General features: G+C 46.9%; 1 protein-coding gene across 1 annotated transcript; it reads left to right on the forward strand.

The window, feature by feature from the left end:
• The first annotated feature begins 7,734 nt into the window (after positions 1 to 7,734).
• On the forward strand, positions 7,735 to 74,306 carry PCP4 (Purkinje cell protein 4). The gene is made up of 3 exons (XM_047796883.1): positions 7,735 to 7,815; positions 40,135 to 40,186; positions 73,897 to 74,306. The coding sequence occupies exons 1-3, from the start codon at positions 7,807 to 7,809 to the stop codon at positions 74,022 to 74,024; spliced, it is 189 nt and encodes a 62-aa protein (XP_047652839.1). The 5' UTR covers positions 7,735 to 7,806; the 3' UTR covers positions 74,025 to 74,306.
• The last annotated feature ends 69,873 nt before the right edge of the window (positions 74,307 to 144,179 follow it).

Raw genomic sequence — 144,179 nt, forward strand, 5'->3', positions numbered from 1 at the left:
TGGGATTTCTCACACAGATGCTGTCTGAAATGCATTGCTCGTTTCATCCTGTGTGACCCGTGTGGCTTCTCCTGGGTGCCCCTGTGATCTCGCACTGACCACGAATCCTACTGACCCTCTGTGGCCCCTGGTGGCCATTTGCCCTGATACCAGCGAGTCTGGGATTGTTATCACATGGGCCACTAGACAGTCAAGCACACAGATTTTGGAGTCAGGCTGATTGTTTCTAAAAACCAGACTTTAGGGAGAGCCCATTGTGGCTCAGTGGGTTACAAACCCAGCTAGTATTCATGAGGATGCAGGTTCAATGCCTGGCCCTGATCAGTGGGTTAAGGATCTGGCATTGCTGTGGCTGTGGCATAGGCCAGCAGTGGCAGCTCCTACTCAACCCCTAGCCTGGGTACTTCCATATGCTGTGGGTGTAGCTGTAGAGAGGAAAAAAAAAATTAAATAGAGGAAAGACAGGCCCACAGGACTGTGGGCAGGGGGACTTGACCTCCGTGGGTCCAGGGCCTGTGTAACCCTCCTTTCTCTTCTACTGGTGGTGCCTTTTATAAAGACAGTGTGACCTCACCCAAGGTCAGGTGGGTGGAGGTTTGGATAAGTGAACACAAGTTATTTCAGGTGAGAGAGAGAGACATGGGGGCAGAGAGAGAAGAGAGAGGTCAAAGATAATATCTTCCAGAAATAATCCAACGTACACATCCCTTCTCCAGGCGGCCGGGTAGGGGTGCCCTCCCGAGAGCAGAAGGAAGGAACAACGCGGGGTGAGGGACCAGGAGCAGCAAGGCAGCTATTCGCTAAAAGCGTGCAAAGCCACAATTAAATGTTTCTTTAATTTATTTTTCTTTAAAAAGGCAGCCATGGAGGTTTCAAACAGGTCAGTCTTACCAGCAATTTTTTTAAAATATTTTAAAAAGTTGGCTTAAAATCTGGAAGCAGAGAGACCTTTGAAATAGCCTTTCTTTTTTTTTTTTTTTCCATTTTTGCAAGGGAAAATTCTTCTGTTAGCTTTGGAAAGTGAATCTAATTTTATAGACGAGAAGACTTTATATGGCAGTGTTCCCACGTGGTGACTATAGAATGTTTATTCGAGGGCAGTCTGGGGAGCCATCTCTACTGGGCGTGGGCAGAGAAGCGTGAACAGAGTGGTGTGGTTTCAGCCTCTTTCAAGAGGCGTAAAGTCCAGGAGGGACTAGCACTGTGTAAAAACACACACAAGAAAGACACATCACAATAAATAAATGCTTCCAGGAGAGGTTTGTAGAATTAGGGTGTAGTTGGACATTTATGGATACACCAGGGCAGCCTCCTGGCTTTGGGCCCTGTGATGTCCAGGGGTTGGCAGAGGGATGGCATCTTAGGAGGGATTGAAATTCAAGGTAGCAGGAAACGAGGTAGGGGATAAAGACAGGAACCTACTGCCCGCCTGTAGGGTGGGCAGTGCTGAGACCCAGGGGTGGGACGGTACCATCACAAAGGGACAAGAGTGGGCTTCTGGTTGGGAGCAGTGAAGGCAGAAGGGAGGGGCATACCAGCCACTGATGCTGGATCATGAACCCTCTGTTGCGGGGGCGGGGGGAGCAGCAACCCCAGTCTCTGTCCAGAAGCATCTTCCATGATCAGGGGTTAGGACAGCGCTGTGGCTGCACGTGGTGGCTACCAAGAGCCACAAAGGACAAAGAAGTAAATAAGCAAAGATGGAGAAATGAAAGAACAGGTGGGGTTTTTTTACGTCCCGCCATTGGACACAAATGATGCATTGGGTATGAAAGTCTGATGAAAGGCTTTAGGTCATCCAGATAGAGTGTCCTTTAAATAAGGCCAAAGATAGAGTTTGAAAGATTACCTGGTCCAATTCTGCACCTTCAGGCAGGCTCATGCTTCCCAGAAGATGAAAATAATCTATCCATATTATATATGTTTTCATAAATTATAGAACCACATGCCTGTATTTTAATATGGCAAGGCTGAAGAATTCCCCCAAATCTAATATATGAAGCTGTAGATCTAATTCTCCTGAAGTTCCCTCAGAATTTATTTCCCAGCTCAATATATTTGGTGTATATATTTTTGCTTAGGTTGGCAGATGCAGGGTTTTAATATTTCTGGATTACCAGGGGAGAAAATGAGACGCTGAGGAATGGAGAGGCTTGGCCAAAATCTGAGGGAAAACAATTGCTCACGTCAAGGATTCAAGTTCTAAGCTTCTGGTTGGTGACTCTGTCTGCCATGTAATACGGTATTTGGCTGATTGGAGAAGAGTGTTGAGGCTGTTTAAGTAGGATTGGACATGGCAGAGCCGGCCATGACCATGCAGATCTTAACAGGAGGTAGGGGGAGTGGGGCAGGGGGCAAGAGAGAGCCTGGAAAGTTTGGAAGGAGTGAGTGGACTGTGTGTGTGTGTGTGTGTGTGTGTGTGTGTGTCTGTGTCTGTGTGTCTGTGTGTCCTACCATCACTCTAAGCAGTGAATCTCGGGAGTTCCCGTCGTGGTGCAGTGGTGAATGAATCCGACTAGGAACCATAAGGTTGCAGGTTTGATCCCTGCCCTTGCTCAGTGGGTTAACGATCCGGCGTTGCCATAAGCTGTGCTGTAGGTTGCAGATGCAGCTCGGATCCCGCGTTGCTGTGGCCCTGGCGTAGGCTTGGCAGCTACAGCTCCGATTCGACCCCTAGCCTGTGAACCTCCCATATACTGTGGAAGCGGCCCAAGAAATGGCAAAAAGATAAAAAAAAAAAAAAAAAAGCAGTGCTTCTCTAAATTGCCTGCTTGTCAGAACCACCTGGCCAGGTTTAAAGACCATCCATTTATTACCCTTGTTCATGGGGATTCTTCAAGACTGGGGAGCCATGGAGGCTTTGCAGTCCTTGGTCTGATGGCTGGTTATGTTGGAATGCCAGTGCCCCAAGAGCGAGGATGGCGCTGGCTGGGAACGGTGGTCCAAGAGCCTATCTTATGGGTGAAGGTGGCAGGGACCCGTGGTGGTGGCCAGCGAGCATCTGGGGTGCACACTCAGATGTGTGTAGCCCGTGGGCACTGATTTCTCATGGGCAGCTTGGTCCTCCCTCTGTGGCCATCCTCAGCATTGGCCTTGTGTTTTCTAAAACAGCACCGCCCCACAACTCGTGAACAAGAGGTAACTTTGACTGAAGATGCCCTGGGAAAGGGAATAGGGTTCATTGTGTGCCGCGTGGCACACATCAATGAAATTCCTCTTGAGATGCATTGAGTCTTTCCCCCAAAGGCAGCTCCAAGTGCTTTCTAGGTCATTTATAATTTTCCTGGAGCCCCCATAACGAAGTACCAGAGGTCCAGGGGCTTAACTGACTGAAACTTATTTTCTTTCATTTCTGGACGTCTTCTTCCTGTGTCCCCGCATCTTCTTCCCTCTGTGATGGGACCGGGACCAAACTTCCTCTTACACGACACCAGTCCTCCTGGATGTGGGCCTACCCCTGTGACCTCATTTTATCTGAATGACCTCTGTTAAGACTCTATGTCCAAATACAGTCACATTTGGAGGTTCGATGGGCTAGATCTTTAATACATGAGTTCTTTGGGGGGGGGGAGGGGATAAAATTCAGTTCATTTATTTATTTGTTTTTTGCTTTTTAGGGCCACACCTGTGGCATATGGAGGTTCCCAGGCTAGGGGTGGAATCAGAGCTATAGCTGCCGGCCTCCACCACAGCCACAGCAATGCTAGATCTGAGTAGTTTGCGACCTATAGCTTAGGGCAACCCCGGATCCTTAACCCACTGAGCAAGGCCAGGGATTGAACCTGTGTCCTCATGGACACTGGTTGGGTTCATTACCACTGAGCCACAATGGGAATGTCTGATACAATTCAGTTTATATCATCATTCATCCTCTTTTTTTATGGGTATAATACTACTTTATTAACACTTAAATTGCAAAAACAATGAGGACCATATCTCCTGTTTAGATTCTTGAAAAGAAGACATACGGACAGGGCTTTCAGGATGCAGCATTAAGCACAGCATCCTATGCTGACACAGGCTAAGGGGTGGTATGACTGCACCTTGGTCCACAAGTTTAGGGACAAGCCCTGCAATTGGAAAGGCCTGAGACTGAACAGAGAGGTTCCTGGTTGCAAGCAGAACCTCCCCCAACTTCAGACTTGAGACAAACCAAGGAGTCGGTCAGTTGACCAAAACCACGGACTTCAGGACACACAGTAGCAGGACAGACTGGCCAGAGCCAGTTCAGATTGTGGGGGCCTGTCTGAAGCGAGCCAGTTTAGCTGGATGGAGCCTGTTGCAGGTCCAGGATCTGTAGATTAGAGCAGGTCCACGGACAGAAAGCTTAGTGTATTCTTCCGAAATCGCTTGTTTCCAAACAAGTGCATGAGCTGCTTTCCCACACAGCACATCCATCCTCTTTCCCATAAGCTTTATGCCCCCTGATTTGTCCTGAATGATTGCACGCTCTACTCGGCAAAAGCCCAGCCAACAATCCCAGCTCCTCTTCTTGGAAATTCCAGCATCACTGTTCTTACTGCTCCCCAAACCCCAAGCTGTTGTGATGCTATTTGTGTGTCTGTGGTTAGAGAATATTCCTGTCTGCATCGGATCCAGGGCAGCAGAGCATAGAGGCTGGTGCTCAGTGTCCTTTCTCCTGTCCTCTGCCTGAACAGTCTGCAAAACCACAGGACTCCGTCAGCATTGCTGCTGGGAGCGCTGAGGCTCTACCTCCAGGCGCTGGGTGCTCAGAATTCCCACCCACACAGACTCCCCTGCAGAGGTGAGGTGAGGTTTTGCAGCTTAAGGGGAGGATGGAGACCTGCTGGCCCTCCCCTGGTCCGGGCTGCCGCCCCAGTCCTTGACTTTGACCTTCCTCTTCCTAACTCCTCTTTCTAACCACCTGGAGCATCCTAAGAGCATCCTGCCTGCTCTTCCATGGGTGAAGTTGGGGACAGGGGCCCTAGGGAGGGGAGTGAGAATTTAAGGAGCGTGCTGTCTGGATGTGCCAGTGGGCAGATGCTTTGAGAGTTTGCAAATGCTTTGTGTGGTTAGGCTATGTACACAGTTGCATAATTTATACACTAAGTCCACTTCTGTTGCTCTGTGAAATATAAATTACTATAATGAATGCACCAATCTTCCCATCGAAGGGGGCCTTTCTGGAGTTCCCATCGTGGCTCAGTGGAAAAGAATCTGACTAGCATCCATGAGGATGCAGGTTCGATCCATGGCCTTGCTCAATGGGCAAGGATCCAGCATCACTGTGAGCTGTGATGTAGGTTGCAGATGTGGTTCGGATCTGGTGTTGTTGTGGCTGTGGTGTAGGCTGGCAGCTGCGGTTCTGATTCAACCCCTAGCCTGGGAACTTCCATACGCTGAAAGAGGCCTTTCTGTAGACACAATTCCTACATAAAGTGGCTATAAATTAAGAAGATGGGTTCCCACAAGTCGTAGGAGACTCTCAGTGCTTTGTGGTCCTGCTCACTGATGCCCAGATGAGGGCTCGGACCCAGAGCTTGCCTCTGCCTCCGCCTCCTTGGTCAGCCTATGCTTGTTGGTTTTCATTTTTTCTTTTTTGGGCACTGAACCTGCCATATATGGAAATTCCTGGGCCAGAGATTGAGTCTGAGCCCCCAGCTACAGCTGTAGCCTATGCCTCAGCTGTAGCAATGCTGGCTCCTTAACCCACTGTACCATAGGAGGGACTCTGTGGTTCCCTTTGGTTTTGAAGTTCCCATCCAGGGGTCACACCATCGTTGATTGCACTGACCTGTCCTGGTTCCATCTTGAACTGTGCATTTTGGCTACAACATGCTACAAGAGCCATGTTCCAGCCTCTTCTTTGATGGCACCCAGAAGGGGCTTCTGTTCTTTCCCTCAGCAGGCTTTTGTTCTCTGGGATGAAGCTCACCAGCCCTCTCCTGGGAACTCAGGGGCTGTCAGCAAGGCCAGTACCAGGGTGGCACAATCCTGGCCCCTAGGGCCTACAATTTAAGGAGGCGCCAACTCTCAGGTTTGAGCAAGTGCAGCTTTGGCATTTGCATGAACCCAAGAATGAGTCCCTTCCTAAATCTTGCCCCTGTTCTGCAGTCACCACTCCTCCTCTTCCCAACTCAGGGAAGTCACTTCTGTGGATCTGAGGGGTCAGGGTTTCAAATAGCAGGTCCCCCCGATAGTCCCAGGTCCCCCAGGGCATCTCCATCTCTTGGCAGCTGCGAGGCAGTGATGGTGGGACCCCATTCTGGAGCAGTGACTATGGGCCACTCCTGGGCAGTGGGCAGACAATCAGGAAAGGACAGGGAACAGGGAGGCATTTGGAGTTGCCGGGACTGTTGGGGTGGGGGAGGTTTGGGTGGTGCTGGGGATAGAACCCTGGAGACGGAGGGTGTGGAGATGGCAGGAGAGCCCATGGGGTGTGGGGGAGAGAGGGCGGGGCCGTGAGGAGGAAACTGACAGGAGAGGCTGCCAAAGTGATGCCTGGGTAGAAGCCGAGGAGAAGGAGGAGGGTCAGAGACAGGGCCATGATTGTAATTACTGTTATTTTCTTGGCTGCTCCCACAGCATGTGGATGCTTCTGGGCCAGGGATGGAATGCACAGCACCGAGGTGCCCCGAGCCGCTGCAGTAACAACTCCTGATCCTTAACCCGCTGTGCCACCAGGGAACTCCCAGGGCTGTGCTCACCATCAATTCCACAAGCAGCCATTGATCCAGGGTCTGCGTGACAGGTGAGAGCATCTGAGGATCATATGTACCCAGTCCCTCAGTTACTTGTCTACACCAGCTACCCAGGAGCCACCACTTGGATGCGTTGGCATCTCCAGTTGGTCCTTGGCCCTTGAGGAGTGACTCTCATCCTTTGGAGTATTTGCCACCAGAGGACATCATTGTCATCATGCTGAGGCTTCCGCTTGAATCTCGAAGCTGACAAGTTACACCCTGAGCGGCGACAGGCCAAGGAGACAGGCAGCCACGCGCATCTCGATTCTGTGCACCGGCCCCATTCTGATGTGTGACGTCTGCCTCGTGAAGGTCAAGGGCTCTTCAAGATCCATGAATCCGAGGGGATCCAAAGGATCTCCGTGGCCAGGTTGGACAGGCAGATTCCAGGATCCAAGCTGGGTCTTCCTCCCCGCGCTGGTGAGGCTGCGACACCCACGGGCAAAGTGGGGTGTGTGGGGGGGGGCGTGCTCCTCTGAGATCACAGCATAACCTTCCAAGTCCATGACCCCAACCTCTCACATTGTCCTGCCAGCAGAGGAGTCCCCAGGGTGCCAACAGGCTGGCAGAGTCGGGGTTGGAGGAGAAGGACTGGAAATGGTCAACTCTGAAGGTGGAACGAAGCTTTGTGCTACAAAGGGGCGGTGGGGAACAGCAGCTCCTGAGCAAAAAAGGAGGCCAGCGAGACGCAGGTGCCCGTGTTTGCAGAATTGCTTTCCTTTGAAAAACAAACCTTCGTCTTTCAATGTCCACTGATGTTGAAAATGCATTTCCCACATATCCAAACCCTGTGCCCCTTGGCATCATGACCTGTGAGCAATCGGAGATGATCTGTGTGCCTGCCTTCATCATGGCATCTGTGGTTTCCTTCTCTCCCAGGCAGGCTCGGAGCCCGCCTTCCTCCAATGCTCCACTAGGTGGCCCTGGGCGCTCTCAGATGCCTGCCAGGCGCGCAGACAGGTGAATGCATCTCATTGGCTCACAGGAGGCATGATGCCACCGGGCAGCCCTTTTTAAGAGAAAAGCCAGGACAGGGCGCAGCAATCCCAAGTAGTGCTCTCCGTGTGGCTGGTGGGGATCCCGGAGCTGCCGTTACAACATCATGAGTGAGGTGAGTGGGGCTTCCCCTCCGGGAGGGAAACTTGGGGATGAGAAGGGGCCCAGCCCCATTGTTAGGCTCAGAAAATGCAAAGGGTTTCCCGGTAGGGAGAGCATGTAGAGCCTGGATCGGTCTGCTTGGAGGATGGACCCTGTTCCTACCCAGGTTTGTGTGGCAAAGTGCAGAAACTGGTCAAGTTGGCAACTTTGAAAAAAATTCACCTTCAACAGAGAGAGGAATTCATCATTTGCTTCTGATTGAATTGTGACTTTGGAAAGTGTGTTGGGATTGAGAGCTCAGAAGAGAGAGCTGGGTGTTTTTAGTCACTTGGGAAGATCTGTGCCATTTGCAGCATGCCTTCAGGGATTCTTCTCCGTGGGGACCTTTCAGGATGGGGACAGGCAGGCCATCTGGCCAAAGTCAGCCTTGGAAGAGAAGGGGAGGAAAGGGTTGCATTGCGGGGCCGCGAGAAAGCCTTGCCTGTAAAACTGCAATTGCAGTTAATCAGAGTAAAGCCAGTGAGAGACGTGTACATCGGGTAAACCCCAAAATGTGTGTGTGTGTGTGTGTGTGTGTGTGTGTGTGCTGAAGATGGGAGAGACTCTGGCAGAAGACACTTTTCAGTGAAGAGTCACTTCTGTATCTGTTTATCCAGGAGATAGTTTGTTGGGGCCAGGTGATAGCTCACTGTTATTTTTTAAAAGATCATATTCTCTGTCTTTCTTCTCAAAAAGGCAGATTTAGGTTGGACCACGTCACCCTCTAGTTCCACCTGGTAACCAAGACAAACCTGCATTAATTTCCTTTTGGTTGGCATTTAAATAATGACTTTTTAAGATCATTTATCTTCTCTGCCTTCTTTTTTTTTTTGACACACAGGGATTTTTTTTTTTTTTTGGAAATCTATAGTAAAATGAACAGCTTCAGAAATAAAATGCCTCTTCCCTGCTTTCATCTCTCTGCTGGGTGACTTCTGATGTACACATGACAGAGCAGGCAAAGACTTATGAAATTTAGAGACAGAGTCTGGGATGGAGCCAAGGGCTCAGGCAAGGAAGAGGGTGATGCGTTGGGGAGGAAATTCGAAGGCTGAAACCTTCCAGCAGCAACCAGGGTAGGCACCCCTGCCCAGCAGGGTGTCTAGTTACCTTAGCTGACCTTCCCCACAACCCCTGGGAGGTAGCGATCTGATTCTCCAGGTGACAGATGAGGAAACTGAGGCACAGAGTAGTTCAAGGTGAGCTGGCTCAAAGCCGCTAGCTAGTGAAGGGCAGAGCCAGGACTTGGGTGGGTCTTGATGTCCGAATCGCCTATACATTCTCCGATTAGTGTCAACAGTGGAGGCCAGGCCGAGGGCGGGAGGCCAGGGCAGGAACCTGGGGCCCTAGAGCAGAGGCCGGTCGATGAGGGCCAGGATGCTCAGAGGAGGGGCTTTCTGCAGGCTCCACGGAGAAGATTTCAGAAGCTTCTCTGTTAGTGGCAATTCACCTTGCTTGCAACTAGGAGGGAAGGCTGCGTGCAGCAGGTTTTTGTCTTTATACAACTTAACAGTTTCAGAGAGAGGAAGGACTTAAAACTGGGTGGCCCAGAGGCCCCCTTTCTTCAGCCGAGTTCGCCAAAGGGGGCTCTTTGGGGGGGCGGGGGCCTCCCGCTGGCTCTCCGCTCCGGCTGTCGCCCCATCTCCAGCACACGTCCTGCCCAGTGCCATTCTCAGGAGCTGTCCCGAAGGCCTCGGCTTGGCAGGGTTTACGTCACTGTGGGTCCCCAGGGAGAGAGCGAGCCTCCCAGAGCCCACCCCTCATTAGGATCCCAACCTCATTTCTGCCGCACGCGTTAATTAGGGCAGCTCTGCCGCCCCGGCCCCGCCCCCAGCACCCAGATGCCTTCGCTGGCCCTTCTGGGAACTCGGCTCGCTGTTCTTTCCACGTTGCTAAAGCCTCGCAACACGAGCATCTCACACCTTTGCCTCCTTTTGCTTCCCCCCGCCCCGCTTTGCCCCGACCTCCCTTCGGCTCCCTCCACCCTTCCTCTCCTGTCCCTCTGCCCTCGTTGCCCCCTCATGTCACCTGCAACCCCGTGCTCTGGCCACCAGCTGGGTGACCAGCTCTTTGGCTCCTCTCTAGGTTTCTGAGAGCAGGTGCCTTGGAAAGCGGGCATTTGTCCTTTTGACTCGAACTTAAATCTGCTTAAAACATTTAATAAAGTTGAACAGAGGCTCCTTTCTGGGTAGAGAACTGCCCCCCCCCCGCCACGCAACACTTTTCCGTAATCTTTTTTTCCCGTTGGATGAATTCCCTGTGGCTTCTTGTTTAATAACTCTCAGGCAGGGAAGGATTTCAGATGATGATTTCCTTAGGCATCTAACTAATTACCCCCGAGGGCCAAAGCAATGGCTTTTTGTCAGACTTTCCTCTGACCTCAGGATTTATTTGAGTCTGATGGGCAAGTGGCTGCTGCTCCAGCTGTTAGGGTTTAGTGACAGCAGCAGAAATTCCCAGGCCCCCAGGGCCCCCATGCTGCTTGGGGTGGGATCTCTCTCTCTTGGAGTTCTTGGAGTCTTTGGTGGGGGGACTGAGCCTGGAGGTGGCTTTAAACCGGGTGACTTTATGACAACACAACGCCTTCTAAACCCTTTGACAATGCTTTTCGCAGGAGAGGATGGCATGTGTGATTGAAAAGAGCAGCTCACAAGTAGCGAGGAAAGTAAAGTCCAAATTTAGGGTGACGGGAGAGAGTGGAGGTGGTTTGTGGGGGTGTCTCATTTGCATTTCAGTATTAAAGTATGTCAGATGTGCCTGGAGCCATTTATGAGATGAGCTGAAAGATGATTTAGCAGGGATCCAGACGCAGGCTTTGGTACCTTTGCTGGATCCAAAATCCTCACCACCCAGGTCAAAGTTTACAAAATGCATCCTCATCTCGTCCCACTGGACTCCCTACTCAAGAAGAAAAAGACTCCTTTTGTTGAGCAACCTAATACCATTTGGAAAAAAGTCCCACCAACAATGATCACCAGTCCTGTTTGCTCACTCAGGTGTCTGTTTTCGAGTTGCTTTTCAAAAGAACTTTGTTTAGGAAAGCCGGCAACCAGATTTTCGTGCACAAAGGCACACATTTGGAGAGTGGATTTCAAAACTGACACCTTTCCTCTGACCTCAGGATTTATTTGAGTCTGATGGGCAACACCATCACCCTGTTTGTGAGGGGGCGCAGGGTTCCCGCTTGCACAACGCACCCGTTGACAGCTGTTCATTAGACTGCAGACACCTCTGGGGACGCGTTCTCCTGATGCTTCTGTGTTGCTGTCACAGCCTCTCTTCTTGTACCTGCTTGGATGGCTTGTTGCAAGTCGGTGCCATGGTTCTGGGTCTTTCTCTCATCCAGACGCTGGCCACCCCAAAGGGACCACACCTGTCAAGAGGCATGGTTTGAACACACTGAGGCTATTTAGGGGCAGATCTTTAGACCTTAGCAGGGAATCAGAAGCTGCTTACCTGATACAGTCCATCCCTAAAGCAAGAAGAAAGCAGCGAACAGAATTTCTCTGGACAGAGATCTCAAGGAGAGGCTATGCCTTGCTTATATCTTGGAGTGGAGCATAGAAAAGACATGATTTTTTTTTTCTGTAAAAGTAGCCAATGGTTTAAAAATCACATATTACACTGGTTTAGGGCTTACCTAGTCAGCCCTCAGGGTAACCCTATGGTGAGACAAATAGGAAGATGAAACAGACCTAAAATGAGAGTCATTATAGCTGTGTGCTTCCTATAATTAAGAGTGAGCTGAAACAAATGCTATCGGGGGGATAATAGGCTTGCAAGGAACCATAATTTAGACCAGTTAAGCACAGATTTTGAGGGTAACTGTGTAAAATGCAGATTTTGCAACTGGCCCCACGGGCTGAGCAAGAGACGTTCAAATGGAAATTCAGTTTCTTATGTAATTTAAACCTCCTTTGGCATGAGCTTGCAGTGGAGATGCAGAAAGTTCCAGCAAGATGCGTGTGGTTTCCCGGATCACACGATGATAGATGTGGTCTCTACACTCCCAGGGACTTTAGTTCTAGAAAGACACCGGTTACAGCTTGGGTTCGAAGTTCAACATTGCCAAAGAGGCAAGAGGCCCCCTTGAAGCAAGAAAATGCGTTGCTAGGCTGATGAGGGCAGTAAGATGTCTTTTCACAATCCTGCTCTCATTAACGAATGCTATGGGTTTAAGCAGTCTCACTGTTTTTCTCTTTTGAATGCTAAGAATGACAGAATGCAAGATGTATTCTATTTTTTTGGAGAGGAAAATTGAGTAAATGGCTCACAACTGATTTCGTTTGAGGTTTAGTGGAATAGCATGACCAAGATGGAGAGGAAGCCTGGGTTTTTGTAACGGGAAATGATGAACACATTCTTTGCTTTTTTGTTTTTGTTTTTGTTTTTTTTGTCTTTTTTTTTTGTCTTTTTGCCTTTTCTGGGGCCGCTCCTGCAGCATGTGGAGGTTCCCAGGCTAGGGGTCGAATCGGAGCTGTAGCCACTGGCTTACACCACAGCCACAGCAATGCGGAATCCGAGTTGCATCAGCGACCTACACCACATCTCACGGCAATGCTGGATCCATAACCCACTGAACAAGGCCAGGGATCGAACCCGAAACCTCATGGTTCCTAGTCGGATTCATTAACCACTGAGCCACAATGGTAACTCCTCGTTTTCTTTTTTTTTTTTTTAAGGACGTAAGAAAGTAGTTTTCATCCAGTCCTCTCTGCCCCTGCCCTTTCTGTGAAACTAAATTGGTAAAGTCAAGACATTGAAAAGATGACATCATTATAGAATCATGAATAACAGTAGGGATTGATAGAGATATGAAGACAAAAAAATCAACACGTGGTTATACTAAAATGCTTACAAATCTCTAATACGTTTTTAGAATGAATTCTATTTGTAAAGAATGTTGTTCATCAAACCTGACCCTACATGATGCAGGAAATCTTAATTTAAAAAAAAGAGAACTGAAAAAACAATCTCTGTTCTTAAAATGTACCGTGTAGCTACCTACTCCTCAGTTAAAACATCAAGGGGGATTTTCTTCCTAATAAAAATTGCCATCCATTATTACATGTTGAATAGAATATGTGTCACAAAATTTTGACAGTTGCTTTTTGAAAAAACAAGTTAGATGCATCTCACGCAACTTTAAGCTTCTTTTTAAAAAGTTCTGCAATAGAAAGTAACTTTTTTTGGTTTTTAGAAGTTTTATTGAGGTGTAGTTGGTTTACAGTGTTGTGTTCATTTCTGCTGTGCAACAAAGCGATCCAGTTTTACACATGCACATATCCATTCTTTTTCAGAGTCTCTTCCCATGTAAGTTATCACGGAATATTGAATAGAGTCCCCTGGGCTATACAGCAGGTCCCCACTGACCATTCATTCCAAATACAACACTGTGCATATCTGCTTTACTATTATTATTTCTTCTTCCTTGGCCACCCTGCAGCGTATGGGGTTCCCAGGCCAGGGATCAGATCCAAGTCACAGCTGTGACCTATGTCCCACAGCTTTGGCAGTGCCAGATCCTTTAACCTACTGGGATCGAAACCTTTGACCTGGCACTGCAGGATGCCGCTGATCCCGTTGTGCCTGAAATTTTTTTTTTTTTAAATGACAGTGGGAACTCCTGCCTTATTTTTTAAAATTCTAATTTCTGCTCTCTGCGCTTTATCAGAGGTGTTGTCTTAGGTGGCAGGCATTCACAATTTGGGGTCTTCCTGTTCTTGGTCCACTGGGGCACATGGTACTGTTTGAACACCTGAATAATGTCATGAGCTCAAGCCAGGGACTTTCCTTAATTTAGAATGAATTTCTAGAAAGGACTTCATAGTGGGGGCAAAAGAAGAATTTTAGGTTTCTATTTGACTGATATTTTTATAAAACACGGCATTCAAGATTATGATGCTAACACATCATCTTACTCTGTCTGAGCTGCAATAACAAAGTACCAGAGACGGGGTGGCTTACAAATAGGAACGTGTTGCTCATAGTTCTGGAAGCTGGCAGTCCGAGATCAGGGTACAGCCTGGTCAGGTGATGGCTTGCTTCTGGGTTGCCGACTTCCTGCTGTATTCTGACCTTGTGGCAGGGGTGAGGGAGCTCGCTGGGGTCCCTTGATAAGGGCACTCGTCCTGTTCACGAGGGCTCCACTCCCACAACCTCATCACCTCCCAAAGGCCCCACCTCCTAATGGCATCTCCTTTGGGTGTGAGATTTCAGCATGTGTGTTGGGGGGGGGGCAAGCGGGGGGGGGGGGTGGGCAAACATCTAGACCACAGCAAGTATTATGGATTGCCGTGCAGTTCTTAGAATTATCCTACCTAGACTGCGAACTTGTTGACATTGTCCACAGACCTGGCTCTTGGTTTGACACTTGGTAATACCGTTCAGGTACCAGATGGATCAAGAGATTTCCATACTGGATTTATCAGTTGACAAATCAGTGGCCAGCAGGCCGGCACCTTTTCTCTAAACGTTGAGATCTGGGTCTGGGTAGGAATGAGAGGCAAAGGTCTCTCTTTTGTTCTTCACCCCAGGTTTGAAAGCTGTGTTTGCCATTTAAAACCTTTTATTTTAGTTCAGTTTAGTTTAGTTTTTAGTCTTTTGGGGGCCTCATGTGTGGCATATGGAAGTTCCCGGGCCCAGGGCTCTAATCGGAGCTGCAGCTGCCAGGCTACACCATAGTCACAGCAACATGAGACCTGAGCCGTGTCTGTGGCCTACACCTCAGCTCACAGCCATGCCGGATCCTTAGCCCACTGAGCAAGGCCATGGATCACACCTGCGTCCTCATGGACTAGTCAGGTTTGTTACTACTGAGCCACAGTGGGAACTCCTAAATCCTTTTAAATTGGAAAGGGATGCCTCGTGATACGCACAGAATAAATGCTTTCACGACAGGCAAAGAAAATGAGAAAAACTCAGAAGAATCTCAATAGAAAGAGCTCTTGACGTTTGGGAAAATGTCAAGGAAAATAGGGAGCTGAAAGGGGGGTGGAGAATTCTCGCATGCTTTAGTTTGGGGCTGTTCTCCCTTGAGACACTTTTGTGTCAGGTAAGTTCTGTGAAAATCCAACCACAGGGACAGTAACCCTCGGGGCAGAGTCCATGATGACCTTGATAAACATTTGAAGTCGAAATCCAATTTGACCAGGGTTAGAGGCGAGTGGGAGAGAGTCCAAACTGAGCTTTAGAAAGTCAGCTCCACGGGCCCAATCATAGTCAGCCAAACTGCAAATTTTGGAGTATTATTAAAGGCCCAATATATCTGGCAGACAGAAAGCAAGTTGCATTTTCTTTTTTTTTTCTTTTTAGGGCTGCCCCGTGGCATATGGAGGTTCCCAGGCTAGGGCTCAAAATTGGAGCTACAGCTGCCGGCCGACACCACAGCCACAGCAACACCAGATCTGAGCCAAGTCTGTGACCTACACCACAGCTCACGGCAATGCTGGATCCTCAACCCACCGAGCAAGGCCAGGGATTGAACCTGCAACCTCATGGTCACTAGTCACATTCGTTTCTGCGGCACCACAATGGGAACTCCCCAAGTTGCATATTTAAATGTTATAACTTACACTTAAAGGAGTTCCTGTTGTGGCACAGTGGGTTAGGAATCCGACTAGTATCCGTGAGGATGCGGGTTGGATCCCTGGCCTGAGGTTAAGGAGCCAGCGTTGCCGCAAACTGCAGTGTAGGTCGAAGATGCCACTTGGGCGGTGTTACTGTGGCTGTGGTGTAGGCCTGCAGCTGCACCTCGGATACGACCCCTACCCTGGGAACATCCATAGCCCCCAGGGACAGCCCTAAAAAGAAAAAAAAAATAAACAACTTAAAAATGAAGCACCCAAGTTAATATTAATTAAAACAAATATTTTAATTATAGTCTCATATTAAAATATTATAATTAATAGTTAGAATATTAAGTAAAACAAATATTTATATTAGAGTTGCTTATTGAAATAGTTCAAATTAATTTATATTTGACATAGGATTATAGGACAATTCATATGCAAAAGGACATGGATTCATATTTGTTCTCCTGGGAAATTGGACATTGATTGGCACATGCAGGCTGCTGTGAAGTCTAACGGGATCTTCCGCCTTCCTGCTATCCCCAGGCGCAAACTATTTACCATTCTTCCAATCTTTGGAACAAAGAGAGGGAAAAATAATGAATGGGAAAACATTTTCCATTCCATGTGGTACAGGTGCCTTTTGGGCACTTGGACATGAGAATGTTCTATAGCTCGTCGTTTGTGTCATAAGCCAAGCAAGCTTGCCACACCCGTCCGTGGCCCAAACCTATAAATCCAGCTTCCATTTCTGGGCCGCCTTACATGAGCAATTTGCATCAGTGACATATTCCAGGCATCAATCTGCTTGAATATTGTTTCTGCCTTGCAAATAGCCCTAGATTTATGCTTCAGAATCTCACTGAATGACTTCTCCTTTCATTTCTGAAAGGGAAACGCGTGGCCCCGTTTATAACATTGACAGGGGAAAAATCAATCACTCACTAAATGCTATTATTTGATATTTTACTCTTAAACTGCCATCTTATAAATAAAAGGAAGACAAATGAGAACCATAAAGTAGAAAGGCAATCACCCACCAATTGAAAATGCCCCTGCAGGACGTCTAAGGTGAAGAAGCCAAAAAGTGTGAGCTGACGGAACTATTCAAATGAGACAATTTTCATATCATGACGGAGCCACCACAGAGAATGGGGTGGGGGTGGGGCTTTGCTCTACAGGTTTCTGCCTCCAGTTTGAGGACATTGGTGGACTCAAATAGCTCAAGTCATCCATAATTCAATCCTTCACCCAATGGCCTGGTTTGTCTTAAAAATTAGTTTTCAAATACTGTTTTATGACATTTTGATAATGGAGTTCGTGTCCAGATTGGCTTGAGATTATGCTTTTCCTACAATTATAACCCAAAGCTATTGTGGAGGTACAGGGCAAAAGAAGTAGTCATCCGTCCCCATAACACCACCCCTATGCTGTGGCCGAGGATCTAACAAAATGACGATTTTAATTTTATGCAATGACTGAAAAGAGGGTCCTGGAAATTGACAAAATCCATTGACACGGGTCTTAATCAAAGAAGAGAGTAAAAACGTAATAAGGAAATAAGTTCTCTCTTTTTCCCCCAAGGTCGTTTTTTTTTCTTTTCTTTTCTTTTCTTTTCTTTTCTTTTCTTTTCTTTTCTTTTTTTAGCCAATACGTTTTTCTGTCCATTATGTGGCTAAGTTCCAATATTTAACAATTAATTAAGAAATTACACTGTTTTAAAGTTTAAGACTCTTGTGTATATCGTTTCCTCATTAAGTAGTATCCATTGTTTCATCACGGTCGTTAGAAAAATATCGCTTAATTTTCTTGAGTCTGCCCAAATTGCTAGTTGTACCTAGGCTTTGCTGTTTCACATTTCCCATGCTTGTTTGGTGTGCAAAAAGATCCCTGAAGCCATGAATTGGTCAAATGGTGAGCCTGAGAGCATCCACTGTGATGCTCTCCTCATTTGGGAGAGGTGAGGGCTCATCAGGACACTGGAGCGTTGACACAAACCTGCCCACATCTAAGATGACAGAGCAGGTGGAGCCCTCTTTGAAAATCCTGTCTCTTTGTGAGTCTCAAAGAGTTGTAAATGGAGATACAATAGGCAAAATGTCAAACCATTATGCTGTAGGAACACCTCCCTGCAACAATTCAAAGTGGTTTGAAAAGATTCTGTTCCCTCTCTAGTGAAACTATCTCTGTCTTGACCCTTGCTTTCTTGGAGTTTTTCACTATTAGCTGTCATTATTCTAATAATAACCATCCACGAGAATTTTAAAAACTGACATTCAAAGCCTGTCAACTTTGGGGGAAGCGTCTCCTCAGTTGTCCTGCAGATCCATGAAGAGCAATGGAATTGTGTCCACAGTGACCGTGGACATTGATCCTCAAGAAGAGTGGTCTTCAAAGGTTTTTTTTTTTTTTTTTCTTTTTAGGGCTGCCCCACGGCGTATGGAAGTTTCCAAGTTTTCAGGCTAGGGGTCGAATTAGAGCTGCCATTGCCAGCCTATGCCACAGCCACAGCAATGTCATATTCAACCGAGTCTGCATCCTACACCACAGCTTAAGGCAACACCAGATCCTTAACCTACTGAGTGAGGCCAGGGATCGAACCCACATCCTCATGGATACTAGTCAGATTCGGTTCCACTGTGCCACAACGGGAACTCCAGTCTTCAAGGTTTTTTGTAGTGCACCTTCTCAGGAGAAAAATTGCAGCATGCATGCACAATACTTTTTATTTTCTTACTTAAAAATTGTGTATACATGCTAATGTGCTCATATATTAAGTGCAGTTATAAAACATACAAAAAATAAACATTGAAAAGAACAAAAGAATGATGAAATAAACTATGCTTTAGATATCTTGCTAATTGGTGTGGCTTTATTAACCCTAGTCAAAATTTCAAGGCACCGTATATACTTGTGAGAGGTAATTGTTGATGGAAGAGCACAGAAATCTATAACTCCAATTGTTTTTGTAACTTGGCTTAAAAAAAACCCAAATTTATGGCTACACCCAAAGCCTTTAGAAGTTTCCGGGCCAGAGACTAAATCAAAACCACAGCATTGACCTAGGCTACAGCTGTGGCAACACCAGGTCCTTTAACCCACTCTTCTGGACAGAGGATCAAACCTGCATCTCTGCAGCAACCTGAGCTGCTGCAGTGGGATTCTTAACCCATTGTGCTCTGGCCTGTGCTCTTGCACTTCTTTTTGAGTCAAATTTGTTGATTGTGGTTTTTAAGCTTTTTCAGTGCTCGTGAAGGCAGTTTAATGGAAGAAGTGTTAAGAGGAATTCCATTGTTTCCTTGTTGTTTTGCTGGCAGTATTAGTACTATTTTCAATCCATGAAAATTTTAGGCAGCAATTTTTTTTATTCTTATAAAAAGCATATCATAAAATCTACCATCTTACTCATTTTAAAATGTGTCACTCAGGAGTGTTGTTTGTTTACTTTGATGTGAAACAGATCTCCAGAGCTTTTTCATCTTGCAAAACTGAAGTTCTATCCATTAAACAACAGTTCTCTTTTCCTCTGCTCCTGTCCCCTGCCAGCCACCTTTCTGCTTTCTGTCTGGATGAATTTGACTACTTAGGTACCTCATGTAGGTAGAATTGTACAGCATTTCTCTTTTTGATGATGGTTTTGTTTTACATAGGATAATATCCTCCAGGTTTATCCATATGGTAACCTGTGACTATGCAGTGATGTTTTAGAGCCACTTAGCTACGGTGGGGAGTTAGGTTGGTTAAAGGTAGATTGTATGATCTATAACTCCTCTTAAAAGAGCACAAGGAGCTGCAGAGCAACACATAGTGATATTCTGAGAGCAAATTAAGAGTGAGTGTTATAGAAAACAAACTTATGGTTACCAAAGGGAAAGCGGGGGAGATAAATTAAGAGTTTGGGATTAGCAGATACACACTACTGTTTATAAAAGAGATAAACAGCAAGGACCATGCCTTGGGCATGGCCAAACAAAATTTTTGCCATAATAATATCACAGATCGCCGTGACAAAAATAATAATAATGAAAAAGTTGGAAGCATTGTGGAATTACCAAAATGTGACACAGAGATGCAAAGTGAGCAAACACTGCTGGAAAAGAGGAGCCAGTGGACTTGTTTGATTCAGGGCTGCTACAAAACTTGAATTTGTGAGAAATTCAATATTTGCAAAAAACAATAGAATGAAGTATGACTGTAATCGGTCATCTGGTCAGTGACAGCTCAAAACTTTCAGGACAAAGACGGTCTTCCACACCTTTTCATCCCCCAGCACACACCCTTCGGCCCTCAGTGAGGGAGAACCCATTATGTGCCGGACACTGTACTGGGTGAGCCATCCCTACCCCTCAAAGAGCCCATAGGCTAGTGCAGGAGCCAGAGGCATATCAAATGAACTGGAGGACAGGGTCTACACAGCATACAGGGCTACTCACTGTATAGGCCAAGTGCCAGGGAGTCATTGGTTAATGTCTTTGTGCAGGCGTGGCAAGGGGAAGAAGGAAGCCATCAGGAAAATCTTCCCAGAGTCAGTGCTTATGAAAGCAGGGGCTCAGTACATACTGGTTGAAGAATCACCACTGTAACTAATGGTTAACCTTAAAAGTCATATATTTTATTTATTTACTTATTTTTTAATTTTTTTTTTTTTTGGCTTTTTAGAGCCACACCTGCAGCATAAGGAAGTTCCCAGGCTAGGGGTCAAATTGGAGCTGCAGCTGCCAGCCTATGCCACAGCCACATCGATGTGGGATCCAGGCCTTGTCTATGAGCTACACCACAGCTCATGGCAACTCTGCATCCTTAACCCACTGGGTAAGGCCAAGGATCGAACCCATGCCCTCATGGATACTAGCGGGTTTGTTACCGCTGAGCCACAATGGGAACTCCCAAAAGTCATATATTTTCTAACCATATGCAAATATAGCAATCTTCAAAGTCCAGTGAGTGGATATATATCAATTGGGACACTATTCAGTCATCTCTTGGGATCCAAGGGGTTGGGTTCCAGGACCACCCTGCCCATGGATGGGTACCAATCCAAAGATGCTAGAATGCCTTGTATAAAAGGGGATAGGAGTTCCCGTCGTGGCACAGTGGTTAATGAATCCAACTAAGAACCATGAGGTTGAGGGTTCGATCCCTGCCCTTGCTCAGTGGGTTAAGGATCTGGCATTGCCGTGAGCTGTGGTGTAGGTTGCAGACACGGCTCGGATCCCGAGTTGCTGTGGCTCTGGCGTAGGCTGGTGGCTACAGCTCCAATTAGACTCCTAGCCTGGGAATCTCCATATGCCGCGGGAGTGGCCCTAGAAAAGGCAAAAAGACAGAAAAAAGGGGGGATAATATTTGCATTTAACCTAAACATATCCTCCCATATACTTTAAATCATCCCTAGATTACTTGTAATGCCTAATACAATGTAAATGCTATGTAAATAGTTGTAAATAGAATGTAAATGTTATGTAAATATTTGCTGGCTTGCAGCAAATTCAGATTTTGCTTTTTGGAAATTTCTGGAATTCTAAAAATTGTTTATGTATGTATTTACTTTTTTATGACCGCATCTGTGGCATATGGAAGTTCCCAGGTCAGGGATCAAATTGGAACTGCAGCTGCAGGCCTATGCTATAGCCATGGCAACACCAGATGCAAGCTGCATCTGTGACCTATGCTGCAGCTGCAACAATGCTGGATCCTTAACCCGCTGCGTGAGGCCAGGGATTGAACCCATATCCTCATAGAGACAACGTGGGGTCCTTAACCTGCTGAACCACAATGGGACCTCCTATTTTTAGAAATTTTTGGCCACACCTGCGGCATGTGGAAGTTCCCCGGCTAAGGATAAAACCCAAACCACAGCTGTGACCAGAGCCGTATCTGTGGCAACACTGGATCCTTAACCAACTGTGCCACAGGGGAACCACCTGGAATTTTTTTTTCTCTTAATATTTTTAATCTGCTGTTGGTTGAATCCCGGATTTGGAATAGTGGGATATGGAGGATTGACCACAGTTGAGTTCTAAATCCTGCCTAGTGACATAAATTGCTTTAAATATGTCAAACATTTCTCCATCCTTATCAGTGAATAGCTGGGTTCCATTGACTTGTCATATCTTCCTTTGGAAGTGCTAAGTGAAAATAAATCTGTTCGGTACTTTGGAAACAGATTACATGAAGATAGACAATAAGATTTTTAGAACCATGCATTGCGTTATTTTAAAATTTCTACATTCATGAGTTTCTGTCATGGCAGAGCAAAAATGTAGGACTAGGAACCATGAGGTTGTGGGTTTGATCCCTGGCCTCGCTCAGTGGGTTAAGGATCTAGCGTTTCTGTGTGAGCTGTGGTGTAGGTCACAGACGTGGCTCGGATCTGGCGTTGCTATGGCTCTGGCGTAGCCCGTTGGCTACAGTTCTGATTCAACCCTTAGCCTGGGAACCTCCATATTCCTCTGGTGCGGCCCTGAAAGGACAAAAGATGAAGTAAATAAATAAATAAATAAATAAATAAATAAAAATAAAACTTCTACATTCTAATTGTAAGAGATGCCTAAGTGAATTTGGAGATGCCTATAGCCTGCCTTCTGTGAGGCTATTAGCATTTGTCCCTGGCAGAATATCGTTGCACGCTCTGTGTCTCAGAGCCCCTGGTGGCTTCTTAGCCAATCTTATTATTTTCTCATTTTTGGAGTTTGTTCAAGGCAAGGGCTCATTCCTGTATTTATAGCTCAATTCCCACCTATGCATCAAGGCTGTCAAAATATCGAGATAATCCAATGCCACATTGCAAATATTATTTCTGGCAATATTCTATATCTCAGAAATGTGGGTTATTTTACTTCTTAAAGATATAATTTCTTAAAATAGATGTAACGATTTGTCAATTTGTGCCTCCACCAAATACCTCCTGAAAGTGCTCTGTTATTTTTCATCTAGATTTAATCTTTCCTGCATTCAAAGCAGATTCATATCATTTTGGGGTACTATCATGTGAATTTCCGTGTCATCAAAGCAGAATCATATCATTTTGGGGTACTATCATGTGAATTTCCGTGTCATCATCTTTTTTTCTTTTTTGCTGAGTTCTTGCTGGGGGCCAGATTGGGCTGAACTACCTGGGAGAGCTCCGCAGTTGAATTTTGGATGAGGATTTGGAATTCTCAGATGACAAAAATGTAAGTGGTGATTCATATAACTACAGGGCTACAAGCAGTGCCCCCAGGGGACCTATTCTGCCCCATGTTGCTTCAGTATTACAACCGGGAAGCAAACAGGAGCTGAAGAGTCAGGCTGGTCCCTGTCAGAAATGAGGCAATTTAGAAACAAGCCACAGAGAGCTCCTGTCCTGGCTCAGCGGGTTGAAGACATGATGTTGTCTCCATGAGGATGCGGGTTTGATCCCTGGCCTCGCTCAGTGGGTTAAGGATCCAACATTGCCGTGAGTTGTGGCGTAGGCTGGCAGCTGCAGCTCCGATTCGACCCCTAGCCTGGGAACCTGCATATGCTGCAGATTTGGCTATAAAAAGATAACAAACAAACAAAACCTCCCAAAGCCCCCAGACAATAGCTCTGTAATCTTTGGCTCCCACCCACCTCTGCCATAAACCTCCTTTTGAGGTGACACTCACTCAGAGTTGGGAAATCTCAGTGAGTCCACAGTTGGGTGGTGGGGTCAGGACCCGTGACACAATGTGGGGGGGACAGTGAAAAATAGAAGTGTGACATTCCATGTTGAACATGACTAAAAATTTCGAGAGCATGAAACCAAGTGTGGGCCCTTCTGAGCGAAGGACCTTGTATGACTGTGTGGGTCCCATGACTGCGAGGCTGGCCCGGGTCAGGTGGGGGCAGGGAGATGCCGAGGTGGGGGCTGCCTGATGGCTTTTTAGTGAAAAACAAACAAACAAACAAACACAGAGAGAGACAGAGCTGATGACACATATTTCCATGCCCCCTTCAACGCCTGGAGCCTTTTATATACGCGTCCACTGAAAAAAATGTACAGCCTAAAAGTCAGGAGGTTTGTTTTATTCTGTGGACATTCTCAGGACATCAAGCCCGGGACACAGCATCTCAGATAATGCAGAGAAACTCTTTCAAAGAAGCAAGGGAGAGTGGGAAGGAATCCGGGCTACATAGGAATTTTTTTTTTTTTTTTTTTTTGTCATTTTGCCATTCAATCTTGGGCCGCTCCCGAGGCATATGGAGGTTCCCAGGCGAGGGGTCTAATTGGAGCTGTAGCTGCCAGCCTATACCAGGGCCACAGCAACGCAGGATCCGAGCAGCGTCTGCGACCTACACCACAGCTCACGGCAACGCCGGATCCTTAACCCACTGAGCAAGGGCAGGGATTGAACTCGCAACCTCGTGGTTCCCAGTTGGATTCATTAACCACTGCGCCACGACAGGAACTCCTGCATGGGAATTTTTGCAACAAAACGTCAGGTAGTCAGAACATCAAAAGATTACTGTTAATCCAAGAAAACCAGACATCCCAAAGTGAATGAATCGAGGGCTTTTCTGTGTTTGGGAAGATGCAGTCTGGGCTCATTGAAAGCATGTCTTTGATGAGAGCTGTCTGGGGCCAGTATCCTGTGCTTTTTCGTCCGGAGTCCCCTCAAGATGCTCTGTTGGGGGTGGGCTGCAGCATTCTGTTTCTCTTCCCATCCTGAGTCACCTCCAGGCTCACTGTCCAGCAGCTGTACTATGATGGCTGGATGGCTGGATGGCTGTCACCTCCTTGGTTTACTGATATGGCAGCAACATTTTTCACTCACGTATGTTTTTCCCTATCCAGTCGGAGGGTTCTGGAACAGCCCAGGCCTGACGGCAGTGGCAGGTGGCTCGAAGGTCTTAACTCACCAATTACATGGCGCTTTCAGGCCGGCTGGGAGGAAGGCCGCCCAGTGACACATGCTTGACAAGGAATCAATGATGCTGGCTGACCCTGCAGGACGGTGCTGAGGGTGGCATAAGAAAATGGGTTCCAAAAACACCTGGAAAGCCTATATTCTTTAAATGCCATGCAAAGGCTGCACCATAATCTCAAGGTGAAAAATTCTCCCAATTCGGATCCCAAGCGTCTCTACTGAGTGTGGATGTTTAGCAGAAGAACATTTTAAGCCACCCACCTCATCCCGATCATTTTTCTACACGTAAACCTTCTTTCTGTTCTCACCCTTTTCTCCCTTGTGTGTGTGACATCAGGGGACACAAAAGACAGATGTGTTAGGCTTGTTCAATTCAAGAAACATTTCTGCTCTTGGGAAATAAAAGGTTCTTCTCCTAGTAACAAGCAGGTTCTGCATGTGCAGATAGGAAACAGTTTGGTGGCGTGAGCTTCTGTTATTTGTAGCAACCCTGTCCCTAAAAGGCAACCTTTAAATTACCACTGACTTTGTCTTCTAGCAAATTAAGTTGTTCTGGATTTCAGAGGGATTCGAACATAAAATTTGGAGCAATATCGCTCAGGAAAGAAGCAGAGGCTTTAGACTGAGTTGGTCAGGGATGCTGGATGGTGCAGGGCTGTGTGTATTTTTTAATTTGTTTTTTGTTTTTCTTTATTGACCACACCCACAGCATAGAGAACTTGCCAGGCCAAGGATCAAATCCGAGCCACAGCTTTGATTTGCGCCACAGCTGCAACACCAGATCCTTAACCCACTGCGCTGCAGCGGGAACGCCTTGTGTATTTTGTTTTAAACAAAGAGAATGCTAGAATTTCCACTTCTAGGGATAGCTGATCAGATGGCCCCTCTAGCTCTTCTCCCGTCTTCTAATTTTTCTCAATTCCCTTCTTGAGCCGTGACAGTTAGGACAAAGCCTTCCCTCTCTTCTGAAAGTATACAACCTCAGACTTGCACTGTGTTCGGAAGCTATTTTTGTTTTCGTTGAGTGGGGGAAAAAACCTGGCTGCTTCTTTATGACCATAAAAGAAAGTCCCTGGCTTCTGAAGCCTGGAACCCCCCTCCCCCAGAGAAGCAGGTGGAGCGGTGCCTGGGGCCAAGTTACCATCTGTACTTCATCACGAGAAGTCAACGTTCGGGGGCCGGCCGAGCTTTGGCAGTGTGTTCCCACGGGAGCTCATGAAGCTGGTTAAACCTGGGAAGATAAATCAGGACACCCAGACAGAGGGAAGTACACAGAGAGCGTGGATGGCAGGGTCCCAGAGCCCTGTTCTGGCATCTTCCAGGTCCGCAGGGATTCCCAAGTCGACTGAGACCCGTTGAGTCAGCTGTGGCTGGATGTTGACCCACTCCTCCTTGACTCAATTTCCGACTCAGGGAAAGTGTGTGGATTGGGTCAGAGGCGCACAGGCGGTAAGGGGGTCCACCAGGTCCTTCTGCTTCCTCCCACCTTCCTCCTAGGTCTACCCTCATCCTGCATCTTCTCTTTCTAGAAAAAAAGAAAAAAAAAAAAGCAGGGATTTATACCAAACACACAAATGCATCCACAGCAGAAAGAGAAGCCCAGAAAATTTCGACTGAAATTAACAACTTAACCACGAACAATAGGGGCTGCATACATGGGTCACGAATACTAATATTCGTGAGTCTCATCAAAAGCACGGGAGATCACGCTTAATATAATTGTGTTCATTTCAATTCTCTACGAAGAAGAAAGTGAGCAGGTGACGAAGAAGCCAAGCGAAAGCCCTTTTTACGGGTCCTTCAGTCACAGGCGAGGGCTGGGCTTCCTCTTTCCTCAAACCACAGAGCCCAGGTTCCTCCTTTACGTTAACTGACTACAAGTTGAATACGATGGAAAAGAAAGAGACATTCATCTTTTCAAGCCTCTCTTACCTTTACTTTGCAGCCTGAATTTTTCAAGGGACCACATCCAGGCAATGTGATTGTTTCTTTATCTCCTTTAATTCTCACATCCTGATGAGGTAGGTGGCTTGTATCCTCATTTTTCACAAGTGGAAACTGAGGCTCAGAGAGGTTAAGTGTCCTGCACAAAGTCACACAGCTGCTGAGTGACAGAGCTGGAGACCCTGGACAGTCTCATCCCGGTACACTCTTTCTTTCCTTTCTTTCTTATTTTTTTAAGTCAGGTTTATTACGGTGTAATTTATACATAGTAAAAATGGCCCTTTTCGGGTGAACTGTTGATGAGTTTCAAGACTTATAATTGAGATAGAAATGGGCTTTAGGGTCGGTCAGTAAGATATATTCAGACTAAAGCATAGAAATCAAAAGAAGGCAAGGTTAGCTGAACATTTTAAAACGAGTTCATGCAATTCAACACATTAATGGAATACCGGAGAATAATAATATGATCCATACAATACATGCAGAAAACACAGTTAATACAAGTTTAAAAAAATCCTTGAGATAGAGACGATTCTATCACCCCCCCCCCAAGTTCTTTGGAGTCAGTCTTCTGACCCTTTGCGCCAGAACCCATATGGTCCACATCACACTTTAAGTGAAAGTAAATCTGATTGATGATGCAAAGCAGTTATATCGTCTAGAGAATCGCATGATCCCACAGGGTTGCAAATAAGTTAAGTCCTTGATGGCGACAGTTTCCAGACGGCACTCTGGAGAGCTGAAGCGTAGAAGGTAGGAAAATGACCCAGGGGGTGGTGACCGTCCGGGGCAGCGTCAGTCACCCGGGGTCTCCCAGAGCAGACAGCTGGGCTGTAAAGTAAGGGGCCTCCATTTCTGCACAGCAGCCCCAGCCCAGTCTCTACGCGAGTGTCTCTCATCCTCAAACTGACATTTAGCGAGATAACCCGGTCCGGCTCATGGGGCTACTCAGCCGCGTCCGGGAGACCGAGGGCTCCCGCCAGGCTCCAGTGGCCTGACAGTAACCAGTGCCGAGCTCCACCAGCAAGGTTCCTCTGCAGCCGCTCTGCCCTGCACCAAGCTCTGCCCTCAGGTAGCTGCAGAGAGAGGGGCGTGTCTGCCGCAGCTGGGAAAGCCCGGGAACTGGGATCCAGGACCCGCAGGGCAGTGCAGAGCTTTCTCTTACGTGCATCCGGTGCTCAACCCAAGCGGAGGGCTGGGTCCTTTCCCACGGTGCTCTCTACATTATTTGTGCAGGGGCCGCCATAACTAACACCGAGGAGCAGGTGCATCAAACATAGAACTATACTCTTTCCCGATTCTGGAGGCCCCAAGTCTGAGATCAAGGTGTCCGCAGTTGGTTTTTACTGAGGCCGGTGCTGTGGGTCTCTGTCCTTGGCTGAGAGAGGACTGTCCCCCTGTGGCTTTCCTCTATGCATGTCTGTGTCTGAATTTCCCCTTCGTATAAGGACCCCCCGTGTCCTGGAGGAGGTCTGGTCCCGATGACCTCGCTCTATTTCGATGACCTCTGTAAGGACCCCGTCTCCTAAGAAGGCTGCTTTCTGAGGTCCTGGGGTTAGGACTGCAATCCTGAGGACTCACAGTTCAACAAGTACCGCTGTAAATGTAGTGTCGGCTCTCAGCTCATTTCAAGGACCGTTTAGAGGCTTCCGTGCTATTCATTTTCAAAGATAATTGACAGCCACATGTGTGTCATTGTGCCTCTTGGTTGAGCTCAGTGATTTTATTGGCATATTTGGGATCGGTGGATTTGAAACTTTAGAGGTATTTATTGTAAGTGAACTTTTTAGGACGTGAACTCATCCTACAATGAACTCCGAGGACACTCGTCACATCTGTAAAATTAGAGGGTCCCACATGAAGCCATTAAAGAGAAACTATTTTTTGAACTGTGACATGTACCTGTGGTGAAACTGTGTGGGTGGCATAGACCACATTTATCAAAGAGCTGTGATTATGTGTGTCCACGCAGAAAAAAATAAGATGAAAGTATTTCTGAATAGTTCATGGAATATTAACCTGGATTAATTCTGACTAGTAGTGTTTTTTGCTTTCCTCCTTGTGTTTAATTTCCCAAATTTTCACCATGACCACATCCCACTTTTATAAATAGAAAGCAGTATTATTTAAAAGAAAATTGGGAGTCCCTGCTGCGGCACATGGGTTGCGAATCCGACTGCAGTGGCTGGGATCACTGCAGAGGAGTGGGTTCGATCCCTGGCCTGGCACAGTGGGTTAAAGGATCTAGTGTTGCCACCACTGCAGAGTCCGTCTCTGGCCCGGGATCTTCCATTAGCCGTGGGTGTGGGCATAAAAAAGACAAAGAAAAGAGAAAAAGGAAAGTGGCATAGATAACTTTTTTAAGGGTAGAAAATAGTAATTTCAAATATGTGGCTATAGGATAAAATGGAAGGTGAATTTCAGTAAGACAAACCACACGGCTCGAAAAATGAGGGCTCTCTTATCGGTGGCCTGCCCCACTACAGCCATGCTAATTATTTCTGTTACCATAAAGGACAGGATAAAAATGCTAGGAGTTGAATATAGTATTTGAGGCAGAATTATTTGGGTCTTTCAGAGGTGAGGGCAGGAGGCAGAAGGCTTAGGAAGAATCGCAACGGTTAATGCATTCATCAGTGAAGGTCCCATCATTTTCTTTTAAACCAACTTCTGACAGTGGTTTCTCCACCCTTAGGAGTTAAATTAGTGGACTTTTTAAAATGCCCAGCTTTCGTAATCTTACTAGGAGAATTATCGACGATTTAAAAATATCAGTGGCAAGAAATTAAACCTAGTCTGTCCTTATCACAAAATGTTGGCAGAAAAGTCTCTTCTGGAGTTCCCGTCGTGGCGCAGTGGTTAACGAATCCAACTGGGAACCATGAGGTTGCGGGTTCGGTCCCTGCCCTTGCTCAGTGGGTTAAGGATCTGGCGTTGCCGTGAGCTGTGGTGTAGGTTGCAGATGCGGCTCGGATCCCGCGTTGCTGTGGCTCTGGCATAGGCTGGCAGCTACAGCTCCAATTAGACCCCTAGCCTGGGAACCTCCATATGCCGCGGGAGCGGCCCAAGAAATAGCAACAACAACAACAACAACAATAACAACAACAACAACAAAAAGACAAAAAAAAATAGTCTCTTCTGCTCTTCAGACAAATTCAGGGCCTTTGATTTGGAGGAGGGCTTTAAAGGTGTGCCTTTGATGTCACTGAGAAGCCACTAGTCTCATGATTGAGGTAGCCCCCAGCAGCCCTCAGCCACCTGCTGGCTGACACAGCTGCTTATCCTGCTTCACGGGGCGACTGCTGTGGTTTCCCATCTCGGTTCATTTAAAGCCTGCCATTTCATCTAAGAGACTCACAGTCTTTCGTCAATAAAACATTAAAGATAATGCCATAGAAACACGCCTTAAGAGAATACCATAGAAACACGCCTTTTTGCTTCTTTATAAACACGGTGATCAAAAGCACAGGCGGGAAAAGAAAAAAAAAAACCCTTAGAAGGATGGGCTGAGATCTCTGCTTGTCCATCATGACGTCTCTCCTGTGCAGGATGTTGATTTCGTGAAGAATATGCCATATCTGAACCTGCACGGTTCCTGAGTGCTGTCTACACCAAAGGCAGATCGGTATGTTTCCTTTTATTTATAACCCGTCTGAGGAAACGCTTGTCACGATGTTACCGTTGCAGTGGCACCAGGATCCCCAAACCCATTAGCAATCTGAATATAAGGATGTAACAGCAGGAACGGAAGATAGAGCCACGGAGAAAAATAACTTAGAGAAACACGCATCTCTAGGGGAGAGACGGCGAAGAGTCGTGCTTGCTGACAAGATCTTCCCAGCCCCCCCCCCCCCCCCCGCCCCGAGGCTCCCCCAACCACAGGCATTTTTCTTTCTTTTGCCAGATCCCTGCAATGCTTTGAAGACAGAGGCCAGCAGAGGCCAGAAGTCAGGGGCAGAGGGGACAAGGCTAAAAAAAAGCCTTAAAACAAGAACTCTCCTTTCCTTTGTGCCATGCGCTTGATATTGCTAAATGACGCCTCTTCTGGACAAGGTTGTCATTGATGGGTAGGGGGGCGCACACTTGCTGTGTGTCAGGTCCCTCTATGTGATCAGGAGGAGCCAGAGGTACCATCTTTCCTTCTCAGGAGGGAGCAGAGACTCAAGGAGAGATTTCCCCAGCGGGGCACAGCTGGTGGGGGCGCTGTGACTCACGTTCCTCCCTCAAGACGCAGGAAACCTGCTTGAGCCCCGGCCTCCCCCATGCAACTTGGGGGTTCTCGTTGATGCACCTGATGTGGGTCATCTTGGGTCCAGCTCTTAGCCACCGAGTGTCTGTCCCTGCAGGCTGTGAGCCAACCAAGGTCAGACGATGTGTCCTTCTCCTGGGGACCCTCAGCCCCCCGCCCAGTCCCTGACGCATCCATTAGTCCAGGAGTCACGCCCCAGGTTGAGCCTGACACTCAGCCTTGGTCTGACACTGAATCCGTGACCTTCACCATGGATGGGTTTGCACATTGACAAACGCACCTCATTTTGCTAATCTGCTCTGGAAAAGAGTCTGAAATTCTCAGCCTGGGGGAGACCGAAGCCCTCTAAGTGGGGAATTTTCCTTGTGCAGCCGTAGGGACAGGCTGGACCTGGGACTGGGAGAAGCTGGTTCTTGTCCTCCCCTGCTGGCTTAGTAATGGGGCCAAGAAGAAATGTCTCTCTGAGCCTGGGCTTCTGTGAGACCCCCTGTCCTTTGTCCCCTGTGGACCTGGCTCTGTGAGGGCTGTCGTCTTTTCTCCAGTGTGACAGCAGCAAACACATACAGAGAGGTCTTTCCGCAGTTGTGTGGCACAGGCGGCGAGTTGCCTGGGGAGATGCAGGGAGAAGGTGTGGAGAGTTGGGGGCTCTGCGGAGATGCTTACTGCTTCAAAGGCTCTTTGTTCCCCAGACCTGGGGGCCTTTGGAAGCAGTGACCCTCTTGTCGAGTCCTAGCTCAGAAAGTGAAGGACCAGGCCAAGTTCTTGTAGGGAAGGCTGGTTTAGCCCCTTAACTAGTACAAGTAAAGATTCAGAAAAATTTTTTTTTCTTTTTTTTTTTTTTAATAGCCACACGTGTGGCATGTGCAAGTTCCAGGGCTAGGGGCCAAACTGGAGCTGCCACTAGGGTCTACACTGCAGCCACAGCAACACCAGATCTGAGCTATATCTGTGACCTACACTGCTGTTCATGGCAACACCAGATCCTTAACCCACTGAGCAAGGCCAGGGATCGAACCTGCATCCTCACGAACACTATGTCAGGTTCTCAACCTGCTGAGTCACAACAGGAATGCCTGGAAAAAAATTCTTGGACTGTCCTTTGTGCCCCAGATTTCACCTTCTGGAATTCATGTCACGTTTCATTCTCTCCATCCTTTTGGAAGGAAAAGGAAATATCTTTTCATGGGAACCTGTGGTTTGTCCTAAAGATGAACCAGTGTGTACCGTCTGACTGATTTTCCAAGTGGTCGTGATCCGTCCAGAGTTCTGAGTCTGCTTTCAAGAGGAAGCGAGCTTTTGTGATTCCATTTCCATTGCGATGCATGACTGACATCCCCAATTTTATGGTGTCCGTGGCAAAGTATGGACGGTAGGCCCCTCCACTGCAGTGTTCTCAAAATCGTGTAATAAAAACCCTCACAACGACAGTGCAGATTCACAGCCGACAGTCATGGCCCATGAGAAAGCAGCAGAGGAAAGGCTTCAAAGACCGTATTAGAGTAATTTTCCAGATCCTTGACACGACCCGACGTCTTGAATCTTTTACTTGCTTTAGGAAAACATGTGACCAGTGCCCGGGAGAGTCCCCAGGAGCCCAAGAGGGAAGGAAATAGCGGTGACACAGTAGCTCTCTCATCTGTCTTGGTGAAAAATGTTGGTATTTTGTCCTCGTGGCTTCTTGTAGTACTCTTGATTTTCTAAAGCATTGCATTAAAATATGACTTATCTTTTTTCCAACCTTACTGAAGTCTAACTGACAAATAAACGTGTAACATACGTAAATTGTAGAGTCGGATGAGCTGACCTATATGTATGTTGTGAAAAGATTCCCACCGCCAGGTTCATGACCAGAAGCATCACCTCCCGTATTTACCTTCTCGGTGGTGCAAGCCCTTAAGTTTCACTGTCGTGCAAATCTCAAATATACCACAGTATTGTCCACACGGCCATCAGGTTCACAGCCGAGCCTCAGGCCTTCCTCACAACCACACGTTTCTACACTTTCCCCAGCCCCTTCCGTTTCCCGCAGCCCGGCCCCCGCAGCCACCGTTCTACCCTCTGCACCTGTGAGTCTCACTTTCTTTTTCTTCTTAAGATTCCACATATACGTGCTCCCAAGCAGCCTTCGTCTTTTGTTTTGTTTTGTTTTTTGTTTTATTGAAGTCTGGTTGATTTATAGTGTTGGGATAACGTCTGCTATACAACAAAGTGATTCCGTTATCCATGTCCACACATCCATTCTCCCAGATTCTTTTCCCACATAGATGATGACAGAATACCGGGTAGATCTCTCTGTGCTACACAGCAGGTCCCCACTGGCCAGTCTTTCCATATACCTTAGGGTGTGTAGGCCAACCCCAAACCCTCCCCCTGCCTGTTCCCCTTTGGTAACCATAGTGTGTTTTCGAAGTCTGTGAGTGTTTCTAGTGTTTCTGTTCTGCAAATAAGTTTATTTGTATCCTTTTTTTTTCTTTGTAGAGCCACACCCCTGGCATATGGAAGTTCCCAGGCCAGCGATCTAATCGGAGCTACAGCTGCCAGCCTACGCCACAGCCATAGCAACTCCAGCTGCATCTGTGTCATACACCACAGCTCATGGCAACACTGGATCCTTAACCTAATGAGCGAGACCAGGGATCGAACCCACATCCTCATGGATACTAGTTGTGTTCATTACCGCTGAGCCACAGCAGGAATTTCTGTATCCTTTTCTTTTCTTTTTTTTTTTTTAAAGATTCCACATATAGGTGATATCATATGATGTTTGTCTTTCACTGTCTAACTTCACTTAGTATGATAATTTCTAGGCCCAACCATGTTGCTTCAAATGGTATTATTTTGCTCTTTTTTATGGCTGAGTAATGTTCTGTCATGTACGTGTACCACATCTTCTTTATCCACTCTTCTGTCAATGGACATTAAGGTTGTTTCCATGTCTTGGCTGTTGTCAATAGTGCTGCAATGAACATCGGGGTGCAAGTGTCTTTTTGAATGATGGTTTTGTCCAGATAGATGCTCAGGAGTGGGCTGGATCATATGGTAGTTCTATTTTTGTTTTTTTTGCTTTGGTCTTGATGAATGAGTTTCTTGCTGCCCTCTTTAGTTCTGTGCCGAGGTGAATGCCTCACTCGCCGTGCCCAAGAGAATACTCCAAGAACACGCACAGCTTTTGTGATAGATTTCGCAGGGACGAAGAGCAGACTGGGAGGCAATGTAGTCACTCATTTTCACAGGACGTGGAGACTTGTGGTGAACGTGCAGTAGGATTGTTTGTGTCTGTTCGCAGTGGTCAGGACACCAGCAAGCCTTCTATTCAAGCTGACAGTGTTAAGAGAGGTATTATGATGTCTATATGGCCCTAGAGACAGCCGAGAAGTGGTTGGACACATCGTAATGCCTGCTCAGAGCTCAACACACAGGAAGTGGCTCCAAAGCCAGTTATTTACCAGAAGACTGGTGTGGCCTATTCCAGTAGTGACGCATCTAATATGAAAGGATTGTCTGTGACTTTGCAACTTGGTTGAAAAGAGGCACCCAGACAAACCTATGTGCCGAGTCAGACCCCTTTCTGGTGTCCCATCAGACCCTACCAGGGAGGCCTCTGTGGGTGGCTAGCTGACGTGGGCTCAGCAGCCTTCAGGCAGGTCTGAAGGGACAGCACATTGCCTCCTGCCTAAGCCATGTATCTCCGCCTCTTGCCCTGGGGCTTCCTCCTTTTCCCCCTGCAGGGGCCGGGTGGGAGATGTGGTCCTATCTAGAAGCTTCGGGAATTATGCTCTGTGGTGTACGTCTTGGGCCAGCAAGAGGCAGGAGCTAGTGGATCCCCTCCTTGACCCTGGGTCTGTCCTTGGACACGTTTGCACATCCCTGGGGGCGGTGCCAAAATGGGGTTCTGGGTGCACCTGTCAGTGCCAGTGGGAGTTGTTGTGTGGGCTGTCTCGGCCCCACTCCCACCCTGGCCCCTCATTCTTGGCCCCTCCCTCTCCAACAAAGCTGTAGCACAGAGGGCTCTGCTTTCTGGGAAACCAAACGAAGGCATATTCCTGGTTACTTTCCAGTAGCCCTTGATGCAATGGGACTGTCGGGGTAAATTACTTCAAAAATCATACCTTTGGGGAGTTCCTGCTGTGGCTCAGTGGGTTAAGGATCTGGCACTGCTGCAGCTGAGGTATAAGGTCGCAGCTGTAGCTTGGATTTGATCCCTGGCCCAGGAATATCTATGTGCTATGGATGTGGCCCCAAAAGAAATTTTAAAAAATCGTATCTTTAAGTACCAAGTCTGCCTTCTCACAAATAGTTGGCCCCTGCTGGATTATCAGAAGGAACTCTGTATGCTCACTCTTCATTTAGGCTCCTTTGAATTGGGGTTTATCAAATGCTGAAATGCTGTCTTTTTATCAGTTCACATCACCGAGAAGGAAAACTCCGTCCTGAGACCCGTGGGAGTTGCCAGGCAAGGGTTGAAGATCTGAGGGCCCAGAGAAGGCCACCCCCAGCGGGCTCTGTCTTGTCCCCTCTGATCTCCTTCCTGCTCCTCGGCAGTCTCCTCAGCATCACGAAGCCTCCGGCTTGTGCATCAGAAGACAGCGACCCCAAGGCTGTGATTTTAACTTTGTGCGCCATGTCCTTAGCTGGGGACCTAGCACTTTCTGAGGGTGAAACGGGAAGTTAGAAGGAGGGGCTTTGGAGGACGGGTGTCTGTGTTCTAAGGAGACCAGTGGTCCTCTCATCTGTGACGGCAAACGTAGGTTGAGTGGCGTACACTCCCTCACAGGACCTCCTGTCCTTTAAAGTGGTCCTGGGGACGGCGGCAGGGGTGCTGTCTTACACGTGCGGAGAGGAAACGCCAGTGTCCCAAGGATCACAGGCCCGGAGTTGGCTTGAGCCGTCGACTGTTCCTCTTGACACTTAGCAAAGGAGGAAGACGGTTCTAGAAGCTTCCGAGACAGGAGGGTCCGTGGTGGGACCAGGAGTAGAGCAGGGTCCCCTCCCAGGACTGTTTAAGGACGTGTGACATTGTTAGGGCAGGGGTGGGGCTGAACTTGATTGGAAGTGGACCTGAAGGAGAACATCTGTGCCAAGGGCCAGGACGAGGGTCAAGAACCACAGCCATGTTCCCCCGGGGAGCCAAATCGTGAGGGGCTCTGGTCTGGTTTTGCTGTGATTAACATGGATGCTGATTTTTTTTGCCTCAACTTTCTGCCCTGCTGAGGAAAAAATAAGCCAAAGCCCGTCTGTACCCACCACTACTGTTCTTGGTGGCCATGGACGATTGACTGTCCCAATGGGTCAGAAAACATGGAAGCCAATTTCAGCTACTACACAGGCATTGCGGGCCCCTTGCAGGAAGCTCTTCAAAGACACCATGTTTGGGGTTCCAGATAATTTCCATGGTGTGTTTGACACATCTGTGTCTACCTGGTACTGGTGTATATCATCGGTCAGAGAGAACTTTTTCTGCCTTCTGCACACACTAATCAACCAGGTTGTGTTGAAAGGTAAACTAAGTGACGTAGTGGTGGTGTTCATGACGTCATGGGTTTATTTCTGCAATTCCTAGGGAAGACCTGGGAATTCCAGGATTTCAGATCAGCGTTTGCTCTGGAGACAATTTGCTTATGTTTTCCTTTCCTCCTTCTTCCTTCCTTCCTTCCTTCTTTCCTTTCTTTCACCACATCTGTAGTATACTGAAGTTCCTATGCTAGGGGGTCAGATTGGAGGTGCAGCTGTTGGTCTGCACCACAGCCACTGCAACGTGGGATCTGAGCTGCATCCATGACCTACACTGCAGCTTGCCGCAACACTGAACCCTTAACCCACTGAGTGACACCAGGGATGGAACCCGCATCCTCGTGGACACTACGTCATGTTCTTAAGCTGCCAAGCCATGATGGGAATTCCATGTTCTATTCCTTGAACACTGGATCTTACTGTTAGTCTGATTAGAATAGATTCTGGTCTCGAGATGTGGCCACTTCTGTTCTTTAGGTAACACCGTTTCTCAGGGTGACGAACTCATGGCAGGGGCTAAGGATGGGGAGGTTGTCTTCTCTTGCTTTCGAACAAGCCCTGCTGTGGAGAAAGGGCAGCTTCTCCTCTTGGGGCCCTGATGTCCACCGTGAAAAAGAACCTTCTCCTTACTGGTCTTTTGGAGAACAACGTCCATCCAGCCGCTTATTCCAGCACAGCCTAGCCCCAAGTCCTTGTGTCATTTAAACGTCAACAAAGATCTAACAGCACTTCCACAACCAAGCCCTGGACTGTTGGTCTGCCTCAGCTTCTTCCCTAAGTCAAGTGTCCTTAAAACTCTTGCTTGGGGTGCTCACAAAGTCATTCCGACCTCCATGCAGGCACCTCCCCACCTGTGGGGGCCTCAGAAGGAGATTGGGAGATGCGAAACTGGGGTGGTTCAAAGGGAAACGCCAGAGCCGGCGCCTCGGGGTTGGAGCTCCGGCTCTGCCCCCTCCCAGCTGTGTGACCTTGAGCAAGTCCCTTGTGCCTTAGGATGCTGTCTGCAGAGTGATGCTGATGAGGACACTGATGGTGTCTAGCCAGTCAGGGATGCAGCCCGAATTCAATGAACTGGTGATGCCCAGGACCACCTGTCTGGCCTCAGCATCCCAACACCCAGCCTGACCCAGACCCCCTCCAGGTACCAGTTCCTGGGCATTCTGGCCACCTCACCTGGTCATAAAACAAGCACAGATGAGGACTGCCATAGACCCCAGGAACAGGAAAGCTCTTGGATGGTCTCCCACTGTTCTCAGCCTTGCCTTAAAAATGTCGCCGGGGAGGTCTCATTGCGGCACAGCAGAAACGAACCTGACTAGTATCCTTGAGGATGTGGGTTCAAACCCTGGCCTTGGTCAGTGGGTCGGGGATCCGGTGTTGCCATGAGCTGTGGTGTAGGTCACAGATTCGGCTCAGATCCTGCATTGTTGTGGCTGTGGTGTAGGCCAGCAGCTGTAGCTCTGATTCGACTCCTAGCTTGGGAACTTCCATATGCCTTTTTTGCCCTAAAAAGCAAAAAAAAAAAAAGTCACCAGCTCTCAAAGATTTCTGAAGTTAGATGCTTTCAATGACTAGTTCTTTTTGGTCGGGATCATCTTCCATCTGAGAAACCATCTCTTTATGACATCTAGCAGCTTCATTTTGCCTCCGGCAAAAAAGACCTGACACAAAAGCCCTGTCTTAGGAATCCTGCAAAAATGAGCCTCCTTTTCCCCTGTGCACATTTCATTTTGATTTTCTAAAGGTTTCTAGGAGGCGATCTTTCACGACACGAAGTATAGAAGACATTTGAAAGGTGTCAGTGTTTAAGGAATTTAAAGATAATGGGGCTGAGTGCCTGTTTTGCACTTGTATCCTGTTTAATTTGACTTCATTCAACTCTAAAACCCTGTCATTCCATTCCATGGAATTTGCTTTGCTCTCTGAGTCATCCGTGAATTATGTGGGGAAGGATGGGGGGTTTAGACCCAGGACGGGCTCAGCCTCCAGCGGTGGCTGCATGCTGCTGGTTGAATGATCCGGTTTCCATCTCACAGGCAGCGAACTTACCAGTTTTGTGTTTGAAATGAGGGAACACAATAAGCCCAGGCAAGAAGAAAGTGGCCTTTTTTTTCTGCTTGCAAATCGACTGCATTTAGGAAATGTGTAATTTGGTTTTCATCAAGAGGATGCACGTTACAGGTTGAGGGGTTTTGATGGCAGGGCCACGATCTGGGGAGCTAGGTGGAGTTTATCAAAGAAGAATCGATGGTTGGCTAGGGCTGCGGCCTCTGTGGGGAGGCGGGCAGGTCTGGATCCTGAAAACACAAGACCTTTCAAATTAAATAGGAAGAAGCCACTCGCATTTATCGACCCTTTCCAATCTGTCACTTTCCCTTTCCCCTCTTGCCAGAGAGAGGTGCTTTTTCTCCTCTGAATGAAGCAACACACCCCCTGACCTGGGTGGGCGTTTGCACTTCATACTGACTGGGATGGGGTGTGTGTGTGTGTGTGTCTGTGTGTGTGCGTGTCTGTGTGTCTGTGTGTGTCTGTGTGTAGTGGGGTTGGTAATAAACGGAAAACTTGCGCTTGCCTCTTTTTCGAGTGACCATCTGCACCAGGCAGTAAGCGGGCACAGGCAAGATTAACTGTGATCACTTAAGTCTATATCATGTATTCATTTACTTATTTACACTAATCAGATCTCAAAAGCAAGATTTTCCCCAGATGATCCAGCTGCTTAATCAAGGGTTGACGAAGGACCTGGGGATGTCTCATGACAGCTTTGAGCAATAATGGGGACTGATGGTTATTATTATTGTTTTTCTTTTCTGGTCACCCTGTGGCATATAGAAGTTCCCAGGCCAGGGGTCGAATCCGAGCCATAGTTGCAACCTACACCACACCTGCCGCAGTGCTGGATCCTTTAACCCACTGTGCTGGACCAGGGATGGAACTTGCATCCTGGCACTTCAGAGACACCACTGATCCCACTGAGCCACAATGGGAACTCCTTTTTTTTTTTTTGAAAGTTGAGAGTTAAGTTTTATTTGGGGCAAAATTAGGACTTAAGCCTGGGAGACAGTATCTCAGGTAGTCCTGAGAAATCTGCTCCCTCCATAGGGGGAATTCCTGATTATCATTTTTAGGTCGAATCCTTGAACTCAAATATAAATTTTAAGGGCACTCTGAACCCTGGTGGGTGTCACCTGTATTGATTTTCTCCTTCTTCAGTGCCTCGCTTCGCTTTCCAGGATCCTGTTCAGATGGTTTTGTGACAAAGATAATTTTTGCAGGACCAGCTTGGCAGGGAGATCCAGTCATCTGTCTAGACTCTGCCACCATCTAGCTATGTGACATTGGACAAGCGGGCTTCCTGCTCAGCTTCATTTCTTTCCCTGAGTGTTAGAAACTTGACAATGGCTTCATTTTTTCCCCAACTTGAAGCATATTTTCTGATAATGACCAGAAAATTGGATTGACAAAGTACGTCTCTCCATGGACTAGAGCAATTCTGAACATCGTGTTATTTAAGGACAGTAGCTGGATAAGCTTTGAGGCAACGTGCTTCTATGTTTGCCCACATAATGTACTGCACACAGGTCCCCTGACACATAGCCAGAGACGCCTGCCCCAAGATTCAAAACTAACCATAAACAATTTATACTTTCGGTCAACCTGGTAAAATGAAAATACAGAGGATAGGCACTAAAACAAACAGAAAAATAACTCAGTGATAGGAGAAACTTGACTATTGACCTAAGATATTTTTAGTTGATTAAAACATATTTGAAGATAAGACATTGAGCATAGGAAAGGGATAAAAATAGAGCAGCGTAATCATTGACAAAAGTGACAGTTCTGATCTCGCGGTTGGCACAAACTCTTGGCTGATTCCCCTCTATTTTCGGTGACATTGGGCTCTATCAACAGTCTTCTGTCTGGTTTCTCTTGTGACCCATGAACTGAGTCCAGGAGGGCGGTCTGGGAAATTTCAGCAGGTCCTTTCATGGGTTGATCTTTTCTTGGTCACCATGCTTTCCCCATTTGAGCCAAAGTGACATGGAACTTGATACGATGCCAAGAGGTATCTGAAACAGTAAGGGCGATAAAAATAAATCCTGAAACGGTCTGATAACTGTTTCTTTCTCCCCCCCCCCCCATGCCTTTAGCGACAAGGAGCTGGGGCCACCAATGGAAAAGACAAGACATCTGGCGAAAATGGTAAGACCCCCATGAACAGTCCAATTACTTACTTTTTTCTCACCTGCAGCCTTGGGCATGTGGCTTGTGTGGCTCATGACTTCCATCCACGTCGGCTACTCTCTATGCCTGCACTCAGCCTGAGAGTGGATTTTAGCAATTCCAAGGATCACTGTGGTCTGGTTTGACAAAGACAACTGAGCTAAATGCAGTGATAAGAACAGTTCCTCTCCCAGAGGAGGACACCCGTTTTGGGCAAGATGATAATTACAGTGCAAATATAGTTCTCTGCTTTCTTCATTAGGGCTGGTGAGAATCCTCTGAGTTGTGGTGAGGATAAAATGAGATCAAATGAGCAAAGTGCTTTGAAAACTGTGAAGCTCCGAGCTTCCCAGGAAAGGAGGGTTTAAAACCTGCTGTGAGCCGCCCCCCTCCCCAAACTCCCAGCCCCCATCCACAGAGCCCAGGGCTGGTCCCAAGGGAGGTCGTGGATCAGTGCCCCTGCGAGAGTCACCAGCAGATAAACATACTAGCAGAGACCAGAGCATTTGCGTCCTTGAGCCCAGTCTCCCCCGCAGCCTTCCACTGTAGGGACAAGCATCAGATTTTATGGATGGGGAAACAGACTGGAAGTGGGGGTTGCTGGGATGAGGCCAGGAATGGGAAGGGCATGGACTCTGAAGGAGACAGAGCTGGGAGGAAGCCCAGCTGCCCCGTTTTAGAGGTTGTGATGGAGGATGTCTGGTAATGATAAAAAAAATCCCCAGTAAGTGCCAAGGGTTCCAGTCATGGCTCTGATGAGGCTAGGTTCCGGGCATCCTTATTTTTGGTTAACAGAACTCACTTTCTGTGGAAAGCTACTCTTGCTTCCTCCTGGATGAAATTTAGGCTGATGTCCACTCATCCAACTGCGAGTAAGGCCAGTCTCAAACATCAGCTGGGAAAATTCCTCAGGGGGCTGCAGACCACTTAGAATCCATGGTTGTGACTGAGTGGGGCCTGAGCAAGACCCATCCACTAGCTGGTGCCTTCAGCCCGGGTCTGCTGACTCACCCACCCCTTTGGAGCCAGCCTGCTGGGCAGGGTCTGGTTGGTGACCCCTGGGGTGCAAGGGTCATTGTGTCAATAAGCAGAGGTCTTGGTGCCTGAGAAAGTCCTGATCAGACCTGGGGGGGGGGGGTTGGGGAGGTGGGGAGGAAATAAGCTGTCGTAAGCCTTTCCCATCTTCTCTGTGTGTTTGGGGGCAGGGGGTGGCGTGGGCTATTAGCACGGAGGTCGGAGAGCAGAGGAGGAACAAAAGGAGAGCTCCTCAAACGCTCCTCTTGGCCAGGCTTCCGGATCTCCCGGGTTCACAGATTCACATCCCCCTTGGCACTGGAGTTCGTGTCACGGAACCTGCCAACTTTGGAATCTCTGAGAAGCTTTTAGAATCAAAAGCTTCTCAGAGATCCCCTCCTGAAGCAGTTCTCAATTTCTTCTGCCCTCGCAACTTCATTCTTAAAAATTCTCAAAGACCCCAAGGGAATTTTGTTTCCCTCGATCTGTGATGCTCGTGTTAGAAATTAAAGTGGAGAAACTTTTGAAAGGTTTTCTTGTCCCTTCATTAAAAAAGAAGGTCAATCAAATAAAAATAAATAAGTACCCCAAAATAAAATAAAAATAACATACCTATGGCATATTAACATAAATAGCATTTTCAGAATAAAAAGTAATGATATTTTCCGAGACAGAAAATAATATTTAGTGAGTTTTGTAAAAAAAAATTTGTTTAAGTTTTATTTTGATTAAAGTGTAGTTGATTTGGAGTGCTGTGCCTGTTTCTGCTGTGCAGCATAATGACCCAGTCATACATATATATATATATACATTATATATAAGCATTTTTTTCTCATACTATCTGCCATCATGTTCTATTCCAAGAGATTGGATAGAGTTCCCTGTGCTGGACAGCAGGACCTCGTGGCTTATCCATTCTAAATGGAACCGTTTGCATCTACCACCCCCTGAGAAAGCATTTTATGTTTCTGCAAATCAGTTTCACGTCTGGCTGCAGAGATGACAGCTCCTTCTACACTCAGTCTGAGATAAAATCACGTGCTGTGTAGCCTCTGGAAAATTCTACTCAGCCCCTCTGAGAGGGTGAGACTTAAAAACGCAAATAGTACCTTAGCACTATAAAAAAAATAATTTTGACCTTTGTGGGCTCCCTCGAAGGAAGGACGTGCTCCCAGGATACCTGGTCTACGCTTTGAGAGCCGCTGATCCGGGTAACTCCAGGGCTGTGCAGGAGGAGCTGGGAGTCTGGGGTCAGGCAGGATGGTGGCCATGGCAGGACCAGGTCCCTTGTGTTTCCAGCCTCGGCAGCCCGGCTTCACCCTGGAAGTCACAGATCTTTCAAAGCAGGTCTACATGCTCTGCTTTGCACCAGAGGGAATTGTCAGCTGTTACACGAGACACCGCTATCTTTTAGATAAAAACCGATCCACTCTATTGAAAATTGCTTGTGTCTTTTGGGGAGGTATAAAAATTAACAGAAAGGAAAAAATTCACGGTGCCATGGATAAAGCTTTTCTTTAATTCTAGATATTAGAAGGCATTCACTTTTGAGTAGAAAAAGGTAGAGATTGTTTGATATAGACTCATGGTGTTGTGTAAATTCAAATTGTTGACATGTTCCATCTTAATTTTAGATAAAAGTGCTCATATGTGATATACATACATAGCGTTTTATTATAACATTAAGTTTGTGCTTTTGCCTCTAATCGTGGACAAAGCCAAAAGTTGATAACAACCCAAGAAAGATTGGGGTAAAGATCTCTAGAAGTGGTCTAACAGATGCTTCTCTAAACATCTAAGTGGCTTCACTCCTTGTTCTTAAATTCATAATATGAGAAGATCATCTTAGAGTGTCTATTTCAACATAAAATTACATTCCATCAAAATTTAAGTTATTACCCTCTGTCATCATGGGTATCCTGAGAGATCTTTTATCTTGAGGTCTATTTCCTATTAATACAAATTAAGCAGCCTGCATATAAGGAACAGGGCCTCATGATAATAGAGCTCTGAGGCACAGACTATCAAAATGTTAGGAGGCTTGGATAGTCATCTATTAATCATAAAATGAACACCCCCAAACTTCATGAGTTCACCACAAGTCTAAGTGTTTTTATTTTAAATATTGTAAATTTAGTTGAGGCCTCTCTGTAACACGAAGCAAGGAAGACAATGGGAGTGAATTACAGGTGCCTTGAGATTCTAACTTGGATCACAGAGGACATAAGTCAGGTACATTAAAACACCAGAGGGATCTAAATTCCGGGGATCTGCTAAATTATTGTCATATTAAATATTTTCTCAAGACGGCCATCGGCCGGGCGTGTAGATTCTTCTACGATTTATTTTTGCGGCCTTGTTGTTGCCGCGGCATTTATTGATGTGCAATTTGAAATTTGACCTATATCCACCCCATCGTATCCAGAACAACCTTAAAATGGTCTTACTCTCCAGAGCACCAACCTCTGGATTCACCACCCAGCAAATCCAGATGTTTCTCATCTGCAGTGTGAAGATAGCCCCCTCCCCCCCTGAAATACTAGGGTTATACTTATTTTTTAAATTAAAAAGACAAATTCATTAGAAGCTTGCTGTTTCAGAGTTTTTCATCCCTATAAGAACACAGTATAGGAGTTCCCGTCATGGTGCAGCGGAAATGAATCTGACTAGTAACCATGAGGTTGTGGGTTTGCTCCCTGGCCTCGCTCAGTGGGTGAAGGATCTGGCACTGCCGTGAGCTGTGGTGTAGGTTGCAGACATGGCTTGGGTCCTGTGTTGCTGTGGCTGTGGTGTAGGCTGGCAGCTGCAGGTCCGATTAGACCCCTAGCCTGGGAACCTCCATATGCTGTGGGTGCAGCCCTAAAAGAAAAACAAAAAACAAAAAAAAAACACAGTACATTTATGCTTTGATTAGTTTAGGCCAAGGACTTCATTTGTTTCTATTTTTTTATTTAAATTTTAATTAATTTTTTTATGGCTGAATCGAATGCATGTGGAAGTTCTTGGGCCAGGGATTGAATCTGAGCCACAGCTGTGACCCCACGGCAGTGCTGGATCCTTTAACCACTGCACCGGGCCGGGGATTGAACCCACACCCCTGCACCCACCCAAGCGGCTGCAGTTGGATTCTTAGCCCACTGTGCCAGAGTGGGAACTCCCTATTTTTAGATATAATACACCTGAGTGAAACAACACTTCATAGCTCCTGCTACAATTCATCTGCCGCATTAAATTCAACCATGCTTATAAACACAGACACAACCATCTGAATCTAGATTATTTATCACAGATTACCAGTTTGGACACAAGCTAAAGATTTTTTTTGAGGGGGGGAGAAAAGCATTTGGGCTATCTTGATCTGTCTGTTGATATCTATCGTCCAGAGAGACTCCAAGAGTTAGATTTCTTTATTTTCATACAAAAGTAGGAAAATATTGGAAGGAGATTGCCTGCTGGGAGACTTCCCATCCAAAGGAAAGATTTATGAGTAACACGTCTCTGATGGAGCTTTCTTTCAGGGCTTGGAGGCTTATCCCAGCTAAACTGAACTTCTCAAACTGGAATGGATTTCTCTTGACTTAGTGAGCTGTGATATATTTGTTTCCAAGAGGGTCTTTGGAGGTGAAAGACCTGTGGACACACCTGAGTTTGATAAGAGACTCCCCACCAGCCAATCCAGGATGTAGGTAGATGCCCAGAAGGAGGGTATCATTCTGAACTACCTGCAGGGCTCACCGCAGTTTTTTCTTTTTCGTTTTTTAATTTTAAATACATTTCATTGGCGTATAGGACATTCAAGGCTGTATCAGTCCCAGGTGTACAGCAAAGTGAATCACCCAAACATATACATATATATCCATTCTTTTTCAGATTCTTCCCCCATCTAGGCCATCTCAGAGAGTTGAATAGATTCCCCCGAGCTAGGTAGTAGGTGTTTATTACTGATCGAATTTGTATATAGCAGCATGTATGTGCCAATCCCAGCCTCCCAATTTGTCCCTCCCCCTGCCCCATGTTTCCCCTCAAACTTGGTTTTGAAATTTTTGCCTCTGTTTCTGTTTTGTAGATAAGTTCTTTTGTATAATTTTTTATTAGCTTTCACATATTAGTGATCTCATTTCATATTTGTCTTTCTCTGTCTGACTTTCTTCACTTGGTAGGATAATCTCTAGGCCCATCCATGTTGCTGCAAATGGCATTATCTTGCTCTTTTTAGTGGCTGAATAATATTCCATGGAGCAGCCCCCTGCCCTTAGGGTTACAGAGAGTGCGCCCTAGAGCTGCCGAACAAAGGGAGTAATGGGGCTCGGGGGAAGGCCCCTGTCCCCCATGGCAGCTACAAAGAGCCTCCTGGCAAAGGGAGGGACTGCAGGAGCAGCTGCTGACGTGGCCAACTGTAGGAAATGGTCCTGTGAGCCGCTTGGTAGCAGGAGGGGTCACAGGAGCTACTGCTTTGCTCCCCACCACCACACACATTACAAGGTTAAGAAATTGTAGTTTCTTTGAGGTGTAAGTAGCTACTCAGGCACCATCCTTGAACAGGTGCCTCTTCTTTGGAAAAGAGGTCGTGTCTTGAGAAATTTCTGGAAGGTGTGGGAATATGCTAGAAGCACCTAAGATTTAGCTTGCTTTGGTAGGGTTATGCAGTTACTAACAATGAATAAGATCAAATATTGCATTGGGTACTCTCCTTGTTTTGTAAAAAAAAAACCCCAAATCATTAACATTTAAGTTTATCTCACCTTCGGATTTGAGGGAACACACAAACACAGTAATTTTACTCATTATTCTGTCAAGTAGACAGACAAAGACCTGCATTCATAGACAAATAGATACACTTACCATTGATCTGAGCCTGGCTTCTCAAATAAAAAATAAATTTCAAGTATGTACTCCCAAAGCGCTTTACCACCGCCTCCCCACCCCCACCCAGATCACCCAGCACGTACCCAAAGATTAAGTGCTCTCCTTAATCTTCCCACGCCCACACATCGCCTCCGGCACCTTTTGCCTGGGATGCATTTCATCTATGACCTGTCCTTGGTTTGGGAAGGCGCGTGGGGTGAGGTCTTGCGTGCAGGGGTGGAGAGCAGCCTGGAGTGAAAAGGGACCGCCTTTGGGGCCAGGTGCAAAAGGGGGCTGTGCATTTTCAACCGCACCCAAAAGAGAGGGTCGGTTCTGGCAGGAGGTGCGGTGGGGCTGATCTAGCTCCTGCTTACAGGGAGGTTGCGATGGAAGGAGGAGGAGGAAAAGCAATTTCCAGAAAGTCCGCGGGGAGATCCCGCTCTGTAACTGCATACAGAGCAGGTGGAGATGCGACTCCGTGTCCCTTCATATATGGGATGCGGTGGATCGGCGTGGAGAGCATTTGTGCCCTTTCTGTTGGCTGGTGTGTGCAGGGGCCTGGAAGCCGGGGGCCGGGTGGAGCAGCGGGGAAGCTGCACTCCACACGGAGGCTGTCAGACACGCATCCTGCGTGACTCTCAATAGGAGTCCAGGTGGAAACGCCACGCTGGGTCTCTAAGTCTCTTCCATCGGGGAAAACGGGAACTTCGAATGTTGAGCTGCCATGCGACTCAGAAACGTGCTGTATAGACGTGCAGAGACTGCACCTGGCTGGTGGGAAAAGCGTCTCCCTCAAGTCATCAATTTGTAAGGCATGCAACGATTCCCGGGCCGGAAAGCTCTCAATCTCTTTCACGCTTCGAGCCATAAAGCCTGCGCCAAGCCGCGATTTCGCCCGTGCTGCTCTATTGCGTGCGCTGCCCTGAATGCCACAGACACACGGAGCTTTCAAGCTGAAAAATCAAAAGGCTCTGGTCTCCATCGGGGGCCGCTTGGCCCTTCCTCTCCCTCTTTTTCTGGGTCTGATGTAGCCAGGAAAAAAACAAAATTGGAAACAAGAATGGATAACATACTAACCCAGCTTTATTAGCTGGATGCGCCCTTTGAAAGGCACTAAAGAATCTCTATTCCAGAAGGAAGCAGTGGATACACACAAGGCTGCTTCTGATATTGATCCAGGTGGGGAAGGGGTGGGGAGGCTTGGAATTGCGTATGGATCCAGGCCTTTAAGCCATCAGGGTCTCCACACAAACCTGGTCAATGGGTAATATTTTTCAACAAGTGGACGGCTTCTTGGGACGGGTATTTTAGGGGTGAGTGCTGACAGGGTATTTATTACTGCCAATCTCAGTTGTAAGATTTAGGTCGAGCAGGGCCATAACGTCAGTGTGCTGATAATACCTTGGGGTTAATCAAGGATTCTAATTGGATCTGTCTTTAACTCAACACGGTTGAAGCGTTGTGCAAAGAAGTGGAGCTTTTCGCCTGATGCTGGTTTTAATTCTCTACATCTGTATGCGTTTGCAAAGTTCAAAACGCTGTCACGCACAACCGATTCTGCGGCAGCCTTGGGCGGCTGGGGCCGTGTCAGGCCACGCTCCTTGGGAAGTCAGGTGATAGGCTTAGGGGTCTTCTGGCTTTCGGTCCAGACACAGCGGCTTGTCCCCTGACTTCTCTCCCGACCGGGGGTCTCCGTTGGAAACTGGCAGTCAGGGTGGGCTGTGGTCTGAGCTCATAGAACTGAAGAGGTTAACAGGAAACCATAATGCCCACATCACCATCCTCTCATGGTGAACTAGCCTCTGGCAGGTGGGTGTGCTCTCAGACCCACCGCAGCCACAGCCCTGTTCATTTTCCAAACTCCAATATTGAAGCAATATTCTAATTTGTGGGCTTAGCAATGTTTTCTCTGTCCTTCCCTCCTTGCTTCCTTTGCTTCTTTGTTTTTGAGGTTAAGCAGTAGGTGGCTTTAAACCAACTGACGTGGAATTTTGCTCCGCATCACATGGAGAAGGCCCTTGTGCTTTAGTGGAAAAATGAAGTTATGCTAAAAGAATTGCCACTTGGAGTTCCCTGGGGGCTCCGTGGGTTAAGGATCTGGCATTGTTACTGCTGTGGCTCAGGTTGCTGCTGTGGCTGGAGTTCCAGCCCTGGCCCAGAAATTTATACATGCCCCCCCCCAAAGAATTGCCACTTAAGATCTTTTTAAGCCTATGAAGTGGCTTGTTCCAGGAAAGTGGTGATCCTTCTAGACTTTGCCCCATTCAATAGATAGGAATGTTTCCTATTATAATTATCACTTATTTGCATGGAGGTAATACCTCTTAAGTGCTTGAAAAAATTTCATTCTTTTTTTTTTTTTCCTTTTTAGGGCCACACCTACAACATATAGAAGTTCCCAGGCTAGGGGTCAAATCAGAGTTACAGCTGCCGGCCTACACCATGGCCACAGCAACGTGGGATCTGAGCCACATCTGCAACCTATGCCATAGCTCAGGGCAACGCTGGATCCCCAACCCACTGAGTGAGGCCAGGGATCAAGCCCATATCCTCATGGATACTAATCAGATTCTTTTCCACTGCACCACAGTGGGAACTCCAAAACCTCATTCTTTTAAGGAGGTGATAGTGCATAATTCTATAAATAACTTAATTTCACGGCAGGCAGCCTTTCAGAAGAGAGAATCGACTTGAATTTCAGCCTGAGCTGCATAGTAAGATGGCTTACATGTGTAGGGTTCTTATTAGTGGGGTGCATCTGTGGATACACTGGTACAGAGAAATCCCCTTTTCCCTTTTGGGAAAGAATGTTTTCAAGCAACAGAGTGGGCTGAATTGTCTTCAGAAGCTGGACTTCCTCTTAGACTGGACTCTGCTTTCGTATCTGGGTTGAGCAGGACACGGAAGCCTCCGAGACCCTGTGAGTGCTTCCAGGCATCCTTGGCGCAACCGCAGACCTGGCACAAACCCGAGGGCCTTGGAGAATCTCCCTGCCAGGGCTTCTAGAACACAGCTTTGGGGAGAGCACGCGGGGATGGTTGTGAGCTTAGGCAAATGCCACACAACACTGTGGATTGGTTTCTGCCAAAATTCTTAGTCAGTAAGCAGCTGGACTTTCCCATAGTAATTAAAGGTGAAGATTTTGTTCAATTTGCACAATTCAGTCAAGAAATGGCACTATTTCATTCCAGGTACAAGTTTTTATTCCCTCCATTGAGCTCCTTGTGACCCCTTTTCCTTCACTTGGACAAATTGAGAACAGACGGGCTCCGAATCCTTTTTTTTTTTTTTTAAAGAATATTTTTATTGAAGTATACCTGGAGTATAATATTATATAAGCTACAGGTGTACATTATAGCAATTCACATTTTTAAAGGTTTGACTCCATTTATCGTTATAAACTAATGGCTATATTCCTACAATATATCCTCATAGCTTCATTTATACTTAACAGTTTTTACCTCTTAATTCTGTACCCCTGTCTTGCCCCTCCCTGCTTGCTTCTCCCTGCTGGTAAACACTGGTTTGTTCTCTATGTCACTGAGTCTGCTTCTTTCTTATTATATTCACTAGTTTGTTCTATTTTTTAGATTCCACTTATAAGTGACATTATATAGTATTTGTCCTTCTCTGACTTATTTCATTTTGTATAATGCCCTCCAAGTCCATCCATGTTTCTGCAAATGGCAGAATTTCATTCTTTTTTATGGCTGAGTAGTATTCCATTGTGTGTGTATCTCTATCTACCTAACCATCTATCTATCTATCTATCATCAATCATCTATCTCACATCTTCTTTATCCAGAACCCTCTTTTTAAGAGTGACTTCGCATCGTGGTGCAGCAGAAGCAAGTCCAACTAGGAACCATGAGGTTGTGGGTTCGATCCCTGGCCTTGCTCCATGGGTTAAGGATCTGGTGTTGCCATGAAATGTGGTGTAGGTCTCAGACATGGCTTGAATCCTGTGTTGCTGTGGGCCAGCAGCTGTAGCTCTTATTCATCCCCTAGCCTGGGAACCTCCATATGCCATGGGGGTGGCCCTAAAAAAGCATACACACACACACACACACACACACACACAAAGAGTGACTTCGAAATGCAATAAGGAATTTTGTAGGCCCTGCACTGAAATCTAGTCTAGTGGGCTGGCTGCATCAGTGCAGTGCGGCTTTGACTCTTGGAAGCAGGTGCTTCCTTTTGGGGGCAGGAGTCAGGAGAACAAAGGCTGTGGGTTGCCACACAGCAGAATTTGTCTTGAGGTTGGCACAGCGTCACCCAGCCATAGGTTCTTGAAGACCAGCCCCTGTAAGCTTATCCTGAGCTGTTCTTTGATTTTCCCCTCACCTCTTTCCTCCTCTATGGAGGACGAGGTTGGCTGTATCAGTCGTAGGGTCCAGGGAAAATGGAAAACATGAGCTCCTATTAAAAATTTGTTTTGTCTTTTTTGTTTGTTTTTTGTTTTTTTTCCTAAGGCCGCACCTGTGGCACATGGAGGTTCCCAGGCTAGGGGTCTAATCAGAGCTACAGCTGCTGGCCTAAACCACAGCCACAGCAACGCGGGATCTGAGCTGTGTCTGCAACCTACACCACAGCTCATGGCAACACCAGATCCTTAACCCACTGAGCAAGGCCAGGGATCAAATCCGCAGCCTCATCGTTCCTAGTCAGACTCGTTAACTGCTCAGCCACGACGGGAACTCCCTCCTGTTAAAAATTATGAAGGAGAGCATTCAATCAAGCCCAGGCCCTTCCTCACACATGCAGCCGGCTTGAGAGTGACACATACAAACGCCTTTTTGAAAAACAATTCAGGGAGTTCCTGTCATGGTGCAGCAGAAATGAATCCGACTAGTATCCATGAGGATGCAGGTTCCATCCCTGGCCTCCATCACTGGGTCATCAGTCTGCTGTTGCCGTGAACTGAGGTCTAGTTCGTAGATGTGGCTCGGATCCTCTATGGCTATGGTGTAGGCTGGCAGCTGTAGCTGCAATTCAGCCCCTAGACTGGAAACTTCCATATGTCACGGCTGCGGCCCTAAAAAGCAAAACAAAAAACAAACAAAAAAAAAACCCAATGAACCAAAAAAAAAAAATTTCAAAATGTATCAACTCCTTTCACAGTGCTCCCTGCCCCCTAGCACTTTCTAAACTGCTTCTCTGATTTAAGCGCAATAGATCTTAATCTGGAACTTTTTGGTATGAAAATTAATTTGCATATGATTAATTTTCCAAGTCAGGCCCATGAAACTTCCTTTCTCTTTATCTCTTTCCTTACTTTTAAAGGACCTTGACAAATACTCCTGGATCACTTTGTATGCTAGTGGTGATTTTGTATGATTTCTGGTTTGGGGTCGGATGTCGAAGAGGATTAAAGGTGGCTGCAGAGTCTTTGGCTGGACAGGGAGTTCTAAGTGTCCTCTTCTTATTCAGGGCAGCTGGGACTGTCAGGCCAACAGCACACAGCAGAGGGGACCCCTGTGGATTTCTAGGCTTGGACCTTAAGAAGCTTTTCCCCTCTGGGAATGCTCGCCATGGGAGAAGTCAGTTGCCACTAAGACGTCCCAATACCTTGAGCTGCCATGCTGTGAGGAAGCCCGGCCATCCCGCAGGGAGGCCCCCATTTGCAGAGGTGCCCACCCAGCCAGTGGCTGTGCCAGCTCCCCCAGCCTGGCTGGCAGACATGTGGGTGAAGGTCCTAGGGTGCATCCGGCGCTTGGGCTATCTTGCTGCATCTGAGAGGGAGATTCCACCCAAGTGGTGCGCAGCTGAGCCCACCAACCTGCAAAACTAGGGGAGGGCATACTCAGTTCTGGTGTTGACACTGCTCATTTGGGGTGGTTCGTTCTGCAGGAATGGTTAACTGGGACACATAGAAACCATTGTCTTGGCTAACCGGTTGGTTAGCCATTGGTTGTTTTTCATTTGTTCTCTCCCCCCTCCTTCAAGAGCCTCCTGGGTTGTTTTCTAGTCTTTGCTGGTAAGAATGGAATCCCTTCAGGATGCAGAGCTTTGGGTCCTCAATAATCAGGAAAGGGATGCTGCAAAACGCTCTGGGCTCTAGCTTGGTTTTGTTTCCTTGTTCATTCATTCAGAAAATACGTGATAAACACCTAACATGTGCTGGATCTGGCTCTCAGAGCTGAGGATGGACTACTCTAGACGAGCACCCCTGGGGGAGTGAAGGTCTTTAGTGGCCAACGTATTAGCCATGGTCCTGGGAGGAGCTGGAGGGCATCTTCCCAGGGTTATTCAAGGAGCGTTAAGGACAAAGGGACCGTTTGCAAAGGTGTGTGCAGGGTTTAGGGGACCCACAAAGAACTCCGTGGTGCCTCAAACTAGCAATGGCAGGGCCTGCAGGGAGGCGCCAGAGTCCAGAGAGGGTGCTGGGTGGTGGGGCAGCCTAATGGGGGTACTGTCTTCCATTGGAGGACATTGCTGACCTTTGGGCAATTTGTCAACTTTAAGGATTGACATATATAGCAAATAAAAATTCAGAATGACCAGTTGAATTACAGTGTCAGATAAACAAACAAACAAAAATTAGTATAAGTATATCCCATGGAGTATTTGGGCTATACTTATACTAAACTTTTGCGGTTTATCTGGAAATCAGATTTAACTGAACAATCTGTATTTTATCTGACAACCTTAGCAGAGAGGGAGGCCAAGGAATAAATAGCCTGATCTCTTTCTTTTTGCCTTCTGATTGTTTCTCGTACCACCCATGGGAAGAATCCCACCAATTACACAGCACAGTGGCTGGGGAAAGGGTGGAGAGCGACTCAGGAGGGCCAAGAGGTGAGGAACTGCCTTGCATCTGGCCCCTGCACTTCTCTCCCTGGGCTCTGGGCCAGGTCACCCCTGCCTCTCACGGTCCTCCTTAATTAAAAATGTAGCCCATTATACTGTAAGTGATGGCAGCTTTGCAAAGACAGAGCAGGCATGATTTTTGTACCCCAGTTCTGGATTGGTTTCAGAAAAAAAAAAAGGAAGACAGGAAAGCAGTCCATCAATATCATCCTTTAATTTTTATTGTAGTGTCATTGGTTGGCCTAATATTTTTCAAGGAAGGCAAACTGTCAGACCTTTTGGGAAAGATGACATATTTGACATTCTCAGAGCAATTAGGCTGTCCCTGTAAAGGTTAATGTGTGTTCCTGCAGCCAGTTTTAGTCCCCCCCTCACCTGCCCCAGTCCAACTCAGATGACATTCAGGAGCCAGGGGAGGTGGCCAGAGATGGGGGGGTACTTGATAGACGGGATGCAGGTGAGGGTGGATGCCAGGCTGGGTACGTCTCTGCCCGAGATGAAGGGAAACCCTGAGGGAGACAGACCAGCCGGGAAAGGGGGTGGGGGGCAGAGCAGGCTGGTTCCCCCCGAAGTCAGGTTTATTGGAGCAGGAGGGTGACAATGGCAGCTTCTAGCCCCCTGAGATTGGGACTACCCGGGACCAAACACGGTCATCATTGTCCACTCTAGTGAGCTGGGAGCTGGAGCCAGCCCCCCACATGTTGTGGGCTTCCAGCAAAAATGCTTTGGGGGGGGCACCGTGTCTGGGGACTCTCCTCCAGCCACCCTCCATCACAGGAAAGGTGGGGAGAAGGGGATTCACCAGGATGCCAGGAGTCCCCTGGGGCAGCCTGGACCAGCGGCTGCCTGGCGCCGGACGGAGCTGCCGGTTGGGGATGAACTGTTCAGTGCTCTTCCAGCCAAGGTCGCAGATAAGAGATGCCACCCTTGGCTTTCTCTGTCGTGGGGGTGGGGGCATCGGGGAGCAGATGCTTTTATTTTGCTTTTATTTGGGACCCTCTTGGATTCCTGGGTCTCCGAACTTTTAATTAAACTTTAGACTGTGACTTCGAGATCAACTACTTTTAAAAAAAAGATGAGCCATGACCACCTCTTTTTTTTAGCTAAGTGCAAACCAGAACTCAAGTCTTTAACCGTCTCCTTCCCCCACCACCAGGGGAACTGTTCTTTCTGGCACCATGATGAAGATACTTCCCAAAGAAATGAGGATTTGAGTCCCTTTAACATAAGCCATCCTCTTGCAAGTTCAAGGGAAAAGAAGATTTACCAGGACTGTGAGGCCATTCAAATGTAATTATGAACTTTGCTTTTCCCAGCATTAATGTGGAGTATTTATTATTATTACTAATAGTATCATCAGCATTATTTTATAGAAATTGCCACTTGTCCTGCATGAAAAGGCTGATTATTTGTATATTACTAGATTTAATTTAATGAGACATTTAAAAAAATATATGCTTTTGATGATTAGCCCCTTTCTCTCAAAAAGCTAACTAAAGTGTAGGTACTTTTCTTACCAAACCTCTAGGCATCTTTTGGGTTCTTGCACAGCCATCCTGTTCCAGCTGCCACTTGCCTTCTTCCTGTTGGCATCTGGAATGGCAAGGACCAAGAATCCGCTGAAATATGTCTTAACTCGATAGGCGCAGATGGGTAGGTGTGCAGGAGAAGAATAGGAAATAGGCAACGAGATGGCCTCCTTCACAGTGTTTCTGAGGACACACCTTCCAGAGACAGACGATTATGTGAAACGGAAGCTTGCTGCTGTTTTTGTGCTTGGCAAGGGGCTTCTTCAGTATTTCCAAAACACCTTCTCTCTCTCCCCATCCCCCATCCCAGACCCTGAAGAGAACCGAAAACTGAACTGTGCCCTAGCATTCATTTAGAAAGCCACATCTCAGTGAACATTGTAAATCAACTATACGTTAATAAAAAATTTAAAAAAATAGATCATGGAGACAAGAAACACTCAAAATTGTCTTTTTAAAAAATCTAGACTACAGAGGATGCATAAACAAAGGAATTAAAAACACGAAAACAAAAAAGAAAGTAAAAAAGAAAGCCGAATTTCCCCGGATGTCAGAGAGATGCTTTAGTGGTTCCGGGCTGAAGTGAGTGGCGTCATTCCCCTTAGAAGCATCCAGTCCAGGCACGATTGGCTCACAGACCCGAGCCCAGCAGGCACAGCATCCTGCAGGGCCAAACCCCTTTCCCAGGGCACAGGGATAGCTAACTGTGCTCATCCCAGTGAGAAGGCGCATGGTCCTGCCCCCAACCTTTCTTGGGCTTCATGGTTTTGGAGTTTCAGGGCAAACACAAACCTCTTGGCTGTTTGAATTGACATGGGCGCTCCAAAAGTCCATTTCCCACCAGTCCATAAAGACTTTTTTTTTTCCTCCTAATAGTGCATTTTCCAAAGGGGCTGGGACAGCAGAAACAGCCCCTGAAGGTGCCTGCTATGGGGCATAATGTGTTTTCTGGCCAAGAAAAGAGCACAAAATATTCCTCCTAGTTAGTTGCATCCAATACTCGTTTCCTAGAAATTTCAAAAGGAAATAGAGACATGTTTTAGCACCAGATTTTTTCTGGGTCTGTCCACGGCATAGCTGACACCACGCGGCTTCCACCGCAGTGCTTTTTTTTTCCATTTTGTAGATTGTTTTAAGGTTCTCTAGTTTTAGCCACCTTCCCCCCACCTCCTGGCGGCAGCGCCTCTGAGCCTGGCTTGGCTGCGTGGTCTGTCCAGAAAACCCCTCCTGATGCTGGGTTTCCTCGTGAAGGGGTGGGGAAAAGGTGACCCCCAATTTTCTGGTCCCTTCCACTCTGTGGTTTGGCCATTGGCTGGCAGTTCACTCACGGAGAATCATTTCACTATTTTGATTCTTATGTCCTCTTTGTGGGACGTTGCTGTCTTTCAATTCTTGTCTGATTGAGACATTGTCGGATTCTGTTTCTCTCCTGTTGGACTTCTTTTTGCTCTTGCTTTTTGGTTTGTTTTTGCTTTTTAGGGCAGGATTTGCAATATCGGGAAGTCCCCAGGCTAGGGGTCAAATCAGAGCTGCAGCTGCTGTCCTACACCACAGCCACAGCAACATGGGATCCGATTCACATCTGCCACCTGCACCATAGCTCACAGCAAAGCCAAATCCTTAACCCCTGATCGAGGCCAGGGGTCGAACTCGCATCCTCATGGATACTCATCAGCATCCTCACGGATACTCGTAACCCACTGAGCTACGAGGGCAACTCCGTGGACTTCTTCTGATTTGACTTTCCTTACACATCAAGGGAATGTTCAAAGGAGAAATGAGACAGATGCTTTTTCTTGGAGGAGGCCATGGAGAGGAAAGAAGGTGCCATGGACCGAATCTGCTGTACACATGTGATAGCAAATGATGTAACTATTTGGACAAAATGGGTGAAAGTGGAAAAATACGGGTTTTTATCTGGACAAACTGCCTTTCCAGCTAGCTGACTGCTCAGCGTGGAAGGAAAGCTTAATTCACTGGATGTTTCCATGGTGTGCATTCAGGCTGACAATGAGACTGCCCGGCAAGGTGTAGGAAACCATCCATGCATGTGTCAGGGACAAAAGAGGTGGGTGGCCTCCTAGGGCCGGAGTGGGCACATGTATGCCCATAAAGAGGCTGCTCTCGGCGCTCCGTGTACCCCGCCAATTAAACTATTACTGTGATTTCGCAGCCAGAAGGGATTCCAGTCTTCTTTGGAAACTTTATAACCACGTCCCTTGAGGGTCCAGGCAACACCACCAGGTGCATCATTGGGGTCAACTGTGAGCTTGCCAGCGGGTACCCTCTCCAGCCCGACGGCAACTGACTCTCGAGGGGCAGCTACTTCTAGAAAATGTCTCACTTGCGTTTGCTCTAAATCCAGCCCACTGACATCCTAAATGACAGCCAGGCATGCAGGAGCGACACTGTAATTTTGAAATTATGAGCCAGATTAGTGTCGGGAAGGCTAGAGAAGGCCCCCGAAGACATGGTGAATGACCTTAAGATGTTCAGTCTTTTTCTGTTCACACACCTCCAATGTGAACAAAACAAAAACATATCTTGCCAATTACCTAGCTGGGCTGGAAGCAGCCTGTTAGGTGGCTCTGGCCATTCACAGCTGGAAAAACAGAGAAACTCCTGCTGTGTGGTTCCTCAGCTCAGCTTAAAATGACTTTAGCCAAAGGTCAGATGCTCCGGCTCTGGGGAGCCCTTCCGTTCTCTGACGGACTGGTGTTCTACGGTTTTTTCCCCTAACACTCTACCTAAATTGGTTTTCCTCATCACTCTTGTCATCAGCCTCTATTTAATGCTCCCTTGAGCTGCCGCAACCCAAAATGGATATTTTATCACTGCTTCAATTTTGCTCTAGACAGTAATGCTTCTACGACCTCTGTTGATAATTAGAATCCTTCAAGGGACGCTCTTTCAGGAGTTGTGATGTGGCTCCGCGGGTTAAGGATCCGGCGTTGTTTGTCATGGCAGCGGTGCAAGGGGGCTTCTCTGGTTCAGGTTTGATCCCTGGCCTGGGAACTTGCACATGCTGTGGGTGCTGCCAAAAATAAAGGGCCAGGGGTGGGGGATGCTATTTCAATGCTGGTCCTTTAAATTATGTTTTATTAAAAAATTATTTCACAATGGAATAATACTTGTTGATCCTGTGGCCTGACACTGGAAATTACTTGGGGGAATTCTCGAAATACTCTGCTTTATTTTTGGTCTGGATAGGGGGCTTGATGGCCTGTACAAAGTATAGGGCTTCGTTCTCTTGTCACAGTGTCACATAAAGGCTCTGGTTAAACAGTTCTGATGGCTCGTGGGACCACGCACAGCCCACATCCGGATCCTTCCCAGGTGTTTTTCACCTGAACCAACAGGAGTCTGGAGCTCCAGTGCTTCTTCAGTGCTAACCTGGAAAAGCACTGCTTATCTTGTGTCTTTTTGGATTAGTTGTCAGAATATTTTTATTAAATGATGCTTAAAACCAAAGCCCCAACTCTACTGGGAGCTAGTCCTCCCCAATCTGAGGTGCCCTCTGTGTTTGAGCTACCTGGCCCAGAAACCACATAATTTTATTCTTTCTTAGGAATGTATTTTATTCTCTTTTTACAAACATGTGAACCCATTTTCCTGGTAAGTAGAGTAATAAAACCCAAAGCTTAAAATGACTCCTCTCTAAAAAGCTTTTGCCAACAAACCAGTGTGTCCTTGGCCTTGGGTTCTTCTTCTTCTTCTTCTTCTTCTTCTTCTTCTTCTTCTTCTTCTTATTTTTCATGGCTGTACCTGCAGTTTATAGAAGTTCCTGGGCTAGAGGTCAAGCTGTAGCTGCTGGCCTATGCCACAGCCATGGTAATGCTGGATCCAAGTTGCATCTGCAACCCACGATGAAGCTTGTAGCAACACTGGATCCTTAACCCACTGAGCAAGGCCAGGGATTGAACCTGCATTCTTACAGAGACGATGTCAGTTTCCTAACCCAATGAGCCACAGTGGGAACTCCAGGTAGTGTCACTTTAAAAAGCAATAGAAAAAAAAAAAAGCAATGGAGAAGTTCCTGTTGTGGCTTAGTGGGTTAAGGACCTGATGTTGTCCCTGTGAGGATTTGGGTTTGATCCCTGGATTCACTTAGGGGGTTAAGGGTCTGGTTTGCCGCAAGCTTCAGTGTAGGCCACAGCTGCAGATCCGATTTAACCCCTGGCCCGGGAACTTCCATACACTGCAGGTGCAGCCATTAAAAAATAATAATAATAAAAAAAGCAACAGAAGAAATGTGTTTTTGCCTGAAACCTACAAAAAGGAATGTAGAGGGAAGACCAAGGCAGAGGGGCAAGGGACCAGAGGGCGTGGAGTTGAAGCCCCCGGGCCGGCAATTCCTGGAGCCAAGTACATGTCTTCGTTGACATGTAAAGACATTTACGAGCAGAGGCACCCACCTCCGTGAAGAGCCCGTCCCTGGCTTTGGGACACTCATGAAGCGTAGGATGCGAGACCAGATGGGGAATCGAGGCTGACCAGACGGCCGCCTCGGGTTTGAGATGCTGGGCAGTAGCAGGCTTCCACCAGCCCGGCGGCAGCGGGGTCTGATTTTGGCTTTGCTTTGCAGACCCCCTTTCAAAACGTCAGAGCTTTGCACCCAAAGTCAAATTCTATCTACACAATGAGCACATTTGCCCTATAGTCTTGGGTGTCTAAGAAAGCTTATAATCCCTGAAAATCCGCAAAGGCAGACACCTGTCTGCTTAGATTAGAGGCACAGGGCTGAAGAGCGCAGCAGGATGTGTCTGGTGAGATGGTGCAGCCCCTTGGCTCAGCTGCTGGCGGGGGCTGGGAAGGATGCACAAGAGCCTCCCATGCTGCTGGAGAAAGGCACCTCTAATGCGGTGCCTGCTGCAGAGAGCAGAGAGGAGGAGAGGGGGCCCATGGCCCCTGGAGTCGCCAAACAGCTTTGGTCTCTTTCTGGCATCTGTGTGATGGTTTTTCACCCCGTGTCGCTCTTTGCTTTCTGCGTCACTCACAGAGCTTGACTAATTCCACGAGAGCCTTAAGGCTTGTCTGGCCTTCCTTCTTCTCAGCCTTTCTCCTCCTGCACTGAGTCCTGGAAGACATTCCATCTGCCTTGGCTCCTACCTTCCCCTTAAAGTCAAATTGTCTAGAATGATACCATGAGGGGGGGTTCAAAACTCAATGGGCTCAGATTAGGTTTCTATATATATGCCACACCCAAGGCATACGGAAGTTCCAGGGCCAGGGGTCGAATCCGAGCCACAGCTGCAAGAACCCTGGGGTCCTTTAAACCACTGTGCCGCCGGGGGAACACCTCAAGTCAATTTTTTTATATTAATAAGGTGAACTAATGCTCCTTTGAGGCTGCTTGAACCTGTCCTGTGATTACGATTGCATTTGACTTTTCTCTTTCAAATAGGGAACTTTAGAAAATCCTCTGTGGTGGTGGAATTTTCAGTGTTGAATCCTTTCAAACTGGTATTTTGAAGTTTAGAAGTGGGAGCAAAAATGAGTTTGAGAAGGTTTCACTCAAACCTTCTGGTAAAACCAAATAACATAAAAGAAAGGGAAACATTCAAATTATTTCAAAGCTTTGAAAGGAAGGAAAAAATGGACCTGGGGCAGGGACCCAGGAGGAGTGGGCTAAACACGATTGGGGAAAATACCTTCCCAGGAGCCTCACCCAGCTCACATTTATTTTCTAAATTTTCAAGCACTTGAAAAGCTATATACAGAGTTCCCATCATGGCTCAGTGGTTAACGAACCTGACTAGTATCCATGATACTAGTATCCACGGGTTCCATCCCTGGCCTTGCTCAGTGGGTTAAGGATCTGGCGTTGCCGTGGTATAGGTTGCAGATATGGCTCTGATTCCCACTGCTGTGGCTGTGGTGGAGGCTGGTAGCTGTAGCTCTGATTTGACCCCTAGCCTGGGAACCTCCATATGCCACGGGTGCGGTCCTATAAAAAGATGAAAAAAAAAAAAAAGAATAAAACCTGTTTAAATCAAGAACTCAGACCTTGAAATGGAGAGAGATTGAATCTTCATAGCCCTTTGCCCCCAAATCATATGGTCATCTTTTTATAGGTGCAGCATCTGGAATTTTCAATAATTAAAAGACAGCTTGAGAGTTCCCATCGTGGCGCAGTAGAAACGAATCTGACTGGGAACCATGAGGTTGTGGGTTCGATCGATGGCCTCGATCAGTGGGTTTAGGATCCGGCATTGCCGTGTAGGTTGCAGACACAGCTTGGATCCTGTGTTGCTGTGGCTGTGATATAGCCTGGCAGCTGTAGCTCTGATTTGACCCCTAGCCTGGGAACCTCCATATGCCACGGGTGCAGCGCTAAAAAGACAGGGGGGAAAGAAAAGCTACATATTTTCAAAAGCTGGAAGTAGAAGGGTGTGGCAGAGAAGATCGCCCCTGCCCAGGAGAAAAAGGATAAATAATGAAGCAGGGAAGCCTGAGAGAGATGGTCAGCAAAAGTTACCACATATGCAAGCAATATTTATGTAAAAAAAGAAAAACCACTGAAGTTTTTAAAGGATTAAGTGCTATAAAAGAAATGGCCATCCATAACAGGAATTGGACAGATGTATATATCAGAAGAAAAAGCACATAGTTAAGTGAGGACAATGAAGACACACTATGTGCAAGTATGTATATTTGAATTTCAATCATCAGCTTGAAACAAAATGGTTTCAAGTGAACTATACACATATGCCTAAGTAGCTAAGGTTTATCTATAAGAAGCTGACACTGTTAATTTGTACTGCTTAAGCCATAATGTTTATTCCTCTCTGATATAAAAGATGTCTGGAGGTAGGTAGTTGAGAGCAGTCAGGATAATTTCAAGGAGCATCAGTAAGACTTAGAATAAGACTATTGTCCAACATGGCTGCCCAAGCACCAGCCATTGCATCTGCATCTGCAAAGGGTTCGCTTTCTTTATTTCTACCCACATTGTACCGATCAGATCCTAGGTCACTCAATAGCAAAGAGGATGGAAACCTTGTTTTGGGTAACCTTGTGCTCAGCCCCAAATGAGGGGTTTCGTAACAAAGAAAAAGAAGATAAACTGAAGTAAGAAATCGACTCAGCAGCAACACATTTCTGCTAATGAAGTTTCTCAAGTACTTACATCCCTGGCTGGCTTGCAAGGAGAGCAGGTCTCAGTTGTCAGATAACTTATTTATTCATCATCCCGCCAACTAGCTTGAAGTCGTCAGACTATGAAGGAGGGCAAACTGTGGTTTTTATGAGTGGTTTGCTGTTAAGGAAGTTAGCTACTGATTCCTGGGAAGGCATTTTCATTCTTTCCATGTGCTCCAAAGGGGAAAGAGACATCCAATGAGTTATCCTCACATCGGAAAGGGTTCTTATTTACCTGATTTCGCTCAAGTTATTCTCCAGCAAGTATCAAAGAATTTTATATGCAAAGAAAATAAAAGACTGTTATCTGATCCCCAGGCACATGGGGTCATCGCTTTCTTACATAGGGTCCCTCTCCCCCATTGTCCCCTATAAGCTAGGTGTGCCTACAGGTGATAGTGGCAGAGACAACAGAAGCCACCCCTGCCGGATTCAGCTGAAAGGGGTTTATTGCAGCCTATCCAAGCCTTATAGCCTTTCTTGGAGGCAGAGGACCCAGCCTGGACTGTGCACAGCCAGGAACAATGGAGCTGGAAATTCTCAAGGAGTTCCCATCGTGGCTCAGCGGAAATGAATCTGACTAGTAACCAAGAGGACACAGATTCGATCCCTGGCCTCGCTCAGTAGGTTAAGGATCCTGTGTTGCCATGAGCTGTGGTGTAGTTTGCAGAATCGGCTCAGATCTGGCGTTGCTGTGGCTGTGGTGCAGGCAGGTGGCTACAGCTCCTATTTGACCCGTAGCCTGGGAACTACCACATGCTGAGGGTGCAGCCTAAAAAGACAAAAAGATAGAAATTAACACTTATCCCATGGCATGTTGTTCCAGCAGAAGCCCCAGTGCTGTTGCTGCTGCCTGGCCCGTGGCCCCAGGCATAGGACAGTGGACGTCCACTGGCTGCCCTGGAGAAACCCTATCCATGCCTCTGCCTCTGTGCCTGCCAGACATGGGCTCTTCCTGTTCGGTTGCCTCCCCTGGCGCTCACTTTCTTCTTCTCAGATGCTGTCAGGGTGCACCTGTTTGGCTGGCCTTGTACCTGGGCAACCGCATCCTACTCCCAGGTGGAGGAAAACGGTGTTATGAGTGGGTTCCCAGCCAGCCAGTCTGTCAGCCCCATCTATTCCCCCCAGGGACTAGCCCTGCCTCTGTAATTTCTCTTTACAGCCAATGTCCACTCTCTCCCAGCGTCTCTAAAGACAGGAGCAAGGCTCCATTCGTTACCACCCACATCTCAAACACAGGGGAGAACCATGAACCTCAGAGAGGCAGATCTCACCCCAGGACTCCAATCTGAGCCTTCTCTAGTGAAGCTGTTTCTCATCAAACTTCATTAGCCTATTTTTTTTTTTTAACCTCAAAAATGTAAGAATTTTGGGAGTTCCTGTTGTGGCGCAGCAGAAACAAATCCAACTAGGAACCATAAGGTTGCAGGCTCGATCCCTAGCCTCGCTCAGTGGGTTCAGGATCTGGCATTGCTGTGAGTTGTGGTGTAGGTCACAGATGGGGCTCCTCAGATCTGGCATTGCTGTGGCTGTGATGTAGGCTGGCAGCTGTAGCTACAATGCGACCCCTAACCTGGGAGCCTCCATATGTCTTAGGTGTGGCCCTGAAAAGAAAAAAAAAAAAAAGTAAGCATTTTGGCTAGCGTGATGGACTGAATGGTGTCCTCTAAAATTCATCTGTTGAAGCCCTAACCCACGGCGCTTTGGAATGTGACTGTATTTAGAAATATGGCCTTTAGGAGTTCCCTCGTGGCTCAGCAGGTTAAGGATCTGGCATTGTGGCTGTGGCTTGGGTTGCTGCTGTGGCATGGGTTTGATCCCTGGCCTGGGAACTTCCACAAAATGAGGTCATTAGGGTGGGCCTTAATCCAAGGTGCCTGGTGTCCTGATAAGAAGCAATCAGGATGCACACACAGAAGGAAGAGTGGCTGAAGACACAGGAAGAAGGCAGATGCCTGATGGCACACCAAGGAGCGAGGCCTCGGAGGAACCAAGCCTGCCGCCACCTTGACTTTGGACTTCCAGCCCCCAGCACTGTGAGCAAATAAACATCTTCTGTTGAAGCCCCACAGCTTCTGGTGGTTCGTTAAAGCAGCCTCACAGGCGAATACAACAGGAACCAGTTTTGCTTTTCCAATGGAAAACCCACTTTTTTTTTCCAGTTATTTACATCTATCTTTTTATTTTATTTTTTTTGGTTCTCTTCCTAGACTTAATGAGTTTGGGGAAGATTTTGATCTCATGGTCAAGTTGATTCATTTGATTACCTAAATGCCACAGCTGGTAGTCACCTTCTCTGAGCAAGGTGATAATAGGAGACCAGGATTTGCATCCACCATAACCCAAGGTGACTAGCGGAGAGGGTGGGGTTTAGGGCGCCTCTATTTTAGGACAAAAGAGAATTTCTCTCTCTTAGGGGGAAAAAAAAACCTCTAACTATGAAAAGGGTGCTAACGTGCTAAATGGGAGAAATGGGAAATATGTTTTCATTTGCGGCCAGAGAGAACGTGGTGGAGGCAGAAAGCCCCCTTGCCTGCGGCCGCTGATGCCTGACCCTTGCTCATTAATCTCTGCCGCTTAGCAGAGACTGGAAAATTGCAATTCTCCGCACCAGTAGCCTCCGTTCAATAAATCCCCAGCCAGCAGGCAGGAGCAAGAAACAGCCTGGAGCTCAGAGCTCAGAGCTGACTTGCTGGGATCCACACTCCCGCCCGGCAAAGGAGGCGGTTTTAACAAGGGAACAACTGGCTGAGGGTGCTGTGGCCTCTGTGTGTTCATTTCCAGCTTTTTCAAGGACGTGCTGCCTTTGTTTTTACTGGCGTTTCATTAGAGGGATGCTTTGTGCCAGCATCATTATAAACCGGGGGTACCAATTTATTTTTTTTTTTTTTTCTCGAGAGGAACTGACCTTTTCCTAACACTAGATGCTTTGTTCTCTGGGTGTGTTTTGATCCAACGTGAGGCTTAAGGGATAAAAATTCCAATTCTAGCTTTTCTTATTTGTCCCTTCGCTTTCCCTGCCTGGAGGGCTGGGTTTGGGTCCTTTGGAGGGAAGCCACCCTGGCTGTCGTTGGCCATTCAGTGGCCCTGGTGCCCGAGAGGGCTGGGGAGCCCCATTGCTCTGTGTCAGCTAGCTTTCATTATCAAGGGCGGATCAACGGACAGATGTTAATTCTTTCCCAGTTAACACTGTCCTTTGAAAGACAGTAGGACATGCTAAGAAACACGGCATTCAAACGCCCTGTTGTCAAGGCATACTTAAGTTAAATGACTGTTATTTCTTGATGGCGTGCTAGCATTTAGGTCCTTTCATAGCACGCCTGGGTTTCGCCTCCTCATCCAGGCAAACTCCTACTCAGACAATTAAATCCCAGTTTACTGCTTATGTGCAAATTTTGGATCCATGGGAGCAGGCCTGAGGAGGTAATTTGTTTCTATAAAATAAACCTTAAAATATGGAGCGTTGTAAATGTGTAAACAAAAGCCTTTACCTCTGTGTTTGTGTGTGTGTGTGTGCGCGCGTGCGCGCGTGCATGTGTGTGGGTGTGTGTGCACGCACAGACCCCTGTGTTCACAAATTATTGCCAGAATCTCTAGGCAGTGACTTCGCATCATTGTTAAACTCAGCGAAAAATAGATTTAAGAGTTCCTTTGACCAAGCATGGGGGTTACTATGCTGTATTTTGGAATGATGCTAAATTTCAAACCCTTTTTTTTTTTTAGTCTTTTTAGAGCTGAACTTATGGTACATGGAAGTTCCCAGGCTAGGTGTTGAATCAGAGCTACAGCTACCGGCCTACACCACAGCCACAGCCATGCCAGATCCAAGCTGCGTCTGTGACCTGCACCACAGCTCATGGCAATGCTGGATCCTTAACCTACAGAGGGAGTCTATGGATCAAACCTGTGTCCTCATGGATGCTAGTGGGTACGTTACCACTGAGCCACGACAGGAGCACCAAGCTTTTAAAATCATATTCTGAGCTGGTTGCCAGAGCCACGCATAGCTCTGTGATACCCTAGGTGACTACGTGTCTGTGCATTTCTAAAGAATTTACGCTCATTCTTCCAAGCCTGCCGCTTCGATTGTGACTGCGTGGATGAAGATGGCTTTTTCAACAAGTGAAGAATAATTTTTCAGAAAGTGTGGTTTCTCCTCTACGAAGGGCCCCTGCCGCCCCTCTCGTCCAGGCAGGTGGCTCTCAGGCTTGCCGTGGGGCAGGGTCTCCGGGCCACCCTGTCCCCTTCCCAGAGGCCTCACCTGACCACCTTAAAGCCTGCACTCTCTCTCCCTTGCCCAGAACCTGGCTTTATTTTTGCAATTTCTGGAATTCTAGGACTTCGTCAAGCATCTGCCTTTTTATGTGCTCTTCCCCCAGAGAGCAGTGTCCTCTGCTTGTCCTCTGCTTCCTTTCGGCTCCTAGAACAGTGACGGGCCCCTACGAGGCCTTCGAGACCATTTGCCGACTAACAGAACGTGCTCTAAACTCTCCGGGACCACCTGGGAAATAGCAGAGTTTCCGACCTGGAGGACCGAGTCCCATGTTTAGACTCAGACTATTGAAGATTCTGCCCCCTTCCCCACTGAGCAATGTTAACTGGTCCATGCAGAAGGCTGTCACTTGGCCTCTGTCTAAGGACATGAAAGCAAGGACATACCAGGGAATTAAAGCAAATGTGTGGAGCGAGATGTGGATTCTGAACCAGCCCTTGGCCAGCACCCACTGGGTGCTCACGGGCAAGGCCCGTTTCGGTCTCTGGGACTTCGTAGGATGGGAACAGCGGGTGTTTCCTGCCGCGCTCAGAAACAGTCGCGGAAGCCAGACAAGGCAAAGCTACGTTAAAACCTAAAAAGCCTCAAAGTTAGGCGAGGCTTTGTTAGGATGGTGGCGTTGAGAGAAACCAAGCCTGGAGCAGTGGGATCGCAAGCAGGTTGACCGCCCGGCAGAGGGGCCGGGAGCCCTGAGCAGAGAGAACCCAGGCTCCCCGCTAATGGGGGCAAGGGCTTTTTTAATAGTTAGGGTTTCATGTGATAGGTCACGTGGCCTCAAGGAGAAAGGGGACGGGGCTTGGGACACAGCGAAGGAGGGGTGAGGCCCTTGAGTGTGAATTTGAACCATCCTTTTGGCTCTGTTTATTTTGAGGTTTAACAGCTCCTTAAATTTTCTTGATCCTGGGGCCTTGACCCGTGCTGGAGTCTGGCCAGCTGAAATTGTGTCCAGAGCCTAGGTGGGATCTAGTTGGTGTGCTTGCTTTACCTCCCCTGTTGGTGTCCTCCTTCTTACAGACACCCCCTAGCCGCTTTATGATGGGCTGAAGGCCCTTCCTCCAGATTCACATGCTGAAGCCCTGAACCCCAGTCCCTCAGAATGTTGACTGGATTGGGCTCTAGGGACTTTAAAGAGGTGATACAGTTAAAATGAATTAGGTCATGGGAGTTCCCGTCCTGGTGCAGTGGAAACGAATCCGACTAGGAACCATGAGGGTTCCATCCCTGGCCTCGCTCCGGGGGTTAAGGATCCAGCGTTGCCGTGAGCTGTGGTGTAGGTCGAAGATGCGGCTCGGATTTGGCATTGCTGTGGCTGTGGTGGAGGCTGGCAGCTGTAGCTCCGATTCAACCCCTGGCCTGGGAACCTCCCTATGCTGCCAGTGTGGCCCTAAAAAGCCCCCCCCCCCAAAAAAAAAAGAAGAAGAAAAAAAGGCAAAGAAATGAATTAGGTCATTAGGCTGGGTGGTAATCCAGTCTGACTGGTGTCCTTAGACAAGAGGAAGAGACAGCAGACTTTGTGAGGATTTAGCAAGAAGGCGGCCGTCTGCAAGCCAAAGAGGGGAGGCCTCAGGAGAAACCACACCCTCTGATGCCTGGTCTCGGGTTGCCCCTCCAAAACTGTGAGAAGATAAATATCTTCTGTTTAAGGCACCTGGTCAGTGGCATTTTGTGACGGCCACCCTACAGGTTATACAGGTTAATGCAGGTGCTCAGTAAGAACCTGTATGGGCTATAGGGCTGATCTGATACCTCCTCCTCCTCCAGACAGACTTTGTGTTTTCTCAGCACAGATTCATGCAATGGGGCTTTAGTCTATCCAAGCCTTTTCCCATTCGATGGATTTCCATGACACTATCAGGCCCTTGTAATATCCATCTGGGATTGCTTTCACCTAGTAATGGTGTGTTCCTTCTATATTTATGCGGTTCTGTTTCCCATTTGCCATCAAATGACCTGTAAAAGAAAATCCAGGGAGGATCGGTTTAATGCTCAGCGGAGACTAGTTCCGATCACAACGACGTCTTTGAGAAGGGCTTTCTCCCATGACATCATTAAATGCAGAATAGCAAGGCCCTTTCCCGGCCCAGTTTCTGCAAGGGAAAGGCAGTGTTTCAGGGAAACAGCCTACGAAATAGCCGGAGCCCTGCACAGAGTGGATCTGCGTACGAACGGGTTCCTTCCTGGGGGGGGGGGTCCCTGCAGCACAGATCCCCAGGGAGCCCCGTTTCTTCGCCAGGCTGGGGCCATCGGCAGTGCGCTGAGCTGCGCCCTGATGGGTTGATGGAATATCTGCCCAGGAGAAAAGTCTAATTGCTTGGGACCGTTTTGCAGTTGCGCCCTTGGTTCTGAGAGAGAAGATGGCTGGAGACGTGGGCAGCTGGGTAACAGAGAGGTAGCCAGATAAGGTGGTGCGTGGTGCCAGCTGCCCCGCCTGGCAGATTTCCATTCTCACCTCCTCAGACTGCCTCATGCTCTGAGACCAGGTGCTCCCGTGCATGGACTCGCCGGCTTTGGGTGAATCTGAAGGGCTTATGCAGGGCGCCTGGCCCGTCTGTTTTGCATTTACGGGGTCCTGCTCACACCTCTAGAGTTATAGATTCAGCAAGTTGGTTTTCCTCTCATTCTCTGGGGGAGCTGGTAGTCACCTTTTTTTTTTAAGGGCTGCACCTGCAGCATATGGAAGTTCCCAGGCTAGACGGTGAAAAGGAGCTGCAGCTGCTGGCCTACACTATAGCCACAACAAGGTGGGATCTGAGCCGAGCCTACAACCTACACCACAGTTGACAGCAACTCCAGACCCTTAACCCACTGAGCAAGGCCAAGTATCGAACCCGCATCCTCAGGGATCCTAGCTGGGTTCGTTACTGCTGAGCCACAGTGGGAACTCCCGTAATCACCATTTTTTATATTAAACCAGCTGATGGGGTTGAATAATCTCTTGACCATCTCCCTGGTCAGCTCCTCCTTCATGGGGGAACATGCAGAAATGAGAAAATTCCAGGACCCCAGACAGTTACAAACGATATCGACCGAGCGACCCCGGACAGTTTACAACGTGCTCTGGTGAAATGCTGCCCGCGCAGGCTCAAAAGCCACTGCAGGGAAGCACATGCCAATACACTTTGTCTGCTTCAGACAGCAGGATCCTGAATAAAAATGTCAGGTGCAGCCCCCTCTCAGGGCTGATAGGAGCCGGCCGGTGTCTTCATGAAGTAGTGGCAGAGGACACAGGGCTTGGCTGCAGGGGGACCTGCAAGTGAGGACAGCTCGTGCCCCTGCGCAGCTCACTTAGATCTTCTGTCCCTTCAGCCAGAGAAGCTGTGCAGAGCCTGGCACCCTCGGGGCCTTGCAGCTGCGGAGGCGGGCACTCCCCTTCCCTTGTGCTGCCCCGGTAGATGTTCCCAGGCTCTGGGAGCCGTGGGCTGTGCCCGTCTTTAGGTGTAGGCACCTCTGTGCCTGATGCTGCTGAGTGGGGGCCACGCTGATGCCAGCCTAGCAAATGCCACCTGCCACGCAAGAGGCTGTGTGAGGCTGGGTTTGATGGCTGCATGGCCAGCCCTAGGAAAGCATTCCCTTCCCCTTCGCATGGGCCCAAGCATCAGTGAGTCTCACCTCTGAGCAGGTGCAGGACCTGGCTGGGCCAGAGAACCACGTGACTGCCCACATCCTTCTCCCACACCCCACCCGCCTGGGTTTAACTTAAGCAGTAGCCTTGAGCTGCCCACGATGCTCGTAGCTAAGTGGAGCAGGCTTTTAAAAACAGTTTCCAAAAAAAAAAAAAAAAAAAACCAAAAACAAAAACAAACAAAACAAAACAAAAAAACCCCGCTACTTCATTAAAAAAAAAAAAAAACCCACCAACCAAACAAAAAGAACGGTTTCCCTTTTCACTTTTGAGATGAGCAGACCGAGACTCAGAGAAGTACGCCGGAACCTCCCCAAGAGCCACGGAGCCGGCGGAGACCCCCGGTCCGCCCTCACCTGGACCCACATCCTGACTGCTGTCGGCTGCCTCACCTGGGACGGGAGGGTCTGAGGGTTGGGAGGGAGTCAGCCCTCCCCCCAGGAGGCCGGAGGCCGCTGTCTGCCTGACACGAGGCCTGTTTCTTCCATGGTCTGGTGCTGGCGGCAGGTGCCCCTCTAGGCTTGAAGAGGCTTAAAAGCCCACCCGGACCTCCCTGGTGGGAGAAGCCACCACCAGTAGCCACCATCAGTGCCAGTGTCTGAAGGGGCCCACCTCTGCATGCCTGGGTCACTCTTCTCCCCACCAGGGCCCTGACTGCTCCCTGCATTTCTTTAGACGACACGGCCTGACGTCATTCTAAGTGGCCACGTTTCCATCTGGGGAAGAAATCTCCCATCTTCTTCACCATGTCACCTGCGGCCGGTGACCCATGGAGGCTTAGCCCTGCTGCCTCCTGGCCTGGTCCTTTAGAGGCCTGGTGGTGGAAGAGGGGCTGCGTGTCCCCTATACACGGAAATGAGCTGGGTACCACCCAGAGTGACCGATTTTTTGTGGTCCTCTGGATAAAGGCCCGCACTGCACAGCTGCCTGTGTTACTAATGCACGGGCTCATTTGCAACCCATGTTCACTCACTGAACACCTACTATGTGCCCTGCGTGAGCTGCTGGAACAAGACAGAGAAGTCCTCACCCTTACAGAGCAGTGGGTGATGGGCCACACACCAGGAGGAGAGCAGGACACGGAATAAGACAGCCATCGCCCCATGGAGAGCCGTGATGGGGGGGGGCACACTCCCCCCACAGGGAGCACACCCTCCCAGGACCCGTTCTGTCCCCAGCAGCATGGCTGAGGTCCTCTCTCTTGGTTTTAGCTGCTGTTGCCAGTGAGCATCCCGCCTCTGCCCTGGAGGCTCAGCTTTCATACGGCCACCCTGCACCCCTCCGTTGTCACCACCACGCAGGTGATGGGAAGGGAGCCTTGTCAGGCAGCTGGGTGTCTGGGATTCCTGCAGGGTCCAGGGCTCCGGACACCAGCTGTCGTCCTCTGCCTGCTCTCCTCCACCGTCCCTTCGCTCCTGCTGAGTCTGGGATGCTCAGGGCAGGACCACATGGAGCCGTCTCCAGGACTCACATCGTTTGCATTGAACCCTGTGCCACTGAATTTAATTCGTTGTCTCCACTGCAATCCAGGTCCCCTCCTGCTCTGCACATCCCTGGTCAGCTCAGCAGAAGAGGTAACCATGGCAGACCTTCCCCAAGAAATGCTTGACTCCACAAAGTAAAAGGAAAGTAACGATTCCTGAATGATTAGTGGTTTCTTTTTTAAACACTGGACTATTTTCCAAACGAGGGAGGAATCTATAAATCACCTTAGGCTGAAGATATGAGTTTAAGACCTAATTGTGAAATTCATTTTTATGACCTGTCCTTACAGTCTCATTATATATTCCCTAAATATACATAATTTTCTGCATCTTCATTCATCAAGTGTCGAGAAATAATATTGCTGTTTTCTTCCATTATTGGAAAAGGAGAAAGAGGAGCCAGGCTGTTCAAAAACCTCAGACTGCAGCAACATTTAAATCTGAAAGCGAGATCTCCCATCTTCTTTTGCATCAGGGCTCGTTTCTCCCTTTGCATTCATGGTCCAGTAGATGCAAGGGTTCCTCTGACAGGAAAAGGACATGGGACTCCAAACTGTCTTAGGGTAGTTCTTGGTGCAGAAGCTACTGCTTTTCCTCCTGTCGTGGGCCGGTGAGCTGGAGTCATCTGCATTTCGGGTTTGCCAGATCCTCATGCTCTAGTCCCGGGCTCACAGGATAACCTTAGTGAAACATTTTCAAAGGATGAACTTGAGCCTTAGGAAACTCCCAGCCCTCCTGATGGCCTTGCCTCTTTTTTCCCCTTTTCTTTTTTGTCTTTTTAGGGCCACACCTGAGGCATATGTAAGTTCCCAGGCTATGGGTTGAATTGGAGCTGCAGCTGCCAGCCTACACCACAGCTACAGCAACTTGGGCTCCAAACCACATCTTCAACCTACACCACAGCTCACGGCAATGCTGGATTCTTAACACACTTCACCAGGCCAGGGGTTAAACCTGCGTCCTCTTGGATACTAGTCGGGGTTCTTTACCACTGAGCCGCAACAAGAACTCCGGCCTTGCCTCTTAGAGACTCTCTGAAGAAAGGGCCCTGCTGTGTGGATTACAGTGGGAACAGGAATCCGATGCAGCAAGAGACAAGCCTACTCTCCAAGTCATCTGGGCTCTCATGGGTTAAAAAATATCGCCCCCAAATTGTCTCTGGACCTCAGTGCCTTCAAAATCTCTATGTTTATGGGCCGTGACAGTCCACCTGGGATAGAGGGAAATAATTCTACTGATTTAGGTCACGGACCAAGCAGTCAGGCAAGGCTTACAAAACCAGCGTCCTCTCCTCCCAGCTGGAGGTGGGATCAGAGGGCCCCAGGCAGAACCTGCTTAGTCTCTGGGAAAACTGGGGGAAGCCTGCCAAAGGATGTGCAAAGGCAATGTCATGCAACCAGATGCATCTAGAGAGAGAGGGAGCGAGAGAACAGGACAGAGTAAGCAGGAGAGACGGCACCTGCCTACTTGCAGGTGATCCCAAGGTCCACAACCCTCTGAATGGAGCACAGATAGGTTAAGGGATGAACTCAGCTGCTTGGTCACAAAGTCAGGGGTAGAGCCCTGTCCTTGCTCCCTGGCTGGGGCTTCTCCTGTCCCCAATGCCCCAGATTCTCCCATCCCCCAGCTGGACATGCTCCTCACCCTGTCCAGCCCCTCTGCTCCAGGCGCAAGCCCAAGCTGGCAGGGATGCTCATGACCCTGGTGCTAAGTGGTGCCTTCTGCCCCCAGTTCCCCCAGGAATTTACCCCAGGACCTTGTTTGCTGCTCCATCCAAAGCCAAGTAGCTAGATCTCCACTCCAGCTGCATCTTGGAATCACCTGAGAGTCTTTTTGAAAAAGCAGGGCTGTCTGGCCTACCCCCAGTGATGCTGATTTGTCCAGCTTGATCTCTCTCTCAGGACCCTTCCCGCTGTGGCCATGCCAAGACGCAGCCCCAAGTCTGCATTAAATAAAAGCCTTTAATGATTCTGATGATCAGCTTCACTGGACTGAAGGAGTTTTGAAGATTCTTCCCTTCTGTGACAAGAGGGCTTTGTTGATTTGTTTCTAGGGTTTGGCTGCAAAGGTACACAGCACAAAGGGACAATCCATCCATGTGGCCACTTCACTTTGGCTTGTATCCTATTTTCAATGATCTGAACCGAATGAGTTCAATCCTCTATCTTAGCAAACAAATGCTAAGCCTACCTCATTAGAACAAAACATTTAAGACTCGTGAAAGTCCAGCCTAATTTTGAAGGTCAAATGGTGTCACCCGTTTATGACAATGATAAAAACAGAAGCCCTCATTCGATAAGAAGCTCTCCTTGGGAACAGAAGTGTGTACGCATAGAAACTCAATGATTCCGTGAACTCGAGCTGTTCTGAGTATCAGGTACCATTGTGTCCATGTCTGGGGCACTATTTAAATTACACTGACGTAAGAAACTAGGGGAAGTTAATAGCACTGCTAGCATTAAATTTTTTTTTTATTGAAGTATAGTTAATTCACAATGTCGTATTAGTTTCAAGTGTATAGCAAAGTGATTCAGTATATACATACATATTCTTTCAGATTCTATTCCATTATAGGTTATTACAAGATATCGAGTGTAGTTCTCTGTTCTATACAAGTAGGTCCTTGTTGTTTATCTCCTTTATATCTAGTAGTGTGTATCCGTTCATCCTAATATTAAACGGAGCCATGAGAAACAGAAAATCATGCACAGAAAATATCTGAGGTTGAGACTGGGTCTTTGAGTTTCACTGTCTCTCTCGGCAGGTGGAGAGCCTAGGCATTCAAAAGACATCTGCTTCTGAGCTCTGATGAGGCTCAGGACATGCTCCACTGGCTTGTACTTTGCAAACTAGGTCTTGGGCTGGGGGGTGGTACCACGTGGTGCCCCGGCGGCTTGGTCGATCCAGAGCTGCTGTCTGTCTGCCTGCGCGCAGCTCAGTGATTGCCTTGTGTCTGTGTTTTCTCGCTCCAGATGGGCAGAAGAAGGTTCAGGAGGAATTTGACATCGACATGGACGCGCCCGAGACAGAACGCGCGGCGGTGGCCATTCAGTCGCAATTCAGAAAATTCCAGAAGAAAAAGGCTGGGTCCCAGTCCTAGCGGGAGAGCCCCTTCCTAGTCTGCCAGGAGACACCATGTCCAACCATCATCTGTCAAAAAATTAAAAAAAGCAACACCCTTGAGAGAAATGACCTGCACACTATTCCCACACGCACAGCCGTCCCGCAATGCATGTACAGAGACCGTGCTATTTATACCCTGGTAGGAAGGTGTAGACAATGCAACCGTGAGTGGCTTCATCTCTGTTTACCTCCACTGTCATTCCCCCTGCAACGATTTATTTTCCTTGACGTTGGAATAAAATGTGGTTAAGATGTGTGATTAAAGTGTCCGCCTCCATCTCTCCCTGTATGTGAACTTGGGAAGTTACCACTATTGGAAGTGACTGCAGGCCAGATGTCTATTTTCCTCTCCCTCTAAGGGTTAGAGCGGGAACCTGGTACCTTCTGTGAGGAACCTTCCTGCTGAGAATAGGAGCCGCGTGCTCCCTGTGCCCAGCTCATTTGGAGAGTACTAACTACTGACTGGTGATGGTGATACATTTTCTTCTAATGATGGGATTAGATCTGGGAGCCTGGGGTGCCAAAGACTCTCTCACCCAGGAGAACAAGAAAGGGAAGGGTGATGCATCTGTGTGGAGGGCTTCAGCCAGCAGCAGGTGCGTTTCAGAGCTCCGTGGAGGATGTCTCACTATTGAGGGCCTCCACCGCTCACCTGCAGCTTTCCACACCTGTGGGGCTCCAGGGCCAGGTGGTTCTCTGTTCCCCCCTTCCCCTGCCCCAGCTCCTCACACTCCGCAGGCAGTGATATGTCACCTGTTAGGATTATTTAGCACATCTTGCAATTTGGAGAATCTGCAGGTTTCTCCCACCCCATCTCTTTCCCTGCAAACCTCACAGGTAAATTGCTTTCCACACCTCAAAAATTAGGCAGCGAGGTGAGGTCTGTCACATCAAGGATGCTCTTCCAAGACCTGCAGGGTTGAGTACTTGCCTGCCTTGGGGACCCACATGGCGGGAGCCACCAGCTCCCAAGTTTGGCTGTGATCTGAGCTTTGCTGCATGAAAGCCTGATGAGGAAGCTGCATCTCGCCTTCATCCTGAGATGCTCTGGGTACCACTGTGGGGAAACTGGTTTCTTTCCTTTGCCAGCAATTCATCAGCAACCAAGGCAGAACATGAAGAATCGTGGAAAGAGGAGGGACCTGCTCTGTGTGTGTGTGTGTGTTTGCATGTGTGTGTGTGCTCACACTTGCCTAAGGATGGGGTTGTAAACCCTGGGGGAAGCAAGCAGCAGGTAAGGCCATGACTTGCTGCTCTTCTGGTGGGGCCCCGCTCACTGTCCCGAGGGTGCAGACTGAGAAGGACAGGGAGCCTTGGGAGAATTAACTATCAAACGTCCACCTGAAAATGTGTTCTTTGACTTGAGTGAGAAAATCCCTTTTATGAGACGATTCTCTGGGGCTGCTAGGAACAGGGGAAACTCTGGCTCTTCTGATGAGTGTCCAATCAGAAAAGCACTTGATAGGAGGGTGATGGCACTAGCAACCAGCTGGGGCTCCTTGGGGCTCTTGAAAGGAGGACATTAGGTTGAGGGGACCCTCCATAGAAAGTGTCATGGGACAGCGGGGTGTGAATGTGATGTAGTCTTTGCAGTTCCCTGGAGCAGCCATGTAAAGAAAGCTGAGAAGAGAGCAAACGGTTATGTAATTCAGAAGAATTCCTTCCAAGCCCCACCCCCTGCTCCCAGCAACCCGCTGCTCCCTGATTCTCTGAATATTTCACATAGAGGAAGTGGGCTTCCCCCTTACTGGATGTGTCTGGACCTGATGGCCAGCACGGGTCTCTTCTGGCTCGGACAAATCTGGAAACAAATCTGGTTTTGTCCTGAGGATGCTCCCTACAGAGGAATCTCTCTGCAAATCGGGGAGTCCCAGGGAGGGGTTCTCCCCAGTGCTCTAAGGGACAGGACATCCTCCCTCACTGACAAACCCCATGGGGGCAAAGGAGGGGAGTGAGGTGAGGACTGAGACGTTTGGAGATGCTCCTCAGCCATTCTTTTTCGTTTTCTCTTTCTGGCCACTCCTGTGGGACGTGGAAGTTCCAGGCCAGGGACTGAACCCACACCCCAACTGCAACCAAAGCCACTGCAGTGACAATGCCAGATCCTTAACCTGCTGCACCACAAGGGAACTCCCTTCTTCTCTCTTCTTTTCCCTCTCGTCTGGGCTTTCTCTTTCTTTATTGTCTTCGTTCTTAGGGAGTGGTCTTTCTAAGGTACTTTCCTTCCTTTTCCTTCCTTCCTTCCTGCTTTCTTCCTTACTTTCGTTTTCTTAGCTTTCTCTCTTTCTCTCTTTCTTCCTTCCTTCCTTCCTTCTTTCTCTTCCTTCTTTCTCTTTTCCTCTTAGCAACTCTGATACACCTTCCTGGTTCCAATCACAAGATAAAGTATCTGACTTCCTATGAGCCACAGGGATGGGTTTAATTTTTAACTTCCCAGCTGGGTTCATGAGAGTTTTAGACTCTCCAGCCAACAGCAACAGAGAAACTCCAAATGTGCCCCCCCTCTGCATGGGAACTGGGTGTGTTGAGTCTATGGTCTCATCAGCCTAAAGAAGGAGCAGTGGCTCACAGCTCCAGCCTTTGGAGGGCCTTTCTGTTCCCCTGGGCTTCAGGGTTCATCGAAGAGGGAAGGAGGGGACTTCTCTCCCCAAGGTGTACACCAGCTGGGCTGCACATGGCATCAATGTCACTTCATGCATATTTACTAAACTATTAGGTCAATGAACCTGGTGTATGGTACTGGCAGGTTGGTGCAGAAGAGGCGCCAATAAACAGACAGTAAAAGGGGGAGATTCGTGCTGTGGTGGAACAGCGTGGGAGGCAGCTCATCCAGGCTTAGAAAATCACTCAAGTCTTTCAGAGGAATGGCCACCCTCAGCAACAATCTGAAAGACGGTGAGAGTTATCAGTAAAGAGCATGAATGGTTGGCCCAGGAGAGTCTGGGAAAGGCCCAGAAGAAGGACATGCTTAGCTCTGCAGACCCAGAGGAACAATATATCAGCACATTCTAGCCTGGGGGCAAGGCTCTGCTAACCCAAACTTGGGCAGGCCAGGGGACAGGACCTCAGCACTTGAAACTTGGAGCTGGTTTTGTGTTTGACCTACAGGTCAGCCAAGTGATCAGAAAGAGGTTATCTACCTTGAGCAGCTGGCTTCCTTATCATCGAGGTAATGATAAAATCTACCTGGCACGGTGGATGGGAAAATGTTAGGGATTTAAAACGGCTCAAGGTGGATGTCTGATAAATGGAAGATTATTAATGATAGACCCCCAAGGTAAAGCGCCAATCCTTGCCTCCCTCCCCAACACCCTTTTCCTTGACTCCACCCAACTCCCAGGACTCTGCTTCTCTTGGTTGCAGCCACCCTGGCCTGTGGTGGACACCTGACCCAAGAGGAGCGTTCTGCCAATCAGAAGCTTTTCCTGGAGTTCCCATCCTGGCGCAGTGGTTAACGAATCCGACTAGAAACCATGAGGTTGCGGGTTCGGTCCCTGCCCTTGCTCAGTGGGTTAAGGATCCGGTGTTGCAGTGAGCTGTGGTGTAGGCCGGTGGCTGCAGCTCCAATTCGACCCCTAGCCTGGGAACCTCCATATGCCGCAGGAGCGGCCCAAGAAATAGCTAAAAAGACAAAAAAAAAAAAAAAGAAGAAGCTTTTCCTTGTGAGTCTGAACCAGTAGCCATTGGAACTGAGGCAGTTGGTGGGAGGGAGTTGTTGATAGATGCTAAAGCTGGTATTGAGGCTGGATAAAGCTATAAAAAAGCTTAAAACAGAGAAAGAAACGTCTTGGGTTTTGTTTGCTTGCTTATTTATTTATTTACTTTTGCTTTTGGGGGCCACACCCATGGAATATGGAAGTTCCCAGGCTAGGGGTTGAGTTGGAGCTGCAGATGCTGGCCTACACCACAGCCACAGCAACTCGGGATCCGAGCCACACAGCTCACTGGCAATGCTGGATCCCCGACTCACTGAGCAAGGCCAGGGATCAAATCCGCATCCTCATGGATCCTAGTTGGATTCATTTCCGCTGTGCTATGACAGGAATTCTCCAAACAATTTCTTTTTTCAAGAAGCTGCAAAATTTCACTTGGAGAGAGATGCAGGGGAAGCATGAGAGGATCCAAGCCTGAGATACATGGGTCCATGAGAGACAGAATGGCAGCCCAGGTTGAGCTGGTCATTTGGTTACAATGAGCTGAAACCCATGCACATGAACTGAAACCAGAAAATAATTCAGGTCTCATGGACCTATCCAGGAAGAAATCACCCAAGATATTCCAGAAAAGACAGAACCCACAGGTAGGCAGAATACGTTAAATTTATAGCTAAACTTGGGTACATTGAGGGCATAATTTTTTTTTTGGTCTTTTTGCCTTTTCTAGGGCTGCTCCTGTGGCATATGGAGGTTCCCAGGCTAGGGGTCTAATCGGAGCTGTAGCCGCCAGCCTACACCACAGCCCCAGCAACTCGGGATCCGAGCCGCGTCTGTGACCTACACCACAGCTTACAGCAACACCAGGTCCTTAACCCACTGAGCAAAGCCAGGGATCAAACCTGCAACCTCATGGTTCCTAGTTGGATTCGTTAACCACTGCACCACGACGGGAACTCCAAGGAAGACTTGATATCTTTATAGCATTATCTTTATGGCATTTTATGACTTTCAGTCAAGTTTGATAGTTTTCTTTGTATAGGTCTTGGACATTTCTTTTGGTTCTATTTCTAGGTATTACGTAGTTTTTATTGCCCTTCCAAATAGACTCCCAAAACACACACTCCTTCTTTTCCCTCTTTGCTAAGAAAACAACTGATATCTGTATATTTAACTTGCTAACTACTCATCTTACTGAACAGCATAATATCTGGTTCAGTGGGTTCTTTAAGATTTCCAAGTAGTCGTTCTATCATTGATAAAGAACAATAATTTCGTCTCTATGTTTCTCCTGTTTTTAGCTCCTTTCTTTGTTCTTGTGTTCTTGCCTTGTCTTTCTTACACTCCATCCTTGGGATTTGAAGGAGCCATAAGGATTGTTTCATCTCAAATGACAGTGAGAGACTATCTCATGCACGAAGCAGCCATTTCCAGAATTCACCTATTTTGGGTGGCTTGACTCTTTTCTTGGGGCATTAAGAGCTATTTGTTATTTTATTTTTTACGAAATTTATTAAAGTATAGTTGATTTACAATGTTGTGTTAATTTCCGCTGTACAGCAAAGTGACTCAATTATGCATTTATATATTCTTTTTCAGATTCTTTTCCACTGTGGCTTATCACAGGGTGTTGAATAGTCTCCTGTGCTGTACAGTAGGACCTTGCTGTTTATCCATTCTGCGTACACTAGTTTGCATCTTCTAATCCCAAACTCCCTATCCTTCCCTCCCCCACACCCTCCCCCTTGGCATGGGTTTCTTGATGTTAACGTCACAGGGCCATTGTTCCTCAAGTCTTGCAAGCTCTTCTGGTACCTTTGAATGCACATGTTTTATATACCCCAAGTTGAACCTTGATGAAGTACTGTAACTGCAAAGGGAGACCAGAGAGGGAGAAAGAGTGCAGGATTAGAGCTTATCCAGGGACTGTGCTTTGGGTGAGGATTCACATTTATGGCATGTTTTCACTTGACTCTGACTCTGTTTCAAACCATGGATGATCCAGGCGGGGTCCTTTGGTCCCTGGGCAACGTCCACCACCTTAGCTTGGGCTGCTAAAACATGATACCACCAGCTGGGGGGTTAATGATAGATATTTACTTCTCACAGTTCTGGAGGCTGGAAGTCCGAAATCGAGGTGCTGGCAGATTCGGTTCCTCATTGAGGGCGCTCTTTCTGGTTTGCAGATGGCCTCCCTCCTGCTTTGTCCTTGCATGGTGAGGAGAGGGCTCTGCTGTCTCTTCTTCCTATAGGAGCACCAGTCCCATTGTGGGGGTCCACTTTTAGGACCTCCTCTAAGGCTGGTTACCCCTCAAAGGCCCCATCTCCCAATACCATCATGTTGGGAGTTCAGGTTTTACCCTACAAGTTTTTGGGGGACACAAGTATTCAGTCCACAATATCCACCTTCTCAGGAGCAGGGCTACCAGTTCTCTGGAAGTCACTTACTATAACGTGAGCAGACTGAAGAACACCCCGGACTTGCTCCCCGGCACCTCCAGCTTACCACACACCTGGCTCTGAGGTGTTGTCACTGCCTTGTTTCCTCTCAATGACTGCTTTGATGTTGGCTCCATTTTCCTCACTGCTGTGACAGTGGACTCCGTTAAGTACCACATTGCCCTTCTTGAAATAATTTGTTCCTTTGCTAACAGATGCTTCATTGAGTAAGAATGAATGCTGCTATGCTGTATGAGACTTCCCTGGGCATCAGGGGTTTGCAGGGCAGGGATAATGATGGGTTTGGTCAGGCTTTATGGACAAAACAGCCAGAGGATTGTCAAAAGTACAACCACTGAACTTGTTCCATCTCTGCCCCTTGCCCTGTAAAGCCCATTTGAATGTGGAGATTTTGAACACCTGTCCCCCTCGGCATTCTCTATTTCTATATGTCAGCACAGGTCTCTGTCCAGGGCTGCCCTAAAAAAGAGTAAAGAAAAAAACAGAACTTGAATCTGATTGTGTCGACTTCTCCTTGCCTTCCCGCCTCCACACTGAAAACCTTGCCCTGGCTTCCCTGTGCTCTTAGGAGAAAGCCAGTGGCCTTGATGTGTCCTGAGAAGACCCGTCCTCTTTCCACCCTTTCTAGATGTCTCGGTTCTTCACCTGTCCTTGCCTCCCTCCCACATCAGGGCGGTTGGGTCTGCCCCTCATTTGCATCTGGTCATCTCCTACCACGCTTCAGATCCAAGCTGACACATTACCTTCTGAAGTGGCTGAGATAAAACTTAGGGCTGGAAGTGTTCAGCCCTCCATTCCCATAGGCTGCACCCAATAGAAGCTTCTTTGTCGCTTAGAGCAGAGCCTGATACACAGGTTCCGAGTCACGGCTGTTCTCCATGGGGAGGATGGCTTGAAAGGTTTGTATGGGTCAGGCCTGGAGTGACCAAGAGAGCAGTTCCACTGGCCTGCATGCATTTTAAAGATGAGAAGACGTTCCATGCCCCATGGTCCCCTCTCATCTAACTCTTCCCCTTCACATGTCCTCCCCCAGCACTCTCCCTCTTTCCTCCTTCTCAGATGGAGACAACCACCTCCTTGAAGCCCCCCATGATTAAGCTGACCAGTATTTATTTACATATTTATTTATTTATTTTTTACAGCTGCACCCATGACATATGCAAGTTCTGGGCTAGGGGTTGAGTCTGACCTGCAGCTGCCGGCCTCCACCACAACCACAGCAATATGGGATCAGAGCGACATCTGTGACCTATGCTGCAGTCACACCGGTTCCTTAACCCAGTGAGGTCAGGAATCCAACATGCATCCTCAGAAACACTGTGTCAGGTTCCTAACTTGCTGAGCCACGACGGGAACCGAACGTCCTGTTCTTAAAGACTCTTATTACAGCTTCAATTTCACCCGCAGCTCCGTGAGGCCAGGGGCATCCGCTTTATGGCAGGTTGGTTGCTGGGTAAATATATGCAGGGAGAACGAATGAATAAACACAGGTCTATGTTCTACATGCACTTTGCAGCAATCAGCCCCCAACATACTTAAGGGCATGGAGCCCCGTATTTGAGAGACAATGTAACCCCGTGATGTTCATTCGGTAAACAGCCAAGCAAGCCCCTGATGTGGTCAGAGTTTAAAGTCGGCCTGTGCTCTTTGCTTTCCTTTCTTAGGTGGGTCTTATAAAGGCAGCCCTGTTGTGGATTTTTCTCGTCATCCCAGTTGATGATGGCTTGACAGTCAGTGGAATCAGCCCAGATGAGCACCGAGGCATGTGCATTTCTAGGCCACCTCCTTTGCGGGGCGGGGGGGGGGAAGCCAACTTATCCCCGAGGCTGTGGTGGCTGCAAGGACAGCAGGTGTCTGAACACTGCAAATCCAGGATCCCCCTTAGCACACATTTTTGTCATTCCTTCCATGTGGAATGGAGCCCTTCTTTCAACTTACCCTCCCTGGGGCGGGGGAGAAGATCGCCCAGTACCTGGGGGCAGTAGAGCCAGGCTTTGGCCCCGACTCAGTCACTTCCACCGGCGTTGTCTTTGGCTGAGCCTGAAGAACCTCAATGGGAACTTGATTTTCTTTTTTTAAAATTTTTATTTCTGTTAGAGTATAGTTGATTTACAGTGTTGTGTCGATTTCTGCTGTACAGCAACGTGACCCAGTATACATACATATACATTCTTTTTCTCATATTCTCTTCCATCATGGTCTATCCCAAGAGACTGGATAGAGGTCCCTGAGCTGTACAGCAGGACCTCATGGCTTATCCATTTAAATGTAATAGTTTGCATCTACTAAACCTGAATTCCACATCCATCCCACTCCCTCCCCCTTTGCAACTACAAGTCTGTGAGTCTGTTTCTGTTCTGTGGATAGGTTCATTTGTGCTGTATTATAGATTCCACATACAAGTGATATCATATGGTATTTGTCTTTCTCTTTCTGACTTAGTTCCCTTAGTATGAGTATCTCTAGTTGCATCCGTGTTGTTGCAAATGGCATTATTTTGTTCTTTTTTATGTCTGAGCAGTATTCCATTGTATATATGTGCCATCAACTCACTGCAGACTCCTGACCTGCACAATAGTAAATCTGTGTTGTCTCAAGGTACGAGTTTGTGGCGATTTGTTGCAGCTGCAATGGGAGATTCACACAGTCGTGTTTTCTGTGCCATGTCTCTTACACCTTCGCCCTTGGTCTGGTAACCTACTGCCATGTGTGTGCGTTGATTATCACCACCCTAGTTAGTGAAGAATCCCTTGGCAAGGGGCAAGCACAGTTTACTGGGCTCCATTAGGACAGTGCAGACACGGATGATGGCTGAGGAGAAATCCGTTGAGGTCCAAGACCGTGGCCCCATGGTGAGGCTGTTACGATAACTGGCAGAGCAGGCTCAGTCTCTGGCGATAGAAGCTAAAAACCATCATCACATCCATTGGGACCTCCCCAGATGGAGGTGTTGATGTCTGACATGAGCCGGCAGCCTTATGGCATCTGCAGCTGCCGTGACCACACCATGGCTGGGTGAACGCCACACACAGAGGGCTTCTGCTGCAGAGGCTGGCCGGGGGCCAGCACTGGCTGTCACTGCAGATCTTCTCATGGTTCAAGTGTAGCTCAGGCTCTTCTGCATGTGATTTGCTTGCAGCCCAGCCAGCCAGCAGCCTCCGCAGCACCAGGGCACTGAGCCAAGCCACGGAAGGCAGGAGCTGCGGAGCTGCGGGTGGGGAGGAGGCAGAGCAGGCGCTGGGCAGCTGTAATCCTCCTCCTGCATCACCTCCCGAGGCAGACGGCTCCAAGCACATCTCCTGGCGGAGGTGAACGGTGGGTGGGGAAGCAGGAATCGGGAGACTTTATTAATTTGATAACCTCTGACGTGGGTTGTGATGGTGACTCCAGGGAGCCGTTTGTGGAGTGGCTTTTGTGACTGTCTGGGTTGAAATGAACTACCAGGGCCTCCGTCCAATACTCCCTCACCTGGTACTCTCACCCCCATCCACAGCTTTCCTTCTGTGTCTGCCTGTTCATAAATCAAAGAGCGGTCAGAGCTGCAAGCCGCCACAGGGAGCTCATCCGCCCCTGCATTTCATAAACAAATAAAGCAGAGGCTCAGAGAGGTGGAGGGACTGGTCCATGGCCGCCTGGCCAGGACTCAACCCCGAGATTTTCAGGGCCAGTGCGTCTCCTGAAGAAGCTCAACCCACAAACAGGGCTGATGCCACCCATCCCTGCCTCTCCATCAGAGACATGAGGCTGTGCTTTTTGCCAGCCAGGCTCCAAGAGGCCCCTCGCTGGCCAGGTTGCACAAGCTTTTGCTAAAATTCCCTGGGAATGGAAGTGGAAGAAAGGTCAGAAGCAAACAGAGCTGGGGCCACTCCATTGCTGTTCTTGTCCAAATCTCAGAAGGGGATGGGAGGGAGTGGTGATCAGGATTTAAGCTCAGCTGCTCTAACCAACATCTCCAATAACAGTGGCTCCAGCAAGAGCTTCTTCTCACCCTGAGAGTCCAGATGAAGGCTTCCAGGGCTGGAAGAGCAGCTCCTGGCATCAGAAACATGTTCTTTTTTCCTTCATCCTTAGGTCCTGCCCTTTCCCTTCTGGTTGAAGATGGATCCCTGCAGTGGCCACGTTCCAGTTCCAGGAAAGGGACATGGGAACAGACCTCTGGGCGGAGGGATGGAGATGGAGGGAGGGCATGGTCTCTGCCATGAGGGTCACCTTTCGTGGCCCGACTATGGAGCAGGGCAGGTAGATGGCTCAAGTTCCCCAGACACGTGGCATCTGTCCACTCTCTCGGCCTGTGTGGCCTGGAGAGGTGTGATTGATGAGGAGAGACAGAAGCATGCCCTGCCTGCCTATCCCTCCCACCTCTGGTCGCTCCACTGATGCCCACGGCCTCCCACTGCAGGCATCTGCGACTCCCCAGGGGTTCCTCCCAGCCTGCACGCAGACTGGGTGTGACAGGGCATCCCTGCTGCTCAAAGTGGTCCTCAGCTGATGCCCAAGGAGGTCTGGAAGGTACGCATTCTGGCTCCCTTGCTCTCAGGTGGGATCACTCCAAGGTTGTTCCGTCCCACCTGCCAGACAAGGTGGGTCCCAAACCGAGACCCCCACTACTGACTATGCTGGCTTTCTGCCTCACACCCCTGCTTCCCTGCTCATGCTCCCTCAGATAACCTCCCAGACAAACCACTTGCATCCAAATCCTTGCCTCAAAGTTTGCTTCTGAGGGAATCCAACCCAAGACATATGGCAAGGGAGACGTGTGGGCATTTTTAGCCAAAACTCCAGGTTCTAAGAATGCTGGACCATATGGATGATATGTTTTGTTTATATCACATTTTCCGCAACCTCCTTTTATTAAGAAATCAGCCTCTTAAGAATTACAAAAGGGAGTTCCTGCTATGGTGCAGTGGGTTAATGATCCAGCATTGCTGTGTCTGCGGTGTAGGTCTCAGCTGGATTCCTACTTTAGATCCCTTCGTAATAATAGTTCTGTTGCTCAGGGTAATTAGTGCTAGCTGCTGTAACAAACAACCCCGAATATCAGTGGTTCGGTACACAGAAGCGTGTTTCTCACCCCTCTACCGTTTGACGAGCATGGTTAGTTCTCTGGGGCAGCTCCCACCCAGGCGGTGACTCAGAGATTCAGGCTCCATCTCTGGGGTCTCACTCCCTTTGGGTCATTTGCTTCCAAGAGAAAGTGCTTGAGGGACCACATGGTCTTAGTTTCCTAGGGCTCTCATAACAAGTTGATGCAACATGGGGGCATAAAACAACATAAATGTATTGTCTCTCAATTCCGGAGGCCAGAGTCCAAAGTCAAGGTGTTGAAAGCATTGGTTTCTTCCGGAAGCACGAGGGAGAATCCATTCCATGCTTCTTAGGTTCTCGTGCTTCTGGCAACTCTTGAGTTTCCTTGGACTTGGACCTCTTCTCTGGTTTCTGTCTCTCTCCTCTTACAAGGATACATGTCATTGGATTTAGGGTCTATCTGAGATGCTCTCATGTCAAAATCTTTGACTTAATTCCATCTGCAAAGACCCCTTTTTCCAGATGAGGTCATCTTCACAGGTTCTGGGGGTTGGGACTTGATCTATCTTTTTGTGAGCTACCATTCAACCCAGTGCACATGGTTTGTTTTCTTGTCAGGCACACAAGTTCCCCCACATTCCCCTGGCCAGAATTCATCATGCAGCACAGTCTTAGTTGCAAGGGAGCATGGGAAATATAGAGGGAGGAAGTGGAGGGGACGGGCATCTGGCCAGTCTCTGACATTAGCTCACACTCTGTGCCGGGTGCCCTGATAAGGACTTTACAAGGATGATCTCATTTTAATTGTTTCAATCCTGACAAGAAACTTCTGAAATAGATGCTCTTAGTTACCCAAGTTTCAGATAAGTAAACAAAAACACAGGATCCTCAGGAAAATTTCCCTTGTCCTTTGTAAATGGGGAATTTCTATTTTCAACTGAGCAGGCTGTTTTCAGGGCCTGTGCCTTTAGCTTCTGCGTGATGCGTCCTCTAACTGTCCGGACTCCAGGCTGTTGGTCTTTGGGGGGCACCATTGTTACCCTTCACCACATGTCCCCATCTGTTCTCAGAACTCCCTTTACTCATCACTGGGCACTGACCTGGCTGGAGAGAGGTGCTTATGCATTGAAATGCTTTTTCCTTCCCTCTGGAAAGTTCTCATCTTTCTTCTCACAACAATTTGCTCAAGGACATCTCAATGGACAATAATGAAACAAACAAATCCTCACCTTCTAGACCTGTAACTGGGCCAATCAACAGGGATGACGATGCAGGTGTCCTAAGTTGAGCAGAGTATATGTTGGCAAGTTCATCTGCCAGAGAAGAAAAGCTGGCTAGTGGACCCTGATACACATAGCCCAAGCATAAGGATTGACTTTTGAGTGGATACTGCAAATTTATTTCCATTTTGGCTGCTCATGGAACTGCATTTCAGCAGCTCTAGCGTAATCTACATCAAGCTACAAAACATCAGTTGGCAGCCTGTTTGAAGGGATCCAAACTACCTTGTCTGGATAGAGCAGTGCAGCATATTTATAAGCAAGATGGCTTTGAATTCATGGTGTTGTGGGGAAGAGGGGACCAGGGTAATTTTCTCTCTTCCTGCTGCCCCTTCTGCATGGAAAATTTTCTGCTGGCTTGCAGAAGTCCAAAGAGGGAAAAACATGCTTGTGTAATTTTGTACTTCATTACGATTATTGATCCAGATCTGTCTTGTCCACATAGAGACAAATAAATAGATTTTTTTTAAGGAAATAAAGTTCAGGAGAAGAGTGAGGTTGGAGGAAGGGTAAGAAGAAGGAAGAAAAGAATTGTTTTAACAAGGGAGAAAGGCAGGAAGGGAAGAGAAAAAAATGAGAAAAAAAATAAATAGGAGGAAATAAAATAATTTCCCTCTAGCTTTGTTTTGAGTTAAGAGAAAATAATTGTCACCATGCCCTTGACTAGCACATAGAGAATCTGCCTGCTGAAAGTTCTGGCATATCTGCTCTCAGTGTCTGCAGATGCAGTAGATTTCATCCTGGGAGCTGGAGTGCCATGGTCAGTCCAAGGATGGGGGAAGGGGCACATGTGGGCAAAAGTAGGCACCACTCTACTCTGTACCTGCTATTTAAGGAGGCATCATATCAATTCTATGGGGGCAGAAAGAGAATGATGTGTTTAGGTTCAAACAGTTCCTTCAGGTCTGCTTTGATTAAGCACACTGTTAAGACATGACAGTTGTCTGCAAGGAGCTTGATTTTTAATGGAGATGATAGACATGCCCACAAATAAGGTAAAAGTGGGACATGTTCATTGGCAGACAGATATATGAAGAATGGGAAGGGAGTGAGATACATTTCAACCCACAGAATCAAGTACATGTCTTGAAGAAAGCAAAGAAATTGAACATGTGGAGATAGGGAAAGGGACGTTCCAAGAAGGGCAGCCACAGAAGAAGGAAAACACTTTTTGGGATCATAGCAGTGATTCCAATTTGGGAAATGCATAGGGAGCTTGGAGTAGTGTGGTGGGGTCAAAGCCTGAAGAGGTAGGTGAAGGCCAGGCTGGATTACACTGGGGTAGAGATGGCTGGCAGTTCACCAGCCTGTCTTCTCCTTGTCTTGGGCACAAATTCAGGGTACTCTTCCCAGCCTTCTCACAGTTAGATGTGGTCATGAGACTGAATCCCAACCAACAAAATGAGCAGGAGACATCTGCCAGAGAAGAGGAGCAGAGGCCGTGGAAAGATGGAAGGTGAGTCTGTGCAACTGCTTTGCCACCTCTTACCATGCCACAACCTTCACCACTACCATCACCACCATAAACACCATCAATGCCTCCACCATCACCACCACCACCACCACCACCACCACCACCTTCATAACCACCACCACCATCAACACCAGCACTGTCATCACCAACGCCACCACCACCATTAATATTACCACCACCATCACCGCCTTCAAAAGCACCACCATCACCATATCCACCACCATCACTGTCAATCATCATCACCACCACCACCACCATATCCACCACCATCACTGTCATCACCATCACCACCACCACCACCATATCCACCACCATCACTGTCATCACCATCACCACCACCACCACCATATCCACCACCATCACTGTCATCACACCATCACCACCACCACCATATCCACTACCATCACTGTCATCACCACCACCACCACCACCATATCCACCACCATCACTGTCATCACCATCACCACCACCACCACCATATCCACCACCATCACTGTCATCACCATCACCACCACCACCATATCCACTACCATCACTGTCATCACCACCACCACCATATCCACCACCATATCCACCACCATCACTGTCATCACCATCACCACCACCACCACCATATCCACCACCATCACTATAATCACCATCACCACCACCACCATATCCACTACCATCACTGTCATCACCACCACCACCACCACCATATCCACTACCATCACTGTCATCACCACCACCACCACCACCATATCCACCACCATCAGTGTCATCACCATCACCACCACCACCACCATATCCACCACCATCACTATAATCACCATCACCACCACCACCATATCCACCACCATCACTGTCATCACCATCACCACCACCACCATATCCACTACCATCACTGTCACCACCATCACCACCACCATCACCATATCCACCACCATCACTGTCATCACCATCACCACCACCACCACCATATCCACTACCATCACTGTCATCACCACCACCACCACCATATCCACTACCATCACTGTCACCACCATCACCACCACCATCACCATATCCACCACCATCACTGTCATCACCATCACCACCACCATCACCATATCCACCACCATCACTATCAATCATCACCATCACCACCACCACCACCATATCCACTACCATCACTGTCAATCATCATCACCACCACCACCATCACCATATCCACCATCATCACTGTCATCACCACCACCACCATCACCATATCCACTACCATCACTATCAATCATCACCATCACCACCACCATCACCATATCCACTACCATCACTATCAATCATCACCATCACCACCACCATCACCATATCCACCACCATCACTGTCATCACCACCACCACCATCGCCATATCCACTACCATCACTATCAGTCATCACCACCACCACCATCACCATATCCACTACCATCACTGTCATCACCACCACCACCATCACCATATCCACTACCATCACTATCAGTCATCACCACCACCACCACCATCACCATATCCACTACCATCACTATCAATCATCACCATCACCACCACCATCACCATATCCACTACCATCACTGTCATCACCACCACCACCACCATCACCATATCCACTACCATCACTATCAATCATCACCATCACCACCACCATCACCATATCCACTACCATCACTGTCAATCATCACCATCACCACCACCATCACCATATCCACCACCATCACTGTCAATCATCACCACCACCACCACCATCACCATATCCACCACCATCACTGTCAATCATCACCATCACCACCACCATCACCATATCCACCACCATCACTGTCAATCATCATCACCACCACCACCATCACCATATCCACCATCATCACTGTCATCACCACCACCACCATCACCATATCCACTACCATCACTATCAATCATCACCACCACCACCACCATCACCATATCCACTACCATCACTATCAATCATCACCATCACCACCACCATCACCATATCCACCACCATCACTGTCATCACCACCACCACCATCGCCATATCCACTACCATCACTATCAGTCATCACCACCACCACCATCACCATATCCACTACCATCACTGTCATCACCACCACCACCATCACCATATCCACTACCATCACTATCAGTCATCACCACCACCACCACCATCACCATATCCACTACCATCACTATCAATCATCACCATCACCACCACCATCACCATATCCACTACCATCACTGTCATCACCACCACCACCACCATCACCATATCCACTACCATCACTATCAATCATCACCATCACCACCACCATCACCATATCCACTACCATCACTGTCATCACCACCACCACCATCACCATATCCACCACCATCACTGTCATCACCATCACCACCACCACCACCATATCCACTACCATCACTATCAATCATCACCACCACCACCACCATATCCACCACCATCACTGTCACCACCACCACCACCATCACTGTCACCATCACCACCACCATCACCATATCCACTACCATCACTATCAATCATCACCATCACCACCACCATCACCATATCCACTACCATCACTATCAATCATCACCATCACCACCACCACAACTACTGCCATTACTGTTCACAGAAGTATCAAGCACACACACACTGTCCCAGGTATTGTTCTATGTATACTCACCTTTTATCCGGATATTGATCTTATGAGGTGGGAACTGCGATCAGCTCCATTCTGAAGATATATTTAAAATCTTTGTTTGTGTTCTAGACCCCAGGGATTTTAACCTATCTGTGCTTTTGAAGTTTTTTATGGTCGATTTTGTAATATTCGTATTCAGGTAATAGTTTAAGCTTTGTTTTCCTAATCACACTCATCATGAGTCTTGCAGTCTTTCACTTAATCTTGAATCATAGACCAGGGTATTCAAAACTAAGCACATTCACCTGCAGAGAATAGGAGAAAGGGAAGTTTGAGAAGGAGGTAAGTTCTCATATTCCATTTAGAAAGTCCACATGTAATATGTGAAACTGAAATACTAGGAGTTATATAAGCATTGTTCCAATCAGTTTTGGTATTTCCATGATTATGTCTCTGTTAATATAATCCAGAGCCAAGTCCTTTAATGTACTGTCATTGCATTTTCTTTCTCTGGAGTTAATAATTGTCTAGGTTTTATGTACTTACCACTACTTTAGTCCCAAACTTTCTACCAAAAGTGTATCTATCCTCATTATATTCAAATTTTTCAAGTAATCTGTAGTTTCCTTCATTATTTTTTTGTGACATTGTCCCATATCCTCTAGTCCAATAGAACTGTAGCACAGCTTTCATGCTGGAGTCTGTTTTTCTACTTCTAAGGCACTCGCTTAACCTTTCTCCTGCGTTGGAGATCTTGTCTTCTGGTTCTCATATGTTACTCTTTCTTGGTTAACTTTTTCATGTTCATGGACCTGAACATGAGTTCCTACCAAGAAAGAGTATCAGAGGTATAGTTTTTGAGCCCATGACTTTTTGAAGATACACTTGTCTTAACTCTGACAACTGAATGATAGTTTGGCTAGCTATAACATTCTTGGCTGTGAATAACTATTTTTACATTCTTATTGTTTTTTTAGCCTCACCTTTACTGATACATAATTTACAGACAAAAAAAATTCATTCATTAAAGACATATAGTTTTATAATTGTGATAATTATGTATAATAGGGTAACTACCCCCATGATTGAGATATAGAACAGTTCTATCACTCTGAAAATTTGCCTCTCTATAGTCGATTCTCAGGAAACCATTGCCTTACTGTGTCATTATAGTTTTACTTTTTCCAAAATTTAATATTAATGGAATCATACAGTTTGTAGACTCCTAGTATTTCAGTTTCACATATTTTTTCATCTAGCATAATGTTTTTGAGATTCATCTATTTTGCTATATGCATTAATAATTTTTCCCTTTTGCAGTTGATAAGTATCCCCCAGTATGAATATACTGCAGTTTGTCCCTTCACTAACTGGTGGACACCGTGATTGTATTAGCTCTAGGGATTTATTTTATTTTATTTTATTTATAATGATTTTTAATTTTTCCATTTTAGCTGGTTTACAGTGTTCTGTCAATTTTCTACTGTACAGCAAGGTGACCCAGTCACACATACATGTATACATTCTTTTTTCTCACATTATCATGCTCCGTCAGAAGTGACTAGTTATAGTTCCTAGTGCTATATACGATCTCATTGCTTATCCATTCCAAAGGCAATAATTTGCATCTATTAATCCCAAATTCCCAATTCATCCAACTCCCTCCCCCTTGGCAACCACAAGTCTGTTCTCCATATCCATGATTTTCTTTTCTGTGGAAATGTTCATTTGTGCCTTATAATAGATTCCAGATATAAGTAATATCATATGGTATTTGTCTTTCTATTTATGACTTACTTCACTTAGTATGAGAGTCTATAGTTCCATCCATGTTGCTGCAAATGGCATTATTTCATTTTTTATGGCTGAGTAGTATTCCATTGTGTATATATACACCACATCTTCCTAATCCAATCATCTGTCAATGGACATTTAGATTTTTTCCATGTCCTGGCTATTGTGAATAGTGCTGCAATGAACATGCTGATGCATGTGTCTTTTTCAAGGAAAGTTTTGTCCAGATATATGCCCAAGAGTGGGATTGCTGAGTCATATGGTAGTTCTATGTATAGTTTTCTAAGGTACCTCCATACTGTTTTCCATAGTGGTTGTACCAATTTACATTCCCTCCAGCAGTGCAGGAGGGTTCCCTTTTCTCCACACACACTCCAGCATTTGTTATTTGTGGACTTATTAATGATGGCCATTCTGACTGGTGTGAGGTGGTACCTCATTGTAGTTTTGATTTGCATTTCTTGTATAATCAGTGATGTTGAGCTTTTTTTCATGTGCTTGTTGGCCATCTGTATATCTTCTTTGGAGAAATGTCTATTCAGGTCTTGTGACCATTTTTCCATTGGGTTGTTGACTTTTTTGCTGTTGAGTTGTATAAATTGTTCATGTATTTTAGAAATTAAGCCCTTGTCCGTTGCATCGTTTGAAACTATTTTCTCCCATTCTGTAAATTGTCTTTTTTTTTTTTTTGGTTTCCTTTGCTGTGCGAAAGCTTGGCAGTTTGATTAGGTCCCATTGGTTTATTTTTGCTTTTATTTATGTTGTTTTGGGAGACTGACCTGAGAAAAGATTTGTAAGGTTGATTTCAGGTATGTTTTGCTTATGTTCTCTTCTAGGAGTTTGATGGTATCTTGTCTTACACTTAAGTCTTTATGCCATTTTGAGTTTATTTTTGTGCATGATGTGAGGGTATGTTCCAGTTTCACTGATTTACAAGCATAGTCCAGGCTTCCCAGCACCACTTGCTGAAAAGACGGTCTTTTCCCCATTTTACTTGCTTGCCTCCTTTGTTAAAGATTAATTGACAGAAGGTGTCTGGGTTTATTTCTGGGTTCTCTATTCTGTTCCATTGGTCTGTATGTCTCTTTTGGTAGCAGTACCATACTATCTTGATTGCTGTAGCTTTATAGTATTGCCTGAAGACTGGGAGAGTTATCCCTCCTGCTTGGTTTGTGTTCCTCAGGATTGCTTTGGCAGTTTTGGGTCTTTTGTGTTAGTTTTATGATTTTACTAATCACATTCAACAAATATTTCAATACATGTCTTTATATGAACATGTATTTTTATTTTGTTTCTTTCTCTATAATTGGGTAGTATTTCTGGGTCATATGGTAATTTTATGTTTCGGTTTATAAGGAATGGCCAAAATGTTTTTTAAAGTGGTTCTGACATTTTGCATTCCCACTGGCAATGTATGGGAGCTCTACTAATTCCACATCCTTATCAACACTCCGTATTGTTTTTTAAGGCATTTTAAGGTGTTCCCTATTATTTTATAAGCTCTATTGTTGCTGAAAATATATCAAATACCATTATTATTTCCAAACTTTTGTCTGTGCCCCAATTTTTATTCTAGAGCTCTCTTTATCCCAGTTTTCTGAAAGTTTACAGTGATGTGCTTTGAGGTAAGTGCCTTTCATCTTCTTGCACTGAATGTTTAAGGCCAACTTTCCAAGTGGAGTCTCATGTCCTTCAGTTCCTGGAAGTGTTCTTATATTACTTATTTTGTAATTTATTCTACCCTATTTTCTTTGAGTTCATTTTCTAAAATATCTATTGTTTGGATGTTGGCTTTCTAGAATGATCCTTTCATTTAAAATTCTTTTTCTCTTCTATTTTTTCATTTCTCTATTATTTTTATCTTACTCGCTGGCTCAAGTTCCACATAAGGCACACCTGAGGGAAATAAACCTTTGATTTTAGATTATGTGGTCGGGGGAGATGGTAGTCAAAATACTGCAATGATGGTTGGAGACCCATGGGCAGAAGACAGCATGCTGTCTACCTGCTATTTGGTTTTTTTTTTTTTTAATTACGGTTGCTTTACAATGTTCTGTCAATTTCTGCTGTACAGCAAAGTGACCTGATTATACATTTTATACATTTTTTTTCATATTATCCTTCATCATGTCCCATCTATCTGCTATCATTCATTAATGAGCTTGAGACATTAATGGGACCTGGGACATGGGACCTTTTGCTGCAGTGCTTGAGCCTGGACAAATATCTCTTGAAGCAAGAAAATATAAAAACAAAAATAAAAATAAAAACAAAAACAAAAAACAAGGTATAATGGACTAAAAATAACTGCATGCATTCACAGTTGAGGTAAATCACAGACAACAGATAAAAAAAATACCAAACACCCAACTGCCACTTCTGAGGAGCCAGAAGCAAAAGCAGGGGTACTCTACATGCCCCCTTCACACAACACCCAAAAAGGTGGGCAAACCACCTAAGCCACCCCTCTGACCTGAACCCTAAACCCATTTCTACCATCACCCCACATAAGGAACCAGCTCACAGCCCCTTCACAGTGAGTGAGCAAAGGAATCCCTTACTTGTTTTCATCTCTCTACCCACCCTGCTGCATCAGGGGCCCCAATAAAGCCTTCCCTGAATTTCTAGTCTGGCATCTTACCTATTTCTATTGATTAAGGAGGCCAAGAACACTGGTCCTTAACAAGCTCACATCATCAAGTGAGAAAAATAGCCTTCCACCCCAGAAAAAAAATCAGTATTTCTACCCTTCTTCCACACTGAACCCTTACCTTACCCTGTTTTAATCTGAGACCTTTTAAATACCTAAATGCTTCACATACTTCTGTTTCTCGAATTTACCCTAAAATTACATTTTTGTAGTTCATCTATAGCTAGATCAAAGAAATATGGTCTTTGATTCTTTATAAGCTCAACATGGAAGCATAGTTTTATTTATTCTGTGACCTGGTGCACAAAGGGGTTGGACAGACGTCCTCTGAAACCCACATTCACTCATGTACTCATTATGCTGCCCTTGGGTTAAGTCTTGTGGCTAAGGTTCTTGGCCCCAGCTCAAGCTGTAATCACCTGGGGCACTTCTGAAAAGCACCATTGTTCAGGCTCCACCCTAGACCAATTATGGGGCCTGGGCATCAATACTTTACCTCAGTATTTTTCGTGTGGTTCAAATGTGCTGCCAGCTCTGAGAGCTGCCATTCCTGTTGGTATTTTTCCTTCGCCCAAGCTTTGTTCGCTTTTGGCCAAGACTCCAGTCTTACTGTAGTAATTCTCCAACTTTAGAGTATTTTAGAATCCTCTCATATGCTTATTAAGACAGGTTTCTGAGCCTTATCCTCAAAATTTCTGATTTAATAGGTTGGGGGGGGGGCAAGAATTTGCATTTCTAACAGATTTCCAGGGCTGCTGATGCTGCTTGTCTGGGGACCACACTTTGAGAACCACTACCTGATTCTGCCTAAGGGGGTGAGTTTTCTGACACCTGCTTCTCTGAGTTGAGGTAACCAGCTAGTTTCCATGTTAGCGCTGAAAGTCCTACATCTTGGGAAACTCCTCGGCTTCAGGAAAAATGAGACCACTGGTCACCGTAAAGGTACATCCAGGCCCTAGCCCCTCGAACTTGTGAATGAGCTCTCGTATTGAAAAGGGGTCTTTGCACATGTAATTAAGTTAAAGATCTCGAGATGAGACAGTCATAATGGATGACCTCCATGGGCCCCAAAGCCAATGACCAGGGTCTTTAAGAGAATGAGGCAGAGGGGGGATTATATAGACAGAAGAGGAGAAGGCTGTGTGGTCCCAGAGGCAGAGGAGGGACTGACCCCATCACAAGCCAAGTTGCTCCGGGAGCCACCAGAAGTTGGAAGAGGCGAGGAGAGGACTCACCCCTGAAGCCTGCAAAGGGAGTGTGGCCATGCTGACATTCGATTTTGGACTTGGACTTCTCCAGAAATTTATCACAGCCACCATAGGAAGTTCATACAGTTAGCTGAACCACTGCTCTTCTCCTGGGGGGTGTTTCTTGTCTCTTGTACACATCAAAATGGAGTTTTTCTGCAGTCATAACTGCAAGGAAAAGAATATGAAGAATATATATATGAACATATATATGGATATATATACACATTTATATCCTATGCATATACATTTGTGTGTGTGTATAACTGAGTCCCTTTGCTGACACCGGAAACTAATGCAATATTGTGAATCAACTATACTTCAATGTAAAAAGGGGGGGAGATGTTCTCCGATCATAAACCACAATGGAAAAGAATATAAAAAAGAATATATGGGAAAAAGAAAAAAGAATGTATGTGTGTGTACATACGTACAGGTATATACCTGTGTGTGTGTAAAACGGAATCACTGCTGACACGAGACACTAACACAGCATTGTATACTTCAACTATACTTCAATTAACACATAAAAAGGGAGCAATTCTGAAAATACATTGCCTCCACAAAGACTGGCTGATTGACTAATGAGTCTGTAAAAATGCTTCCCAGAAAGAATAGGCTAGAAACCAGTGGAGTACAACTAATCTGATATATTAAAAGTTCTGAAGATTATCTATAGCAGGTCATTAAGCAGCAAATGAGGTAACGAGAAAAGCTATTCATATTAAATGTGCCACTTTGTTATGCAGGATCCAGCAGCCCCACAGTAGTGGGCATCCTCTCATATGTACTGGAGCCCTTGTGCTTTGGGTACAAAGCAGAGAAGAATATCTGGGGGCTGGGTAGCCCTCCCGATCCCTGGGAAGACACTTCAGCCCCAGAGTCGGGTGGTGAAGGGTTTCCTGTGTTGTGAGCAGGTGCTGGCAGCTTCCCATCACTGGGCCACACAGAGGCAGGGCCCTGGTGAAGGGGCTGGGTGACCTTAAGGGCGGGCACACCTTGCCAACTCTAGGTCACTCCTGAGGCCATATGCTTGGAAAAGGAAGGTTAAAATCCACAGGAACAGCTCCAGAAATGGGAGGTTGCCCTGTAAAAATCTGAATTCTAGCCATGGGCTGGGTCCGCCCTGGAAAACCAGGTGTGGATCTACCTGGGGCCGCCTGACCAGCATCCTCTGTGTTCTTCAGTTCCTGTGAGTTTTCTCCTGGCTGCTCCTCAGCAATGTCTGCTTCCACATCCCGGCTGAGGTCTGGGTCATGGTTTTCTCTCAAGATTCTAAGTCTGGACTATTCCGAACATAACACTAGGTGGATTCCCTTGTCCAGGCTACCTGTTCTTAGATGTCCAGCATATACTCTGACGTGTTATACTTTTTCTTTTGTTTAAAATTGCTCATCAGTGGTCTTTGGTACACTTAGATGTCTAAGTATTTAAAGACAAGCATCAGCAAGACTCTCTGCTTTCTCTTACTTTTTTTTTTTTTTTTTGGCCACTTCTGTGACATGCAGAAGTTCCTGGGCCAGAGATCAAACCTACGACACAGGAGCAACCCCAGCCACAGCAATAACAATGCAGGATCCTTAACCTGCTGAGCCGCCAGGGAACTTCATGCCTTTTCTTACTTTTAGGACAAAACTTTTTAAGGTCTGGCACTGGCACACAGTAGGATCTTATCTGGTACAGGTGTATTCAGCATTTCCCACTATTATTTTTATTATTCTTTGATCTATATATTAATAAAACCCTGGTTCAGCTGTGAATTGAATGGAGTCCCCTTGGATGGGCCTCAAAAAGGGCTAATGTTCCAGAATGTGAGGACAGAAGATCAACATAGCAGAGCTGGGAGAGGGTGCTGGGGCCGGGGCACAGCGCAGTGCCTGGCATCTTTGCAAACATTCAGTGGATGTTTGCTGAATGAGCACCGACCAAGGGAATTAGCTGTGTCCAACATCTTGTAATAGAGCAGCATCAGCCCACGGCATAGAATTCAAAATCCATTGCACGGTAACCTGCCATTTTTGGAGTTTTCATATGTATTTTATCTTGGGGTGTTTTGCATCATAGAGAAAATTTATTTTGAAACCCACATTCTTCAATGGCTATTCCTCTTGGACTCCGTTTTGTAGAACATAGAGGGGGAAACACAAAGTTAATTGTAAAGTCAAGTCCAGCCCAAGACATGACCCCTCGAAGGCCCAACTGTGTTTGAAAGCTGATGTCCTGGCCTAAAAATTCACATGAATGTTTATTCTCTTCTCCAGTGTTGGCACTGTAAGTTTCCCATCAGGGAGTAAAATCAATCTCTTGAAGAAGCATCTCTTGTTTTACTTTATTTCCCACTCCTTCTGCACCCTGTGCTCAGGGTTCTCATGCGTGCCCCTCAAACATGCCTGGCTTCAGCTCCCCCTCTAAGGAAGTGTGTTGATGTTAGAGAGGAAGGGCTGAACGGAGTTTATAAAACATGGCGATGTTAGATCCAATACTTCGTTCTCCCAGCTTCCTCCACTGGGAATGATCTTAGAGAAAACTGAAAGTGCTCGTTGCTAAAAATAGAAGCAACCTCTCAAGATGCAATGCACTCGTGTAACAGGCTCCGAAACCCTTCCTCAAAAAAGCAGAATTGTTGGTAAGCAAAAATGCATTGGGATTTTCACTCACAGGTTTGCTGTTGAGACTTTGAATTTAGGAAGGCCAACAAAAAATGCTTTGCTTGCAAAGCTATAAATAATGTAAGGGATGGTTTCTTTGGGACATAGTCACTGATTTTATTGAGACTTTGCAATGCGTGTAAGAAAGAGTGATTTTTTTGTTTTTCTGTCTTCATCTTTCTGTTTTTTCAGGGCCACACCTGTGGCATATGGAAGATCCCAGGCTAGGGGTCGAGTTGGAGCTGCAGGTGCCAGCCTATATCACAGCCACAGCAAGGTGGGATCCAAGCTGTGTCTGTGACTTGCACCACAGCTCACAGCAACACCGGATCCTTAGCCCACTGAGCAAGGCCAGGGATCGAACCTGAGTCCTCATGGATATTAGTCAGGTTCATTACTGCTGAGCCACGACAGGAATGCCATAGTGACAGTTTTTGAATTTTGTTGAAGTTACTCCACACAAAGTCTCTAAATTGGAGAAAGAAAAGCTTAAAGAGACCCCACAACAAGCTCTCCTCTATCAACGTGGAGATAATAATTTCAGAAATTAAAAATCTTGAATCAGTCATTTTGGTGCCAAGTTAGGAGAACCTATGTTAGTCTTTGTAAATTTCCATTGTATCTGCTGTGGTACTTTGTTGCTAAGTCTGAAATCCAAAGGGAATTTTGTAAAATTAATTTATCATGCTAAAAAAGAAAAAGTGTATCCAAGGATAGTCAAGCTTCCTGTTGATAAAAACTGGCCATGTTCTCTCAGCTATTGTTCTAGGAACTATTTCTAGAAGCTTACTAATGTCTTTAAAACTCAGAATTGCAGGCCAATGTCTTGGAAATGAAATTAAGCTTATGAAAAATTAGTTTCTTTCTAGTTTTAGCACTCTCAATAAACACTGCAAAATAGATTTTTTTTAAAAAAGTTCTGACCTTGGGAGAGTTATGGTCCATGGTAGAATAAAACAAAATAGAAATAGTGTTTTAAAAAATTATGTGCCTCCACTAACTCTGTCCTTGGCTTTAAAGGTGAATTTGACCCATAAGCACTCAATTTAAAGGGACCACAGTAGGAAAGGAAGTTTCATGAAAAGAAGTGACACATCTGAGTTTTTCAGAGTTAAGTTCATCTGAGGATGAAGACATTTCCATGAATGTGACCAAGTCATGGACCTTCATTTTATGAGGAACCTAAGATGTCTTGGAGAGTTAACGGCTCTAAGTGACCTACAACCATAAATCAGCAGAATGCGTCAAAACTAACGTTGCGCAAATTATTACCTGAAGCTCCATAGAGTATATTATACCATCAAGCAAACAGCAAGCATTAGCTCTTTTTTTTCCTTTCTTATTTTTTTAAATGGAAGTATATCATCAGCCTTAATAAAAGAATGAAATAATGCCATTTGAAGCAACACGGATGCAACTAGAGATTCTTATACTACGTGAAGTCATAAAGAGAAAGACAAATACCGTATGATATGACTTATATGTGGAACATAAAATATGGTACTAATGAATCTATCTACAAAACAGAAACAGACTCACAGACACAGAGAATGGACTTGTGGTGGCCAAGGGGGAGGGGGAGGGAGTGGGATGGATGGGGAGTTTGCACTGGTAGATGCAAACTCTTCCATTTAGAATGGATAAGCAATGAGGTCCTGCTGTACAGCACAGGGACCTCTATTCAGTCTATTGTTACAGAATGTGATGGATGATATTATGAGAAAAAAAAACATATATATATGACTGGGTCACTTTGGGGACAGTAGAAATTGATTCAACTGTAAATCAACTATAATAAAAATAAATTACAAATTAAAAATTGAAGTAGAGTTGATGTATGCTTTTATATGTTACAGGTGTACAAAATAATGATTCACAATTTTTAAAGTTTATACTCCACTTTCAGTTATTGTAAAACATTGTTATATAATATATCCTTATAGCTTATTTTATACCCAATAGTTTGTACCTACCTCTCAATCCCCTATTCCTATATTGCCCTCTCCCCTCCCTACTGGTAAGCATTGGTTTGTTCTCTATATCTGTGAGTTTGCCTTTTTTTTTGTTATATTAATTAGTTTGGTGCAGTTTTTAGATTTGACATATAAGTGATATCATACAGTGATGATCTTTCTCTAGCTTATTTCACTTAGCAAAATGCCCTCCAAGTCAATCCGTGTTGCTTCAAATGGCAAAATTTCATTCTTTTTTATGACTATTATTCCATTGTATATATGTGCCACATCTGCCATATCCATTCATCTCTTGATGGACACTCAGGTTGCTACTTCCATAGCTTGGCTATTGCAAATAATGCTGCTATGAACATTGGAGTGCATATATCTTTTCAAATTAGTGTTCTTGATTTTTTCAGATATATATCCAGGAGTGGAATTGCTGGGTCATGTGGTAGTCCTATCTTTAGCATTTCGAGTCACCTCCATGCTGTTTTCCACAGCGCGGGCAGCATTAAATGTTACGGCAGGGTAGAGGGGAGGCCCTGGGACTATGGGAACAGATACCATTGTGACATTTTCCAAGTTGCCTTTTCTCTAAGTTGTCACAACATTTTGTTTCTATCCATGCTGACCTTTCATGGATAAGCTGAGCTGTCAGGTTGAGCTGGATGTTCTTACTTGTTTCTTTTTTGGAAACGGGATGGCCTGATATTTTCCACCTCGAATTTTAAGAGCCAGGTGGGTTTTTTCAGAAGTTCAAATTCTGTAAGTTTGTATTGTTATCTTTAGCTGGGCCTCAAAAAGACATAGGTGAGTGTGTATAAAAAGGTGACTTCTCAAAGAATGCTACTTCTGTATTTGATTTTTAACAGAGCAGACATTTAAAAAGACTGCTTCATGTCAGCAAGGAAGTTTGCAGGATGAAACTTTCCTTAAAAAATTAGAACTTAACTAAAAATCCCAGTAAAACATGACATTTTAGCTTTTACAGTAGGAAACTGTGCAGAGGAGATCAGTGCAGGGCAGAGTGTGTGGGTCTGACCTGGGTTCTTTCCTCAGATCTGGGAAGATGAAGCAACTATATAGTTTTTGAGCTGTTTGGCATCAGCAATCTTCACTTCCATTGCATCTCAGAAACTGAGATTCATGGCCCTTTTTGGGGTCTTATAGCCACCCAGAGTTACTCCATCCTAAAGGAGGGAAAATTCCTCACTCTGGCTACACCATTTGATTTCTTCCACTGTCTCTCCATGAATGTCCTTTTCTTCTCTATCAAACCAGCAGTCTTGCAACCTTCCCCCAGTTCTTTCAGTCTATCAGTCTTTTCTGGGGCGGAGGGGGGTGGGGTAGGGAGGCTCGCACCTGCAGTGTATGGAAATTCTCAGGCTAGGTGTTGAATCAGAGCTGCAGCTGCTGGCCTACACCACAGCCAGCAACGTGGGATCCAAGCCATGTCTGAGACCTCTACCACAGTTCATGGCAATGCCAGGTCCTTAACCCACTGAGCAGGGCTAGAGATTGAACCCGCCGACCTCATGGATACTAGTCAGGTTCATTTCCACTGAGACACAACAGGAACTCCTCAATCTTTTTTTTTTAAAGTCTTACTTCCACCACTTGGTCTGGCTTAGATGATAATTTTCCACTTTAACTGTGGTCTCACTAGTGTCCTAAGATACAAAGTCTGTGCGATTTCTTCACCACGTGCTTTGTTTTTGCCTAATATTGATTAAATATGTGTGTGTGTGCACATGCCTGTGTGCCTCTGAGTGTGCACATGTTTTTATGGTCTCGATGTTGAGCTTTAACATTTATTTATTTATTTATTTATTTATTTATTTATTTATTTATTATTCTGTTATGGCTGCACCTGCAGCATATGGAAGTTCCCAGGCCAGGGATTGAATCCAAGCCACAATTGTGACCTACACTTCAGCTGCAGCAACACAGGATCCTTTAACCCACTGCACCGAGTTGGGGATCAAACCTGCTCTTTCACGGTGACCCAAGCCACTGCAGTTGGATTCTTAACCCACAGGGGGAACTCTGATGTTGAGCTCTTACGTGTTACTAGAAAAAGCCCACCATGTTCATTACCCTCATCACAAGACTTTTTTATAACCTTATCTGAGGCCTCCTTGCTACTTGTCTTGTCTTTTCTTTTAATCTAGTTAATTCCCTAGGGAATTGTCCACAGTGGCTGATCTACTACTTCTCTGTTCTCTTCAAGATTCACACTTACTTCCTCGAATTGCCTCATTCTCTGAAGGTAAACCTGTATTCTGCTTTCCTGAGAAGATGTGACATCTTACAACTCAAGGTCAGAATTCCTCTTCATCCTCTCTTCTCTTCTGCTCATTAATATTTCAAAAGACAAAGTATCTCTCTCCCTTTTTCATTGCTGGAAAATTCTCAGCCATTATCTATTACTACTGCTCAATTTTCCCTCTTTTTCTCCTCTTTGGTACACCAAACATACATATGTTGGCCCTTCATGAAAATATCCAAAATGTCATATGCGCTTGGACTTGTTTCTCCCACTATTTTTTTCCCTCCCTGGTCTGTGTGGTTTCTTCTTGCATTTCTTCCAACTTAGTGTTCTGCATGTCCAGCCTGCTGTTAAACCTATCCACTATCACATCAACTTGAGATCCTATACATTTTTCAATTTTAGACTTGCATTTGCTTGTTTATGAACTTAAGTTCTTTGAAAAAATTCTTTGTCCTTTTGTCTATATTATGATTCTTTCCCTTCATTTAAAGAAACATACTAACCTAGGTAAAATCCTTGTTTACTATCTCCAATATCAAGCTTATCTGTCTTTATGCTTCTTTTGAATGCTTTTTCTATTTATTATTAGTCACATGTTCTTCCTTCTTTGCAGATCTAATTTTTCAAATTCAAGTTATATATAAAAGAAGAGTAGAGGCTCCAGGCAATGTTATCTTTCACCAAAAAGACTTATTTTTTCCTTTGTTAGGCAGAGAAGAGACTGACCATCTTAGTGTGATCAAGATTGAGCTGAGTTAGGTGCTGAGCTGCGATTACAGTAAGACTCAGCTTATCTCTGCTTCACCACTATGTCAGGCTTTTGGTTGAGAGCCCGGAAAGTCTTTATCTCAGCCTTGAAAGACCAGAAAGTTCAGTTCAGCCCTTCACAAGTTTTCAGTTTTGCTCTTTTTTACATATATATTTGTTGTCTTCTACATAACTAATCACCCCAAACTTAGAGGCTTCAAACAACCAACATTATGATCTCAGTGTCTGGGGGTCATGAATTTGGGAGCGGCTTGGCCAAGTGACTTGGCTTAGGGTCTCTCACAAAGTTGTGGTTAGGATGTTTACCGGGGCCACCATCACAGTGAAAACCAGACTGGAGGTGGACCATCCCCTTGTACGTTTAGTTACTTGGCTGTTGACCCATGTCTTCTTTTTCTCTCTAACTGTTGGCCAGAGGCCTCATTTCCCCATCACACAGCCTCTCTAGAGGGCACTTGAGCATCCTTCTGTCATGGCAGGTAGTTTTCCCCAGAAGGAGTGATTCAAGAGAGAGAGAGCAAGGTGGAAGTCATAGGATTTAGGAGTGAGGATCAAAAGTCACATCCCATCACATCTGCCACCTTCTATTCCCCACAACTGAGTCCTTAAGAGGGATCGGCTCCATTGAAGGGAAAAGCATCAAGGTTTCTATGAACGTATGTTACACCGCCACACCCCCACATGTAAGTTTCAAAATCTGGCAAACATCTTCAGGGAAGATCTGTCATTTGTTGGAGGGGGACCCTCTGAAAGGCCTTATCTTTTAAGCACCAAGAGGATGCAGAAAAAGTCACCCTGTTGTTTAGAGACCTTGGCCTGCGTCCCTGTTTCCCACATGGTTCCAGAACCCCGAGAGTGTCTTAAAGTTCCTTTCATTTCCAGTTTGTCACAGCCGCCTCCTTTGCTCTTAGAAGTTTTGCTGTCTCTCTTTGTTCCAACAGAAGCCCTCTGCTTGTCCTGATCCCCAGCCCCACCAGGAACAGAAAGCCCCCCCAGGGAAACATGGATGGCCATCACGGCTCACCACCATTTCATGGTGTTGGGAAAATGGGAAAATGAGTTTCCCCCTAGTTGGAATCTTAGTTCATCTGGCGCTTGCAGCTTCCACAGCTCTCTGATGCCTTGAAAACGTAATTCTATAATTTGCCCACCTTCTTGGGAGTGTTGCATTAGGAGTGTTGGCCAGACTACATGCTACCCCAAGGCAAATGCAGACTCTTTTCCTTTTATTTTTATTTACATTTATTTATTCATTTATTTTTTATTGTTTTATGTTTAAAAATTTTATTGACGTATCATTGATTCACAATGTTGTGTTAATTTCTGGTCTACAGCCAAGTGATTATACATATACACGCCTCCACTGTTTTTCAGATTCTTTTTCCACATAGGGATATAGAGTTCGCCATTCTGGACAGCAGGTCCCCACTGACCATCCACTCCTAATACAGTAGTGTGCATATGCCAATCCCAAACCCACCATCCATCCCTCCTTCTCCCCTGGACCTGTCCCCTTTCGTAACTGTAAGCTTGTTTTTGAAGTCTGTGAGTCTGTTTCTGTTTTGTAAAAAAGTTCATTTGTATCCTTTGCCTTTTAAAGGATATATCTCACTGGTTCTCCATGAAGCAGGTACCCATTCCCTGGAATCTCTCTTTGCTCCTGTTCTGCTCCCTTGGTCTTTGCCCTTCTACATAAATCCATTATTTCTGTCAACACTGACAAACCCTTTAAAACCATCCTCCCTCTCCCTTGGCACACTTTGCCTGTCCCCCGCTGTGTCCTTTACACTCTGGTTTCTGAAAGCTCCCTGTGAGGCCCTCAAGTGACCTCTTGACAAAATCCAGTGGCTTCTTTTTAGTTTTCTCTGCACCCAGACATCCTGCTGTGTTTACTGTTAAAAACTCTCCCCAGGTTCTTTTCTTAGATGTTTCCCTTGAGGGTCCTTTTTTTCTTTTTAGGGCCACTCCTGCAGCATATGGAAATTCCTGGACTAGGGGTCCAATTGGAGCTGCATTTGTGACCTACACTGCAGCTCACAGCAACACGGAATCCTTAACCCACTGAGAGAGGCCAGGGATTGAACCTACATCCTCACAGAGACACTGTCAGGTGTTTAACCCACGGAGCCACAATAGGAATTCTGGAGGGATTATTTATAGCACATCTTTTGCCATTTGCTGTGCTCTTTTCTCCTGTTTCTGGATGTCGTCTCCTAATTTTGCTAAAACCCAGGGTGTCAACCTCTACTTCTATTTGTGTGACCCTGGAATGATCAAGGGCTTATCATACATCTTCATATGATTGAGACATTATCACCCTAAAATGATATTCTTCCCTGAAATGTTATTTTCATAATCTCCATTTATTCTTCAAGACTCAAGTCATGTTGCTCCGGCCCCCCAGGCTGCAAGGGGCAGGATGGGGACGGGGTTTCTCTGTGTGCTTCCATCATGCACTCACCTCTTGGCATTGCATCATCTGCTGTCTCTCTGGCTCTTCTAGAACAGTAGTTCTCAACTGGGGGAGCTTGCACCACTATCTCCACCCAAGGGAATTTGACAATGTCTGGAGACATTTTATGTGGTGACTTTGGGGGGGTGGATAATGGCATCTGAGGTAGGAGGCAGTTGAGCCCCTGGGCTGTGAACAGCTGGGACATGTTAGGCTGAGTAAACTGGCCCTTGCTTCTTGTTGGCACCTTAAGGGGAATGTTAATGGCAGGAGCTGAGCTCTGCTGGAGTAAAAAATATATAAGATGACCACATCCATCACCCCTGGAGTCAAGGAGCACTCCCCAAGTACACATGTGCAGAAAAACTCCTAGGGATTAGAAAGGGAGGGGCCCCAGGACGTCATAAATCCTGGTAACTGTCCATGACCCTTGGCTCTGGAAGCCATCTTGGCCAAAAGATGCTCTCGCAGATTGGGGAGGGGTCTGGGTCCAGTCAGGTGAGAGAAATAAAGCAAGATAATTGGTCAAAGGAAAACAAAGACCCAGAAGAATTGTCCTATGCAAGTGATTTAAACCCCCTCTCTGGTGCGCTCCTCATTCAGGGGGACGCCCTCACCCTCACTCCTCCTTTGGGTGTGTATTGCTGCTTTGCCTCTGCCTTAGATAAATAGACTACTCCTCTGTGTGCTCCCCCACATGTTGTACTGTGTTTCCAACAATAAACTTTGTACTGTTTTCACAGTCTTTGCCTCCTTGAAACATTCTTGTTTTCAATCAAGGCAAGAATCAGGGAAACTCTTCTTTTAACCTCTAGCTGCTTCAGGGGCTAGGATTCCTCATTTTCATCCAGGCTGCCATTTCAATTCCTGAGCAGGGAATTAAGGTCTTGTTTCAAGCCATCACTCACGGCTGTCTTTCTGAGATCATATCTAGTGAGTAGAGGCCAGGGATGCTCCTAAATATTTTATAATGCCCTGGCCCCAACAGCAAAGAATCATGCAGACCCTGACCCAGTTTCCAGTGCTGAGAAAAATTGCTCTAGACCACAAGCCTTTCAGAACATGTAGGTAGCATGTTTTCCGATCTGTGAATCTGTGATGATTGATCCAAGATATACACTCCATAAACATCTATTAATAACCAACAAGGGCCTACTGTATAGCACAACGAACTATATTCAATATCTTGTAATAATATGTAAAGGAAAAGAATCTGAAAAAAGATATAGTGCAGCAGGTTAAGGATCTAGTGTTGCCTCTGTGGTGGCAAGGGTTTGATCCCCAGCCCAGCACAGTGGGTTAAGGATCCGGCATTGCTGCAGCTGTGGCATAGGTTGCAGCTGCGGCTTGGATTCTATCTCTGGTCCAGGAACTTCCACATGCCTCAGGTGCAGCCCCCAAAAAAAAGAATCTGGAAAAAGAATGTGTGTGTGTGTAAGTGAATCATTTTGCTGTACACCTGAAACTAATACAACATTGTAAATCAACTATATTTCAATTAAAAATAAAGGAGGAAAAAAAGAAATAACATCAATTCAGGCTTTTAAAAATTCTATGACATGTCTGAAAGAAAAGGAACGCATTAAATACACTCTCCTGCCTTACCTTCTTTTCTAGACTCTGTGATATCTTATTTCATCTTTGTTACAATCTTATGCATTCCTTATGATTCAGCTCAAATACTAGAAGTATTCTCGTGATTCCTGCTGAGTACCTCTCTCCTCTGTGCTCCTACGTAATAATTGTTTTCCGCATTTATCCCTTTTTCTGGAGAAGGATGCTATTTGCTTCCCTGGCAACCTCCCTCGGTAACTCCGACGTCCCCCGGCAGCACTGTGGGTGAGCTGCCCTTTTTGGAACACCTCTCAGGGCCTCAGGAATGTGCCTCGGGATAGTAGGGATGTTTTTCATGGCTAATGAATTGGCTTCTCAGTCTCTCTTAATCCAGAGCACTTTCTGTGTACCAGGCTGTGGCGCCCCAGGAGGATATAGGAACCAATGGATTGTTTGAACATCCTGTTTGGTGTCATTTGCGATCGGATGATAAAGCCTAACTGAGGACTTCCGGTGGGCTGGTGATGCACCACAGCATTTGTTAAAGAAATTCCAATCCAAAAAACTTCCAGGAGTTTCCCTTGTGGTGCAGCAGGTTAAGGATCCAGTGTTGTCACAGCCCCAGTGCAGGTCACAACTGCAGGGCATGTGGAACCCCTGGCCTGGGAACTTTCACATGCCAAGATTGCTGCCAACCCCCGCAAAAAAAACAAACAAAAATCAAAAGAAGACTTCCAGAAACATCTTAATAAGAGCATCGATGGAATTAATACATATTTTTCCATAAAGACAAATAATTTTTATTTCAATGTACAAATATGAGTATGGTTTAATACATTGAAATCAAAAAGAAATCAAGCCTATCACAAAGTAGCCCCACTTGGCTTATAGCATTGAAGGGGAGCAGAATATGCCAGCTCCAAATAGGCCACTTTGGCAGAAGGAGTACTTGGAGCCAAAGGTGTAGAAAAAGTTCTCTGCCTTCCCCTATTTGCCTAAAGACAGGACATTAATTTGCAAAGTTGTCCCCCCTTCACTCGCTGTCAGGAAGGACAGAAGTTAATCCTAGGAGACAACGCTGAACTTTCAGCCCAGAGGTGGCCCCAGAGGAATCCACAGCACTAACTAGACCTTAATTTCCGTTAGATCCCCCGATAGTCCCTTCTCAGATTTTTGCCTTCCTTAGAAGCTCAAAGGCCTTTTTCTTTGTCTTATCACCTCTCTAAAAATATTTTTTTCTTTTAAGATGCTCTGTACACGAGAGTTCTAACCACCCCCTCGGTTACTCTCTGTGTTATGTAAGCTGCATACATTCAATAAACTTCTGTTTTCCTCTGGTTGTCTGTTGTCAGTCTGATTTACAGGATTTCAGGCAATAGAATTAAGACGGGAGGGGGAAAAAAGCTCCCCTCTCCCCCTATAGCACACATCTGAAAACTTTTGGACAAGTTCAGAAGTAGGGCTGTTGATTTAACAAGTTCTGTGGGCTGGCACTGGGCATCTGGTGATAAACAATAAATTCTTTCAAAGACAGACCCATTCTTCTCACTGTTGGGAAATCCATACTCTTTGATGGTGGATTTGAATTTCTGAAACTGTCTAAAATCTTTCAGAGTTGAGAATAGTGAATAAAGGACATTAGCCCTAGGCCTTCTCTGCAAGTTAAAAACCTGGTATAAATAAAAAATGTAAGCCAGTATTTCTTAAATCACTTATAAACAAGTTCAGAAAGCCATTCCAACATGGCTTTATATGTTTCAGCATCACCGAAAGAGCTCCTGGAGACTCAAGGTGTATGACCTTGAGAAGGTCAGACTCATGTTCGTGTATAAATTCTGTCAGACGTCTTTTGTTCTTACTTGTTTTGAAAGTGTTTGCAAATACCTTGTGAAGCTGCAATGACTCCTATTCCATCGGGAAAGACTGGAACATTCCAAAGATGGGAGAAGAAGCTTTAACATCCTCCTCGTGAATGGTCCCTTAACGTATGGTTACTGCTTTACGTCATGGCGCCTCTTTTCTGCCTCTGGCTAGGAAACTTCCAGGCATTTTAGATGAGGTTTTAAATGTGCTTCCACCGCGAGCATGTCATTGGGGAGCCAAATTGCATTTGGAAGCTATATTTTTGTTTTGATGAGAGACTGCTGATTGGCTTTGCACTCAAATTAATAGCGTGATCATCTTGCTCTCAGAGCGGCTGTGACAGGCTCAGTGCCCTAGGCCATGAGCCAGAATCAAGATCCTGTAAAGAAAGTCATCAAGCTCTTTAAAGGAGAAAAGAAAGAATTTTGAACTCATTTCCACTTGGACTCCAACATGAATCAATTGTTTTTTTTTTCCCCAAAGTAGCAATACTGGTTTATACAAACCAATGGGCCCTAAATGACCAAAATAAGTGTTCGTTTGTATTGCAATTGGAAAGGAAGGGACTTCTACAGTTAGAGTTTTAATGTTAGACACTAAGTTCCATTTTCCTTTTCAAAATACACAGGCACACACAGACACACCCTCACTTACTCATTCACATCCGGCAAATTGCAATGATACCTTCCAGAACATCTAATTCTACTGTGTGGGGGTTGGATTGCACTGGACATTGTGGTTCTATAAGGCCTCGTAATTTACAACACACATTTTGTGCTTTAGTTTATTTAATTTCCAAAAACGACCACTGGAGGCGAGGAAACCAACCAGAGATGAAAGGGAAGGACCCAGGACGAGAGAACAAGTCTTCTGGCCCTGTTCGTCCATCTTCTTCTTTACAAGAGTGTTTCTCAAACTCAAGTACTGTATGGACCCCTTTGGAAGGGAAACAAGCCTTCATAGGGTGCCCTGAGAGAAAAGTGAAATGTTGCCCATTTGGTGACTACACTGTTACCCCAAAACTGAGTTCGCCTCTTGGTGGACATTGAGCCAAAAGACACAACTGAGCCCAACATCGGGGGAAGGAATGATTTATTATTACTGGAGATCTTTCCTAGAGCAGAGCTGCCCAGAAAAACACAATTAGGGATGTTTTAAGTTAAGGGCACATGCATGTTCAGGAAGAGGCTTGGGTGGTCCACAGCGTCCAAGCTTTGATTGATGAAAGTCATGAGGGTCGGAAAAGGTCAGCAGCAGCATCTCTCAGGCTCCACTTGACCCGATGGTCAAACTTCAGGCTCATCCTCACTATTGAAACAGAACTGTAATATATCTTTACAACTGATATATTATCTTCGCTATTGAATCTTTGCCCTATAACAGTTGTTTTTTTCTTGCCTTCTTTTGTTCCCTCGTGATCATTAATTCCGGAGACTTGTTCGAGGACAGGCATTGTGACTTGGCTTAGATCACAACATGGCTGAGGCCAGAAATGGCTTCTCTTATGTCAAGAAAGTCAAGCCTGGCTCTCCTTCTCTAGGGACCCCGACCCTACCTGGTTACAACCTTGTCTAATGACATCACTAAGCCAGAGGCAAATTCGAACATCCAGGCTCTCAGATTTTGTTCACACTTTTAAAGGGTAACATCCAAGTGGGAAAACGCAATGGAAAAGACCCCTGCCGTTAGAGGGCGCAGTGCTCTCTGTGAGTTGGTGGCCTCCAGTCTAAAAAACACTGCGACTTATGACAAAGAATATCTTTGAACTTTCCTGAGTGAAGATGTAGAATTTGCCATGTTTTATTGAAGCTTCTGCAGAAAGCGTGTCTCAATTCTCAAACCCAAGCATCAAAAGTGTTTCATGTGTATATAAACCCTAAGCTCCCACTAAACCATGGGAGTGAACAAGTCCTAGTTCATTAAACACAAGCACAGCCAGTTCAGGGGTCCTGGCAATTTAGGGCTTCTTCCTCTTCCCCAAATAGCAGTGAGTCCACTCAGGGGCTGTGAGTTTAGAAAGTGCTGCAGCCTGAGTGGGAGGGGCATCTCGTCCTTGGACGTCATTGTCTGCCCTTGCGACCTTTTGAGACCTCCATGTTCCCACTTAATCAGAGGCCGCTGGTCCACCCAGATCTTTCTACCTGGAGCCCTTCCCTTGACAGGTGTCCCTGACCTCTCTTTCAGCATCCACTGAGCAATTTTCAGCAGGAAAGATGTGATGATTAATCTACGTCTCAACTCCACGGGACTAAGGGATATCCAGATAGCTAAAGGGGCTATTTCTGGGTGTGTCTGTGAGGGTGTTTCAGAAAGAGATTAGCATTTGAATCAGTCGACTCTTCTACCCCCACCGCCACCCCCTCCCAGTGTGGGCAGGCATCTCCCACTCCGTTGAGGACCCAAACTGAACGAGGAGGTGCAAGAGGGGCAAATTCGCTCTCTTCTTGAGCCGAGACAAACATCTTCTGCCCATGACATCAAACCCCCGCCCCGCCCTGCCCCAACCCTTTGGCTTTTGGACTCCAGAACTTACACCAGTGGCCCCCATTCTGTCTGATTTAGCCTGTGACTCTATTATACCAACAGATTTCCGGCTTTCCCGGCTTAGAGACAGCAGAGAGCTGGAGTTTTTCCTCCATAACTGCTTGAGCCAATTACGATAATACATCCCTATCTATCTATGTATCTACCTCCTATTGGTCTATTGGTCCTGTTTCTCTAGGGAGCCCTGTCTGTTACAGAAGGTGAGGCAGAATAATAACTCAGGTCGTCAGTGTAGGAGCCTGGGCTTGGATGCGTTCTTTCATGTGGCCATGGATGAACATTTGTGGCTTAAGGGCTTCAGGGAGTAACATCCCCACAGGCCTTGTTTACTGTAGGGAGTGGACCTACACCCAGATGGACATTAATCCCCATCCCCTGTGACTCAGTTTATGGGAAGAAAAGGGCAAAGGAACCATGAGACTTACGGGACATGTCCACCCCTAGGACCCTATTGGACAAGGACTGATAGAGGTAACTGGGCAAGGCCAGTGAGAGAAAACCACATCTTTCTGGACCCCAGGTGCCTTTCCCGTCTTTAAGGAATAAAAATCCCTATAGGACAATAGAGAAGGGGGCTCTTCTCCCGCTCCCAGCAATCTTGGGAGCTATTTGCTTTCCTCTTTAATAAAGACTTTGCTTGCTTGCTGCCTGTGTGTTCTGGAGTTCACTCTTCGACTGCCCTGAAAACAAGAACCTGGATTCTGGTATCATCTTTCCAGTATCAAAGATCTTGTGTGGCACTGCGTGGGGCTATCCCAGCCATCACTTCTTTGCATTAAACCACTGGGGTGGGTGAAAAACTGCAGATATTGGGCCTCAGTTAAGAAGCAAAGGCACAGGTGTTTCCATCATGGCTCAGCAGAAACAAATATGACTAGCATCCCTGAGGACAGAGGTTCCATCCCTGGCCTCACTCAGTGGGTTAAGGATCCCACTGTGTTGTGAGCTGTGCTGTAGTTTGCAGATGCAGCTAGGATCCTGAGTTGCTGTGGCTGTGAAGCCAGAAGCTGTAGCTCCTGGCCTGGGAACTATATGGCTGGGTGTGGCCCTAAAAATACCAAAAAAAAAAAAAGAAGAAGAAGCAAGGCACAAATCTCCAAATTTCCTTTCCTCTTGGGCCCCCAAATTTCTCCAGGTGGGGAGGGGCACCTGTCACCCCGTTAGCGAAACTTGGCTTCTGTCTACTGGTGCTGAATTAAAAATGCAAAAACAGAGTTTTGGGCAAAGAAGAAAAGAGCTTTATTGCTTTGCCAGGCAGAGGAGGCCACTGCAGGCTGGTGCCCTAAAGACTGCGGCCCCTTTGGGAGAGAACAGGAAGGGGTCTTATAGTTTGGGGGAGGGGAAGATAGGGCCATAGATAGGATCAGGGTAGATGCAAGCTGGCATTCTTCTCCTAAGCTGGCCTCAGGGGGTCTAGGACAGGTTCGTAGTCCTTGACCTTCTTTTTGGAATGAAGAATGCTTCATCAAGTAGTTAACTTCTTTCATTTGCTGGGGGTTTTAGTTCTGCAGAAGATCTCAAAGAAACTGTCACGTGTAGCTCTTGAGGGGGAACCAGGCACCTGCCCCAAGGCTGCACTATTGTCTCTTGACTTTTCCTCCATATCAGTGCATCCCCTCCCTTGCCTGATCAGCAACTCTTTGAACCCGCCCTTTGGAATTCAGGGAAGGTCATGGAAGCTGAAGGAGGCCTCTTTCCTACAGACAGGAAATGGGGGACACAGAAAGGCTTCCATGCCCAGGGGCCCCATGGGGATCCTACTTGGTTTCAACCTCTGCCTTGTATTAGGGTTCGTCAAAGAAATAGAACCAATAGGATTTTTCTCTTCCTTTTCTCTTTGCTCTCACTCATCTGTCTACCTATCCATTGAGAGAGGAGAGAGCCAGAGAGATTTAAGTAATTGTCTCATGTGATCCTGTGTTTGTGAGGACAGGCCCATGGGAAATGTGTAGGTCAGACCCACAGGCTGGAAAATCCCGTGAGAGGTGCTGTTACAGTTCTGAGTTCAAGTTGCACAGGGCAGCAGCCTGGAAGCTCAGGAAGGATTTCTGTGTTGTAGTCGCGGCTGAATCCCTTCCTCTCTAGGAAAATTCAGTTTGGGTTCGTGAGGCCTTCCACTGATTAAATGAGACCCACCTGAATTCTGGAGGATAATCTGCTTTACTCAAAGTCTACTAATTTTTTTTTTTTAGGGCCAGCCACACTGGCGGCATATGGAAGTGCCCAGGCTAGGGGTTGAATTGGAGCGACAGCTGCTGGCCTATACCACAGCCACAGCAATGCCAGATCTGAGCCATATCTGTGACCTACACCACAGCTCACAGCAACACCAGATCCTTAGCCCACTGAGCAAGGCCAGGGATCGAACCTGCATCCTTATGGATACTAGTCGGGTTCATTGGTGCTAAGCCACAATGGTAACTCCAAAGTCTACTAATTTGAATCTTAGTCATATCTACAATATACCTGCACAGCAACACCTAGGCTGGTGTTTGGCCACCCAGCTGGGCACCGTGGCCTAGGCAAGTTGACACATATTGACCATCACACTCTTCCCTGCATGATTTGGCTCCAGAGGACAGACCTGCCTGGGCCCCTTCTCAGGTCACCCACTGACCCTGAGCTGTCAGGCATCAGTTCCAAGGCTTCTTCACTCCAGCCTGAGGGTGATTAAAAACTGTCCCCTGGGGCAGGAAAAACTAGCTGTCACTTTATCTTATGTTCTTCCAAATCTGTTGTTTATATTTTTGTTTCTGTTTTGTTCTTTTTGTTGTTGTTGTTCTGCAGCATATGGAAGTTTCCAGGCCAGGGGTCGAATGGGGGCTGCAGCTTCTGGCTTACACCACAGCCACAGCATCTCAGGATCCTAATCACATCTGTGACCTATACCGCAGCTTGCAGCAACACCAGATCCTAACCCACTGAGCAAGTCCAGGGATTGAACCTGCATCCTCATAGACACTATATTGGGTTCTTCACCCATTGAGCCACACTGGGAACTCTCAAATATATTGTTTATGGTGTAGAATCTATGTCCCTATGTCCTTCGGGGTTGTAGTTTCTGTGACTTAGATGGCTTTTCTTTAAGCCATGGTTTCTCCAGTGAGGTGCAATGGTTGTTTTTGAACCCCAAATCCTCTGAGGGTTGATGCCCTGCTTCTGCTGTGTCATTGAAGTAGGAATGGGTCACTCAGGGAAGGATCCTGTGACGTCCAAGCTGCCTCCTGCCCCAGGGGAAGCATCAGAGGGCACAAGAAGGGTCCCTGGGAGAGAGAACACCAAAGTCGGTCCACCCCCACGTCCGAGGCTCTGTTCCAAGGACATAAGTCTGATTGCTGGTGTGTTAAGAGCACCTGGCCCAGAATCTCCATGGTGCATCTTATTCATCTGCCTTGACCGCAGTTAGAGTTCCCTGAAAAGAAATCAAATGGAACAGAAGGAAGCTTCCAATTTATCTTCACCTCTGCTGACTGAGTCAAGCTAGGGAATTTGAAACACTGGGATTCTTCCTCCTCTCTGGCCAGCTCTGTTCTCAAAAGGAGCTGAATGTGTTCACGGCCTCGGAGGCCAAGGGCTGAATGAATTTGCACCCCGCTCCTCATAAAGCCCTCGCTGGGGGTTTGATTGTAAAGCTGAAACCCATCTATTTTGCCACTCGGATCAATTATGATAATTATGTTTTGAAAACCAAGACTTTGGAGGTGCAGACCCAGAACGGAGAATTAACTGCCTTACTTAGAGTGCATTCTCCGTGTCCTTGCGTGAGTTCCTAATTTGTCTCAGAAAGAGCTGGCTCTGTGAAATATGGCCTGTCTTTTCATTGCTGACAAAGACCTACATAAATCTAGGGCTCTATTTCTTTGTTCAAAGACACACCACCTTACAGAACGAGCATAGAGGCGGCACTCGGTATTATGCATTGAATGAAGGACCACATATATATACAAGTTAAGAGTATAGATGCTCATATAAAGTGTAAACAGGTCAGGGAGCCATGGGTTGGGGGGGTGGGTCACGCATCCCCTTGAATGTGGCTTAAAACTCTAGGCATCATTGGCCCAGATGCGACCTTATCCATTTCCTGGTCTCGAGGGCCGTTTCCCCAGTGAGGGCATTGGCAAAACCTCTAGGGTGAAGCGGAGAGGAATTCCCTGGAAGCTTCCAGAACTGAAGGGAAGGCTGAAGAATCTGACTCAGAGACAGGGCGAGGACCAAAGTAGCCTCAGCAGCCTGGTTGGAGCCGAGGGCCCTCCTGTCTGATCACTGAAGGGCTGACACCGTGCCCTCCCTGGACAGCTAATGCCAAAGCTGACATGCCTGGGGACAGAGGCCACCCTGGATGCCTCTCTCTGTGTGGTGGCCACTGTGAGCACCACAGTTGACTTAAAAAAATTGCTCAACCTGAAAGTTGAGAGTTAAGTTTAATTTGGGGGCAAAATTAGGACTTAAGCTGGGGAGGCAGCATCTCAGGTAGCCCTGAGAACTTGCTCCGTGGAGGAGGCAAGGGGGGAGCTGGGATATATTGAAGTTTTGCAACAAAGGGATGGAAGCAGGAACAAAAGAAGTCTGGGCTCACTGAAGTCATTCCTTTGATACGCACCCCCCACCTCCGCTCTCAGGGCCAAGATCCTGAGTTTTCACAGCCTGCAGGACTCACGGCTCTTACCCTGGGAGGTGGCCGCATTCACAGATGACCCTGACATTCTTTGTTTCGTCCACCGAATGACAGAGAGAGCTCTGAAATACCACCCCAAAGAGGCAGGAGGAAAGAAGATCAGAGAAGACCATGCAGCCCTGAACACACTTGACAAGTTTGTTGCTGGTCTCCTGAAGGTCACTGCTAGTCACGAGGAGCAGACGTCCCCATGAAGGATTTTAGTGCTTTTCTAGATGTGAGGAGATATAAGAATTGGGCTTATCATATCTCCTAAAAATCTCTATCTGAAGACCTGTTCTTCCAGTTTTCCCAGAGCACAGGGGGCTTCCTTCCTGATTTCCACCTGAGCTCTACTCGGTGTGTTGATCAGCAGCTGCAGTGGCTCACGATTAAATCCATGGTGGCAGGAGATGGCAGGTGCCAAACCCAGTTCACACTCACCACCCCAGCATCTTTGGGTCACCCGTTCCCAATGCAGAGGCTGGGATAGGAGCTCCTCGCTGGCCAGTGGGGGTCACATGTCCAGTCTGTAGCTGTCCCAGGAGCATGCTGGCCTTGGCATCCACCAAGACCACCCAACTGTGTTGAGACTCCCAGGAAGCGAAACCCCCAGCGATGTGCCCTGCTGCGTTGCAACCGAGTCGTGAACAAATCTAATTTTCTAAGAATGAAATCAGGCGTTCCCCGGTGGCTCAGAGGGTAAGGATCTGATGTTGTCCTGCTGTGGTGTGGGTTTGATCCCTGGCCGGGGAACTTCGGCTTGCCTGGGGAGTGAGCAGAAAAAAAGAAAAAAAAAAAAGGATCAGCATTAACACCTAGGAAAGCAACATTATAATTTGTATGGAGCCACTTAGCCCTGAGGAAGGCTTGTAATAAACACTGGACAAACATTGCCTATTCTTGTTATTTTATGATTGTCGTTACTAACTATATGGAATTATCCAGATTTAGAAAAGAGGAAATAGTTTGTGGGCTGGTCCTTGGTACAAGTGGGAAAGAGGGTTTGTTTCAGGCCTCCACTCCCTGCCTTTCCAACACTCTGCCTCCTTCCCAACCCCACTTTCTTTTCCTCCTTGTCTGGTCCTCTTTCCTAGTGCCCTTGGGTCTTATTTTTTGTGGATGGTCAACAAAGGTTTGTCAACATAGAAAATTCTGGGAATGGCTTCCGTGCCACCTCTGCGGAGGTATTTGTATTTATACCATGAGCTTGCAAAAATGTTAAAGCTTGCCAGTTCAAGTGTATGGATCTTTAATGGTGACATTTGCTGGAGGAATAACTAGCACTCATTAAAGAAGCACTGACATGTTGGCATGTAAGCTAAGTGCTTTCAAATCTCTCCTGGGCACAAACGGGTTTAATTCTCACAATTAAACCCTTTGATTTAGTTACCATTATTACTATCACCCTGATTTCCAGATGGGAAAATTGAGGCTTAGCGTTAAGGCTTGAACCCAGTTTTGACGGATTTGCAGCACATCCTGGGGGCTAGAGATCAGACTACTTCACCATCACATACCCCCAGGGCTGCTTCTTGATACTATAATACATTCAAGAGATAAAGAAAATGACTTGAGGCATATTGAGGGGTCTCCTATTGGTCAGGGGTCACCAGAGATTGGAAAAAAAGTTGGCTCCTGTCATTCTGGAAGCTGGGAAGTCCCAAGGTGGGCAGCTACTAAGCTGGAGACACCAGAGTGTCAAGGGCATGGTTCAAGTCCAAGTCTGAGTCTGAAGACAGAAGACCAAGGCCCCAGCTCCAGGAGCTGGGCAGAGAGCAGCACCTTCCTACCCAGCCTGCTGACTCTACTCAGGCCTTCAACTGATTGGACAAGACCCACCCACATGGGGGGGAGGGCAATCTGCAATTCAAATATTCATCACACCCCAAAATACCCCACAGACACACCCAAAACTATATTGGACCAAATATAGTTCTGGGCACTCTCAGATCAACCCAAAGTTGACACATAAAATTCACCATCACAAATCCTAATTTTGGGAGTTCCCATTGTGGCTCAATGGGTTATGAACCCAATTAGTATCCATGAGGATGCAGGTTTAATCCCTGTCCTTGCTTAGTGGATTAAGGATGTGGCTTTGCCGTGAGCTGCAGTGTAGGTTGCAGACACAGCTCGGATGCAGTGTTGCCGTGGCTGTGGGGTAGGTTGGCAGCTGTAGCTCTGATGTGACCCCTAGCCCAGGAATTTCCATATGCTGCAGGTGCAGCCCTAAAAAGAAGAGAAAAAAGAACAAACAAACAAAAAGAACTGATTTTCTAAAGTGTTTGGAGTGTCTTGAGGCCTAGGGCTAATTTTGACTCTTTTTCGAAATTTTTTGTTATATGTTAATATTCGGCCCTGAGTGAGCTGAGTTGAATGCATCCACCCCAGACTCAGTTCCTGCGCAGCAATGATCCCAGTGGCTCTGGTGGGGAAGCCTGAGCTCAGGGTGCAGAAGCCAGAAGTCTGGCTTCAAGTCTTGGGTCTGCCATCCATTGAATGATGCTGCACCCCCAGCCTCACTGTTTCCCCTGTGGGAGGGGGAGGGTCTATTTCCCAGGGTTGCTGTGAAGGTTAGAGAGGAGGCAGGGGACAGTGCTGGGCACACAGTAAGGCCACTGTAGGTGGGTGCCATTCTACCTAAGAGAAGAGGAAACGGAAAGGAGGAATGATTAAAGGAGCAATGATCAAAGCCGGCAGGTTTTCACGTGCGCCAAAGCAGTTTAGGGAGAGTAAAGGCGCCGTCCATCCACTGGCCATTTCAAGATTTTTCTCACCATCTATTCTGGATGGCTTCACTGGAAAGATACCCAGCATGCCTCCTTTTTAAAGATAAATCACTGAAAATATGACCTTTGGGTTCTAAAGCAGCTTTTATCTGTGCAAACAAAATTTTTGAAACACGGAGAAAGCCTTTTAAGTGAAGGCTGACTGGCAGAGCCAGGGTGGATGGCCTTTTACCGGACGTTGCACCCGGCTCACAAAAATCAAGTTGAAAGTTAGCTGGTCACATGACGTTCCTTTGAGTACAAGTTGGAAGCCATGGTTTCTTCCTTCCTAATAACAATATAGGGCTGTCCTTTCCTTTCCTTTTTTTTTGCAAAGTATTTGCCCCCTCTTTAGGACCCCTCCACACCCCCAAGCATCAGTTGACGTCCTTGATTCTCTGTGGGTCAGGACCTCTGCAGAGATAACTCAGAGGAACGGATTAGCCTCTGAGACTCACACGGACTTACAAAGGGTTCTCAAAGAAGCAGAAGGACAACTACTGAGGTCTGCTGTTGCAGGTCACCGGAAATCCATTTGGGAGTTACTTACGGTGCTATGGAGCCTTCCTGCTGAATTCCCCTGGCTGAGTCCACGGTAAATTGTGGCTGTGTCGGGAAGGCTTGCCCCTCGGTCCTTGCAAAGCGAATGGAATAACCATTTGTGTCTAAAGGCATTTCATTACTTGAAAGAGACGTTGACTTCCTCCTATTACTTGGTCAAGCCACCCATCATGATTTGACGTTCTTCCTTTTTACAACCGCCCTTTCTGTGCCAGACTGCCCCAGGACCACAGACAGCTCTTCTGCAGCCCGCCCATGATCTTAATGCCAAGGAGCTCATTTGATGGAGGAATGTTCTGTCCTTTCGGTCACCGTTATCTGTGCAAATATTCAGATCTGTTTTGTTATTGTGTGTTCTTTTTTTTTTTAAGTCCAACAGAATGCTTGGCTGTGTGGGTTTCTAGAATGTTTCATTTACCAATGCGTTTGTTACTTTAGTTCCACTTTCTGGGGGTCCTGGTGTGTCTCAACTACTCTGAGGCCCTGAGGACAGATGGCCTGAGGCTTGGCCAGCATCCGGGCTCGCTCCAAAGGCAAGAACGCTGAATGTTTGCCCTTGGGGGCTACCTCTAGCCTGAAGCTATGCCTTTGTTAAGCCCCGAATGCCCATGCTACCTCTCCCAGGAGAGGGTCAGCTTTCCTTCCGCCCTGTATCGCCCTCCCTCCGGAGTGACCGACCTTGAGGCAGGGACACAACTGCCCTTTGTGACCCCGTGCCTCCACCCAAAGCACTCCTGACCCGGGAGGCCAGTCCCCAGACTTCTTCAGCCACTCCAAAGCGTGCACAGTCAATTTCAAACAGGAGGAAATATTGCGCAGCCCCTCATATTTTTGGCTCAAGTTAGCTGAAAGCCATGAAATTGCTGATTTCTTCTTTTTGCCAGGAGCCCCTAGCTGCCTCTTTAAATTATTTCAGCTAACTTCCGTTGATGGTCTGTGGATAAACAGAAGTGCCAGCTGAACTGATCTTGGGGGGCGATTTCACATAACAGAGGCAGGGCGTAAACTGGAGAGCTGTACTGAGACCGTCTAATTAGGAAAACCGAACAACGGCCTCTGTAAATACCTCCCAGGGAGCTTGCTTCTGGGCTCCATGCATCAGTGGTATATTAAAGATTCACAGGTTTTATGAGTCATTAAAAACTATGTAACAATCTTAAGGCACATCCAGCTCTTGGGGAAAATGGAAGGTAGAGTTTGGGGTTTGAAATCATTTGGGGGGTGTGTGTGTGTGTGACACAACAGTGTCCATGGGGGAATCTTTGTTTCACATGCCTCCATCCCTTGGCGCCTCCTCTAGAGTCGGCATCTCCTACTTGGGAATTTCGTCCCCATAGGTTCTTATTTTGCTAGCTATTAGGTTTGGAAAATTAATATCCACTAAGTTTTAAAATATTTTAAGCTAAAAAAATAAAATAAAAATAAAATTAAAAAAAAAAAGGGAGTTCCCATCGTGGTGCAGCGGAAACGAATCCGACTAGGAACCACGAGGTTGCGGGTTCGATCCCTGGCCTTGCTCAGTGGGTTAAGGAGCCGTGGTGTAGGCCGATTAGACCCCTAGCCTGGGAACCTCCATATGCTGCAGGTGCGGCCTTAAAAAAAAAGAAAACTTTTCAGCAAACACATTTGAGTATAGAGCTTCTGAAAACTGGAAAACTTTCCATATCCACAAGAGTCATGTCAAACATGGCAGGTGGGCCTCCTGAAGGGCTGACAGAAAGATGGCTGTGGTCAGGGGTGTCTTGGCCTCACCCAGTCTCTTAGTGTCCTAGGGCCACCGCAGTGGATGATCCCAAACTGCCTGGGTTACGTTGACAGAAATGTACTGTCTCAGTTCTGGAGAAGAAGTCCAGAATCAGCAGAGCCAATCTCCCTCTGAGGGACAGGTCCTTCCTGCCTCTTCATCTTCTGATGGCTTCCCCGGACTTGTGGCTGCTTTGCTCCAACCTCTGCCTCTGCAGCCACACGGCCTTCTCTTCTGTGCCTATCACCTCCCTCGCCTTCTGCTCCTCTCTCTCGCTCTTTTCCCCGGTCACGTCCACTGCATGTGAAAGTTCCTGGGCCAGGGATCCAACCTACGCCACATCAGTGACAATGCTGGATCCTTAACCCTCTGAGCCACCAGGGAACTCCCTCTCTTCTCCTCTCTTATGAGGGCCCCTATCACTGGATTTAGGATTCACCTGGATGATCTAAGATGATTTTGGCTTGAGATTCCTTTTTTTCTTTTGGCCACACCCACAGCATATGGAAGTTCCCAGGTGAGGGGTAGAACCTGAGCCACAGCTGTGACCCATGCCATAGCTGCAGCAATGTTTGATCCTTACCCCACTGTGCCACAGTGGAAACTCTGTGTGATTCTTTTTTCCAAGTAAGATCACGTGCATGGTTCCAAGTGGGCATATCTTGTGGGAGGAACACTAATCAACCCACCACCTCTCTCAAACCATAGGACACGATAGAGAAAAAGGCCACGACGCTGTTCTAACTCAATTTCCAGAACATATCTGCTGGAAAGTCAAGGCCGGCACCAGCAGGAGCACCTCTGTGTGGATATCCCATCTCTCTTTTTCTTCCCAAGCTGTTATTTGGAAAGCCCCCTGCCTAATTCCTGGAGGGTGACACTTGGCACAGCTCCAGAACTTTTAGTATTTGTACATAAACATTGGGACTTGGGGCTAAATCCTTGAAATACGTGGTACTTCTTAGACAATTTCTCACTTTAAAAAAGAGTTTTGAGGAGCATTAGTCTCAAGTAATGGCTCTTTCGCTCCCTCGGGAATGAATGAGGGGGATTGTCAGGGTCAGAGGTGACTTCTTGTTGCCCCGAACACCGCAGCACATGGACCTGCTATTGTTGTTCTTGCTGGTGGGAGGGGAGGGGCTGGCAATAAGGGGGTCATGGTCACGGTCAGTGGGAACTGGTGAGAAGACGGGGGCGGGGGCTGTGGGCAGGAAGAGCAAGGAGAGTTTGGGAGAAGCGGAGGGAAAAGCGTAGGAACCACAGTAGCTCAGAAGGAATGAGCCCAAGCAAGGGGTGACATGGGAGCATAGGAACAAATGGGGGTGGAGACGACCACTGTGGGGATGGAGATGCTCTCCCCGGATGTGCTGCATCCCAGAGCTCTTCTGTTCAAGAATGTCAATGCACATGGCTGGCCCCACCGGAAGCCCTAGTGGCCTCCCAGCGTTTATAACTCTGGCCCTGGGAATCCTCACTTAGAGCCTGGACTTGGCTCAGAGCTGAGCCCAGGTAAAGCCACAAAGATGGGTCCTGACCTGAAATCGGGGTGTCTATTCGTTTTCTTGCTTCCATCTTCCTCATGAGAGTGACATCTCCATGGGGAGGGGGTTCTTGCCGGTTGCGCTCACTGTTGGGGGGGTAGGATGGAAACCCAGTTCCTCTTCTCAGTCTCTGATAGGGCGCAGGCATTCAATCAACACGTGATAGGTGAAGAAATGAATGGTGACCATCGGGCTTTGTCTGTATTTTGTTCACACTTGATCTCTGGTCTTTCTTTGACTTTTACTACCTAGTCTTCCAAGTGTTTTAATTACCTCCTTCTCACCCCATCAGTGAAGGATGGACTTCCCCCTGGGGCTAAGAAGTGTAGCAGGCAGGTGGAGCTCGCCCCCAAATCACTTTCTGCTCAAATTATCCTTGGATCTTATGCATGGCGCGCACATGTTAGATGCTGACATGGGTGCCGTCTTCCCCAGTGAGAAGCAGCCAAATAATAATACAATAACATCGCTATTATTCTCATGTTTTTCAGGACAGTATAATATACTTGCCAAGAAAAGAGACTCTGTCTTTGGTGTGAGATGGAAGGAAGTCCAAATACCAGCTGAGTCATTTTCTGGCTGTGCTTGATCCGGGAGAAGTCACTTGACTTTGCTTAGCCTCTGTTCTTCATCTAAGTATGGAGAGTAATGTTTGTGTTTGGGAGGGGTGGGGGGGTGGGGAGGGTGTGTTTTGCTGTTTAGGGCCACATCTGCAGCATAGGGAAGTTCCCAGGTTAGGGGTCAAATTGGAGCTGCAGCTGCCGGGCTACACCACAGCCATAGCAACATGGGGTCTGAGATGCATCCGCACCCGACAGCACAGCTCGCAGCAACACCAGATCCTTAGCCCACTGAGTGGGGCCGTCTATTACCTGGATTAAGTGTAAGGCAATACCACAGTGTAGGGTGTACAAGGCAGTCCATAGTCGTGGCTGTCATCATGGTCATTATGTGGCTAATTCTTTTGAGAGAGATGTCTTAGCCTAAAACATCTATAGCTAGTCTTGTGAAAACACCCATTTACTTGCATGCATTTTAGAAGATGAAAAAGACAGGGTATGAGTGCAGAAGTCATGGCCCTATTCCAAATTTTAACAGCATATTCCTTTGGCAAAGTTCTAAGTATTATTCCCTCTTTCATAACCATGCTTGCTTGAGGATAAAGACTTGAGTCCCACACATCTTATTAATTCACATATTGGCCATAAAGGATGAGGTACCTATTCCTCCTGAGTCCCAGGGGAGAAGGCCATTGTGGTTCAACCCATGCTTATTGTCCGGCTGCCCCAGAGACCTTTTTTTCCCCTTTTCCCCCAATTTTCCTAGGCAGACTCCTCCTAGAAAATGGTGGCCAGATCGCATTAGTCAGAGGGAAGATGAAAGGCGATCAGTGCTTATGGCTTCATGGCCCACCTGGGAAATCTGTGCCCTTTCTCCAGGGGCGCAATTTTTTACATTCTAAACTCTGTGACAGGCAATGAATTTCCTTCAAAACTGCTGTAGCACAAAGCTCTGTTCGCGGAAGTAATTTTTTGGAGCTATAAAAATTTGGGCAGAGTTCAAGAAACACACTGGTGGTCCCAGACCATTGCCAAGGGACCACTCTACTCAATCCCAGGAAACAACCAATTTGGTCCAGGCTCCACTGACTCATATGAAGTTGGAATTTATGACACAGTTCAGAGACTAATGATCCTGGGAAATGAGGAAGAAATAGAGATTAAATTCCCATCTCTACAGCATAACCCTTTCAGCAAATGGATAGAATCCTGTCTTTTTTCGTGAACACAAAAGGCTGACTTTGAAACCCTGGATGGTTCTGTTGTTGCTGCTACTTAAAAGAGGCTAGTTCCAAAACCGTCAAGTGCTCTGTTTGTAGAACAAATGGAATTTGAATGGCCTGCAGTGCCATTTGAATATTCATGCTAATAGGTATTTTCCATTTAGGAAGTATGAGGTAGCCAAGAATGAATTCCAAAGGCCGGCCTTTGTTATAGACAACGAATTTATGCCAGTTCTTGACCAGAAGAAGATAACTGCCACATCCATTAAGGAAATTAAAGACAATCAGCCATCTTTTCTCCCTTACCTGCACCCCCTCCCCACATCTGCTGAGTCTCCGAATGTCTTCTAAAGGTCCTTCCAACCATTAAGGGATGTCTTGCCCACTCGCCACTATCTAGTTAACAGTAAAGGGACCCAATGTGGAAAACTTAAATGTAAGGGGTCCCATACTTATAATACATTAGTGAGGCCTTTCAAATGAGAGTGAGGCCCTGCAGATGGCGTGGGAGCTCCTGGAGGTCACTATTGCGCAGGTCAGAACGATGGTCACTGAGCCCGATTAGTGCGTAGGTTTCAAAATGGCTAGAATTCAGTGGGTGGGGGGGCAGATTTTTTTTTTTTTTTTTTGCATAATCGGACAGGGCAGAAGTAGGGATTCTTGAGAAAAACAAACAAACAAACAAACAAACAAATGATGACCTGTTAATTTTCCAGCCTTCAATCAAGACCATAGAAACCAGGTCTCGCCTTACCAGCCTTCTCTGAAAATCAATGTGTTAGGCATCATAGTGGTGCTAACAGAGCTTGTCTGCAAAGGGATTGGAAACTCACAGCCATTCCTTGAGGGTTATCCTATTTTGTGTTTCTCTTTTTAGCCAAGAGTGATGATCTAAAACAAAATTATCTGGCCTGAGAGTCAGGACACCTAAGTCCTAAGTCCAGTTCTGGCACAACCTAGTTTGGTGAACTTGTTAGGGGACCACTGACAGAAACCACCCACCTCGGCCAGGCAGGATAATAGCTGCTCGCATGAGTTGTCTCAGCAGGAGGTGCTGGTGAGGAACAGGGTGCTGCCCTGAGGAATGCCCGGGAGGACTTGGGGGGCGCCGAGAGGAGGGAGGAGATGACCTACATCCCAGGAGCCTTGGCTCTGGGATCCATCTTGGCTGAGAGGTGTGAGAGCCACCAGGAAGGACCCTGGGCCAGACCAAGTATGGACTGGACAAGACAGTCGGCCAGAGACAACCCGGAAACTAACCCCATTCCCATCAAACTGGAGATTGCGAGCCACTTGGCAGAACAGTGCTCCTGGGCTCCTTCACCCTGCTGATCTCCTCCCAGGGGCCACTTCCCAATAAAGTCTTTTGCTTTGTCAGCAGGTGTGTCTCCTTGGACCGGTCATTTCTGAGTGTCACACAGGAGCCCATTCTTGGGTCCTGGAAGGGGGCCCCCTTCCTGCAACAAGCTGCTGAAATTCTGTAATTATTAATCACATATCCTCTTATCTGAAGTATAGACTTTGGACCAGATCACCTTTGGGATCTATTTCTGTTTAATTCTCACTTTTTTTCTCCCTGCAATCACGGTATGTGGAAGTTCCCAGGCCAGGATGAGAACCCGTGCCATAGCAGTGACCTGAGCCACAGAACTGACGCGAGGTCCTTAACCCACCGAGCCACCAGGGAACTCCTTAATTCTCACTTAGACAGTGGTACTCTCCATTAGTAAAAGTTCATCATGGTAGTGTGCATGCTCAAAAAAATACTTTTTGTTTTCTTCGAAAAAATACTTTAAGAACCCTAACAAAAAATAAAAAGAGAAGCGTTCTAAGAGTCTTACTGGGGAACTGGAATATCCTAGACATGGAAATATATTTTACATGTGTTAATGCAGTTTCCCCCAGGAGTTTTCACTATAGAAAATTTGGTCATATGGAGATTAACCCCTTCATACTTTGCCTGTAAATACACAACTTTGGGATCAGGATACACAAATTTCTCCAAAATTCTTGAAGTGTTTTTGCAATACTTATTTATTTATTTATTTCGCCATGTGCATGGCACATGGAATTTCCTGAGCCAGGGATCGAACCTGTGCCATAGCAGTGACTTTGTTGCTGCTGCGGCAACAAAGCTGAATCCTTAAACCATTGCACCACAAGGGAAATTCTTACAACACTTCTGATACCAAATGTGAGGGTTTCCACATCAAGTAGTTCCTCAGTTTTCTGAGGAAACCAGCTGGGTTTCCTAGAATTCAATTCAATCATGACACTGACTACTGGGAATTAGTGAGCCCTGCCTCCCCACCGCCTAAGTTGAGGACTAGGCCACAAGGCTGTCCCCAGTTCAGACACAAATCCCAAGTCCTGGCCACCTGTCCTTAAACTACCAGCTCTAAATTGAGGGCTCCTACAACTCCTTCCTTAGGTTTGTAATTTGCTAGAAGGCTCACAGAACTCAGGGAATCAATTTACTTTTGTTTATTGGCTTATTACAAAGGATGCAACTCAGAAAAGCCGAATGGAAAAGATGTAAGAGGCCAGGTACTGGAGGTTTGTGCTGGGCTTCCATCCCCTCTCTGGTTTGGCTACTTTCCCAGCATCTCAATGTTAATGTGATCTCCCACCCAGAAGCTCATCAAATCATGTTGTTCAAGAGTTTTTAATAGAGCTCAACCACCAGCCCCACTTCCCCTTTCCTGGAAGTCTGTGGAGGGTGGGGGGGGGGGTGGCTGAGTTCCAACCTCCAATCCCTTGGTGGACCGTCTTAGGGGCCCACCCTATGTCACTTCATTAGCATCAACTTAGGTGTGATCAGAGGGGGCGCCTTAAGAATAACCAAAGACGCTCTTCTCACTCTGGAAATTCCAAGGGTTTTAGAGCTCTATGCTAAGGATGGGGACAGAGACCAAATATATTTCTTATTATACCACACACACCTCCTTTTTTGTCCATGACGTTGAAGTTGGGGTTCCCACAAAACCCTTTCCCTTTCAATTTCAATAATTTGCTGGCATGACTCACAGAACTTAGGAAAGCACTTTTACTTACAATTCCTGTTTTACTGTAAAGAGTGGCATTCAGAAACAGCCCAGGAGAAGAACTGCACTGAGCAAGGTGTGCGGATGGGTGCCTGGAGCTTCCGTGTCCTCTGCGCACGTTCCATTTCCAACATCTTGATGCGTCCTTCAACCCAGAAGTTCCTCTGAACCCCACTGTATAGTGGTTTTTTATGGAGGTTTCATTACCGAGGCATGATTGATTACATCATTGGCCACTGACGATGGAAATCAGCCTCCAGACCTTGTAACACAGGCTGCCTGGGTTTCGTGCCACCAAGAAAAGCATTTCATAGGATACAGATGATGAGATTCAGAACTTAACTTCCACTTCAACAATAGATTAAAAAACAATGTCTTTTTGTCAGGGACTATGTTGTACGCTGGGGATGAAAATGTGATTAAGACAGGGTTCCTGTTCTCAAGATAGGAGGGAGGATACTCATTACTCATTCTTGTTTAAAGTGTCAAGACACAAAGGTACAAGCTGTACTGTGGGAGTGGATCCTAAACTTAAGGTTGAAATTATGTTTTACTCAGTCATCAATGTCTTTGATTTTCAACACATATCCTCTTCTGTGCCGCTGGAGATGCAGCAGACCTGCAGAGAGGGATCAGCAACAGTCCCTACATTTCCTGCAGGTTTTAATGAGGTGCCTACCAGGATGGTTCAAGGGAAGATTTCTAATTAACAGTGTATTTGCTTCCATCACCAAATGATCGAGGTTGCTGAATAAAACATCAAAGAAAAAGAAGGGGAAATAGCATGGTTTTGGAAACTCCCTAAATGCCTTTAAGAGCACACAGAACAACTAGGATAACAAAACCAAAAACTCATGGACACCAAGTTGAAATTTGGTGGCAAGGTAACCCCACAAATGCCAACATCTAAGTGAGTCAAAAGCTGATGCCAACAGATGCTTCATCCTACCCCATCCACATTCTCTTCTTCTTCTGTCCTCACCGTCTTTCCCTCTCTCCCTCCCTCTCTCCCTCCCTCCCCTCTTCCTTCCTTTCTCCCTCCCCCCCCTCCCTTCCTTCCTTCCTTCTTTCCTTCACCTTCCTTCTGAAACAGGAGGGAAGAGGGCAGTGCACAACTCTTAAAGAATGACATAGCCATTGTGGATATGACAGAAATTGCTTAGAACCAGCTAGGTCCAAGATGGCAGAAGATTAGACTTCCAATGGACCTTGAACCTTATTATGCTCTCATTGTATACTGTTAGCTAAATGATACCTCCACAGGCGCCATGACTTTGAAAGAAACTGTAAAAGGCCAAAAAGTGGGCAGTGGCCCATTTCCTGAAAAATCCTTGCCCCTTCCCTAAAATAGTTGGAATAATCCTCCCGCTCATTAGTTTATGAAACTACTCAGCCCATAAAAACACACCACCCCATATTTCAGGACCTCTTGCCTCTGAGAAGGCCCACACTCTGTCTCTCTCAATAAATCTACTTCTTACCTATCACTTTGTCTCTGCCTAGATTCCTTCTGAGCTAAGCCATAAAGAGTCCAAACTTTAGAAAGTCCTGAGACCAGGTGTGTGATTTTTAATTTAAAAACAGTGGGTTCAAGTCTCAATCTGAGTTGTGTGGTTTCCCCCCCCTCCTCCCTCCCTCACTCTGTCCTTCCCTCCTTCCTCCCACTTCGTCCTCTGAAATCGAGGCCAAAATGTGGGCAGAGAAATTAATGTTGGGCCATTGCTGTCTACCCACCAGTAGCACCCACTGGAATCCCCAAGTGGAGGACCTCATGCAAGGGATTTTCCAGAATCTCCATGGTTTCATGTAATTTTGTTCTTTTCAATAAAGTTAATTTGCTAAAAGTACATAACAATGCTATTTTTGTATGCTTGTAAAACTCATAAATAAATTCATAAATCATAAAAATAATCTTACTTCTAAATGTGTACCATGACTATCGTTTGGGAAATACAACTTTTAGAGAGGACACAAAGGGACAAATTTAAATGGAACAGCTGGAGAAACGAGCTAGAAAAAAAATTCAGCCTCTAAATAAGACAGAAGGGGGAGTTCCTCATGGTGCAGCAGAAATGAATCCAACTTGTATCCATGCAGATGCAGATTCAATCCCTGGCCTCACTCAGTGGATTAAGGATCTGGTGTTGCCCTGAGCCGTGATGTAGGTTGAAGACTCGGCTTGGATCCTGCGTTGCTGTGGCTATGGTGTAGGCTGGAAGCTACAGCTCAGATTCATCCCCTAGCCTGGGAACTTCCATGTGCTGAGGGTGCCACCCTAAAAATCAAAATAAATAAATAAATAAATAAATGACAGAAGGCTTTGACAGTGCAGTGCAGTTCAGGGAAACTGGAAGCGATTGCCTGTGAGGTTTCATGGTGTTGCTTTGCCTTCCTGACATGACCCAGCTGTGGTTCAAGTTTAAGGGGTCCGGGGCTGTGTGCAGTTCTCTGCTACCAGGGACTTCATCTTCTTCACTTTGCTGACCCATCCCTGGCTCTTCTCCAGCCCGCAGAGTAGATGCTTCCTCTGGCCTCCGGTCCAGCCCAGGGCACTTCCTGTTCTCTGTTCCTTGGGTCCTCCCTGTGCTCACAGTGGGTGCCAACTGCCGGGTATTTGGCCCTGACTCACCCCAGGAGTCCCGGAGCCTTATTTCCAAAGGCCTGCAGGACACTTCATGGACATGGGGCACTTTTGGAGTCCAGGAATGGCTACAGGAGGTCCACATGCAGTGTTCTGGGGAGAAGATAGATAGATTTTATCAGCTTTGTAAAGGGGCTCCTGGGGCCTCTTCCCTCTTCAGGGTACGCCCTGGATGATTGCACACCTGGTCAAGGCCTTGTTCCCAGGGCTTGGCCTGAGTGATTCTCCTGATGACTGCGGAATATGAAGAGCAGGAGGAACAGTGAGACGGTCAGTAGCCAAGGGTAGAGCCAATGGATATAGCGGTCAGGTTTGACTCCTGGCTTTGGGATGCCAAAATGCAGGCTCTTCATCCCAGGGACCTTCTGCCTGTCTCCTTTGCTCTTCAGGTTAAGATTCTTGCTCTAATCCTATGTTCTCCACTGACACTGGTACCATATGGCTCCAACCAGCCAATCCTCCAGACCCAGCTCTGCTCTCCTCCTCCCAGTCTTTGGCTTTGTTTTCTGGATTTGGTGTTCCCTGTGTCCACATCTCTTGCAGCATCTCCTCCAATCAAACCCCAAATATCATGTTCAAGTCAGTCTCCCCCCATCTAAGACTAGTTATCACCACACTGGCCTCCCACCCCAACCCTGCTGTCCATCTGCCACCTGCTCTCACCCTGTCTCTCAGAAGCGTCAATCCCATTGATTGGATTCCTCTGCTCAGACATGTCAGTGGCCCCAGATACAATCCTGCCTTTTAGCAAGAAGCCCTGTTACTTCAGGATCAAGGTCACTCTGACCTTTCCAGCTGAACCTCTGACTGGTTCCTACACACACAACACACACACGCACGTACATCATATCACACATCAATACACACACACACACACACACACACATGCCCCATACCACATACAGACACATGCACACCATACACAGACACCCACGGCATTTTCTCCCTCTGAGACTTGTTCACACCGATTCCTCATCTGAGTCATCCCATCTTGCTCCTCTTTCTGGAATCTCTATTGACTCAATCCCGTCCCCCGCAAAGGAAGCCTCGCGAATCTCCCCACTCAGAACGTTCTCCTCCATCTGTCTCCGGGGCCTCGCAGCAGGTGCCTGTTTCTCGCGTTGTAAGGAGGGTGTATAATTCTGTCTTGTCACACACAGGCCTGGGCCGCCCAGTGTTTCCTCTGGCACTCATGATGGGAGAGGTGCTGCTCCCTCGTCTCCTGCATTTCTGCAAGTGTCTGACCAGGGATGTTTGATGGCATCTCTGTTTGGAATGTGACCTCTTTTTCGGCTGCTACATCTTTTAGTGGTGACCACGTGGTCAGGTAGGGTGGGTGGTGGTGGGAAAGAAATACTCAGGGAGCTCTGTGCCCTTGGAAAGTGGGGGGACTCCTGTCTGAGAGTGAAATGCTCCACGACTCTGAGCTCTCGACCTCAGAACACACCGAGAGAGGAAATGATTGCCTGGGAGGAAAAGCAAGGAGCATAAGAGGGTGGGCAGGGGCTGGGCACCCGATGGGCAGACTGTACCCCCTTGAAAGTGGCTGCCCGTCTTCCTTGCTCTCCCGTTCAGGCGGTGAGCTTGCTCAGGGCTTTCCTTGAACTCCAGCCTCTGCCGTACTGCTGTTCCTTTTCTTTCTTTTTCTTTTGTAAAGTTTTATTGAAGTGCAGTTAATTTACAATGTTGTGAAAATTTCAGCTGTACAATAAAGTGATTCAGTTATATCAATCTTTTCCAGATTCTCTTCCCAAGTAGATGATCACAGTGAAGTACAGTTTTAACTAGAGGACCCCCCTGCCCCACGGAGGAGGCAGCTACCTGCCTGAGAGCATCTCTGCTGACCCCACACCACCGCTCTTGTCATCCTGCAGCAACTATGTGCCTTATGTCCTTGCTAGCAGCTCTGCTAGCCCTGCTCCAAGCAGTGCTTATCCGTTTCATTCTTGTAACCTCGTTTACTCAGCTTCCTAGGCAAGAACACTGTCTGCTGGGGAAGGGGGAGGGCAGCCTGCTTGCTCAGGAAAAACAAGACCTGGAAGTCTGTGTTGTGTAAAAGCTACCCAGAACAAAGACCTGGTGCTCAGCCTCTGGGGGCAACTCCTCTGGGCCCACACTGGTGCTGAATAAACCTGGCTATTCCGCATCTGCAAGTGCCACACAACGGAAAGACAACTCTTTCTGTTGCCATGGTTTCTGCAACAACAGAATATTGGATAGAGTTCCCTGTGCTGTGCAGCAGGTCCCCAGTGGCCAGTCATTCCATATACCAGAGTGTGCATATGCCAACCCCAAATCCCCAGTCTATCCCTCTCCCTAACCAGTCCCTTTTAACCATAAGTTTATTTTCAAACTCCGTGAGTCTGTTTCTCTTCTACAAATAAGTTAATTTGTATTCTCTTGTTTTAGATTCCACAGACAAATGATATGATGTTTGTCTTTCACTTAGTATGATCATCTCCAGGTCTATCCATGTTGCTACAAATGGCATCATTTCATTATTTTTTATGGCTGAGTTATATTCTGTTCCATATACGTACTACATCTTCTTTGTCTGCAGCACTGTGGTTTGGCGAAGCATTTTCCATGGGTGGGCAGAGGAAGAAGGCGAGTCTCTAGATGACAGGGAACGCTGGGATGGGGATTATGTTTACACCACCCTGTACTGACCTGTCACTGAGCCTGAGATGCCTCAGGAAGGGATGTGACCTTTCAGGATGGGACCTTTGTCAGCTGGACACCTGTGAGATCCTTCAGCCACCAACACCCCTAGGAGATGGGGGAAGGAGGAGGTCTGCATAGGTCTCACTGGGGCACCCATCGTACATTTAGAGTTAAAACTCTACATATAAGAATCTTAAAAAGAAAAAAAAAAAGGAGTTCCCTTTGTGGCTCAGTGGAAATGAATCTGACTAGTAACCATGAGGAGGCAGGTTCGATCCCTGGCCTTGCTTAGTGGGTTAAGGATCCAGTGTTGCTGTGAGCTGTGGTGTAGGTCACAGGCATGGCTCAGATCTGGTGTTGCTGTGGCTGTGGTGCAGGCCAGCAGCTATAACTCCAGTTTGACCCCGAGCCTGAGAACCTCCATATGCCCCAAGTGCAGTCCAAAAAAGACAAAAAAAAAAAAAAAAAGAATCTTGTAGAACTAGTAAGGAAAGTAGAGACTTCTAGTCCAAAACCTCACTTTCTAAGCCAGAAAAGTGAGGTCCAAGGTCAGTCAAATGTCTGTCCCAGCCAGCGGAGACCCAGCTCCTCAGTGGCTGAGCCAAGACTAGAAGGAACCTCACCTGCTTCTAGCTCCATCACCTTTACCCCATGCACAATGAACAGCCCTGCCCTCCACCCAGAATGCTCACCTATGTTGCTTCTGGTGGATGGAGAGTCTTCCCTTGTTGACAGTCTGAGATAGGCTGCAACCTGGGACCCTTTGCTGCAGGGTTTACACCTGGACAAATATCTCCTTGAGCAACAAAATACAAAGAGACTACAAGGGGCTAAAAACAACTGCGTGCATTCCCAGTGGAGATAAATTACAGACAACAAGATACAAAAAACCAAAAACCCAACTGAGGGTTTCAGGAACAAGAGCAGGGTCTTCCACATGATCCCTGCACACAATATGGTCAGGAAGGTAGGCAGACTGAAATAGAGTTTTAACTAAAGAACAACCCCCCCCCTCCTTGGCTAAGAAGGCAGCTGCAAGCCTTTCCATCTATGCTGGTCACTATACCACCCTTCTTGGAATAATGTAACAACTGTGTGCCCTACCTCCAAGCCAGCAGCCCTGCTAATCACGTATCCAACATTGCTTCTCAGTTCCGCTTCCATAACCTTGCTGGCTCAGTTTCTTAGGGAGGAACACTGCTTGGGGATGGGGGAGGTCCAGGATGCTTACTTGGGAAAATCAAGACCTTGTAGTGCATAAAAGTTACTGAGAACAAAGACCTGGTGCTCAGACTCTGGAGGTGACTCCTCTGAGCCCACACTGGAGCTGAATAAACCTTGCTTTTCCATATCTCCGAGGGCTGTTTGTCTCCTTCCACTGCCACGGTTTTTGCGGTTTTCGCAACAAGACCATCTAAGCCATCCCTCCAGCATGTACCATGATTCAGGGATCCACCCCCACCCTCACCCCATTCAAGGGACCAGATCACCCCACCTCAGGGAGCAAGCAAGGGACTCCCTTGTTTTTTTCACTCCCTCCTGCTGCACTGCAAGTCTCCATAACTTGCCTGAATTTCTGGCCTTTTAATCAATTTCTAAAAGGGATGGCTGGTGCACACAGTATCCTCTGCATTCAGTGATTTGTTAATTTATCTAGACATGACAGATGGACCCACTGTGGATCCAGCAGCCACCAGACAAAAGACTGATATTCCTGGCACTGTTGATGGTCACGGTACAGCCCATCCTGTGGACATCTAGTGCTGCCTCTCCTCTCAGCCTAGCCTACCCTTAATCCTTCTCCCACTCCTGAGTTCCAAGGGTCTGTTTGCAAGATCAAGACTCCTTCGCCTTAAAACACATGCTTCCTGGCTGTCCATCCCTCTGTATCCAATTTCTGTCCCTCCCTCCTCGTCACAATTTTCTTCAAGAGTACCACGTGTTTCTTGACCTCAGTTTGACATTTAGCCCTCCCCTTAACAAAAAGAAAAGCCATAGAAAAAAAAAGGATTGGGGGTGAGCAGTGCCTCTTTCTTCAACGAACAGACAAGTCATAGTTGGAAACTTGGTAGAACTACAACAAGCTCTTCAAATCATCTATGGAGATTTCCAAGCTGAGGTTATCTTTTTAAAAAAATGACACACTTTTAATTTAGATAGGAAACAAATGCCTAGAGCTCCCATGATATTTGGGACCTTCCAAATTTTGTAGTCAGGCTGTACCCGGTCTCAACCCATCACCCTCTGGCTGCTGAATCTCCACTTGTCTGGAGACAGGTTTTCCTGTGGTCCACAGCTATTGCGTCCAGTGGACACCCTTCCTCCAATTCCCCTCTCAGCCCATTTGTTGGCTTTCACCCTCTTCTTGCTGCATTCTCTGGATACTCTCTCCTGTAGCTATTCGGATAATCGGCTCTTACTATTTCATTTACATTCTTTCTCTCTTTTGCTCTCTGATCCTTCTTTTCCAGTCATCCTATGAAAGCATCCCCTCTTCTAGTTTCACTTTATATACTTCTGGGTGAGCACATCCATTCCTATGTCTTCCAATGTGGTCTACAGGCTGTTGAAGCTCAAACTCCATCTTCGTCCTCCTGACAACATAAGACAGAAAAACCATTCTGGTTAATGGAATTAATTGAAGGTTTTGGAGATGATATTTGCATTAGTTCACTAACAAAGCAAAAAATTGTGGTAGCAAAGTGGTTTAAACAACAGAAATGTATCATTTCTGTGATATGTATCATCTCTCAGTTCTGGAGGTGGAAAGTTCAAGATCAAGATGTGGGCAGGAGGACTGGTTCCTTTAAGGCTGTGGGAGGAGGATTGGTCCCAGGCTGTTCTCCTTGGCTATCAGGGGCCCAACTGCTCCCTGGGTCTTCACTGTCTTCCGATGTGTCTGTGTCTAAATTTCCCCTTCTTAAAAGGACATCAGTCATATTGGATTAGAGTCACCCTAATGACTTCATTTCATCTTGATTACCTCTGTAAAGACTCTGCCTTCAAATAAGGTTCCTTGCGAGGTCCTGGGAGATGCGACACCAACATATCATTTTGGGGGGACCCACTATTCAACCCATAATAACCTTTGGCCATTGTTTTGGTTTCCTGTAATCATCTCAGGCTGTCACAAGTTAGCCCCAGAAGAGCCTTCCTTTCCACTAGCTCTTCTTTCTCCAACACAGATCATTTGCATTTGCATCTGTGCCTGGACTCCTTCGGTCCCTGGCAATTTGGAATCCTAAATGAAGTCAGCTTTTCCTCCCAGATTTTTAACTGGAAAGCCTCACTTCCAGTTTTGAGATTGTCTCAGGCTGGTTTTGCTTTAACTGGTTTATTTGTTTTCTTGTCTAACCCGATTGCTACAAACGCGTGGCTTTCTGGATGAGGTTTGGGGATGCTCAGAGATACGCAGCAAGCTGGAATCTGGCCCACGTGAAGGAGGCTACAGGACTGGAGATCAAGCATGATTATTAATAACAATTATCCCAGGGTGACTGCTCAGAGTCGATGTCATATTCAGAATCATTATTCTCCTCAGCACCTGCTCCCTTGAAATACAGGCGTGGGATTTTTAAAGAACCAAATATTCAGAATATGCCTTTCATCTCCTCCACTTCCGAGGGACTCAGATCAATTTAGTCTAGCGAGGCTTCTGCTTTTCATAGACACTTCAGGATGATGTGGCAACTTAATGTACTGGGGAGTCAGATATAGTTATATTGGGGTTACTGGCATCCAGATAGGCTAGGATGACTCACGGATAGATGCTCTGCGAAGCAGCAAGGAGACAGAAATAGGAATGCCAGGATTTCTGACTCTTGGCCCTGTGTTTCAACTTCTAACCATACTCTATCTAGGTTGACCAAATTTGGAGACATCTGTCATGGCAATTTCAGTGTCTGTGCTCCGATGCGTGTCTTCTGCAAAGGCTTCCAGGGGTTTTGCTTGATGTGCTTTTTTTTATTAGCCACTGCTGCCCTGAAGTACATACTGGCTTTTCAAAATCCTAACCTTTTGGGGGGCGGTTCTTCTGTTGGCTAAGCAGATGCCAGGGATGCCTTGCAGCCAGGACCTGGACATGGGGTGGGCTCAGTGGGTCCAGGTGCTCTTAGTTTTTCTAGGTGAGACCCTCTGCAGCCCTGAGCTGAAGATGACATCCCAGCCCTGAGCTGCTGGGATGGGGTTAATAGGATGGTATTTTTCCTTCTTGAGGAGCTTCAGCTGGGGAGAATGGAGATATTAGTGAGGTTTGCAAGCTCTGTATTCTGTAATGAGCAATAATGAGCAAAATTCAATGAGTCCCCTCCAAAAAAACAGAAAAATTAAACCAGCCAACAAACAATAACCTACAGGACTTTGCGTTCGTTTCCTAGGGCTGCTGTCACACACTGGGTGGTTTAAACCACAGAAAAGTATCCTCCCACAGCTCTGGAGGCTAGAGGTCTGACTTCAGGGTACTGAGAGAGTGATACTCCCTCTGAGATTCTGGGGTGAGCCTGCGTCGCCTCTTCCCAGCTGCTGGTGGTGGCCGTTGACCTTCGGCATTCTTCGGTTTGTAGCCCTGTCACTCCAGTCTCCGCCTCTGCCATTACACAGTGTTCTCGCATGTGTGTCTGTGTCCACACATCGCTTTTCTTATGAGGGTACCAGCCATTCGATTTAAGACCCGCTCTTATCCACTGGGGCCGTATTCCACCTTGATGACACCCGCCAAGACCCTGTTTGGGTGCTCAGGGGTTGGGACATTAGCACATCTTTTTGGAGGACATAGTTTAACCCAGGACACACTCTGTCACCCTCACAGGCACTCGCTTGTATTCTTGGCTTCCAGCATCTTTATTACAAGAATGTAAAGTCCTTGGAAAAACTGAAAATTATCTGAACGGGGATTTTGAGGTTGGGTTTTCAGTGGTCATGTATCTTTGCTGATAGGGATAAAGAAATAATATTTGTAATGGGTTTTAGCTTGGGACCAGGTTAGATGCCCAAAAGACAGCTACCAAGCTGGTTGATCCCCAGAGACTTGCCATCAGAACTGGTAAAGGCCAGTTTCCTCCACTCCAGACCCCCTCAGACCCACGGATGTGTTTCACGGTGGTCTTGCAAATGCTTTTCCTGTGCTTCTCTGCGTGGTGAGGGAGGATGGATAGGGTCAACCCTGAAATTAAACAGTGAGTCAAAAAGCACTAATTTTTAAGTTTTCATTTTCAAGTTTTATTGAAGTATAGTTGATTTACAATGTTGTGATGATTTCTGCTGTACGACAACGTGATTCAGTTATCCATGTACATACATCCATTCTTTTCTGGGTTCTTTTTCATATAGATTACCCCAAAATAGTGCGTAGAGTTCCCTGTGCTCTACAGCAGGTCCCCGTTGGCCAGTCATTCCATATACTACACGTGCATATGCCAACCCCTAACCCCCAGTCCATCCCTCCCTGCTGCACGTCCCCTCTGGTAGCCATAAGTTTGAAAAAAGCACTGATGTTTTGTTAAGAATGTTCTTTGGCTCCCACTGGGAGGTGGAAAGTTTCATAAAGAAAACACTGAACAACCTGGGCAGTTAATTCACTTTCGGGAAGCGATGTTTTCTGACCAGAGACAGAGCCTGAAAAGAAGAGACCCTGTGTGTGTGGTTTCTCCATGACCTTGACATCAGAGGGGTAAAGGCGATGGACCCTTCTGCATCCCACCATGTTAAGATGCCATCTGTGTGGATATTGGACGAGCAAGAAGACAAAGAGAATGTCCATTCCACCTTGGGATTCACTTGCTTCATGACCTTGGGCAAAGCAATTTGCTTCCTCTTCCCTTGCTTCTCTCATTTTGAGGGAAGACCCTGGGAAAGAAGCTCACACAAGAGAAGGGCCCCCTTTGCTGTACACCACAATGAAATAGCAGGACCCTTAGAGATGTTTTTTGGGTCTAGTGTGAACAGTACTCAGAGTGAAGCTTTGAACACACTCATTAATAGTTTCAGGGCGCCAGGGCATTATTGAGTAAATTGCAACTTTAGGCATAAAAATAAAATATAACTGAAAAATAATTCTAAAGATTCTGATGATTTTATGTGAACTTTATTTTATAGGTAATTGGGGCTTTCTAAAAACTTGGGCTATGATGATTCTTCATTTGATTCATTCTTCCAAAATGGAATTAATTGAAATGGTAGGTCCTGAAACCTGCTTTGTAACAAGTAGTGGATTAAAGGGTGCTTCTTTAGGTAAAGATGGCTTATTGCATATACATTTCACACGTCTTTGTTAGGTAAAAGCAGTGTTGGTCAAAGCAACCATTGCGGAAGAATTTTCACTCAACTAAAATTGAGGCTGCTGTGAATGAGAGAAAATGGCTTTTGCTGCCACTTTAGAACTTAGGGCCACAGCAGGGGAAAAAAGAAAAATGGCTTCATGAATTATGTGTCTTAGGCTCCTGTTATCAATCTAATGATTTGCGACTTATTTGTTCCTATTCCTTGATAAGAAACACTTGTAAAAGAATTGACTGAGCTCAAGCCATAAAGCTTGAAAGTATACAAGTTGAAAATTCTAACTTTTGGGAATTTGAGCTTATTTACTCACAGACGCAAGTAGAACTGGCTTCTTGTGAAGAGTCGGCTCATTAGAATGATGAGCAGGAGCCCTCTGGTTCTTTCCCCCCAGTTTCTGCCCTTCCAAACTCTGCTAGGATGAGCTCTCCCTGAATCAGCCCCTGGTCCAAATCTCTTCTTCCTCAGTCCCTCTGATTCTCAGCATGGTCTCACTGTGGTACCCGATTACGTGTTGTTCCCTTGAAACATCCCTATCAAGTTGGGTTCAATCTTCCCTTCTCCCCACAGAGCAGGCCACACCTCCTCCTCCTCTTCCTCCTCCCCATTCCTTCTCTTCTAGGCCCTGGATCCTCTGAGGTTGGAGTCGGGAGGTTCTCAAAAAAGGGCAAGTGTTTTCTGGGTCGACTGGGCGAGATTACAATCTGCTCTGCTGGTCATTGCTGCTTCTCTGGCTGATGCTCACTGACTTTTGAGGTTCTTCTTGACTGCAGCCGATTAAGTAGAATCAGATGCTGATAATTAGTGAGTTATATGGTTAATACAATGACTGACAAGGCAAACCGTAATAGGGTTCCAACTATTCCTACAGTTCAGCTAAAAATGGATTTATTCTAGAAGATAATTGAAGAAGAGTCACAGATTATGTAATGCTGAGAATCCGAATGCTTGGTCCTTCCTGGGGTGGACACGCAGGTGGTTCTCTGAAGGAATCTAGAGAGCTCTCTGTCTCCTTAGCCCTCACTGCCAGAAGTCCCGCCCTCATATTCTTCCTGCTTCCCTGAAATATTGACCGAGTGAGCTGCGTTGTAGGTTGCAGACAAGGCTTAGATCCCACGTTGCTGTGGCTGTGGTGTAGGCTGGCAGCTGTAGGCTGGCAACTCCTAGCCTGGGAACTTCCACATGCCACAGGTGGGGCCCTAAAAAGACAAAACAAACAAACAAACCAAAAAATCTCAAAAATTAATGAACTGGAAAGTAGAACTAATAAAGAAATGCAAAAGTGTACCTTAAAAATGAATAAACTACCAGCTCACCTAGTTAAGAAAAAGATAAAGCACTGATATGCATAAAGAAATAAGAGAAACCACCACACATAAAGAAAGAAATGAAAGAAATTATAATTGTCTATTCCATTCAACTCCACACAAATAAATTGAAGATCCACACTAAAAGGACAAAAATCCTCACTAAACTGGAAGCATTTGGATAAAACAAGTCTAAGTTTTTCACAAATTTCTCATTTGGGCCTCAACCCAATAGCATCTTTCAATTGAAAATATCACCTTGAATAGTTACTTGAAAGTCGTGAGACATTAGCAGTGAACTTTAATGAAAAAATAGCCGTTTCTTAGTACTTCAAGAGAACTTCCCTCTTCACAGGAGTGTCTTTAAACTCTTTACAGCATCAACATCCTTCTAGTAATCAAACTTTCAGGAAGAGAACCACAAAAAGGACTTGGCCGACTCTCAGGGATGTGTCTGTGAGCAGCCTCTTTTGCAGCAGGGAGCTGGTCACCCCAAGAAGCCATGCACCTTCCCAAAGTGAGGAGAGAGGCAGCCTTTCCAGAACGCATCAGCCCTGCTTCCGTGAAACCTTTGATCATATATTCCTTCCTGGAGAAAACTGGTGTGACTACCCTTTCTATTAACCTTAGACTCTGTTAAATATGCACCGTTTTTTTCCTGTTCATTAAACTGTTGATTTTCATTGAGGCTGAAGAGACCCCTAAGAATTCATAATGGGACCCAAACCCATCTGGTTAGTTTCTGTCGTTCAGATCCTAAAAAAGCTCCCTCATTAGGTGGCATCCTGCTGTCTTCAAAGAACCCGTAGGGCAGCTTGGTTTGGGTCCATTAACCCTTGTTTCGCCCTGGCTCCTAGAGCACAGCTCCCCATCTGCTGCAGGTCCCGGCGGGCTGCCAGACCTTGCAGGCACCACTCAGGGAACAGCATGGTCATTAGGGATCCAGACCACGGGGACACAGCTCCTACTTCAGCCACTTATCAGAGTGCTGGGGAAGTGACAACAGCTCTCTGAACTCCATAGCCGCATCTGTAAAATACAGAGTCCTGTCTCATTGGGCTAGTGGGAGGGTCCCATGAACTCATGCCCGGGAAGGGCTTTCTAGGGCTGGCATGATAAAGACAATATGCAACAACTGTTTTATTGTCATGTTTATCCCACAAGACTTTGCTGAGATCTGACTATGCACGAGGCACTCGAAGGGGCTGATTGGGGTGCCTCATGAAAGGATGAGCCCCTTGGTCCTACAAGCTCACAGTCTGGGGGTGGGGGGTGGGGTGGGGGGAGCAGACAAGTGGATGTTTCATGAGCGTTCAGCTTGATCTTGGCCTTAATGGAGTCTTTGGTGTTTGGGAGCTTCCTCCCAGATGTAGGCTTAGGGGTGACACCTGAAGGGAATTCCGAAGGCTACGTAAGAGGTGGACATAGCAAAGTGTTCCCCTGAAGGGATGAGTGTGAGCAGAGGCTCGGGAGCATGGATGAGCGTGGCGCACTCTGGCGTCGCTGGCACCGGGTGGGGGTGGGGAGCGAAGCCTGGGGACGGGGGGCAGACCATCCGAGGGCCTCCAGAATCATGTCCAGGGGCAGCGGGAAGTCACCAAGAACGTAAGTGGGGGAGGTATTTGATGATATTTCTGTTTCAAGAGGATGGGTTTTTCGGGAATGGGAAGGAGAGACTGGAGGGAGCAAGACTGGGGTCCACGGCGCATCACTGTTGGGAGAATGCGCATCTCGCATTCGTGCAGGTGCTGGGCTACTGCCGGGCCGTGAAGGAGCAGGAAGGGTCAGAAAGGTCCATCACAGGGACCACGAGTAGGAGCTGCCCACAGCAGGCGGCAGGTATCCGCTGCGCTAACCCGCGGAATTATTCACACAGGCCCCCCCCCATAGTCTCCAGCAGGGACTCCCCCTCCTGATACCCCAAAACCTCCTCCCGCAGCCCTGATGTTCACTTTGTTCCCAAGTGTCAATCCCATGTCACCCTACCTGGCACGCGTGCCCTCCTCCCCGTGCCATCCGACCAGTGTGACCAGTGCCGGGCGCTGGGCCACGCCCGAGCCCTGCGGTACGGATGCTCCCTCACAGCGAGGTGAGGGTCGTGTTGGAACAGTGTGGGGGACTCCTGCTCAGCTCCTGGAAACACCGCCCTTGCTCCCCCGCCTCTGATACCCACCCCTCCTTCCCCACTGCTTCCTCTGGATCTCAAGCCCCAGCAGGAGACACAAAGGCCACGCCCCGCGGGGACTGCCTCTCTGGCTTCCAGAACGGTGCAGGTCAGTGCCTGGGTCGCGGAATTTATCTTCCCCCTGGAGGCCCCTTTCTGCAAGGAGCAGGCATAGTCTCCTAGACACAAGGAGGATGCAGGTTCCTTTCCCACTCCCCTTCTCTCCAGAAGGGGGCACATTCACTGTAGAGGCTGGGGAGGTGGCAATTCGGCAGGAGTCAGTCGGCCCTTCGGCTTCTGGAGGCCTCCCCACTCCCGCCCCCTGCCGGCCTGCCCCCAGGACGGCAGCCCCTCCTCCCCCACTGCCCGCTGCTCCATCGGTCACTCTGCACTCTATCAGGGGTCAGGTCTCCGTGAACCTACGTCGTGCCCTTGGCTTTAGCACCCCTCAGATGCCTGTTCTCACCCGGCTGGGTGCCCAGGGGCTCCCAGGTCCCCCCCCGCCCCACTTAGGTGCTCAAATGTATCGGGGGTTTCCTCCCCTCCTCCCCTCGGTGCTTGTGCTGGGCTGGGTTCGAGGGTTGTCCTCAGAGACCCAGCCTGCATTTAATTCTTTTCCTTTCCTCTCTTCTCTTCTGGTCTAAAGAGAGTATTTTTCCCTCTCAGGAGAAGCAGGTCTTTTAAAAAATATTATCTTTTCCTTGGGCCAGAGCTTA

This window comes from Phacochoerus africanus, chromosome 1, assembly GCF_016906955.1.
Source record: "Phacochoerus africanus isolate WHEZ1 chromosome 1, ROS_Pafr_v1, whole genome shotgun sequence".
NCBI classification, from domain to species: domain Eukaryota; kingdom Metazoa; phylum Chordata; class Mammalia; order Artiodactyla; family Suidae; genus Phacochoerus; species Phacochoerus africanus.

What these genes read in the sequence shown, in the direction of transcription:
- PCP4 (XM_047796883.1), top strand. An exon ending in CAAGACATCTGGCGAAAATG is followed by an intron (nt 40,187 to 73,896) that starts GTAAGACCCCCA and finishes TTCTCGCTCCAG; the next exon opens with ATGGGCAGAAGAAGGTTCAG.